This window comes from Acartia tonsa, chromosome 2, assembly GCF_053477335.1.
Source record: "Acartia tonsa isolate MP-2025a chromosome 2, ASM5347733v1, whole genome shotgun sequence".
NCBI classification, from domain to species: domain Eukaryota; kingdom Metazoa; phylum Arthropoda; class Copepoda; order Calanoida; family Acartiidae; genus Acartia; species Acartia tonsa.
The window spans coordinates 24,236,845-24,381,023 of NC_137261.1; the positions used below are offsets into that span (position 1 = coordinate 24,236,845).

The 144,179-nt window shown below is 33.1% G+C and overlaps 2 protein-coding genes across 3 annotated transcripts; both read right to left on the reverse strand.

The window, feature by feature from the left end:
- Positions 1 to 9,257: 9,257 nt before the first annotated feature.
- On the reverse strand, positions 9,258 to 11,262 carry LOC145307232 (uncharacterized). 2 transcript variants are annotated; one of them, XM_080149614.1, is made up of 3 exons: positions 11,082 to 11,262; positions 10,739 to 10,791; positions 9,258 to 10,572 (listed from the first exon to the last, which is right to left on the reverse strand). In XM_080149614.1, the coding sequence occupies exon 3, from the start codon at positions 9,884 to 9,886 to the stop codon at positions 9,401 to 9,403; it is 486 nt and encodes a 161-aa protein (XP_080005740.1). In that variant the 5' UTR covers positions 9,887 to 10,572; positions 10,739 to 10,791; positions 11,082 to 11,262; the 3' UTR covers positions 9,258 to 9,400. The 2 variants fall into 2 exon arrangements, with proteins under 2 accessions (XP_080005740.1, XP_080005736.1); XM_080149610.1 differs by having other exon boundaries at positions 10,976 to 11,135.
- A 9,262-nt stretch (positions 11,263 to 20,524) lies between these two features.
- On the reverse strand, positions 20,525 to 67,856 carry LOC145312479 (guanine nucleotide-binding protein G(i) subunit alpha-3-like). Its single transcript, XM_080151737.1, has 12 exons — positions 67,792 to 67,856; positions 63,459 to 63,502; positions 51,491 to 51,570; positions 50,140 to 50,245; positions 30,758 to 30,876; positions 30,308 to 30,390; positions 29,020 to 29,137; positions 28,560 to 28,643; positions 26,728 to 26,808; positions 23,513 to 23,607; positions 22,623 to 22,728; positions 20,525 to 21,224 (listed from the first exon to the last, which is right to left on the reverse strand). The coding sequence occupies exons 1-12, from the start codon at positions 67,854 to 67,856 to the stop codon at positions 21,111 to 21,113; spliced, it is 1,095 nt and encodes a 364-aa protein (XP_080007863.1). The 3' UTR covers positions 20,525 to 21,110.
- Between the last annotated feature and the right edge of the window lie 76,323 nt (positions 67,857 to 144,179).

Sequence of the window (144,179 nt, forward strand, 5' to 3'; positions counted from 1 at the left end):
AATTCCAAACAAAGCTAGAAAAAGTAAAAGGGTGCGTAGAAAATTCTAGGACAAAACCCATGCAAGAATTTATGACATGAATATTTTCTCATTTAAAATGTTTTTAAGAGTATATCAAGATTTTGATTTGTTAAAGGTTTATTTAAATTCCGTTAGAAAAAATTTCAAATCAATGTTATTATAGTTTCAAAAATACATATATCGAAGAAAAAAATGAAAGAAATAAAAAAGTTATTACCGGGGTAATTACCTATAACCTACGTGGGGGAAAAGATAGATTATGTCATATTACATTGGTTAAACTAAATGACTTAGTTCTACTTGAATCATTTATCTTTATCGCGGTCCATTTCAAACATACTGCCTGCTATATGGCCTATTGTACTTTTATGTTGTTATTATATCAACAAGGGATTTGGGTCATACTATTATTAAAAGAAAAGAATTACATGTGTTTTATTAAGTAAGGGAGGAGACACTTGACTGTTAATTGAAAAGTTCCCCAACTTTTGTTTATTTGATCTCTCAGTCATTTGTTTAGTAACTTTGATGACTTTATTTAAATTTTGTGTTCAAACTTTTCCACCTATAAATTTAATCTTCAATTGAGTTAATTTTGTTTATCATAATGGGAATGTACATTAGTCTATTGTTCTCACTTTTAATAATTATTTGGCTAAATTTTTATTTATGTCGAAAAAATTATAAAACTTTCAATCTTCTATAATAGCATGTTCATTATTATTAAATTATGGCTGTTTCTATTAAATCCCACAACCGACATAAAAATTATAATTGTATGTCAACCCAATGTTTCCAAGCTTAACAGGGATGCTAGCCTGCATGTCTGTTTTTGCACTCTTTCGATATTCGGGGTATAGAATTAGAGATTAGATTAGTAGGAAGCGAATCTTTTTTACAACACATAGCCAGCACTTCAGTACAGTAGTAAGGATTTTTGTCTTAAGCTTTTAGGAAAGCTTCACATAGGCACAGGGATGGTTTTAGGCTATTATTCTACTCCTTACTTCTTTAAATATTGAGAACTCCTGCAGTTATGGAGGCAGCTGCTAGTTGAATTTAATTAAAATAATAATTTTCATGTATTAATATCTTAAATAATTAAATTATTTGGCTAATTTATAACGCAAAAATACTCTTTATAATTTTTTGGTTTTTACTTTTTTTGGATTTTTTCATTCTTTTCAATACACACAATGTAAATGTATTATATTAGACATATATTTACTATTTTGAATGTGTCAAATTTTTGAAATCATAATTAATCAATAGATCAAAATCATTAGTAAAACACTGCTAGTTTTAACCCACCAATCAACATTCAAGAAGAAGCCCAAGTTTTGAAGTCAACAAATAAGATGAATTTTTGTTAACAGTATAATTTACATTCTAATGTATAATATTATTTAAAATAGAAAGATTATTATAAAATTACTCGTAGAGTGCCTCGCATCTAAAAACAATACTTCGTTGCAAGCCTAATTGTTATATCTCCTTTCTAATATCTGTTCAATAATCCTTGACATTTCTTACAAGTATATTCAACATTCATTTATAATGCAAAGATTCAACACACAAAAGTTGATTTGTTTTCCTATCAGGGCTCGGCAATCGTGCCTACGCCGCTAATTTAAAACTGTTAGGTTCCTTAATAATTTTACTGATCCGATGGTTAGGCTTATTAGGAACAGAGGATATAAAACTTTGATTTCCCTGATGCGTGGATGCCGAGCCCTGGTTTTCTTATTGTGCATTTTTAGGAGCGAATCAACAAAGTTCTTTGGTTATGTCCATATTTACATTACAGATACGGTTTTTCTTTCTATGATACTACTTCGACCTTAATTTGGATGATTAAGAAAAATAACCTAACATTAACTGGAGAACTCAATCGGTTCTGTACTTATCGAAATCTTGAGCATCAGGCAAAACAACCTATTTACTTCATATAATAGGATATGAAAATATAAGTATCTAAATACGTCATAATATTAAAATCTCTTCAAAATTTCATTTTTCTTTTTTTGGATATCCATATCTTTGTTTCTTTACTCAGGCCATTGATTGTGATTTTGCATTTTCTTATTTTGAAAATGCAGCTACTCTATCCTTTATTTAGTCCTTAATAATAGTCAACTAATAGGCTAAAGCTAGGACGTCCAAGGGGGGGAGGGGGTAAAGTGGTGATTACCCCCAAACGAATTTGGGAGTGCCGTAGACAAATAACCCCCCCCCCTTAAAAAAAATCTCCCCCCCCAAAAAAAAAATAAAAAAAAAGCTTAGACGCCCCTGGACTAAAGTACAAGATCTATGTTAAAAAGATAGATGGAAACAACATTTTAACCAGAATGAAAGATGTTATGGTCAAGATCAAAAAAGAGGGAAGAGAAAAGATTTTTTTGTTAAATTTATCTTTCCTTAAAGTTAAAAATGTTTTATCAATAAAGTTTTTGCGTCACTTGCTTTAAAGAAAAAAATTATGTTTATTTTTTGTATCAATAAGCACAACTTTTTTATGTAGCAAAAACTTATTTATTATGAATAGCAGTTTTTTAAAGCACAGATTTAAACATTGTTTTAACCCTCTTTTTATAAATAATCCATATCCATATATCTACAAAAAGGAGACTCTTACAACATCTAGAGTAGTTTCGCAACCATAAATAGCCAAAAATATTTTATGATTGTTAATTTATCAGCAATCTTATATGTTTGTTTGTTAGAATTAAAGTTGAATGCATTTAAATAATCTTAAACTAATGCATTATCTTACAAACAGTCTAAACACACACATATTCAAACAAGAATAAGAATATTCTTACTAAGCACAGCAAAGATATATTAAACATATTCTTAATTTGTTGCATGTTTCAAAATTGTTATTTTACCCTAATTGAATAGGTTAATGTTGTGAATTTAATTTTCATGTACATTTTTCCTTTCCCATAAAGTAAATATCAAGCATTGAAACCCCCTTCCACATACTTTATTCTGTAAATTAGTTCAAAATAAGGCGGAGGAATTTTTTAAATACACCTAACCCTGCAGGGCCTTAATACCTAATGTATCCTAACCAAACCTGACCTAAAGTAATAAACACATAGAAAAAACTTCTATTTTCAAGACATTCAGCAAAATAAATCTTTTAAGAATCACATCACAAGAATAGATTTGTTGGATGAACGAACAATTTGCATAAAAGCTTCACTCCTAAAAATTACAGCCATGATGGGTGAAGGTAAAAAGTGATTTCCAAAGTTTTAAAAAAGGCTAGATTAAACTATAGTAGTGTAGCTTTTATTATCTTGATATTGTAGTGTGATATTATTGAATTATAACATTTGTAGAACTCACTCAAAGCCTAAATGCATCTATATTTAATGCACATACAAATGCCATTTTATCTATTTTCAATCTTATCTCAATACATCTTGATTCATTGCAATATACTTCAAGGAGAGAGAGGGAAAGGGAGAGTAAAGAGAAGAGAGAGGTAGAGAAAAGAAGAGGTACAATGCCAATATTTTGCAATTGCAAATCGTTCAAATTCGACCGAAATTTCATGATAGAACAGTGCAAACTTTTTTATTTTAAATTCTGTAACATATTTAAAGCAAATAATAAAACATTTCAAAACCGTTTTAAGACATGGATGGCAAAATGCATTATCTTATTTTATAAAATATAAACCATTGTATTAAAAACTTACAGACTAGATCTTAGTTATATCAAAATGGTATCCGCCAGTAACGGACGAGATGACACACATACAGCCACAAACTATAGAAAGATTCGATTTAAAAGTTCTAAAATTTGTATTGTGAGAATAAGATATTTTTAGAATATGAGTGCTGAATTTGATAAACTTCTATTTTTATATAATTAATAATCATACAAAAGAGAGAGAGAGAAGGGAAAAAGAAAAGGATAAGAAAATCACTAAACCGTTCGTATCAAAAAAGTCTTTGGTAGTATGACAGACCAAATAGGTTATATTGGATGCGCTTTAATGAGGGATATATTCACAAAACAAATCAGCAGCCAAGAAAATCATTATTTTCCACACAGAGTCACTTACGAACAGACAAACAGATTTGCTCTTAAAAATTATTACCCACACAAGTAAACTAAAGTTATTCTAACTCTCCCACTGTAGATATTATAGCTTGGTATATCGTGCTACCTTGTAATAATCTAGAATTATTTCCAATTACACCTAGAAATAATTGAAATAATGACAGTTATATTTCAAACATTACAAAATACAATTATTTCTTATGGGTTAACCTTTCCTTCTTCTAATAATAAGAAGAGGCAGGGCCGTGTGTTCTTTGAAAATGAAAAATCTTAAGAATAAAGACATAAATGATTATCATTACAGCTAGTATTTTGTTATTTGCATTGTAACTAAATCCTAATATATAAAGCAGTAAGCTTTCTTTTGTCTGTAGCGAGGGATCTAGCTCGCTATCCGCTAAACTGGTATGGTTCTCCATTGAAGTTTCTTACAGGTCCAGGAAAGTTTTAAAACTATTTTGGGTGAAATATTTCCACCCTAACAAGAGAAATCGCCCCTAGAAAAAAGTTACCAACCCACCCCTAAAAAAATCTTTAAAACTTTAAAAATGGGGAGTGTGGTTGACTACTCTACCTCCCCATCTTTGTGCCCCTAGAGGCTCCTAAAGGAGTAGGTTCTAGTAATTTCAATACTTTTAAAAAAAAATATACAATATTGGTAGAGAGAGTGGAATGGGTAGATATTATCTTTGAAATAAAGTCCTAGGATATTTTTGAATACACTTATCTGTCCTTGAAAATGGGTCTTTCAGTCATTATTATGGTGTCTGATATTTTCTAAAAAGTTCTTCAATTTTAAATTATTATAATATCGTGGTTGTAATTGTAATATTATATAATTATTTGTATTTTGATTATTGTATTCATGCTATTTTAATTTAGAACAAGATGAATAACTTTTGCTTGAATTATTTCTTTAATCTATAATTCCTTACCAATTATTTTATGGGCTTTTATGGCTTGTATATTAGTGTTATTTATGTAAGAAATATCCAAAACCCTAACATTGAAAATTAATTAATCAGACAAAATTAAACCCTATGCTTTGATGTTACAAAAGAACGTATTTTTATATCTTGTTAGGGTAAACTTAGTTTTGAGATGTAATCAAAGGAAAGTGGGTTAAGAAAATCCTCCAAAAATAAACGTTTGCCAGAATCCTACTCCCTTATCCAAGGGTAAATCTGAATAAGAATGTAAATCAGAACCTAACCACCCAAAACTTAAAAAAATATCCAGCTTTTAATTTTCTTATATACACAAAAAAATCTTAAATATGTCCATGCCCATTGCCCTACCCATATTGATAAACATATTGCATAAAGGATTTCCTATAATTATTGAATCAATATTATAATGGGGATCTTGTTATAACTTTACCCAAATTTTTCAACAGTTTGTCTGTTGTAGATCTAGGATTTTTTGTCAAATTAATTTTTGTCTTTATTTAGTGCTTGATAAATTTTATGATACACTAAATTGATATAAACAAAATTACCCCCTTCTGTCCATTTATTGGTGGAAATGTTTGAAAACTGAAGGTTTGTATACCCAAATAAAATTTAAAAGAGTACCCAAAGTTTCAAAGCTAACGCATAAATATCTGGTTTATAAAACTTTGAGGATATTTCAGTCCAATATCCACTCCCTCTCTACTTAAGGCTATCTAATGTTACATTATCTCCCTCCCCCCCCCCCCACCTCAAGAAAAGTTATAACATTATATAAAATGACATAAGACTATTATGATAACATTTTGCCTTTAGTTGTAATACAAAAATCTTTATAAAAGATTTATGAGAATATTCATTTTTTGCAAAGCATATAATATATGCTTTGCAAAAAATATAATTATATAATATATATTATACTATTCTGCTAAATCTAGTATTATATTTTAAAATCCACCATTTAAAACAAAAATTTTCTTTTTGGATAAGATATAGTGGATAGCGGAAGCACTTCAGATAAACATTTGGCGCTTTCTATAGTTATTATTTTCTGTTGTCAAACATCAGAATATCAGGTCAACATTGATTTTAATTGTACTGTAATGTTATCATAATTATTAACTATAGAAATATGCTATTATCTATCATGTTTGAGCATTAAGGGAACAGAGAAAATTAGAGTCATAGTGCAAAGGTTTTTAATTTCGCAAAACAGAAGACTTAAAATTGTTCATAGGACGATTGTTAGTTAACCACCTTACCAAGATGATTGCCGCCACTCTCAAAGAACAGATTTACTTGAGGCTGGAAGTGAAGCCCCTAATAAAAAAAAAAAAAAAAAAAAATGTTCTTTATAGTAGAACAGTCTATACTCTGTTATCAAGTTTTATCAGTCTATTATGCCTATTTTTTAAAAACTAATAATTAAAATTTATAATATAATAAATTCTATTCATTCTAAAAGAATATCCTACTATATATAAAGTTTTATTTTGTCTGAAGCCTAAGATTTTAATAAGAACTGAACTCATTGAGTTCTTGTATATTAGAACGCTCTATAAAATACATTGTTTCTAGGATGGTTTTAGGCTGCTTCCTTATTGAATACAATGTTCTTAGATGCTGAGGGCTCAGCTGCTAGTGTACATTATTGCATTCACGTGATTTAAATTATTTCTAAATCTTGTCTTTTGATTTTTAATCTCAATTTTAGAATACCTTTTTCAACAAGTATTTAACCAGTACTTTATCTCTATTATATAGAGAAGTTTTGCTACTCAAATTCAGGGCATAATATTTATTGTACAATACTATACAATACAGTATATCTGAATGTGTTATTGCCTGAGGCCTTGCTATATTTCTATAATAAGATAAGATCTTTCTAATTTAGATTTTGTAGAAATCAATTCTTATGTATCGTACAATATACAATACATGTTCGTTGTTAATTTACACAAGAAATATATCTAGTTTATACAGGGATCTTAAGAGATAAGACCCCAAGACCATCAAAATGTAGTTTTAAATTAATGGTGGTAAAGTTAAGACACTGACGTGTAGTAATAGCAAGAACAAACAGCTAAATATTCTAATAAAGTGTATTAATTCAAGACAAGTTAAACATACAATAATAATATTAATTATAATAGCAAGTATTCACTTTTATGATCGTGCCGAGTTGCAGAGCAATGACTTGCTCCGAAACGGTTGACACAAGAACTAAAAGCTAATATACAAAATACATACATTGCTCTCAAGTCAGGAAGAAAGGGACTATACATCACATTTCTCCCTGGCTTTAACATGAACATGGATTTCAAAACTGTAATATTTCAGATTGAATATAACAATATGTTTATTACATGTTAATTGACATATATATATTATAAGTAGCATTGAATGCTTATTAAATAGATAATAATTGATCTGGTATGACACCTGCCATATTTTTTATTTTATTTTTTTTTATTTTATTTCCAGATCTTTAAACACTTCATATACATTTTTTTTTATTATTTTGGTTCCTTAGAACTCTTTTGTGTTTTTTTTTTTTTTTTTTATATATTCCTTTTTTCTTTATGTGTTTTTTTTTTTTTGTTTCTTTTTAATATTTTTTTAAAAAAAAAACATTGATTAATATATAATCACTGAAAATGCATTGATTAACATATAATGCATTGATTAACATACAAAACATTGATTAACATAGTTATTATAAATGCATGATATAAAAAAAAAACACTGATTAACATATAACCATCAGATTTAAAACATGGCATTATAGAGCATTAATATAAAACATTAATTTTGAACCTTTTCGAGACTACTACTGCCTCAACAAATATTTAATACATACAATAAAATAAAATATGAATTAACACACATAAAACTATAATTATTCATAATCATTGATCATAATATTCATTTTCTTTTGCCAAATTTTTCTTGATAATAGTAGTATCATTCATATCCATCAATCCATCATTATCCATCAATCCATCAATCATCTCACAAATGACATAACCATACCAATGCTACAACACCACAAACGATATAACCATACCAGTTGACCTTAGCTTAGTTATAAACTTAGTTATAAACTGGTTTCCACTTAGCAACTGTGATTTTCTCAAACAACACAACAGCCATTCACCTCCACCACAAGAAGCCTCCAATCTCTTCAAAAAATTGGAATCGAATCCTTTCTAGCATCGACTCTAGCTACTTCCCAAAATTCACCCTTTCCTGATTCAAAATACGTTGCTGATCCTGCAGGTTAGCCAACCGAGCATCTAACTCAACCATTCTAGTAGCCAAACCTGCCAAATGTTTGAGGTCTCAGGTCAAAAATCAGAACTGCTGTTCACATTTATCATCCAGGAGATTATATCTATTGCATAGTCAGGCATGACTTAAGCCTAATAATGACAACCACAATAACTGCTATTAACATCTCTGTTAGAATCCAAAAATCAACATGTCATTCAAAATACAGAAACTGCCAATGATTTTCGTTATAACAATGATGCTACTGTCGACACTCCAACCAATGATAACGTTGAAAACAATGAACAGAAACAAAAAACACAGAGAAAACTGCAGCCGAACAAAAGCAACCAAAACCTTCGCCATAGATTGATTCGAAATCTGATCCATTTTGTTTTTCAATACTAACTATCGACAAAAACACCAGCTATTGACAAGTAAGATATCCAACCTGGCAGTCAAATCTACAACAGCCACATCATCTTTAAGCCCCGCCTTCTTTAGAACAGCTAAAATTTCACTAACCAGCATTATACTTTGACTGCCCACTGTATTAACAACTTACAAATATCCGTTTTATCAGTCATAAATATATTTAAGATACAATGCATGCTATTTTAAAATTCTGCACAACTTCACAATAGCTTCTAGCCCATGGTGTATATCTCTGTATATCATTATCTATCAACTAAATACTTCTCATTTTGACAACTGTAAATACATCTCTTTGTAGCTACCTGACTCACTGTGCATTTATTTGCATCATCCTGACACACTGTGCACATCTGTTCAAAATAAATATCAACATAATTCGTTTAGCTCTTTGTATCTACCTGACTCACTGTGCATTTATTTACGTTATTCTGGCACACTGTGCACATCTGTTCAAAATGTTACAATATCAACATATTTCATTTAACTCAATGTTATTTCATTATCCTTGACATACGAATCCTCAATTTTCAAATTAAGCTTCAAAACTACTCTCCGACGTCTTATTATCCACAACTGTTGCTTAAATGCTTAAATTTAACACCTCCAAGTCTTCAAAACTTTTCAACAGTTATTATAAATCTAGCAATCTATAAATCTAAATTACTTTTCTTCTCCTTGGCAGCAGTTGGACTGTTGATTGGAGTACTTATAACAGGTTGAGAAAGGGTTGCAACAACAGTATCAACAGATTGACTTGCTTCAGTAGTATTATGATTATCACTATCACCAGTACCAACAGATTGACTTGCTTCAGTAGGATTATGATCATCACTATCACCAGTACTATCATTAGTTGCATATGATTTGCCACTACTGGTTGATTTAAGACTCTTCTTGCCAAGATCAGTAATAGTCTTCCCATATATAGAGATATCATATTCAAGCTCAAAGATAGCTTCATCAATCATTGTTTGCAAGATATCATATTCAAGCTCAAAGATAGCTTCATCAATCATTGTTTGCAAGTATTTAATCTGTAACATCATCAGCTCTAGTACATCATGAGGAAACATATTCTGTTGCACAATAGACAGAATATTAGTAAATCCATAAACTCCAGCAGCTCCATACATTCCAAATATGTTGTCAATCCAGCACAGGCTTCCTTTGGAGTTTTGTGCAAGCACTCAGTTGTTAGCTTCAGGTACTTTTCATGATCACTAAATCTCCTTATAGTTGCCAGAGAATACAGGAACCTTGAACTTGATATCTACCTTCCTGGTGATACTCCAAGCTTCTTGACCGCATTATTGAGAGCAGTTTTAGCATCCTGTTTAGCTTCCTGTTTAGCTTCCTGTTTAGCATTCTGAACTTCAACAGACTTCACATCTAACCTATAAACAGATTCTCCAGCAGCAATAGCATGTTTCACAATATTACTGACCCAATCACTAAACAATCCTGTTTAGCTTCCTGTTTAGCTTCCTGTTTAGCATTCTGAACTTCAACAGACTTCACATCTAATCTATAAACAGATTCTCCAGCAGCAATAGCATGTTTCACAATATTACTGACCCAATCACTAAACAATCATAAATAACGCTCCTTTAATAAAATTCAACATATAATCGGTCAGAGCAAAGTGTATCATGTGCCTCCACTCTCTCTCCACCAACATTTAATTCAACATATAATCGGTCAGATCAAAGTGTATCATGTACCAGCCTCCACTCTCAAATAATATCAATGTCAACACAAAACAATGGCCAAATTCAAAACTAAATTTCAGTCACCACCAACTACTTCTCTTGCGGCCGATCTAAAACAAAATACAATCATTTTAGATGCCAAAACTTATTTAATACATATTTTATTTTCACTCAATAAAATAAAATAATTTCTTTAACATGTATTAGTATATATAACATTAATCAAATGTATATCAATATTGAACATCATTAAAATCTTAACAAACTAAAACTCACCAACAGGTAATACTGTATCTCAACCACCACAACTACTCCTCTTTTCGACCAATCTAAAACATAATACAATTATTTTAGATGCCATACTTAAATGTTATCACTAACAAATAAAATTTCAACATGTCTTCTTAAAAATGTATTAAGAAATATAATATTAATCAAATGTTTGTCAATAATCGAGCAACATGAAAATAATTCTTAATACAATATATTAGTCTAATACAGTAAAAAATTTACCTAATTATTCAATGAAATATCTGAATAATAACTTATATCATCCACAACTATTTTTATGTATTAGAATCTTGAAAGTTGAAGCACAACTAACTATTTTTCTCTATACCTGAGAGCACTTTCTTGCGCAGCTCAACTTTTGCGCATACAACGCCCAACTCCTGCTCATCATTGCTGCTACCTCTCTGCACCACCCCATCTTGCGCATACCAACTCCGAGAGACAGTGCAAACTTTCCTTGCCAAATTATTGCCCACCCCCCTTCTCCATGAAGAGAGACAGCTCCACTCAAATATCTAATGCATTATAACAATTTTGCTTCATGAAATTCTAAGCTTCATAAATAATTTTGCTGAATCAACATCACTAAATCGCAATATATACTATTCTATATCGAGTGTCCTTAATAAAATTTAAGCTTAAACAAAAACTTAACACATCCATTATAATTCCAAGTTTTAGTAGATTTCAATCCGCCCCTCAATATTCTTCCATTTTATTCTGATCCACCAAAACTTTCGCAATACGTTCATTATATTCCAAGTTTTTAAATAGATTGAAATCCGCCCACATCTATTCACTTTAATTTGATTCATCCAAAATTGAGCAACACATAATGTTTCAATTTCAAGTTTGAGTGCAATTTGATTCACCACCCTGTGTTATTTGTATAATTGCTTCTCCTATAATTAGGTTTGGTCCGCCCATCCATACGACCATTTTGATTCACCACCCTGTGTTATTGATATATTTGTTTTTTTCTATAATTAGATTCGGTCCGCCCATCCATACTTTACATCTATCTACTTTTTGTATTTCGAACTTTACATGGTGATTTCTGCAGCAGATAGGTACAATTTAGAAAACGTAGCAACACTATAATCATTTCTATGACGTCCGTACTTCCATTTGTAAACATGTTGATTTGACCACAAATTTCTATATGATCTAATTATCCGATTGTATACTAATTCCGAGAACAACAAAATTCAACATTATAATCGAAACAGTTAAAATATCTAATTATCCAATAATTTTATATGATCTAATTATCCGATTGATTCGGTGTATTGATTCCTGGGACAACAAAGCACAATACTTTATGATTGCGGTGTCAATAATTTCATATGATCTATTTATCTGATTGTTTTGATGTATATTGATTTCTGGGACAACAAAGTACAATATTTTATGATTACAGTGTCAAGCATCCAATCACCCTTCAGACAACCAACACTCTGAGATGCACAACCTTTTTCGAGAAATTTTAACTGTGCATGGTATTGAATTGCGCCTGTTTTAGCCCAAGGCATTCCCTCACTCTAACTATTTACTTCTAACTATTTACTTCATTTACTTCAAGTATCTGATATAGTAGCAGTGAGAACCATTTTTAACTTTGTTAGTTATGACTCAGTGTCAGACCGAGATTTAAACCTATCACCTACCCAACGACAAGTAGATGTGCTACGTGTTAAGCGGTTTACAAGCGAAGCCACTCTATAAGCAAGTTCATAAAATGTAAGTAAAACATCAATCTGTATCAATCAGTTCTTTTTTAACAAATTTACTTACAATTTTACATCGACTCTTATACACTTATTTTCTCAGTTTTGACACTATACAAGTGTTGATGTTCGTTTGTCCTACCATTCAATGCTTCGCTTTTGTTAATGTTGTCTTCCTTGTTTTTTACAAAAATTATTCAGTTCTGACACTATGCAAGTGTTGATGTTCGTTTGTCCTACCATTCAATACTTCGCTTTTATTAATGTTGTCTTCCTTGTTTATTACAAACAAATTTGCTTACAATTTTGCATTGAATCTTATACGCGTATATTCTGATTATTTAATTTTGACACTACACAAGTGTTGATGTCCATTTGTCCTGCCATTCCATTGCTTCGTTTTTACGGATGCTGTCATCTTTGTTTTTATACATCATATCCGAAAACGTTTCAATTACAATAGAAGTCATATATAAGTCAAACTAAACTTGCACATTTAACCACCAAGTCTAAACAACACATTTAGTATTAATCTATATTGCATCACCCATCATTGGATATAGATATACACAATAGACATCTCTTCCCTACACAATCCTATATATAATAGATCTATTGTCAAAACTTGCACAAAGTTTTATTTTCAACAAACATCCATAAATAATATATCCATTGTACACACATCAACAAGTTTTCTCTAAATCCATAAATAATATATCCATTGTACACACATCAACAAGTTTTCTCTTCTCTCCATACAAATATTTCCAATAACATTCATTTCCTACTATACAAATATTTCCGATAATTTATTCATATATATATAATATGTCCATTTCAATTCTGCACACATATCATATTTAATCCACATATAATATGTCCATTGTACAATCCAATTCTACACACATATCTCTCACTCACTCTCTCTCTCTCTCTCTTTCTCACATCATAATCAAATACTGAATAACAATTTTTGCTTCATTAAAAATTTTTGCTGAGTTATGCATTCCAATCTTAAATCGCCATTTAATTGTTTAAAATAAATCTAGTTAAATCCACAAAAATTCCGCCCACCAATCAAATATCACATTCTACTGATCATGATGACAAGTATGTATCAATCCAAATCAACGTAAATTCAAAAACAAAACAAACAAAATTTCTGTTCTATCTATAATAGAAATTTCGTACTATGAATAATATATCACAGATCAAAGATCACATATCTATCTTCACGCAAGTACAATCGTTATTATTCATAGCACATTTTAACCATATTCAAAATATTTTGTTTCCATACATATAAACTTAAGAGTAGCTTTACTCTTATTTATACATAAACCGCAATATAATTGTTTTAAAATTAAATACTTAGAACCATAATAACTGACTCAACTTTTAAAACAATTTACAGCCTTTCATCAAAATTCTAATACCTTTTAAAGTATCTAATTTCAAATTTTTATCCAATTTTCATAAAATCACGATTTTAACATTTAATAAAATCAATTTTCTTCCATTAACAATTTTACAAAATTGTATTCCTATTTTCGTTGAAATTAATCCATCTTCAATTTTTTTTATTATTCTTATCTCTGTTAGACACCACAATAGTCTGAAACAAAAATAAATATATCCAAATATCCAATTCCAGTGTAACAAAACAAAAAAAAATAAATGCATATATTTTGATTTTCATAATAACATAATCTCATAAACTCGTATTCAATAGTTAACAAAATGTTATATTTCCAGAATTCAAATAATTACCATAAATCAAATTATTTTCCATCACAAACTTTATAGAGTTGCTTCGTTTCTCTCCTTATTATTTAAACAATGTCAGCGCTTTCCAAATTATATGTTATAAATTCTAACCTTGTGCATGGACACCACAATGGCAGATAAATTAACATTTATCCCACTAATTCGAATAATATCAGAGATCTACATTGATTAGCAATGGATACAACAATGGAAAATAAATTGACGTTCATTCCCAAAAAATCGAGTAAGATCAGTAATATACAGGGATATAACAATAGCAGATAAATTTTCGTTCATTCTAGAAAAAGTTGTTCCACAAATAATCTATATGATTTGTAACATAACATCTCCAAGTTAGATCAGTAATATACATGGATATAACAATAGCAGATAAATTTTCGTTCATTATAGAAAAAGTTGCTCCACAAATAATGAGTTTTATTTCCTCAATAAAAATACTTCCAGAAGCACAACTTCTATACATTTTTATAAGCCGTCAAATCTATCAGATACAAAACTTATTCAATTATAGATATCTTAATTGCAAAACTACAAAAATCGATCGCCGCCACACCGCCGTCAAATCGCCGTAGTACATGTATATCCTGCTGATACAATCCAAAACTGTAGAGAAAATCCTTCTTCCCTGCAAATTGTAGAAAGAAATACTCGTTTAATCAATACACGTCTGTCCTGAATGAAGAAATACATGTCTAACAATATACGTCTGTCCTTGTTTACAATACATGTAATCCTTGCTTCCCTGCAAATTGTAGAAAGGAATAAACTGTAGAGAGACATTTTTAACAATTTTTAACAATACTCAACTGTCCTCGTCTCCCTGTAAAAACAAACTATAAAAGGATGTATTTTTTAACAACACATGTCTATCCTTCTCTCCCTGCTGATACATGTCCAGGGCGGCACCTTTTCCCCTTTCATGGTGTCCTCCACCAACATAGTACATGTCCAGGGCGGCACATATCTTTCCCTGGACATTATGTTGGTGTCCTCCACCCACATGTTGTCCTGCAATGTCCAGGGCGGCACCTTTTCCCCTTTCATGGTGTCCTCCACCAACATAGTACATGTCCAGGGCGGCACATATCTTTCCCTGGACATTATGTTGGTGTCCTCCACCCACATGTTGTCCTTCACTAGACAGGATGGTGTCGTGGTGTCCTTCAATGGACAGAATGGTGACATGGTGTTCTTAACCATCACATATCTCTCCTTCACCAGGGGTTCGACCTGGTTCACCATCTCTCCATTCTTCAAGCATAACTGGTCCAGGAATTCGACCTGGTCCAGCATCACATGTCTCTCCTCCTCCAGAGGTTCGACCTGGTTCACCATCTCCTTGACTGTTACCTGGTCCTCTCCACCTATACACTCTCCCCCCCCTAACCTGTTTGGCAACACCACCAAACTTTCTTGTTCAAGGAAACAAAATTTTTCATTAGCAATTGGAGCTTTGAAATCGTCCATAGAAAGTGATGGCAACACCACCAAACTTTCTTGTTCAAGGAAACAAAATTTTTCATTAGCAGTTCGAGCTTCAAAATCGTCCATACTGTTAGCTAATCCTGTAACCGCAGCACTGTTAGTATCAACATTATCCTTAATTTCCTGAACCTTCGCCTCCAGCGGCGCCATACGCCCACCCAGCTCCGCCGCCACATTATCAATTATGTTATTTTCTATAACTTAATCAAGAATTAAATAAGTTTAAAGCGACGAAATAATCCATACTGTCAGCAAAGTAATTTGCTAAGTCACCCAGAAAGCCTCTGCCTCAGTCACTTCATGTCAGACAAAAATGACGTAGCTGTCGTAACTGCTCGAGACAGCTGAGCAGCTCAGAGTTAATATCAGCTACTCTTAACTACAGCTACACTATGCGTAAGCCATCCTTAGCCACTCTCGGCCGAAGCTACCATAAGCCACAACCTTTTATTCAGCCACCAACCGCGCAGCTACAGGCGTGGCTGGTGATCACGGCTTATTTGACAACCATCAATAATTCAAGAAAATCTTTGCTTTGAATATCAAAAGCCTGAAATTAAATAAAACCTCAAATTGAATATAAGAATTAAAATATTTGAAATGTTTATGTGCAATGATGGTTGTATTTGTGTGGGAATAGTGTTGTGTCCGTGCTATATGCTATTATGGACATAATTATTTTCTCAAAAACCCGCAATTTAGCCACATAACGAAACATAAGCTGTTTCTAAAGTCCATAGTTTAGAAGCTACACTGCCCAAAAGCTTTTTATATTAGACTTAAATCGTACTGTGACATGCTGTTAATCAAACAACTCTTGAAAAAATGTAGCTAAATTTTTGCCTGGCCCTGGGCCATTTATACGCAAGCAAAATATGAACAATTATTATAAAAAAAATAAGTTTTAATCTTAATAAAATTTGTTAATTTGCTGGGGTAGAATATAGGAGAGGTATGTAGACATACAATTGTACAATTTTGCCGCGAGTTATAAGTTATTTCATCTTATAATGATAAGTTTTTTGGTTTAAGAGTTTAAAATGACAAGGATTATTATTTTCATGGGTATTCAAGAAATAAAATAAGAAAATAGTATTAAATAAACAGTATCTTAAAAAGTCTAGTTTCTTCACCCCAAACCTCTTGGGACTTCATTCAAATAAATGACGCAGGGTTCCCTCCCATATTTATTTTTGTTTTTTAAAAATTCTGTGGTTTTTTTTCTATGGAAAGGGGATCACAACACCCGCCCCACAGCTTAAGAACTTATAAATTTCCCTGAAAACTATTGAGTAGTCCAACTGTTTTGGAGATTTTACAAGCAAATACAACTTAATGATTTATTAGGCATATCTCATAAATAAGCCAATGGCGTCAAGTACTTATTGGGCATGTTAGACTTTCACGATCCTTTGATTCTTTGAATATTTTTACAGTTTGACAGACAACAAGAATTATCATGCCTATAGAGTGGCTGCGCTCTTAAAGTAAATATATAGTTGTATGTAACAAAGGACCACCTTGGACATAATTAATTTTTGTAGCTAAGTTTCAAATTAAGATATTAAAATAGTTTTAAACATTCGTAAGGTAACACAAAAATGGTTGTATTTTATGAGATCTTTAAAAGAAGGAACCAAAAAATTCATTTCAATTAAAGCTACGAAAAAAAAAATAATATTTTATTTGAATATGAAAAATTCAATGTCGTTTTAGTACAGTCGGACAGGCCCTTGTTTTAAAGTAAAATTTTAAAAGACTTTATTTTGATATAAAGATACGAAAAATGCTATCTATCTTTTTAACAATTTATTATCATTATCTTTTAGCTAGAAATTAAATATCTCTCAGAGATAATGAGTATAAGTAAATATAGGAAAATACGAGAATTTCCATATATTTTGAAAATAAAGTGTGAGTAAAGTTAAATTTGCATGGATTTTAACTGTACAATAAATATTACAAATTTGTTTAATATGCCAGTACCTCTAACTCGTAAAATTTCTTTTCATTTAAATCCAATCGTCTAGAATCTCTCTCTTCATGGGAAGGGAAGAGTATACTAAAAACAAAAGAGCTGAGTTGATAAAAAGTAAAGATTCCAGAAAAAGATGAATTATTTTTAAAAAGGAAAACTGTCAAGATATTTTAACTTTACTTTTGATGCAATTTTCTAAGTGCCCTTCAAGCACTGAAATCACCCACTTACTTTATGATAATAAATTAATAATACGGGGGGGGGGGGGGTATTTTTTCCTGAGATGAACTTTAAGAAGTGCCAATACATACAGTGCCCTGACCCTGTGGTGCTACTAAATAACCAATGTAGCCTCGCCTAGCTTGTCCTAAAGTAAAGTTCTTTCCTTAACTATAGTCTTACCATGCCAGAACCAGAAATCAAATTATAGTCATACTTTCATCCTATTAAAATCCATGGTAAATGGTGATTTTTATTCAATTTTAAAAGGAAAACCAATCAAAAGGAACCTTTACGGAGTTAACAAAGATAGAGTTCTTGAAAAAATATAACCTTTCAAACAAACTCAAGTCTCTTAATTTGTAGCCTCCTCAGCTAGCATTTTTTTCTGATTATACTTATCCATATCCTTGGTTTTAACAAGAAACTGGCTGCAGATAATTGAGGCAATAATGTTTTGTACCCACCGATTATCCAAATCTATTTTTTACACAACCCTTTCAATCATACCAAGTGTCAGCAAAGAAGTTTTATCCATCGGCGAGCAGTGTTTTCTACAACCAATCACAAGCCGCCGAAAATCGGGGTCAACCAATGAGATCTTAGGGCAATCTCCTGCCATAAATGGATGTTAATCATACAATTTTTACAGGGTTTATAAGATATTAATTTAAACAATATCAAAAAATCCACAAAATTAAAGATCTAGCTTGCACAAATGTAATCAAAATAAAAAATAGTATTTTGTTAATATATAGCCCTGAAATAAGATAATGATGGTAAATAATGTAGCCAGGAATATCAATGCACAAATCTCTGTTGCTTAAGAGGTTTAGTGATTTTTTGTTAAATAAATTTTTTACATAAAAGTGATAAATCTATATCATAGAATAATATGCTTTATCTATCTTTTCGGAGGCACATTTACTCCATAATTGACACGGAAGCTTTGTATTTAACTCTTCATGTTTTAGGCTATTAACATGACACACAGCACATTGATTCATGATTAATTAACCCTCTGACGGTAATCTTTATTTTTGAAAAGAATATGTAGAAAGAAAGTGTATCAACTTTTTTTTATAGCTAGCCGGTTCTTTTAGTAGTGTTGCCTGAACAAAAAATACAATTGGCCATTTGTTTAATTTTTAATTTTTTTACTTTTTTTCAATTTTGCTTACAATGGATTCGTAATATCTTTCTGATTCTAAAGGTATATATAAACCCATGTTTTTTATGTCTGTTTGAGAAAATATTTAGGTCTAAAGTTTTTATTAAACCGAGGTTAAAAAAATAGATTTTTTTCAATAATTACTCAACAGAATTTTAAAAGTAAGGTGTCAAATTAAAGATCTTACTATTTTTGTTCTTACTGGCCATTTTCTTCTTTTATTTTGTTGCGTTTTAGTACCTTAAAACCGACTTAATTATTTTTTTTTAAAATTTAAATTACTTTAAAAATAAGAGGTCTACAAAAAAAACCGATTGCATATCTGAATTCTATGAAAAATTTTACATTTACTACTTACTAAAAGAACCGGCTAGCTATAAAAAAAAGTTGATACACCTTCTTTAGAAAACATTAATAAGCTTCGGCTGAATGCAAATTTCAGGCTGCGCGGCTGGTGGTGACTGCAGCTGAATTAAACTTCGGGTGTTTACTAACCTTGAAATTTGGGGACTGATGCTTTCAAATACTGTTTTTTTTTGTGGGACCCTTTACTACGGACGAATTTTCTTAGGGGGTTGGGGGTTGCTGTTAATCTCACTCAAAATAGTCAAAAACCTAACCTGGAAAGAATCTTCAATGTAAATGAACCAAAAATGTATATCGGTTAGAGAGATTTTTAGCAACAAACAGACAAAAAGACATACTGTTACTTTTATCCGTCTATAAAAGTAACAGGAAGACCGTCTCTCTTTTTATGTGTCTGTCTGTGTATCGAAGGATCATGCAAATCACTGATTCCATATGGTTCTTTTTTACAATTTTAGCCAGTCAAAGGTCATTGGATGGTTTATTTTTAGGGGGGGTTCCACCACCCTCTCAAGAGAAATCACTCCTAACCAAAACTGACCCCGCCATTTTTTTTACTTTTTCTCTTTACAACTTAAATTTGAAATAGGGGTAACTTTCAATTCCCATCTCTCTCCCTCAAGTAACCGCTAGTATATGACCAAAACCAAAAATTCAAAAGACCTTGCTGTAAATGTCGTCGTCATTAGTATAGAAATAAAAATAAACAATAATATATATTTATTAAAATTGATAAATGATTTATTTACAAGACAAAATTGGCAAACTATGAATAAGTCTTATGTGGCTGAAATCCCTGATGAAACAGAATATTGTAATATAAAATTACAATTAATTATGAGGAAATGGGGTTATAGAAGAAGTTGGTAATGAAGTTGAACATCTTACAGAGAAGGGTGTATGTAATACATCTCATCTAGCATTCTGTAAGGTTTTAGTTTAAATAAAAAGTTTGATTCTATACAGCATCATTTTATGTATATCATAAATTTTGCTAGATCTAAACTTGATTTGTTTTTTTCACTTTTGATTTTTTTTCTCTCAAATAGTTATGACTAAAAGTTTTTTGGGGATTAAGTCTGAAATCTGTAGCCCCCATTGTAATGTTAGATGTATAAAGAATGGTATCGGCCAAACGGCTAGCTGCACAGTCACACGTCACAAATTTAATTTTGTGATTATCTTGTTCAGTTAGTTCAAATGTTGTACATTTATGGACCTTGAGTCAGGTCGTTTAAACAATAGAGGTCTTGTAATTTCTCAATTCCATTCCTATTTTTAGTTTGCCTTTTTACAAGAAAATAAATTTCTTATTGTATATTGTTTTATATTTGAAATATCTACTTGGCTTAGCTTAGGACAAATAATTAAGGAAGCAAGCCGTTTTGTTAAGCTTCATCCCATGGTTTCATGAAGCCATTCCCTAGAAGGGTGTGAAAAACATACCTTGCCCTTTCCACTTCCCCATCGTGATACGCCAATGGTTTCAGGTAACATTTTAAAAACTACATTTATATTTGTTAACAACATCGTTTTTTTTAACTTATCAAATTTGGTGCAGTATTTGTATTCTATGACGTCATTTTTCATTGGGCACTATAAGCTGCTTCCACAAATAAAATTTCAATAAATTCCACAATCTTTAAGAAAGTTTTTGATGAGCATGTCAGTGACACTGTTACACACAAATTGAACTGTTGTTATATCTGTAGCACACAAGGTGTGAATATGCATCTCCTGAAATATGAAAAGTAAGATTAATTTCTATTAATGCAGTTTAACCCTAAACAGTCGGGGGCTTGGGGGCGTTCGCCCTTCCTACGTTTTTTTATTCTCATTTTCTGTGTGTGAAAGAACTCAGTGGCTTTTTAAATATGAGTATAAAACGTAACAGAGTGTTGGAATTTTGGAATATCTCAACCCTGGCTGTCACAGGATACCAACAAACCTGACAGGATCATCCTTGTTAAGGCATTTTTGTTTTTTTTCCAATAAAGTAAATATTTCTTTTTAAACTATTAAAACTAAACAAAATATTATAGAACACAGTAATAGTGTCTGACTGATTATGACGTAACAAAAAAAATTAGCCAATGAAAGGCCGCTATTGACCAATAGTAAAATTTATAGTGTCCTCTCATTGGCTAATTTTTTTTGTTACGTCATAATCAGTCAGACACTATTACCGTGTTCAATATTATACATATTGTTTCATTAATGTTATATATTTCCTGTATTTATTTTATAAAAAAAATCCAAAAAATATTATAGTTTATTTCATGTTATTTGTAATTTTACTGAAATAAATTAAGCAAATATATATATACTAGCGGCGTCGCCCCTAGCCTCTAGGGGCTTTGCCCCAAGAGGTAATAAAAAAAATTAAGGCAAAAATCGTAAAGGATCATGGAAATCTCCTTCAAAAAAAAAGGACCAAGGAAATCTTCTACAAAAAAAGAATAACGGACAAAGGAAATCTTCAGCAAAAAAAAAAAAAAAAAAATGGGGGGAGGATTTTTTGGTTTTTGGGGGGATTGGGGGTGTCCCACCCCCCAAGAAAATAGCTTAAAACCACCACAGGACCAATAGGTAGATACCCTGAAGAGTAGAATCCGATCGGTTCAGTGGTTACCGAGATCTTAAGGGACAGACAGACAGACGGACAGACAGACATCGTTCTACTTTGTATTATAGATATATATATATTCCCGCCGACCGCTGATTCCGGCAGCTGGCAACAAAGTATATCTGTCGCCGCCGAAATTTATATTTTGAGGCTTCTAATATAAAATTTACATAAAGATATACATTTTATTTGAAAAAGTTCTTATAGCTTCAAAATAAGAAAATTTTTCAGTTTGAAAGTTTTAAGTAAAAAAGAACATAAAAAAGTTTTTTAAATAAAAGGTCGAAGGAAGCGAAATATGACATAAGAGAAGCTACACTTTAAAGGAAAACCATATCGGTTCAGCCTTCGTGACAGACAGACAACCACAGATCCTGTTAATTTTTAATATAATTAAAGAAATGAACGTGGTTAAGTTATTCAAATCATACCAAAAGAATTACAAACTGACAAACCATATAACCTAAGGATTTGCACTTGTAGAGTAGCCTTGCTAACAAGAATATTACCGGTCCATGTTTTCGTTGTTCCTTGAATTTATTCTTCAGATATTGTATAGATTCATCAAAGTTCCTTTTACCATTGTAGTGGGGGAAAGCTGTTCGTAGAGGTATTCTAAATATTTAGATAATCAAATTATTTAACTTAAAATTGACAACTTTAAAACACTTAAGCATGAGATAGACATGATTTCTGTTATTATGCAATTTTTTTTGTTATTTTATTGTTAGGACCAAATCAAAGCTTCTCTAAAAGCAGAGAATCAAAAGTAAACTATGATACAATTACAGGGCAATACCAACTTTTTAAAAAATTAGAGTATGTTATTATATTATTTTTGTTTAATAACTATAAAAATTAAGATTTATATAAAAGTCGTCTTCGAGGCAAAATATTTAAAAACGAAAAATTTAACTATTCAGAGATTAACTAATGTATAACTACCAATAATAATTACCAATAGATAAACTTATTAAACACTTCTTTTTTGTACACCACGAGCAAAATTGTATTTAAGTGTTTTAGTAACGATTATAATGTTACAACTTTTGTGGAGCAGAGCTGGATCTTTAAATCAGTTATTGGTGCGTCAAATCGGGCCGATCCAGATCGGCGCACCTTGATATTATTAGATATCAATCTTTAAATCAAAATGGCATGGGCGAACCAAATCGGGATGATCTGGATCACCCCGATCTTGCGCACTACTAAAACGATTTAAAGATCCAGCTCAGTATTATTTACAGTCAAATATCCATTCCTACCTGGCACCAGAAAGTCAGAAATCTGAGCGTAATGTTCAATTAGCATCAGAGTAAATCTCAACTTTAAACTGGACAGACGGACAGACAGACTCTAGGAATCGAATAGCAGCTATTCTACTACAATAACTTCCTACCTTTTGCACATTTCAGCAAAAAGATCAGTTTTGTTGAGAAAAAGTATTATGCTGGCGTCAAAAAATACTCTACTGTTTGCTATCATGTGGAATAACTAAAACAAATTAGTACTATTAAATTCAATTCTTTAAAACAATAAGGGGATGGTTTTCGGTGCTTAAAAGGTACTGTGAGGAAAAAGGTAAAAATCAAAGCGGTCAAAGGAGGTAGATAGGTAAAGGGGTAATATTTTCATATATTTGTCCAAAAAAGAAGTGTGTCATAATCAAAGGTACACAGCTCTAAACCATCATAGAACTATAGAAACTGAAAACACACTTTAATTGGTTCAGTTCAGTAGCTAGATAGATTTTAATTTTAAGGAACAGACCAACAGACAGACACACAAAAAAAAAATTATTAAGAAAAATTAAATCCTATTTTCTTCGTTTTATTTTTTTTTAGATTAATATTATACGGATGAGATTGAATATTAAAGGATTATCTCAAAGGTATTTGATGTTATATTATCATCAAATCTATATAGGATTGTCTATAAGCCTAACTACTAACATTACAATTAAAGAGCCAACCATGAACAAGAGACTTAATTCTTTTTCAAAATGCAAGTCTATTTCACTGTGTAAATAAAACATTGCGTAATTTTAGTGGTATTATTAAACAGGGGCGTTCACTGACATTTTATGATAGGAAGCACAGTAAAATTTGTATTCTCTTGATTTTTTTCACCTTCTTAAAAACTTTCATTCAAGGTACTTATTCGAGAATACAAAGACCTACCCTCCTTATTTTGAAATGAATTGAAAATAAGAGGTGGGAAGAACATCGGTGTGTTTTTCGTGTGTTTCAGTTTTCTTTGGGCCAGGCTAGGTCAGATTAAACTTGTTTATAAAAATAAGGGGGAGGTCTTGAGGATTTTAGCAACCTAAATTCTTTGATGGGATAAAATCAAATTGCTTAATTAGATGGAGATTGAATACACACGCCTTATTTCTTCTGGTCTTTACATACAACCCAGTTGTAATCCTTATATCCCTTTGTGCACGCCTCTGTTTATTAAACCTTGTAAAGCCAGGCCTTGACAACATGCAATACTAAAACTAGGCTACTCACAAATATTTTTACAAAAAATTTAAACTCTTTTACTATATAATAATCTTATATACTTTAAGTCAAGTACTTTTTACCCATCAGTAACGATATACCAAGTATAAAAGGTTAATTAACATATAACAGACAACAAATTCTTCGATTGCACGACCTTAGTCTAAAAGTCTTAACTATGGACGGAAATGCGCCTGTTTAATGTTGAACTTTTTTTCCATTTCTTGTGTTAGCCAAACATAGCCAAACCCGACACCTCCCAGAGACGAAAGGAAGGTTTGTTTCTATCAACGCTAAAGCTATCGTTTAAATAGTCAATAATTGAAAGGTTACTTTGTAGCTGTTTTCATATTAACGTAATGACCTATTGTCTATAATTCTTATTTGAATAACTGCATAAACTCGACAATAACTATTGCAATTGTAAGTCAGCATAATGACTACAGGTTCAACAAAAGTTTTTCCCCAAAGCTTGAAAATATAAATTGAACCAAGCCTAATGTCAACACAACTAAAAATGAAAAGCTAATCAAAAAAGAGGGAGAACAAGAAAAATATAAAAAAGAAAGAGAGAGTGAGAGAGAAAAATAAAAAGATATTATGGTAAATTTTGTTAAAGCCAGACAATTGACAAATAATATTTCTTAATCCAATTTCAGGCTAAACTTTTATTGTCTCTCCCAATTAGGAAAAGAACAAATATTCTAAAAAAGTGTTAAAATTCTTTTTAAAATTATTGGTTTCTCACTAGCATCTAAGGGCTTAATTGGAAGAAGAGTTGGGGGTTGCCACCGTTGTAATTTAATATCTGATATTAAATAAGAAATATTATTTGGCAGGAGTTTGGACTATCTATCACCTTTATAAAAAAAATTACAATATATTTTCCCTTTTTGCTGAATGTTTGTATTAAATATACAATTTCATCGTACTTTATAAAAAAGATGGTTTCAATAATATGAGTGAAATGAACATATTTGATCAAATTTAATATTTTTATGAGTGTGGAAATATGTTTGGTGTAGAATAATTGTTTTGGCATTCATTTAATTCTCATTATGCATAAAAGTATTGCTTAATTTAACCCACATAACATTATCAGAAATAAATAATGAATATCTTAGTTTCTTCATTGGCTTAGGGAGTTCTGTATAAAAAAAATATTTAAAAGTTTTCAGCCAGTTATGCAATTTTGTGTTGATATTTAAAACATCGGTTTCTGAGGTATAATTTGTTGAAAAGTGCGAAATATTTTGTCTGATGTAAAACTCACCAAACCTATGAAGAAAATAAAATATTAATGGAAAATTCTGTCAATGGTAAGTGGGTTAGATTAAGCATTACTATTTTCCATAAAAAAACCACATATTATTCATAAATCTAAAAAAAGTTGTCTAAATTTCCTATTTTGTATACTAGAAACTAAAAACTTTTGTGAGAAATATGCATTTATATGAAAAATGGAAATTGCAAAAAAGTGTATGTATTGTTCCATATAAATATCCTGCTCAAGAAAAATTGATGCTTTTTAATGATTTACAATAGCATAGCTTTTCTATAATTTAATACATGATTTATCTTGTCTTTTAAATATACTAAGATTATTTTATGATAATTTTGTATTTGAACAACTAATCAATATATAAATTTGGAAAAGTGAATTCCTTTTTGATATCAATACAAATTAAATCCTTAACTTGTAAACATTGCTCCATTTCTAGCCCTGCGAAGCTCTAACCATGCAAAGTAAGACTTATTCAAGCATTTATACTACTTTCCTAACCAGAAGTTTAGGGTTTTGTTTTGGTGTTCTGTACTGAAGTGAATTTTGTCATTCTTGTTCAAAATAAAATAATTCACATTATGTAACATGTGCAAAGAAAAAAAAATGTATCTACAAAATAAAATTATGTTTGTCGTCTATCTGTTTATCTTGCTAACCACTGGACCTTTTCAGGTATTTTACTACTGTTTCTACCATAGTGGAGGGGGTACTTGCCACTATATTTATAGATAAGCTGCTAGTAAAAATACACATCATATAATTTTCTCCTAATGATCTAAAGCATCTTCAGGCATAGCTTGCCAATAAATCTCGTATTTTATTTACCTTGATAGCTTCGTGCATTTTGTTAACTTCAGCTGGGGCTGCTTTTTGTGCATACTCTGTCAAGCTCACACAGAATATGACCTAAAATACACGGAATACTTAAAGCAGTAGCTGCAGCCGTTTAAGCCACCTATTTTACCAACCAGCCGGATTTTAAAACTTTAAGTTTAGAGCAACAATCTAGCTGCAAGCTGTAAATTCGGCTGGTGATAAAGGCTGGGTGTTTCGAATTCTTTAGCAAACTTTAGAATTTTAGGCAACCGTTCATTCGTCCCTTTTTCTAATCTAACTTTTTAAGTCAACAATTTCCAGAATATTAAAGATTATTTTATTTTATAAATCCTGTAAAAATAGAAGTATGATACAAATAATTGTATTGAAAATAGACCCACTTAAAGTCCTTTATTACGCCTTTTATCTTTACAACGTGATGTAAAAGCTAAATCTTATGAGAAAATACTTATGATAAAATTGTAAAGTAAAGATATTGTGACATTTTTAGAAGAATATCAGAGAACAAATACAGGGTGTCAGTCGGAAACTGTTTTTTTTGAAACGCTTATTTCTCCCTTAATATCTTAGTAAGTATTTGGCAGCCTACTACTGACCATTTTATGGGATAATAATGAAAAATCCACAAAATAAACAGGAAAAAATCTACGAGGTATTACATAAGAGGTTTGTTTTATTAAATTTAGACTAACCGTATTTGCTTTGTGAACTTTAGGATTAGTTAGGGTCCAAACGGCTGGTCGCTCAGACTTTCTAAGCACATCAATAGGACTGGCTTGACATGGCAAAACAGAAATTACCATTATTCAAGAATCTGAAGTGTAATAAAAGGGAACAATATGTAAAAATAGGCATAATATTGATCTTTTTAAATTTTTCACGTGAGCTCGCTTCAAATGCAAACAAGAACCTGAAATATACCAGATTTTTTATTAGACTACAATGCCAGTTCTTTTAATGTCTGGAGTAAGTCTTTGTAATCCACCATTTGACCACCAGCTGCTTTAAAAGTTAACTAAGGCATATTTTTCTTGTGGATTATTCTTTTATCACCATATTATTAATTGGTCAGTAGTAGGCTGCCAAATACTTTTTATTTTACTAAGTAGCTCAAATGTTAGGGGAGTGATAAGCGTTTTAAAAAACAGTTTCCGAGGGACACCCTGTATATTCTTTTATCAAATACTAGCAACTGCGCCTCTAGCACCTAGGGGTTATAGTTATACTTCTTTTAGCGTTCAGAAGGGATATAAATTGCTTAAATCCAACCAAATGGCTAAAAACAGTATACTATATACCCTAAAAATCTCAACTTGGTATAAAATCACCTTATTTTTATTGCTAAGTGTCATTATTAGAATATCCTTAAACAGTGTAATATTCACTTTTAATAGTTTATGTCGGCTAAATGTCGTAAGCTATTAAAACACATGTTTAATAACATGGTCACTTTCACAAGAATTAACTTATTGAACTCTCTCATTGCCCCGCAGTTTTTAGTCTCTGATGGTTACGCCACAACAACCTTGCTTGGGTTTGGCATAATAAACCTCTTTATTTCATTTGTTTAAATAACTAGCGGCTGTGCCCCTATCATCTTTGTGCTTTGCATTCCAAAGGGGTAAAAATAGCCTGAAGCCAATAGCCTAACACCTTCCTGGGACCTTTATGGGGCTTTTTATAATAGCATTAGAAAAGGGGTAGGATGTCAGTGCCCAAAAGGTATTTTAAAAGAAATCATGTTAGACTGTATGTGAATCTATTGCCAGATCTAAAACCTTAAGCATTTTAGAACTTCTTCATATTTGAAATATACTTACTGCATGTACACAATCAAAGAGATACAGCCACTTCCTTCTATCTGATCGTTGCCCCCCGACATCATGAATCCGGAACACCATGTCCTAAAAATTGATGTAGAATATACGAGAATATTATGAAATGGATATTGTCTCCAATTTAGGTTTCTGCTGTCGTTTACTGGTCAGTTTGTTCATACATTAGAAGGTGAGTGCCATAGTAATAATAAATCCATTGTCCTAAACAATTATTTTTCTGAAAGTGATGTTTTTCAGATTTACTTAATTTGGTCACAATTGTATTACACACACTTGATATAATTTAGACCTCACTTTTAGTTGCATAATAAAACTAAATATTTTCCCATACAAATAAGTAACTTGAATCCAACCCAGGCATCAAATTTGTCGCTGCATTGAACTTACTTGAATGATATACCCTATTGTTTCTTTACCTTTCAAACAAGGAATATTTCTTTACCTTGATATTGAACCTGACTTCTACAATGCCAGAAGTTCTGACCCTACTGTGCAGAATGTCGTCTGTGCTAGGGATGTAAGAACTTTGGCCCAGCCGGAATACGTTGTCCAAGAAATACCTGAAAATATTAATTGTTATAATTCTAAAAATATAGAAAATTAAAGAGCTGCTTTGTTCTCATTTTGTATTCCACATACACTCTTCCCTATTTTGTGTGCACTTTTATATAATACTATAGAGTAGCTTTGTTCTTATTTTTGTATTCCACACACACCCTTCCCTGTTTTGTGTGCCCTTTTATAGAAAACTGCACTGCAATGCATATTTTACAATTATGTATGTACATTCATCACAGTGAAAAAGGAATGAAGGCAAAAATTAAAAATTTTAAAAGCACCCACAATCACCATTTTAACCACTAAGTTTTTACTTTGTGTTGTTTTAGGTTAGTTTAGGTAAGTTCTTAACAGCCCAGCAAAGGTAGTGTAGATATTTTTTTTTAGGATTGTAACATATCTCTGAGGCTGTGAGGATTTATTTGAGGAGCAGAATACAATTTAATTTCTCTCTAGAAACAACTTTTGTAAATGTTAAAAGTCACAAAACTTCAATAAACAGACTACATGTTTTAACATCCACATATATTTAACTGTGGCATTCATGCATGTAGTCTTCCAAAGAACAAGTTTAAGAAGTAATATTTCATTTATTATTATATGTACATTTCATTCTTAACTTCTACATACCATCCGTTGACTTAACATGCTCGTTCAAATTTATGAAAGATGGAGGGGGAGGGAGATTTTTCAATTCACAATTACAGGAAATTTCTTTAATTTGTTGTTGCTGAAGCAAGAAAGAATTGGGAGGGAATGGTAGGTAATTGAAACTTTGTACAGATAGATGGATACAACAAAAAGAAAATGAAAGTTAAAGAAACAAAAATTAGTGGGATACTTCAGAAAAAAGAAGACAATGAAATAGAAAGGAATAGAAAAACAGAAAGGAAAATTTAAAACAAACATAGAAACATCATCTCTGGTTAATAGGTGTCAAACAAAAAAGAAAATCATAACTTGGAAAATTTTTAGAGGATCGAATACACCAGGAGGTCTTTTTTTATGTATCTTCAGAAACCAACACTTTGATTGCAATACATTTGTCTGGTAGTCCTAATTTTGAATGATATTAGTTTATTCTGTTTTTGGACAAGGCACATTCCCTTTTTTGCTATATATGTTGCGCATCTGTCATAACATTACATTTTTTAAAACAATTATAAACTTACTTTGCACAATCTGAAAGATTATATTCGTTGGCTCTGAGAAAGGCTGCTTGGATTCCACTGTCCTTCCACAGTCGGGTTATCACCTAGAATACATTCTTATATAAGAGTACCAGTATGTTTGTCTGTCTGTGTGTATCTTAAGATCTCGTTTACTGCTGAACCAACATAGTGCTCCTTTACATTGAAGCTTCTTATAGGCCCAGGGAAGGTTTACATCTTCACCCTACCAAGAAAAATCTCCCCTGGAAAAAATTATTTCTTATTGAAAAAGTAAATTTTTCCTTTCTAAACTAAAATTGAAAGTGAACCTCTCATCAAAATATTAGGGTTAACCTAGAAACCCTTAACCATTGTATGATATCTTAACCTTGGTATCATCTTCAAGGTTATGAGCAGGAGTAGTTTGTCTCCCAATTAGTCAAATTATACCAATAAATGATGATGACCCACCTTTGCAATATCAGGAGTAACCTTGATATCCTCGACCAGAGTATGAGCAGGAGTTGTTTGTTCCTCAAGTAGTTGATAAAATACATATGCATCATATTCATTCTCCTCATTGTCCAAATCTTAATAACACAGATTTATAAGTATTTTATCTTAAAAAGGGCTCTTAATAGGATTATGTATTGAAAAAAATATGACATCACTCTAAAAAAAGGATTTTTTTGGGCCCTGATTCTTTAAAAAAGATTATTTTAATGTTATTTTCCAACCCCCCATTAAGTGAAACCCTGGATGCTAACCCACAAACAATATTGTTACAAAGAGGGATAGATAAAACACAATTGAAATATCGAATCTATGAGATATATAATTCACATTAGTTTAGCTTTTAATAAAATAAGTTTGACCTAAAGTTTGAGTAAAATGTCTAAATAAATCAATCAATCACATACCTAGCTTTTCCAGTATGGCTTTAAAACCGATTAATATTTGCTGGATTAGAACGGGTTTTCAGTCATATGGAAAAATAATGTACAGCATCATATTACAGCCAATTTCCTTCGAATATTAATATAAAACTCATAAGATTAACAACTTTTAACTTTTCATTTTAATATCCGCGGAAAGTTGCCTGTAATACGATGCGATAAATAACTGCTAAAACATTTATTTATTTGAACATCCATCCTGATATTATATAATATATTTGTGTATTCAGAATAATTTTCCCGCTCCAATAAAAGAGGTTAAATTCTACAATGAAATAGTTCTATATCTACTGTAGACCAAATATTTAGAGTTGCTTATGTAATGCAAGTAAACAATAACATTTAAGGTTATATAATATATCATGTATAAATTTAGTTGTCTTATCATATCAGATCATTTTGTCATTTTGTAGTACTGTTTTTTTTGGGTCATTATGTTAATGCATACAAGAAGGCAGGTACTATAGACTTTAGATTATTCTGGTCCCTATTGTTTTATGATATTTAGAGATATATACAACATATGATTCGGACGAGGTATCAGATACCCCGGGCCTGAGTTACCCAGCAATAGGGGATTTTAAATTTCACACCTCATTTTGAAGGTCTCAAGGCTAATTATTGGGGTTGAACACCCGGAATAGCGCTCATAAGCATTATAGATAGAATTTGTACAAAATGTGTTATGTTGTTTTGTGCCAAAAAAATACAAATATTTTATAAAAAATATGTTGAGTGTTAAAAAAATAAATTAAAGTAATTAAAAATGTTAATAAAAAAAATACTAAAATAGTCAATTTATTATAAAACTAAAGCATAAGGGATATTTACCCCACCCTCCTTATGAGAATTTATCCATTCCTTATAATCCTGGTTGTTAACAAAATAATGCCAAGCTAAACCACGCGGTGGGGGCGTGATTTAAATGTGTAGTATACTCCTTTTGTTAAACTCAATTTATGGTTTTGTATATAATTGCAACGTAGTTATAAGACTTTGGGCAGCAATAAAATGAGACATTGGGTATCCCTCTAACTGAACCGATTTTTGATTAGTCAACGGATCTAAATTTGTCTCGGCCAGGATATAATTAAAAGCCTAAATTGGCCAAGGAATAGCCGAAAACGATATTTTTAAACTTAAAAATTAAAAATAAAGAGCTAAATGAGCGATTGCGTCTTTCTCTTTTTATCGACAGACGCACTTGGATATATTATTTTCATAATGAATGATACGTATTTCCCATTTTAACGTCAGCTTATGTATAAATTTGGTGAGCTATATTATTGAGTAGCGTTGTTAAGTTTGGATGGAAGAATTTTGTAATGAAAGCGAAAGTGGGGTAGAGGATAAGGGATGGGGTAGAACGGGTTATCAAAAAACCAAAAACTCTTGCCAGTGGAACAAATTCAACCATAATCCTTTCCTAATGTCTCCCCCCCCCCCTCATTCCCTCATTCCCGTTCATCACACAATCTTCAAAGAAATAGGAAGTATCACATTTCTAAATTTGTCCCCCCCCCCCCCCACCAGTATATGTTTTTTAGATAGTGGAAGATGGCGATCATAACTATTCTCAGATATCTTCAAACTAGTTTACCCCCTCTCTTCCCCCTCTCTTTTTTTCCTTCCCCTTTCAAACCTATAATTCTGGTGTTCATACAAATGCGCCAATTTTTGTTTTATAAAATTTTTTTGAAAATAACATCTGTTTGGTTTTCCTTTGCAATTAAGCTTTTTTTTAGGTACAGGGAAGGTTTTTAACTATTTTGGGAGAGCGTATCTCCACCCTCCCAATTTAAAATCCCCCACAAAATTTTTTTTCTGAATATTTCTTATTAAAACTCAAATTAAAAAGTAGAAGGGCGGTTGACTTATCCCCCTCCCACCTTAAGAACACTTAGAGGCTTCTTGGGGGCGTTCGTTGCCCCTAGTCTTTCTTAAAATAAGAGCTATGTCTTGCATTTTTTTTCAATTAGGTGTTTGATCACGAATTTCATATGGTAAAAATATTTTTCTTATTTAATTGTTATCCTAAAAAGATAAAAGTTATGCTTGAAAATTGTTTTAATAGCTATTATTATATGTTGCATTTTTATATAAACGTGAGAGTTGTGATCACAATTGGCGTAACATTTGTACTCTTTGGCGTCAATGCGTATTTTCAGATATCCATTACTCGCTATCGTTTTTTAGATATGTAGTATCTCTATAAGTCCCTTCTTCCCTCATACACTTTGTCTTTCTTTCTTGCTGTAGTTTATTACTTAAGATCAATCAAAATTCATAATTTGTAAATTGCATATCAAAAACTATAAATCAAACAAAAGTGCACATATACAACTTGTTTAACATAAAAAATTAACATATTTCATGAGTAGCATCCCTCATAATGACCTCATTCCTTTCTTTTCTCCTTTCTACCTCTTAAATGGATTCTTTAGTTCTACTTGATGCCATTGGTGAAAATGTCTTCTTTCTCCGTCTCTAATTCTACATCTAATTCTTATTTTATTTATAGTACATTTTGGACTATTTTGACCTTGTTTAATAAACCCCCCCTCCTCTCGAACTCTTTCCTTTTATTAAGTGGAAAGTACTACTAATTAGTGACACTTGGCTTCCATAAATCCTTTTCACACCTTTAACTTACAGATTAAACAAGGATGACAACATCCATAAAAGTAATTTTCTAAAATCAGAAGGAAGGACAAACGAACAATAACTCCTGTAGAGTGTCAGCACTTATTAAGCAACGCAATAATTCATAAGCCCCAAAAAATTGTACAGAAAATTGTTGCAAAATGGTGTAAATACAGGGTACAGTAAAATCACTTTCTTTCATTATTAGAATTTGATTATAGAGACGCATTGCTCATAATATTGTACTAGGATTCATTATTCAAAATATTAAATGTATATAAATAAGATGTTTTTGTCAAAAAATCAGCATATTTTATAGACATGCGGACTTTCTGGTAATAATTATAGATTTGCTACCAGATCATACCTAACAGTTATAGGAATCATCATATAAAGTTTAATATGAAGACAATTCTAATATGTCTAATTTAACGAAAAGAGGTAAACGTAACGGATGGACGGACCGACGCTTATTATAGAAAAGCTTCGTTTTTAAAATCATAGAATAAATACAAGTTTTGTTAGCCGAGACCTTTGGCCCCTCGGGAATAACAAATTTGGTTTTAATCTTATGATATTTCTCTTTAATATCAGCGGAAAGCTGTCTATAATATGATGCGCTAACTAACTTTTCTCGTATTTTGGGGATTCCTTCAATTTATTGACCATTATATTATCCCTTAAGATCCTTGTGTCCACTATTTTAATTTTGATTAATTTGAATGCATTACATAAAAAGGGAAGGCTTTAATGATAAAGTAAATTAAATGTTGGATGCCAATTGGTATAGAAAATCTCTACAAAAAAAAAATTCCATTCGTAGCTCTTGCATAGCAGCCAAGAAAATCAAAGAATAAAAATTTTTAATTAATGAGTGGCTTTGCATGGTGTGTGAAGTGAAGGATCTCGCTAACTATGGTTCTCTTTTATAGTGAAGCTTCTCATAGGTTTATTACAATTTAAGGGGAGGGTACCACCCTCTCTAAAGAATCCGCCCGTTAAAAAACCCTACTCCATAATGCAAGTGCTCCTAGAGGCCTCAAGGGTATCAGCAAGCTAGCAATATTGTATCCATTTTCTCCACTACATAAAACTAGCATTTTAGGAAGAGAAAAATATTTCCAACTTCTAAGCTAGTATCTGAAATGTTTTAATACATCTATAAATAAAACAAGAATGACAACATCCATAAAAGCGAAACTCTGAAACGGTAGGAATCAGTATTCTAATAATCATATAAATAATGTTATTTTATCACTTAAAAACTGTTGCTATAAATGTAACGATCATAGAGTAAATTTGCTTATTATTAAAGACTTATTACAGAGTGGCTTCGCTAATAAATCAGTTGTTGTAGAAACTGCAATATTAATGCAGCTCATACCAATAACGAAATTAATTCGGAAAAAAATCACGAAACTTATACGTGTTTTTCAGCTGTCGTTGGGGGGCAACACATCGTAAAATTGACGACCTCTCCATTTGCCCCCCAAATATTATTTTAGATTTAATTACCTTGTTGGTTATACCTTATTCCTGTATTAAAGGGACTGTGAACGTAAATTTTTCTCATCTTAATATCAAATCTTAACATTATCTCATTCATAATATCTCACAGATAGAGCAAAACGCGCTTTTGTTTGCTTAAAAAACGGCTTTTTCCGACGATTTTTATAAGGTACGGGGAAAGGAAGAAATTTTCCGTATTATATAAAATGTGCATTAAATTGCTTTTTTCTCCCATTATAGCTAAAATTAAACTTTTTCACATAGTTCTAGATTTTTCTTAACAGTTAAGCTGACTTATAACATAATCCTTGCTTTAATCCAATGTATAGTTACTTAGAAATTGATAAAATAAGCAATATTTTTTTATTGAAAACGAAATACAATAACAAAGCCAGAAACAGGTTTTTATTAGTATCCAATTAACTTTAAATGGCCCATCTCTCGCCCACCTTTAATTACAAATTTGTAAATAATAAAGACGCAATATTTCTTTATAAACAGTCTGATAAAAGTGTAAACTAATTCTCCAAAGTGGGTTATTTATTGTTCAACACAATTAAAAAGGATATTATTATTTTATATAACCTATGAGATTCAACCCTTTGTTGACAGTGAGGTATTTTTTTGTCAATAATACGAATTTAAAATATGTCTAATTACTACGTTATAAAAAAACGAATTGGCAATTTTATAGCATAAAATAAATCCTTAACAGTAAATAAATTGTTTCAACTATATATGACAAGTTAGATATCCCTACAAACATTATAAGAAACAAAAACGTTCAGATTTTCCCTGTTTTTTCCTTTTTCCCTCTCAAAATACCATAAAATCAAGGCATTATTTCTGGATATTTTTGTGAATAGGACATTTTTGGTTGATCAGTGTAGTGAAATGTGCTTAGTAAATGTTAAGATTTGATAATCAGATGAGAAATTTTTACATTCACACTCCCTTTAATGTTATGCATGGTTTAAAGATTATAAAATATGAAATAAAGGCATTGATTTAATAGGAAAGCTGCTCTATGTTACAGAAGTTACTAATTGATAAATAACGTTGTAAAAGCTGTAATATTAATATTATGCATGGTTAAAAGATAATAATAGATGAAATGAAGGCTTTGTTTTAATAGCGAAGCTGCTTTCTGTTACAGAATCTCCTTCCATCTTTCCATTCGTCTGTCTGTCTTTTTGTCCATTGAAACAGTATGGGGAAATTTCTTTACTGCTATTCATGATAGACGGCTAATTTTTGACTGAATATTATCTTTACCGAGATGAGCATCCATTGCAAATCTACTCCAAAAAAGTTTTCAATTTGTCGGTCAGTTTGTATTGCTCTGAAATAAACCAAATTTTCACAGGAAATGAACAAAGAAAAATTTTCACCGCTCATAATATTACAGAGCTTCGTTTCAACTCACTATATCCGTCAGTCTATATGTTATGCTGTGTTTCGTATTTTTAAAAGCGAAGCCTTTCTATAATTAGGGTCGGTCCGTCCGTACATCCGTCCGTAACGGATAGCTTTTTTTTGTTAATTTAGGAATGTTGGAATTGTCCTATCGATTTCAAATTTTGCATGGTGATTCCTTTAGTAGTTAGGTACGATTTAGAAAGCGTAGCAACTCTATAATCATTACCAAAATGTCCGTAAGTCCATTTTAAACATGTTGATTTTTTTACTTTTTAACAACAAAGTTTTATGTGATCTAATCATCGGATTGATCTGATTTTTGATATATTGATTCCTGGGACAAAAAAGTATAATGTAATAAGCGATGCAACTCTATAATCAAGTCCTAAAAATGTAAGTATGTCCATTATCCTGTATTAAGTTTTTTTTTGTATCTGTTTTTCAACAAGTTTATTTACAGATTTGCTGACTCTTATACATTTATATAGTGATTATTCAGTTCTGACACTATACAAGTGTTCATGTTTGTTTGTCCTACTGTTTCAGTGCTTTGCTTTTATGGATGTTGTCATCCTTGTTTTATTCTGCTGACTTTTCCTTCACTCTTTCTTCTATCTTTTGGGCTATGTTTCTGCCTTTTTATGGATATTATTGCTACTTATAGATATTGTCCTCCTTGTTGTTTATTTCTTAAATTGGGAATTATAAAACGGGAGGGATTATTCTATGTATTACAAATGTAATACTTAATCATATGTTCGCCATTATAAAAATAGCTTGCTAACGCAATTTTTTTTCCAAATTCTATATAAATTTTCAAAGAACCACTTTGTCTTATTTCACTTGTAATTGCAATATTTTACCATTCCTATTTATATAGTAGTGGCACTGGAGAAACAATATAATCTTCAGTTAGAATTTCCCTCCTTTTTGTGAGTTTGTTATGAATTATAATACAACTCCTCCCCATCTTAAACAGTTTATCAGGGAGAGAGGGGACATTGGGCTGTTTATTATGCTGGTACCTAAAGTTTTGTAATAATGTTTTCTTATTCGTTAGCTCAACAACTTTGAGGGACAAAGTGAATTTTTAATGGTTATATCAGTAAGTTGAGTGTTAAAACGGTTAAAGCACTAATTGTAATCTACAGGAGGGGTAATTATATGTATCATCATTGTGAATGTATATTAATTTATAGGCCATTGTCTTATCCCCTTAAATCCCTGCAGTTTATTTATCATATAGCCCGGTGACCTTAGTTGGGTTTATGACACATTTATTACCTCTTTCCTCCCCCCCCCCCCCCCCATCTTCCTCGATATAGTAATGCCACGTCTCGCGGTCGTTGCGGTCATGCGTCATATTGGAAGGGTGACGCAAATTTCAGATCTCAGTTTTTGCTATTTGATTTACTATTTTTCTCTGTAAGATAACAACGATGCTTGCAAGATTATTTAATTTGCTATAATATAAAGATATTTTTTTCAAATCGCGAAATCTGGGATCTGAAATTTGCGTCACCCTTCCAACCTGACGCATGACGGCGTATGTCCGGGAGATATGGCATTATTTAGTACACTATCTTTATCAATTCTAAATCAATTTCCTTTACCTCATATACCCCCTCCCCAACCCTTAAAATCCTTTTTAAAGTGTAAATTTCAACCTCAATAATTTGCCTTGAGATTTATGGGATTTCTGAAATTTGAAACAAAAAGTTTATTACTGGCTTTCTGAGTCGGGCTTTCTGTATCCTAACCCATATGATTCGAATCTGCAGAATGGGTAATTTTGTGAATTATTTATTATTAATTGTATGCCTTGAGAAATTCAAACGACAATAATTTGAATTGTATGTTAACAAAAGCCTTTCAGAACAACAGGGACATAAACCAGTTGAATAGAATCTAGCTGCTTTAGATGAATTATCATCAATTCACCACTATATCTCAATTCTAGTTTTAAATAACTTTTGTCAATGGAGGCAAAATTGTCAAAGCCATTTTCTAATTTCTGCAAGGACAGTCACAAGGATTATATAAAGACACGCGGCATTTGTGCAATTAGTAGCTTTTATTATGTAGATCTTAGGTTTGAGTTTAAACCTTACTGTGGCATACTAAAGATAGTAAAATTGGAACATTTGACAAGTGTATGATATCAAAAGTAGGAGTTGTAGGAATGCCTTTTTCAATAAACAAGTGTATCTCCTTTAAATGTCAATTAATACTTCCAAAGATATGTCTGTTGGATGTTACATTAATCCGTACTTAAGGCGCTTGTCAAGAAATGTTAAAACATATTGGATTCGATAATTAAAATTTAAAAATTTTCACGTAAAAAATGGTATCACAAGACGAAATAACTCCAATTTTTCTAATAACTACCCCTGTTTCTTAGTTTTTGAAACCCAATGTGCAAAATCCATTTGACTTATACGTCCTTGATGTATGAGCTTCAAGGGTAGTTAGGCTTCTGCCAAATTTAATCTCCACAATTCTGTGAACATCTTTTGAAGACAATTTTATATGTTTTATTCTTATTAACTGTAGCAGCCAATCATCCTTCAAATTGTGAAATTGTGCCTTTAAAAGCTATATGTATGTACATAACACAATGAATGTGCCATTTTTAAGAATAAATATATCAAATAATATGACCATTATTGAGATAATGGGATTACTTGGAGGAGCTAATAATCTATTATGGCATTATATAAAACTAGCGGCTACGCCCCTAGAGGCCTGTAGGGGCACTTGCGGAGGAGAAAGTCGAATATAATAATTCAATTTCTTATTTTAGATTTTAAAAGAAAAAGTAAAAAAAAAATTTTTTTTTTGGGGGGGGGGTGTCCCCCCCACATTTTCATTTTTGTTAAAAATTTTTTTTTTGGGGGGGGGATTTTTCATTTTTTGGGGGGGTTGGGGGTGTCCCACCCCCCAAGAAAATAGTTATAAACCTTCCCGGGACCTATGAGAAGCTACCCTGTTAAGGAGAACCCGATCGGTTCAGCGGTTAGCGAGATCCTTTGGTACAGACAAACACACAAACACACAAACACGCAAACACACAAACACACAAACATCCTGTTACTTTATTATAAGGATGTCAAGACTAAAAAAGCTTAAAACCTTCCAAAACTAAACAAAAAGCTCACTTGAAAAACTTAAGATTCCCGAACCAGCAATAGGGATAATGAACTTTTCAGAGAAGCTCTACATTTGTTTATGTGTGCTTCATGTTTACTATATAATGCAAATATCTTGTGAAAATATTTAAAATTTTGGTCCAACAACAGTTAGAAACATTGGTATACTGAAAGCTTATTGAAAACTGAAACTGTTAGAGAGGTGACCTCTGTTAAATAAGGAAACATTTTGGTGACATTCCTTTGTATTAGTTAGTCGAAACTACATAAATAGTTTTAGCTGACTTTATATCGATACGCCGTCATAAATGCATAAAATATTGACATTAAATTACTCTTAGAAACATTTCAATTACACTTTGACTCATGTTATGTCGATATAATATCAACACTAAAGTTTAACATAAATTATGGGAGAGTGAACAAAATTTTAGAACTGCAAAACCATAATGTTGTATGTTGGCAATTTTATTTTCTAAACTTGCACAAAAATATGATATTTTTTAAACAGTATGTTCACCAAAAAAAAGTTTATTTTTAAGCGAAGTGTTTAATACTTTTATTAGATTGAAAACGTTTTTTATTTTGGTATTCCTATATATCGTCACTAGCGGCTTCGCCCCTAGTCTCTAGGGGCTTTGCCAAAAGAGATAATTAAAAAAATTCAATATTTCTGGTGCTGCCATTTATTTTCAAATAACTGTCTAAAAAATGGTGGGGGAACCACCAGAGGACCAGTAGATATATTCCCTGAAGAGTAGAGCCCAATCGGTTCAGCGGTTACTGAGATTTTAGAAAAAATGTAAATGATTTGTTTTGGGGGGTAAGTTTTTTATTTTTTTTTATTTTTTGGGGGGTTGGGGGTGTCCCACCCCCAAAGAAAATAGCTTAAAACCATCACAGGACCAGTAGGTATATTTCCTGAAGAGTAGAGCTCAATCGGATTAGCGGTTACTGAGATCTTAAGCTTCAGACGGACTGACGGACAGACAGACGGACAGACGGACAGACAGACAGACGGACAGACATCAAGCTACTTTGTATTATAGATTAAACTTTTGTTTATTTTAATTTTGATCACAAAACCTTTTACATTTAAATCAAAATATAAAATCACGAAACCTGTCTAATTTATAATCATTATTAATTGTTTAAACTATATTTTTTTTACTTTTAACCTTACTAGTGACAGACAGACTGACAGATAGACATAAAAACTTAATTAACTAAGGAAATTAAACAAAACAGAGGAGTTACTTTTAGTAAGTTATTTTGTTTAAATTTATTTTCTTACAAATGGTTACAATTTGTTCTTGTTACAAGGTATTTATGTGAATGTGTGTGTGTGTGTGTGTGTATTGCGTGTATGTGGTTTGTATGAGGTATTTACATGTAATATAAACTTTCTAAAGGATATTATAAAATACTAGGCTTGTCATTGAAACAGAGCTTATTTTGTACGTTTAAATCGTCAGCTGTTTGATCCAAAATCAATATAATCTATCGAAAGACAAACAATATTATAGAGTAGCTTCGCTACCAAAAAGATAAACACGTTAACTATATTTGTAGGCATATTGTTCTCATATCGTGCAAGGTTTTGAAAGTTTAACATGAAGGTACATTTTTTTTTATAAAACGTGTTGGTAAAATTTGACTAAACCCAAGATTTAAAAGGTTATAAAATTAAAAAGTAGGAGTCTAAGATTTATAAAACAAAAAATGCGTCTTAAAAAAATAAATGAATATGATTAGGTGAAAATCCGGCAGTGGCCTATAGTATTTATGTCCTTTAATTCCAACCTCAATCTTTTCAAGTTTAATCCGCAGCCTAGTGTCGAGACAGAATATAATCAAAGTTTACAGGTGTCGACAAGGAATACAAAACATGAAAATATTTTATGAAGAATCTTTTTTTTTAGCATGCTATTGTGTTCTACAGAGCTTTGATCCTTATCCCTTACAGATCGGGCCCCAATTACCACCTTAATAGATCGGCTTCTGTTTACAGATAGACGTAAATTTTTTTTCTGGTGGTTCATGTGTATTTTTAGAGAAAATTACTTATTCTAGTCATAGCGGCCAGACCGCTCCTTAGCCGCTTTTTAGCCGCCAGCCGCTAAATATTAAAACAGCTGATGAGCGGCCAATTTTAAAGCTAGGAAAACCAGATTTTAGAACGAACTTTTATTTTTCATAAAAAAAAATTCCTTTTTTCTGACCATCGCCGAAAAACGGAAAATAACGGAAACCGCTATTTTCGGCGGTTACGGCGGTAAAACGGCGGTTGGCGGCGCCAATTAATATTTTTATCTGTTTATGATAACAATAAAAGACTACTTAAAGCTTAAGTGGAACAGGTAGTAAATAGAAAATCGGTCAAGGAATGGTCGAACGGTCACGACCTTTCCATTCACGGAAGTTCATTATTGCTCAAGGATTTACCAAAAAATTATAGGTCTCTAGCTGTAATAGAAGCCGGACAAAAAAATCAGTCATAAAAGCAGTTAGGGAGCGGTCAAACGTTCATAACACCACTTTTCTCAGATGTTCGTTGATATCTAAGCCTTCACCAAAAAAAATTTAGGTCTTAACCTTATACACAAAAGTCATGATGTAGAAATTAAGATTTATTTAGATTTTTTCTAATTTTGGTGCTACCTAACCAACTTTGACCGGATACCACGGCCGACACAGACCAGTTATCCTTATAAAATCAACTCTTGCCGACGTATAATTACTAAACTTAAAAAGTCATGAAGTTACAGCTCTTTATCTTGCCTACAAAAAAAATGTCATTGAAAAAACTAATTTAGCCCCCCCCCCCCCCTCTTCCGATCTGTAAGGGTTTTAGAAGTGAAACTTTTCTACAGTTAGGGTCTAATGTCTTTTCTTACTTCCTCCGTAACGGATAACTCGAATGATTAATTTAGCCACGTTAGAATTGCCATAACAATTCCTAATTTGGAATAGTGATTCTGTAACCGTTAGATACAATTTACAAAGCGCAGCGTATCAATCTTATATTCATTACCAGAAAGAATATTTATATTTTAGTTTTAAAATGTAACTTCTTTTATATTAGGCTCTCTGTAAGTTTTGTTCACAATGTTCAGGCCTATAAATAATTTTGAATATCTAAAGCGTTGGTTAATTTTTTTGGAAGTCTGGCTTTTTACGCATCGCTTTTGTGTATGTAGTCATTCTTGTTCCTAATTAGTATAATTTGTAAATTACATCATGTAAAACGCTGCCATGGCCCTATAGCTTAGCGAAAGAGAAGCAAAGTGTCCAAGAGTATTTGGTATAGTAATACACAACAGACAACATTGACTTTTAGTAAACGCTCTTTTTCTGTAAGTCCTAACTGTATGTATTATTGTGTTGTGCTTGCTAGGTTAATGTGCCAACTAATTCAATGCCTCTAAAATGTCACAGTTTGATTTAGGTTATAGATAAAATGGAGTAGAATAAGTACAAATGTACTTTAATATCTTTGGATGTTTGTGTCCTTGCATTTGTTATGTGCTACGACAAAAAGTTTTAAACACTGCACTAAAAAAATATTTCTATTCTTTAAATGTTTTTACCAATCAAGTTGCTTATTTTTTTACAGTGCAGGAATATAATACATACAAAAATTATTTATAGAAAAAAATCTTGACAATACAAAAAAAACATGAAAGAAAAATTTCTTTCAAATTTTATAGTTTGTCATATGTAATTACATCTAAGAAATTTTCTATAGAAATAATGTGTTTGGAATAATGGAAGAAAAAAGAAAAGATCTATTACAACAAATCTTTTTGAAGAATATAAAATCTTTTGTCCAACCACTTTTATTGTTTCTTCGCCCTAATTCAAATTTTAAGATTAAGTAGATAAAGTAAGTGTAATTAGAACCTTTAAAGATTTTTGGGGTTACATTTATTCAAATATACTAACAAAAAATTTGTGTCTCTTTTTCGAAAGCTGAAATTATAACGTAAAATGAATGTACCAAAGTATTTACAAGGATGTGTTTTAGTTTACAAATTCTTCTTAAAACTTTATGTCTATCGAGTAGTGGGACAAAGTGACCCAAAAATCAGTCATGTGACGTCATCCAAATGAGGGATTATCCAACATCCATCTCCTTTTAGGGATTTTCTTCTCCACTTCTCCTCTTATGTCCCTCATTGCACATTACAAACTTGTATAGTAGCTTCGCTTATGTAAATGTTATTTATATTTTACTAGTTAAGGTTGACATAGAAAAAAATAACTAATGAAAGCCACAATGAGGTTAAAGAGTGTATAATAATAATAAACTTTAGAATAGAAATCACACAAGAATAGCAAACTCTTTTACGAATAACCTGTGTTAGGACCTGAGTCCCTGTGTTAGGGACATTTTTCGTCTAGCAAATTTCTTTCTGCTCTTTTGTAGCGACTTGACTGTCTTAATATTCCCTACGCTATTGGATGACATTCTAAGACCCAATTAAAAGTCGGCTGGCTCAGGGTCCTTAGAATGTCGACATACAGTTACGGTTTTGTTCACTTTAGTAGTGAAGCGCTGGAAAGTGTCATGTGTGACGTCATAAAAATAAGTCTAAAAAGGAGGGATGAGAGAAGAAGTGGAAAAGGAAACACCTAAAAAAGAGATGGATTTAGATGTATTTTTATGACGTCACACATGACACTTTCCAGCTTTGTAGGTAGAAAATTTCATAAAATGAGCTGTACATTACAGGACTTGCATCTTTTGACCATATCTATTAATTATCAATCTGTATTACTTCCAATTATCAATAAAAATCAATGAAACAAGAACTAGAATGGTTTTATGCTATGGTATAAAAACCTAAAGCTAGAATAGTTTTTATCAGAATGTATTTAGGTGTATTATCTGCTTCATTAGTTTGCTAATGACTGTAAATAACAATTCTCAAATATGTGTTTCCACAATCCCACTGATTAGATGAATGTATACTTCGCAAAATTTGTGGACTACATATAAAGTAGTAAGGTTTTTATGTTTGTAGCTTAAGATTTAAATAACTACTGAACTGATTGAGTTCTACATTTTGAAAAAGCTTCTCAAAAGTCCCTGAGTGGTTTTAGGCTTATTTAATTAATATATCTAGGTTTGGTTTTAAACTATTTTCCAATATTCCTTACTCCTTTGAATAAAAAACTCCTAGATCATAGGAACGCAGCCACTAGTCATTTATATAAAATTATCAATGTTTCATTAATTGGAAATAAAATCAATTTCTCGGTTGCTAATAAAGTTATAAAGGTTCATTTTTCTAAAGACAATTATTTCAAAATGACCATAATGATAAAATTTATAATTCATATGTCCGTCAGTCAAGGGGATGTAGGGTACATTGTTAACAAATTTCAATCAAAACTTGCCGTGTTCAAACTTTACAACCAATAATATCAATCTACTAAAGTGGTAGTTTTGCATCTCATTATAGGGGATGTACAATGTACATTAATTTGTTTCCTACTGCCTCATCTCTTAAGATTCATGGCAAAAATAGTTTTTTTATTTGAAAATTATAAGCACCTTCTTCATGACTCTATTTTCGCCTACATTTAATTTCTGTCCGACCATCTAACTAAAACAAAAGAGTTGTTTCGCTACAAATTATTGTTCTAGAAGAATGCTAAAACACCCAGAAAACAAGCCTAAAATAAACATACACAAACATTTATGTGTGTGAGTGTGTGTGTTTGTGTTTGGATGTGCAAGTGTGTGTGTGTGAATGTGTATATGTACTGAAAACAAAGTTTTCCACAACACACACATTTAAATTAGATTTTAATAGGAAAAAGATTTTTGGCTTTGCTAAAAACTTTCCTTTCAATTCTATTTGAACAAAACAGGAAATGCATTATTAAATATTTTTTATAAAAAATAACATTCATAATGGAGATTAAAAGATAAAAACAAAATTGAACAAGACAGACAACGATTTGCAATTCAACAAGGATGACAACATCCATTAAAGCGAAGCACTGAAACGGTAGGACAAACGGACATTAACACTTGTATAGTGTTAGAACTTAATTATCATAATATAAATTTATAAGAGTCAAAGCAAAACTGCAAGTAAATTTGTTAAAAAACTGCTTGATACAGGATAATTTTTATGGACATACTTACATGTTTAGGACTTGATTATAGAGTTGCTTCGCTTATTACATTATACTTTGTTGTCCTAGGAATCAATATACCAAAAAATCAGATCAATACGATGATTAGATCACATAAAAATTTGTTGTTAAAAAAGTAAAAAAATCAACATGTTTAAAATGAACGTACGGACATTTTGGTAATAATTATAGAGTTGCTACGCTTTCTAAATCATACCTAACTACTACAGGAATCACCATGCAAAGTTTGAAATCGATTGGACAATTCTAATATGCCTAAATTAACGAAAAAAGCTATCTGTCTCAGACGTACGGACGGACAGACGGACCGACCCTAATTATAGAAAAGCTTCGCTTTTAAAAATGTATTTAAGATCCCTATATAATCGCCTTACAGCATTTTACAAAAACAGAAATTAGAGTTGAAGGGTTAGATAGATTTTATATTGCTTTAGTATAGCTTTAAAATTTTTGTAGAATGGTAAATAGGTGAAAAAAAGGAGTACAAACTTTTAGCTCAAAGATTGTTAGTTAGGTAAAGTGGTTCATAGTTTTGAACAATAATATTAAAATTGTCTCGATTCGCCAATTTTCTTGACTCTCTTTAATAGATCGATGCACTGAAGATCTTATTACAGATTGAGCACTATAGTTGGATTATTACAATTTTCAATGTTGTATGAAAATGTAAATAAACAAATGTTTTGTGTTTAAATGTTATGTTTAAGTCTAACATACATTAAGTTAGCCCTTAATAATTTCCGACTAAAAGTAAGTCAAAGTCAAATTTTTTACTTTAAAATAAAAAAAAACGACCATAAAATTAATAAAAAAATACCTAAATCACAGTATAATTGACGCAATATTCTAATATTTGTCAATAATAGTTTTCAAATAACTTGCTTCTCTGTCTATTATCAAAAATGTATCTTGGCCAAAAATGTTTAAAGTTTATATCTAAAACTAAATTCTCGACAAACTCCAAAGTTGTATTTGATATGAAAATGTTTAAAAAACTGACTTTTAAATTTTCTGGCAGAATTTGTTGACAAAAAGTGAAACTTTGAAATGAGACATCATATAGTTTTGTATTTTACCAGGGAAAGTTTATAAATTTCCAAGAAAACAAAAAAATTAAAACTTATTAAGGTTACAGATAAAATCTATTGAGAAGATTTTTTATTTATTTGCTTTAGTTTTTCGGATATGACTTTTTAAAGTAAAGCTAATTTGACTATAATTTTATGATTTAAGAAAAAAAAGTAAAGGACCTCAATTGCTATCAAGAAAGAAAATAACAGCATATCTAAATTTAAATGTTTTTCTTCTTGAATTGCTTATCCCATCCCATATTCAACTAAAAACAAAGACAAAGGTTGAAGTTGAAATATCAAAATGTTGTACTTTTACAATTTTTAAGGAATTTTAGAGTATAAGTCACATATGAAAAAAAGAAGTACTACTTTACCCATTCGTCGATTATTGAATAAAAGTTCTTTATAGTGCCTTCAATAATATAATTTATCCCTTTTTTATAGGAACTGTAAGAGCATCTATGGAATATATATTAAAATTTTAAAATAATCTTTATTTTGTCTTAGAACACGTCAAAGTATAATTTTTTACCACGTACTCCAAGGTCTATAGGACCAACTGACGTACATTTATTAGGTACATACAGCTTCGCTTTCTAAAAGAACAGATATGCGAGTTAAGTACATGAACATTTCTATACATCATACAAACCTCATAGAACCCATAGAAAGAACAAAATTTTATTATACCATGAATTAAATTTATTTGCTGGCCCCCTGTAAAACAAGAGTCATTGTGATAACATATGCTGACAATACTTTATGCTTAGGTAACAGGACAGATATTATGACACTTACATTCAAACGTTACAACCATTTAAGATATAGCCATTATTATGGTTTAGGTTGGGTTAGGATGGGTAAAGGTTTATTATAGAAAGTTTAGGGCTACTGCAAGGTATAGGTTCCCAACAGGGGTCTGGGACTTGGATGCAGTAAGTCGGTGAAATCCTGTGTCAACTAATTTGCAATAGAATCGTCCTAAATACATGAAACATACCATTCTATCTAAATAACTCTATATTTATCATGTCATAAGTGAAAGCCCAAAAAATTAGATTTATAACTTCTTTTTTATAATATCTATGTTGATAAACTTAAAATAATACCAGAACCAAAGTTAAGCAGGAGAAGACCTAATACGATTAGGATGTGAATACTGTAGGAGGGAAATACATAAAGATTGAATAAAATAAGATTTGAATATTTTATTTTATGTAAGGGATAGGGATCTTTGTTCTGAAAAAAATCTTATATTTAAAATAATGTTAGACCCAGTTCAAGAAAAATTTAATAATATGATTAGTTAGTATTTTGCAAATTTCTTTCAATTTAATTAGATTATGTTATATTTGTTTTAAATAAGGACTTGTTTTGTATACAAAATTATTCTAAGAAGACAATATTATCACTGAAAAATTAGCAGACAAATCACAAAATAATTTTTTTTTCTTGGTAATCAAAACTTTAAGTCTTGTGTAAAAATTATTTGCATCTATGTTAATGTTCTTGATATGAACAATCCCACCAGTTAGGTCAACGAACACGTTTTCGTATTTCGAATGATTTCAATATTTTAAATTATTATAAATTTGACTTTTTGGTCATACATAAAAGGGCTTATTATATATAGTTGATAATTTTTTTGAAAAGTGTTCACCAAATTTATGGAATTATTTATGGTTAGTATTAAGGAGGTAAAAAGTCATAGATAAAATCAGCAAAACTAAATAGTGTATATACGATACATTTTCCCATGGTATAATATCTATAAACTAGAGGCATCTATTTTTTTGTGTGGGATGGAAGCAACTCACTTTTTTGTGGTTTTTTTTGGGAGGGGGATAATTTTTTCTTGGGGTGATTTTCTTGTGAGGGTTGTGGTACCCTCCCTCAAAATATTTACAAATAGCGGTTACAAGGTTCTTCGGGACAGACAGACAAACAATCTTGTAATCAGTATCAAGTTCGTGTATAAACTACACATTTATCCATGGTATTATATGCATAAATTTCACATCTCAAATGAAAACATTTGTATGTGGTGTATGTAATATTCAGGGATGAGGAGACCTCAGTAGATAAATCTATATTTAATATATTACCAAAGGCATATTTTCACACTTGAATTGAGGGGAAGAATTTCTTTTCTTTCATTGTCCTATCTTGCATTCCTGGTGATTCTAGACCCATTTTTACCACTAGATATATGTGCAATTTGACCTCAAAATTAAAGATTTGCAGCCGATGTTTTCTAGCTTGTAGTTTTTTTAAAAACTGTTCAAGAAAATATTTTTTTATCCCATTACTAGTTTTACCCTTGCTTGGTTAGCCTGGGAATCAATGATTCTTCTATACAGTGAAGCTTCTTATAAGTCTACGGAAGGTTTTTTACAATTTTGGGGAAGTGTATCTTCACCCCTTCTAGGGGCGTAGCCGCTAGTTTTCAATAAACCATACAACTAAAACACAAGGTATGTCTCAACAATATTTTTTGTCAGACGCCATTCCACAAGTTTTTGAAAGATTAATTTTCCTTTTATAATATTTAGATTATCATTATGCATTTCAGAATTATTCTGTAACAAATTTATTCTTGTCTTTGAGTACGTTTTTGCATAATCTTATTATTTAATGCAGAAAAGGGGTAAAGAATTTTTAATTTTATATCAAATTTGAGAACTTTCAGATATACAAAGTAACAAGAATTTTTTCTGTACAAAACTGTCTTTCTGTCAATCAATCCGAGATGGAGTGTTGACTTCATCCCTCCCCCAAAACTTTCAAATTTTGCCTAAGAGGCCTCCAGAGGCGGGCCACCAGTAAAATACTAAAGAAACAAACTATTTTAAAAGTCAGGGTTATTTGTTACGGGCGGGCAGTCAGACAAAATTAATTTTTAAGTAGCTTCGTTACTAAGAAGAAAATATTACCAATTCCCAATCTTTCAACGGCATGTAGAATCATTGACATGGAATGGATGGTGTTGGCGTAGATTATTGGCTTGAACATCAACCTCTCTTCTAGGGTGTAGTCACTCTAAAATATTAAAATAAATATTAATGTTTTCAGATAGACGTTAATAAATAATGATGTTCACTTCCAATTGTGATGAATAAAATTACTCATTTCCTTTTCTTTTTGTTGATTTAAAATGTATTTGGAAATTTTTGAAACAACCAATAAAGATTAAACAATTATTTTGATTGTTTAAAACAGCTTAATTTTATAAACAACTTTTATAAACATACATATATGTATGCACGTTGAAGAAACAGATGAGATGAGATGAAACTTGAAATCCCCCAAATCATGTAACCACTAATTCACAAACTAATAAAGCTAATCATCAGTTGGGGGAACTTTAATCCATACTAGCGGCTTCAGCCCTAGCCTCTAAGAAAGGAAGGATTTCGACCACCCACCTTTCAAATTTTAATTTGAAAAAGAAAATTTCAGGGAGGTATTTTTTTTTGAGTGGGGGAGTTGGGGTGTCCCACCCTCAAAAAAAATAGCTAAAAACCATCACAGGACCGCTAGGTATATTCACTGAAGAGTAGAGCCTTATCGGTTCAGTGGTTACTGAAATCTTAAGCTTCAGACAGACAGATTGATACTTTTTAAAAGCAGATCAGCTGCTCTCTTAGATTATTAGATTTTTTTCATAATTTTCTCTTTTTTAAAATGATACTCTAAGTAAATCAACAGTTAGGTTTTTAGTAATTAAAACAGTATTATGGATTCCTTACTGTTAAATGATCTTGAAAGTTGAATTAATTCAAGAATAAACATATATAGTTTAGATTGGTTTTTAAAGTTTTTAAAAATGATTTCTATGAATCTAGACTAAAAAAATGATTTTTAGAATACTTCCAAAAATATTTTTGAATTGTTTAGCATTTTAGTTCCATTTATTTCTGATTCAATCACAACTTGTGATATTCATATGTTGCTTAATCTAACTTTTAAATCAGAACATCAAAGGATAAATACAAATTATACTAAAGAAGGTAAAAAATATATAAATCTACCTGTTCATTTAATACAAAAAATAATTTTTAAAGCTGTTCCATGCAGATTTTTCATAATCAATTATATTTTTAATTATTTATCAACAAATGACAAATGTATTACAGACCATAGAAAATATTGTCATATAATTCCAGCTCAGCTAACCTTATAGGTTTTAAAGATCATTCAGACAGAATTTATGAACTCCTCTATCCTCTACATTTTTTCAAAACTAATTAAAATGGATTATCAAGAATGAAAAAAAATAGTTACCTTATGTAGAATTCTCATTTGTTTGAGAAATGTAGATTTTCCTGATTCAGGAGCACCCAACAATAGTATGTCGATTTCATCTAAAACAATATTATGAATTTTAATAGATCATTAAAAATATGAAATTGAATCCAAAACTATTTGAATTTTAGTTTTGTACATTTGGACATTTGTGTCTATAAGTAGAACAGATAACAATATTGTCAATTAATCACATTATTTAACCATTTTAAATACAGCTTTTCAAATTATAGGTAACTTATGTTGAAATTTGTAAAATCTGATAACAAAAAAATAAAGTTTGGCATTAGATTAGCTGCCCTACTAAAATGAAATTATTACAGTATCATATTATTTTGTACCCATTCCTTTTCACGAAACCTGATTAACATAAAAATAAAATAATTATATTAGGGTTTATCTAATTATATTTTGTTTCATTGAATTTTAAATGTTATTTAATTTGGCAAATTAAATTTTAAGTTTAACATTTATATTGTAATTTTGGATTACATCTACTATTTAAAAAGAGAACCAACCATTTTATCTAAGAATGGAGGGTTGGAACATTGGATAATGAAATACACTGGTACTCAAAGTTTAACAACCAATTTTATTCGTTTGCTCAAAAACTTTGAGTAGTCTAGTAAAAACTGGTAGTGTCAAACTTTTCAACCAATAATTCAAACATTAATTTAGAAGTGTTAATTTTGTTATCAATATCAGGAATGTATTTATATCAATGTGTATAACAGTAATATTGCCAAAAAAAGTCAAAACTTGCAATTAAGGTTATAAAATCCAAAATTCATTTACTAATTCCCCATGACATTGACAAAATCTGATATTTCATTTTCTAAAAATCTACTATTCAATGAAGGGACACTATCAAAATAATTTAATTTTGTTTAGCTTTTCCAGTTATGAAAATGAAGTTGTGTGTTGGCGTGCTTTTGTTTAGTAAAAGTTTTGATAAATGATGAAAAGCGAGGCAAGCAAGGTTTACTCGGATTAAGTTTACACAATTTTTCTTTGATAATATTTTAAACTAATTTTTGTGTCTGAATATGAAATCTGTTGCATAATGAATTAGAAAGTTTAAAGATACACTGCTGCAATAAAATTGTGTTGGTTAGTTAGACAACAGAAAGGTTTGGCATAAAGACTATATTTCTGAAAGGTCTACAATTCTTAGAGATAGAATGCATGATGATGTGTAAGTTACGGAGGATATCAGACAAGGGGACGTACAGCTATATCTTTGATCCTGGAAATTGCTTTGCTCCGTTACTAAAAAGTGATCAAATGTAAATGTTATATTTGTTATTAGATTTCCCCTTTAATTTCTTAACTATTGAAAGTATAGGTATGTCATAGAAATCTTTACTAAAAATTTCAGCTATCAACAGCAGCCTCGAAAAATCACGTTCTCGCATAGCATTACTGTTTGACGGACAGACAGACAAAGTTAATTATAGAGAAGCTTCACAACTAAAAAGTAGAGTTACAGTAGGTCATGGCAGAGCTTTAAAATTAGTATTATCTATAATACAAAGTAGTAGTAGTCCTGTGATGGTTTTAAGCTATTTTCTTGGGAGTTGACACCCCCAATCCCCCCAAAAATGAAATATACCCCCCCCAAAAAAAATAAAAATTCTCTCCCCATAAAAATTTTTTTTTTACTTTTTCTTTTTAAATCTAAATAACTCAAAAATAGGTTGATCACACCTCTTGAGGGGAAGCCCCTAGATGCTATGGGCGATGTCGCTAGTTATTTAAATTTGAATAAGAAAAACATTGTGTTAATTATTATTTGTGTCTATTTACACAGCAATTTATAAAAGGTATGTATCCAGCAGAAATGGCGCAGATTCTCAGGCCTGTAAGGAAGGCCCTCCATAGGGAAACAAATTTGATTTAATGATAAAATTATAATTACAACCCTCGTGATCAAGGCCATTGCGAACAAACCATAATTTAGCAAATACCCATTTTTTTAGTGGACCACCACCTCTCCCCCAAATTGGAGTTGTTTTGGCTTTTTTTATGCTTGTTTCACAATACGTGGGATATTATGGTAAGCCAAGCGTTCTCGGCCCACAGGGTAACGAGTTCGAGTTCAACGAGCCCTAGCCTTGAATTATTCTACCAAAACAAACTAGCAGGATTTAGTCATACAGAAATTATATATTTAACTGAATAATATTTACAAGCAATGTTTACTATATATATACAACAGATTATAACAATGGTTAGGTTTGAAGGGGGTGTGGGACGCTAGGGCTTAGCTCCCGGCGGTAGACAGGCTGTGGGGGCAGCGGTGGTAAAAGGGGAGGCAGCGCCTCCCGGTTGTATAATCGCGTGAGGGGCGCGTGATAGCTGCATGTTTGAGTCCCTCCCCACATTTAGGCAGGCCAGTTTGACCGCTAGATAGCGGGGTCAACATCGGTCATGAGATAGATGGTGATATAATAAGATTAGTGCAGTGGGTTTGTTATGATAAGTCACAGCGTAGCAACTCTGTAAACTGCCTGTCCGTCTGGTTGTCGTATTACCACAACCTCCCCTTCAAGGGTTGCGTGGCTCTCGAGCCACCAGGCCTTGAACCTGGGGATACGACAACCTATGTCTGCGCAGGACAGGCTCTTCCTGGGGCACAGCTCGATGGAGGACAGCTCGGGCTACACAGGCTCCACGGGACACTCGTTGCTCGGTCTGGCTGTGGTTGGATATCAGCATTGTCAGCTCCTGGTTGGCTTCTAGACGGGGGTTGGCGACGGCTAAGCCCCGGCGCTGGAAATTTTGCCTCGTCTGCAGGACTAGCTCTGCCTCAGCGGGTAGCTGGACACGGAGGCCTAGGCTAACTCTGGTGGTTCCCAAGGGGGGGATGACGATGGATGAGGGCGCATAAAATTCCATGGGGGCGCCTGCTTGATTCAGGTTGCTTGGCCTCCTAGCTCCTACCCGGATAGGGATGGCTGTCATCAACAGGGGGCACATGGCTTCAGCTTCGTCCTCTGGGGCGGCCTCTTCCATTGCAGTAGCTGCTTCTCCTCCTACAGGCTCGCTGCTGGCTGGCAGGTGCTCCATGTCTGTATCAGGATTCCAGATGGCATCTCTGGGTGGCTCTGGAGCTGGCGGCGGCGGCAGTGGTTCGTTGGGTTGCTCCTGCAGGTCCTCTTCTACTGGGTCACGATCCTGGCCGCTGGGCTGTGGGGCGGCTGCGGCCGGCTGGTGCACTGGGAACTGTCCTGGGTCGCTAGCTGCGGGCGCCGCCGCTCCAACCGGCAGCTCGGTGGCATCCTCGTCGCCGTCCACATCGACTTGAATGTCTGCTGGAATCTGGTGGGCAGTCACATCTCCAGTGTATTTGCGCAGTCGGCCTACATGCGCGGTAACTTCCGAGATCCTGGCTATTGGAGAGGCAGGTTTGATGACATAATGGACTTCTGTAGCTTTCCTCACTACCTTCCAGGGGCCAGTCCATCTCTTGGTGATCTTGGCCGCCTTCCCTGGCACCAGGCGGGGGGCCAGGTACCAGACCAAGTCTCCAACCTCATACTTGGCCGTGCCTTCGTAGGCTGCCGCGCTCCTCCGGATGGCTCCCTCCTCCTTCTGCTGGATGGCATCATACACTGCATGGTAACGTTGCAGGAGAGCTTGGACGTTGGCTGGAACCGAGGCATATTCTGTTTCTGGCAGCTGGAGCACCATGTCCACCGGAAGCTTGGCCTCTCTCCCAAAGAAGGCCAGGAACGGGGTCACGCCGGTAGATCTGCAGGCCTTGGTGTTGTAGGCGAAGGCAATGGCAGGCAAGTGGGGCTCCCAGTTGTTGTCGTCTCTGTCTAAGAACAGACGCATGCCTGTATTGAGCGTCCGGTGAAACCTTTCCACTCGGTTGGACTGCGGGTTGTAGGGTGGTGGATGTGTCAGGCCAATCTCAAGCCTGGAGGCCAGTTCCTGGAATACCTGGCCGGTGAACTCCATTCCATTGTCGGAGTGGATCTTCAGGGGGCATCCGAACGTGGCCAGGTGGCGGTGCAGCAGGGCTTCAGCCACTGTGAGGGTGCGCTTGTTGGGGATGGCGTAGAGGCTGACAAACCGGCTGAAACCGTCTTGACAGGTGAGGATATAGCGGTTCCCGGCTGGAGTCTCTGGTAGTGGCCCCACCAGGTCGATGAACAGGACTTGCTGTGGATACCCCTGGCGGGAGGGCACATGTATCCCTTGCTTCAACCTTTCCTTGGTAACCTTCTGGACACATTCAGGACAAGTCTGAACCATCAGGCGGACGTCACGGGCCAGGTTGGGCCACCAGAAGTGCATGGCAACGCGGGCGATAGTCGCATCCATCCCAAAGTGCCCGGCCATGGGGGTCCCATGGGCTAGAAAAAACGCGTCCTGCTGGAGGGCCGAAGGCAGCAGGTATCTTGTCCGTTCCCCTGTCAGGGTCTGGTCAGTGGTGGTGAGGCAGCCATGCTCGTCAAGTCCCAGGGCTGGGAAGCGGCTGGCGTACTGCTGCTCGTCTCGTTCCTTGCCGCGCAGCTCAGCCTTGGTTGGGGCTCTGCCATCAGCCACCCACTGGCGGACACGGAGCAGGAGAGGGTCTTGTGTCTGGGCTTCTAGTACTCTAGTTGGGTCCAGTCGGGCGGCAGGGGGCCGGCTGGCTGCGGGCTCCCCTAGCTGGCAAAGGTTATGGATATACTCAGCCTGCTCTGCTAATTCTTCGGCGCTGGCCGTTGGCATGTTGGCATGTTGGCGTCTTCTCGGCGGCTGAGGGCGTCAGCGTTGGTGTTCTGGGTGCCAGGACGGTGGCAGACAGTAAAATCTAGGGCCGCTAGCTCCTCTTGCCAGCGGGCCACCATCCCTGTGGATGTGTTCAGCGACTTCATCTGCAGCAAGGCTGAGGAATCAGTGTTGATCTGGAAGCTGCGGTAGGACAAGATGCCGTGGAATTTCCGGATTCCATACATAATGGCGGCCATCTCTCCCTTCCAGGACGGGTAGCGAGTCTCGGGGTCGGTTGTCTTGCGCCCCACGGCGGCAATCAGCCTCTCCTTGCCGTCCTGGCATTGACTCAAAATGGCAGAGATGGCGCAGCTGCTGAAATCTGTGGTGAGCTGGAATACCGCTGGCAAGTCAAACCTGGACGGCGCTCGGATGGGGGCTTGACGGAACTTGTCCTTGAGCTGCAGCAGCTGGGCTTCCATCTCAGGTGTCCAGGCTAGGGTCTTGGCCGTCTTCTGCCGATTCATCTCGTAGGTGAGGTCGGCATACTCTGGGATGAACAGGCGGTAGTATCCAAAGAAACCCAGAAGCGCCAGCAAATCTTTGGGGGTGCTGGGGGCTGGCCAGTCCAGGATACGGTCAATATAATCCTCCTGCATGGCTATCCCCTCACGGCTGAGGGTGTGGCCCAGATAATCCACCTTGGCTCGGAACAGCTTGGTCTTGGCTGGCTTGAGGCGGATTCCTCCCCGGCGGTGGGCTTCCAAGACCTCCCGGAGCCTAGCCAGGTGGGCCCAGGTATCCTGGTGGAAGGTCAGGACGTCGTCAAGGTATGACTGGAGGTTGGCTGTGCCTAATGGGTTTAGGACCCCTGCAATAAATCTGGAATAGACAGATGGCGCCGTAGCTAGGCCAAAGGGCATCCTTTTCCATTGGTACAAGCCCCTGGGGGTGGTGAAGGCGGTGCAGGGCCGGCTGTCCTCAGACACACGGATGGTGTAGTATGCGGCCACCGCGTCTAGGGCACTGTAGACGCGGTGCCCTCCAGCTCGTTCTACCAACTGCTGGATCCTGGGCAGAGGGTAGCTATCCAGCTCCAGGCACTTGTTGAGGGCTCTGTAGTCGACGGCCCAGCGGGTGCTCCCGTCCTTCTTCTTGATGGGCACTAGGGGGCTGCTCCAGGCGGAGTCTGACGGCTCTATGACTCCCTCCTGTAGCCAGGTGTCCAATTGTTTCTCCAGCTCAGCCTCCTGCCGCGGGTTCAGATCCCTAAATCTCTGGCGGATCGGCTGGGTCCCTGGCTTGAGGCGCAGCTGCAGCTCAACTACATCTGTGCAGCCGGGGGTAGAGTTGGAGAAGACGTCCCTGTATTCTGATAGCATGGTCCAGACCTCCTTTTTGAGCAAGGGGTCCTTGCGCAGGAACTCGTTGTCTTCCATCTCAAGGGCCTCCCACAACTCTTGCATGTCTGGGGGCTCAGCAGGCTCTTGGAACGAGTGGAGACTCGGGGGAGGCTTATCAGAAACCTCTAAAATGTCAGGCTTGACCAGCTCCCCTGCCACTGGGAGGCCAGCGTCCAGCAGGAGGGGCGTCTCCCCTTCATTCACCACCAGCACTCGAAACACAGTGGCGGATCCAGGCCTGTGGGCATACAGGCCTTCTGGGATGACAAGATCCTCCCCAAACCTCTGTTCTGGGGCAGCTAGTTGGATGGCATCCTTGGTGCGGTGGCCTACTAGCTCAACAGGGACCGCCATGACACCGCGGCCAGGCAAGACCACCCGCTTGGCCGTGCGCAGTTGGGGTGGCTGGCCGTCAGTTGGAGTGACAGCGCTTAACCTATACGTGGCTGGTGCGGGGTCAGCTTCGGCTCCGGGACCCACCGGCCGCGACTTGACGGGCTCGGCCTCGGGAGGGGCTGACGTGTCGGAGCCAGGTGTGGCTCCGAGGGCGTCCGGCCACGATTTGACGGGCTCGGCGCTGGGAGAGGCCGAGGTGCTGAGTCCAGCCTGGGCTCCGTGGGCGTCCGGCCGCAACTTGACGGGCTCGGCGCTAGGAGAGGCTGAGGCAGCGGAGCCATGCATGGCTCCGGGGGCAGCTGGCCACGACTTGACGGGCACGGCGCCGGGAGAGGCTGATTCCTGGGAGTTGAGTGTGGCTCCGGGTGCATCAGACCGCGACTTGACGGGTCTGGACTCGGGCTTGGCTGGTTGACTGGCTGGGGGTCCCAGGTAGAGGGGGCCAGGTGGACACGGCTGGCCGTTGATAAAGGTGTCGGCGGAGAAGATTGGTTCTGGAGGGCTGGCAATCTCAGGGAACGTTGTTGGCAGGTTCTCCCGCGGCACCTTGGGCACTGGGGGCAACCCCATGGCTAGCAGGTTGGCCCCCCCTATGGGCGTTGAGCGCAGCATCCACCCAGTGCGTGCCTTTCTCGACCACACGCGGCTGCTCTGGCAGTGGGCCTGGCAGAGGCCCCTCATAACTCAACTCTCTCTCGGCTGTCTCCCGGTCAATGGGGACGCCACGGAGTGGGATAAACTCCCCACGCACCCACAAGCAAGGTGGTTGCATGTCGAAACAGAGCCTAGTTCCGAACTCCTTGAGAAAATACCCTCCTAGGTTCAGAGGGTGTGAGAGGTTCCGGACCACAGTCACGTGGTAAAGATGGAGTATAAGGGTGTGTGAGACTGCCATATATAATTCTTTCAATTTTCCTATTACCTGGAGGGGCTGGCCTTCCTCGTTAGCAGTCAGGATTTGGGTGTTGTCCGGAATCAACATGCGTTGCACGCCCATTGCGTGCATGAGGTGTTCAGAAATTACAGCAGACCCTGGTACACGGTTGCCAGAATCGATCATGGCATCAACCTGTACATGCTGGGCAGGGTCAGGAGTAGGAAACCTCACCCTGATATGGCAGGGGAAGTGGAGGTCCTGCCCTTGAGATAAGGGGGCCTCCCGTTCGGCTGGGGTTGGCAGAAACTTCGGTGGTGGCCGAACCGCAGCTATGGTGGTATCGCTTACCATGGTGGCTTAGACTGTAGCTTCGAATCACTAGAGCTTATTAATTATCACTGGGTCAACAATTTTATATTTATTTTTATCACTTGGTTGACATTTATACACACTTATGTGTTGTTATCACTAGGAGCTCTAGGTGTGATTCTGGAAGCACTGGCAGCAGGGAATGTCCGTCCTGCAAGGTTCAGAGGGGTGACGGCAGTAGGGAATGACCCGTCCTACAGCGCCGCTGGTTCGAATCCCGAAAATGGCGGCAGGGAATGGCCCGTCCTACAGCGCCTCGGGTTCGAATCCTGGAAGGCAGCGGCAGGGAATGTCCCGTCCTGCCGTGCCTGTGGCTCAAAATCTGCTATCCGTCGCAGTGGTAGGGCTTACTTGTGTGCTGAAGCTTCGCAGCCACACATTGCCTTCTCAAGGAGACCAGCACCCAGCTGTCTGTCTCGTAGGTTTGGCCTGGGTGTCCTGGGGCTTGTCCCAGCTACACTTGCCAATTTAGACTCAGTTCTGTAGCCGTCTGAGCTAAATTATCCGATTACCGTGGCTGCGCACCTAGCGCTACTCCTACACGGTACGGAAAAAGCGTCTTAACTGGCGCTTTTAGCAGGCTAAATCTGCTTGCCGTAGGCCAGAGGCCCACATATTGCGTTCAAAATGATGGAAATTCGACCTAAATAGGCCGTCTCACGGGTCAGTTGGCTTCTCAGTTGGCGGCTGATTGTCCCCTTACTTGCCAAAGGGTCCAATCAGAGGTAGAAAAGGCTAGTTTCTGTAAGGCTCGATTGAAACACGCTGACACCAAGTTATGGTAAGCCGAGCGTTCTCGGCCCACAGGGTAACGAGTTCGAGTTCAACGAGCCCTAGCCTTGAATTATTCTACCAAAACAAACTAGCAGGATTTAGTCATACAGAAATTATATATTTAACTGAATAATATTTACAAGCAATGTTTACTATATATATACAACAGATTATAACAATGGTTAGGTTTGAAGGGGGTGTGGGACGCTAGGGCTTAGCTCCCGGCGGTAGACAGGCTGTGGGGGCAGCGGTGGTAAAAGGGGAGGCAGCGCCTCCCGGTTGTATAATCGCGTGAGGGGCGCGTGATAGCTGCATGTTTGAGTCCCTCCCCACATTTAGGCAGGCCAGTTTGACCGCTAGATAGCGGGGTCAACATCGGTCATGAGATAGATGGTGATATAATAAGATTAGTGCAGTGGGTTTGTTATGATAAGTCACAGCGTAGCAACTCTGTAAACTGCCTGTCCGTCTGGTTGTCGTATTACCACAATATCACTGAAAAAGCTTTAAAGGGCTGGGTAGTATATTTTAAATTAAGCTGTTGGGGATTTTCCATAGTCCAAAGGCGAAATAGTACTTTCTACCAAAATCTGCTAAAATCATTAAAGTATTAATTTTGTTTCTAAGTGTGTTGTTTGTGTGTGTTAATATTTGCTTGAAGTGGATCTGTTCTGCTTCTGTAAATATTCCAACCCTTGTAACTAAAGTAGCTGGATGTGTATGTATGATTTTGGTAATATTCATTTCGGACTCCTGTTCTATTTTGCTCGACTCGAAAAACAGTAATTATTATAAGCTCTAAAAAGAAAAGTAATTCCATAAAAATGGTTTACTAATCACAAAATATTTTTCTTTGTTAATTTACTAGTAACTACGCCCCTAGAGGCCTATGAAGGTCTTTTGGGGGAGTCATATTTGACCCTCTCGTAAGACAGTTATAAACCTTCCAAGGACCTGTAAGAAGCTAGTCTGTAAAGAAGATCCATATCGGTTGAGTGGTTAGCGAGATCCTTCGGTACACACATGCTTTTATTAATCATTCCTTAGATTTAACTTGGGTTATTTTAATAACGGATCCGCAGCTCCAACTAGTGAAGGTTAGGCCTGCCTGCTGGCTTCCTACACCCCTGGCTGCTGCCTTCCTGCCATCTTTCCTCCCAGGGATTAAATTTGAATTTATTACATGTTTGATTAATCTTGATGGATGTGGTTTCATCTCATCAAAACATATTTTCCTGGGTTTGTATGTTTGTGTGTCTGTTTAGGATTGTTTGTATGTGTTTATTTGTTTGGTTGTGTACATTAAAGTTAAAGATATGAACATACAATGGTATGCTATGTGTTGAATTTTAGATTTTTAGAATTTTAGAACAAAATGTAATACTGACATAATAGTTTAATTTAACTTGCAAAGTCCAAAACAAATTAAAACCAGCTTCGTCGCCTCAGGGCGCGAAGGACCGGGCTAACAAAAATGGTTTTAATTTAATGATTTTTCCTTTTAATTTATGTAGACAATTGTCTGTAATACGATGCTATACATGATCATATCGTAAGGCTAATAACTGGTTTTAATCTAGCGGATATTAATCGGTTTCCATACAGGAATTTTTTTTTTTAAATCAATGTTTCAAACAACCTGTAAAGTTGTAGGTTTTTATAACACCCACACTTTAACCCTTAACGGTCGGGGGGGGGGGCGTTAAACGCCCCCCCATCCGGTTTTTTCTATCTCATTTTCTGTGTGTGAAAGATAAAGAGCCCAAACTGCTTGACTTTTTAAGTGTGGGTATGAGACATAACTGAGAGTTGAAATTTTTTGAATATCCCCATCCTGGCGGGCACAGGATCCCAGCAAACCTGGCAGGGTCATCCAGGTAAAGAGCAAAAATATTTTTTTTGACTTAAACAAAATACTAAAATATCCTCTAGTAGCACATCCTCATATTAAATACAGGTGTTTAAGTCAATTTTAGGTTCCAGGTATGATCCTGCAGGTCCTGATCCTCCAGGTCTCCAGAAATCTTTAAAAGGCTTCTGTGGCCGCAATTTTTTACTTCAAATTTCAAACTTAAGCTTATCTTACATGTCTACATAATGTATTAAAATTTCATAAAGATCCGCCGCCGTTTTCCTGCCGACCGCCGACAGCTGTAAAAAAGGACCTAAAAACAAAGGTTGTTAAATAAAAGGAAGAAGGAAGCGAAAATTGACCTTAACTTACTAAAGGTCGGAAATTCATCTTAACACAGGGGATTTGCACAATTTTTTTTAGCCCTCTAGCTCTAATAGGAACTGAGATAATAGGGGGGGAGGGGGCGTTGAACGCCCCCCCACCCCTCGACTGATTAAGGTGCGGCAAGGGGCCCGACTGTAAGGGGTTAATATTCATTCAACTTCCCAACTTTAAAAGGCAGCGAAAGGAAGAAAAGGAATAAAGGCATGGTGGGGGTAAAGCCATTAATTTATTTTCAACCCTGGATAATTAATCATTTTTATCCTTCCTAATGCAACCAACCTCCCCCCCCCCCTCCGTAACTCTTTGTATCTTCATTTTCATGATTTTGAATTTATTTTGGAATTGTTTGTATGTCTAATAAAACAGGGTTACTTTAGGTAAAGAAATCATGAAGTTAAACACAATAGAATTTTATATTGAATTTGAAAAAAAAATCGTTTTGAAATACAAATGCATAGGTAATAGGAATTGATATATTACTACTTGATTACTTGGATTTTGCACCAGATTTTCATGTACTCTGATAAAATAATATGTGCAGCGGGCTAAAATAACGATACCTTCCATCCACCCTCTTTAATCCTTCCCCTCCCCTTCATCTGGGTGATAGACCTGACCAATAACTGAGGTAAATATTAGCAAGCTAAAGAACGACAAATTTTATGCTTTTAATATATCCAAGTTTATATCCTACATCCATTATAGCAGGTTAATTAAATTTAACACATTTAAAAGATTGTGCAAAAAAAAGGAAAAAAAGCAATCAAATTAAGGTACAAACAGTCTGTAACTACAGGACAGACACACAATTAAATAAAAGCTGCGCAACAAAATTGTGCCATTTCTGAAATTAGTATGTGACCCATTTATTTGAAACCATAAGCTAATTATAGCAATGTTAATGTATATTATACATTAACAACAATATCTAATTAATATCTCAATTTTTCGGAAGCTATATATTAACTTTAAACACAAGAACACTATATAGAATCTAAATATACTATGAAAAGTAGTACTTTTTAAACCCCTGTATTCAATTACAGTTTTTGTGCAGGTATCATCATTATTTTAATTCATTTTATCTGGAGATGTAAGGAAAATAGTATCAGAAGAAAAGACGACTTTTCCACGTATTATAAAATTACTTAAATTGTTTGAATTAAACTGAGTGTTTTATACCTGCTTCCTCTTTCAACTCTTGCAGTATCTCCTTATCAATTCTCCTGAACAAAAAATATATCTTGAATTAATTATGTTCAAAGCAGGGAGAAAACGTTGTTCTAAAGAACATTTATTATAAAACTTCAGAATATTGTGCTTATCAAATTCTAAAAGAACAAAACATTTTTAAATAAACAAAACAAACTATTTTGTTAATTTAAACTGTTTATATAGACTATTACATTTAATACATTTTAAATTTGCTGGTATGAGGTATATTCTACTTGATATTTTTGCTTATATTATGACAAATTTTAAGTGTAACGATATTTCTATGATCTATAATCTGTTGTTGATATAACAACAATTTTTGTCTTACACAATTGTATAATCTTAAGCACCATTGGAAAGTGTCATGTGTAACGTCATAAAAATACGTCTAAATCCATCTCTTTTTTAAGGGGTTTCCTTTCCCACTTCTCCTCTAATCCCTCCTTTTTAGACGTATTTTTATGCCGTCACACATGACCTTTTCTAGCGCTTCGTATAATCTACATATAAGGAAAATAATATGAAGTAATTGGTTTAATGTGTGTCTATGTATGACCATTCCATCATTATAGGAACGATTTGCATAGGTTTAGGGCAGGTTTTAGCTATTTGGTGAAGTGGTACTTTATTCACATATTAAGACCCCAAGAAAAAAATTTAGATATACATACTCTACAAAAAAAAATTCATTTTCTTCTAACAAAATCTAAGTAAATATTTGTTAAATTGTTGCTATGTATATGAGTATAATTGTTCCTATTCATGCATCCAACTTTTTATAATGTTGCAAAGAATTGAGAGCAGTGCTTTAATTTCCTTAATTGTTTTATCAAGAGAGGCTCACTAGTTAATTATATTGCACATTAGAAAAATAATATATATGTATATCTCATAGGTATAAGAATATGATTATGCACAAAAAGAAAGAATATGGTGAATATATTTTGTAGTTATAGTCTGATTTTAACCTTTAGTCTACATTTCATCTCTTATCTAAAGTATTTGCTTACCTAGCCAAAATTTCCAGTAAAATTTTTAGTTTTGACCTGTTCCAATTCAGCAAGAAAAGTGAAAATTAATCAAATTTGCAAACATTTCTACTATATAAACTAATTTAGTGCCTCTGTGAATGTGGAATGCAAGAATAGGCAACTTGGGTTGTTATTAAATCTTTCGTATATCTTACCTTTTGGATAACAAACATAACTGTTGCCAATTTTTTTTTTTAATTTTAAAGATTTTAGGAGGGGGGGGAATATAAATTTGCAAACATGACATTGTTTTATATATTGCTAGCTGCTGCGCACCTACCATCTAAGGGCTCTTTATTCGAAAGAATGTAGAGAACAGCAAAAATAGCCTAAAGCTATACCCAGATTTATTTATAGAAGTTAAATAGGCTAAAACCATTTCAGGATCTTCACTATTAAGGCGAATATTATCGGTTCAGCGGTTAGTGAGATCCTTCACTACATACAAAAAAAGCATCCTTCTTTATATAATACTAGCGGCTTCGCCCCTAGCCTATAAGGGATTTGTACCAAGAGGTAATTAAAAAAAATCGATTTCGAAATTGGTTACCGAGATCTTAAGGGACAGACGGACGGACGGACAGACAGACAGACATAATTCTACTTTGTATTATAGATGATTATCAATGTAACGATTTAAAAAACATAAATATCTTGTTTTTTTTATTTTATGAATGATGTCCTGTTCCATATATCCGTGGTGTGAAAGTAAATATTGCAAAAAATGTTTAGTAATTAAAGATGCAACACTAGTACAGTACTTTCTTCTGTATACTGCCCCTCACATGTACAATGTATACAGGGTGTCATTGAATATTTTGTTAAGTATTTTTCATTTAACATAATTCAACTGACCCTTTTTTAATTTAAAAATGGATATATCATTACTAGGATATTGCACCAGATTTTCACTTACTAAATAACATAATTGTTCCAGCTGGCTAATATAACATTAAAGTAAAAGAATAGAGGGGGCATGAGCTACATGTAATTCTCTCCTCAAGGCAGGGAAGCTGTCCCAAATACACAGTTGGGTCCCCATAAAAGAACAAAAATCTACTTTTTGGCTTTTAAACATGAAACCTCTCTTGGCTGTTTTTGGGACGAAGTTTAGGAGGATAAAGACAATTGTCGAATGGATTATAGAAAGATTGACACACCTTAATATAGCCACTACCAGTGGACTTAAGTATGAGAGCTTTCTTTTTGATGGTACTAAATATTTAAAAAATCCAAAACTCATGATACACCCTATATTGTATATTAGGTATTGTTTAAGATAAAAAAGAATCATATATGCAATTTCGGTTGTACACACTGTAAATAAATGTTTATAGCTATATTTTGTAAAAAATGCCAAAATATTAGCTGAGCACCCTGTATATGTATGTATATTGTTTAAGTTAGAATAGAATTAGGCAAGAAATTGGCCTTCTCTGCTTGGTCCAGGCATTGGCGGCTGATAAAATTGCCAAAAAGTTTCTTAGAATAAAAGAATTTTTTTATTTCAATTTCGTTTTGAAACTCAATAAAGTGATAACATCTTTAGTACAAATTAGGTTATTTTCTTTGATTTGCATTTTAAAAGCGGCTAATATGGCAGCTGGAGTAAGCGGTTAACTATCCCTGGATAATGTAGAGTGAAGAATGCAATACATTGTACTACATAGAGATGTACAAAATTTATCCTTTAAAAATGTTTCTCCAACTTTTTAACATTAGCAGCCTATTGTCTAGTTATTGAGCCTCCTCAAAATTATTTACAGGGAAAAATATTAAGAAAAAATTATTGGTTAGGTCAAACATTAATTAGATTTAATTGAAAGTAACTTCAATTACAAGAAAATTTATCTTTTCATAACAAAGTGTTTATTTCTGTCCTAAAAAAAAATTAAAATAAATTAAGGATATTTATAACTTGGAAATAGTTTTAGGCATTTGAATATGTTTCTTCTTTTGTCCTAATTTTCAGGGTTTTTTTCAGAACTATAGTCCAATGTCCTTAAAACTTTTTTTTACTAGCTTTATAATTGTTAATTTCTCTTTTGTTTCATTTTATCATTAAGTTTGAAAAGAAAGAAATAATACATATTCTTTCTCGAATATGTTTTAGAACGTGTAAAAGCATGAATGAATCAGCCAGTTCATCAAGCATAAAAAAAAATTTAGGCTTATTCTATAATTCGATACGTTGCACCAGATTTTATGTATTTTTACAAACTAATACTCGCAACTGGCTAAATAACGATACCCACCATCCACCCTCTGTACCCCGTCGCTTCCCCTACTAATAAATGAACGAACTGATTAATTAATAAGATCAATGTTAGCAACCTCAATTGACGATAGATTTTCCCCTGTCAATATATACACGTCTATTCTATATCCATTATTAAGTTTCTGCAAAACATTTTGTTTAAAGATTAGTGGTTATGGTTGGTCCACTTTCTATATAAGTATCTTTACTATTAATTTATTTTCGAGCATCTATTAAAGTGATGTATAGGCAAAGCAGGCTCTTTTTCTTTCTCATACAGTTTTAACTTGGGTTCTATTGTCGTTTAAAATATACTAACACAATAGAATGAACGAAGAATCTAATAAGATTGGTATTATGTGATTTTATAGATTTATTGAACCATCTTAAATCTTAAGATAAATGCAATCCTTATCTTATTGTATCGACCTACATTCAAACAAAAAAAAAACAAGCACACATAAATCCATAACATTCATACCCCCCAAAATTATTATTTTGAGTAAAACATCCCCCAACCAGATCCTATAGCATATTTTTTCAAATAAAGAGGAAATATAAATAGGTGTTTTAAATAAAGAAAAAGTTTAAGGTTTATAAAAATAAAATTTTAGTAAATGAAAAAAAATAAAAGACTACCAGATGAAAAACCTTAGTTATAGAATAGTTAGGTTCTCATGAAAAACTATGTAAAGTGGGAAAATCTAAGCTTTGCAAAACACAAATGAAATGTTAAAAAAGATTTTAAAAGTTTTGCACAAATTGTTTTAAAGTGTAGAGAAAGTTTTCTTTAAATCAGGATCAGCAATAAGAGTTCTGAAAAATTTTATCAGTAGAACATGTTATATAGGGGATTAATTCACTGTAAAAGGAAAATTCCTTTTTATTACATTATTAATATAAGCAATTTATGAAAAATGTTAATAAACAATCTTGTCTTAAAATTATTATCTTCATGGTTTACTGTTTATTCTTCAGAAAACTTGGTGCCATTCCTGGGATTTAAAATGACCTGGAAATTTTCTTGTCCTCATCAGGCGTTGGATTCCAGGGTCCTGAGTTGTTGGTAGTGTGCATTCAGATGTATATTTATGTTTTAGAGGGTACTTAGTACCCTTTAACTACGAAAAAATAACTTCTTTGGTGCTTTAAATCAAACTTAGTTTTTTTTTAAAAAAGCGAAATCCCAACTCTCAATAATGTTAATTTTCGAATTTGCAAAAAAAATCTTGTTGTACAAAAATACGTTTTATTTATCAAATGGCACAATTCTATTCAATTTTTAATAAACGAGTATTTGCATTGACTGTCAACTTGAATAGAATTATTTTTCTTTTATAGATAATTTGAAAAGCTATGTTATTGCACTATTGATATAAATCAATATTATTTCTTATTCATCCTTTAGTTATTTTTAAAATTAAATCTGCTATGACGTAAATGACATGTACGTGAAAAATCCAAGGCAATTGGATATAGATTTTATAATAACAGCTTTGCATGTTACATTTTTACAATAATGATGACCTATTTTTATTGTATTATTATAAATTGACTTATTTATCTGGAATATTTCATGATATAATTTGGATATAAATATTCTTAGAATTATTCTATTTTGAATGAATAATTTTGAATATGTTTATTTATGAATTGTCTATTAAAGTTATACATATTTGTTTGAGCCAAAAATTTTAGTCAACTTTTTTCCAATCTCGCTTAAACTTTCTGTCCCCAGCCAACTTTCAATCAATTAAAAAAGTGATATTGTTTCTGTAGTAGCGAAGCTACTCTAAAAGATCTAAAGATTAAAAGTTACATTTCTATTTAGTTTGTTAAAAGAAAGAGATTTCTGATTGTTTATTTCGTAGAAACAGCGTAAAGTACCATCAAAAATGGCGTCATACTATACACGTGACCAATGAGAGGCCAGTATAAATTTTACAATCGGTCAATTACAATTTACACTGGCCTATCATTGGTTCTTTGTATTGTATGACACTTTTGTTGGAGGCACTTTACGCCGTTTCGTTTTCTTAACTTAAACTATGTCCTACAACTTGCAATGACCGTCAGTCTTTATAATTTACAATCTTAATTAGGAAGTTTGAAGCAGAATTATAATATTTTTTCTATATTTTACAAGTTGAGTTTAGTTATAGAGTTGCTAAGCTCCTACAGAGGGGTTGAATTTGGGTTAAATAGGGTAAAAGTTGAAATAAAAATATCAGGGCTAAAGGGCTTTAAAAATGCAATTTCGTATAGGATATGTCATGGCCCAGTTACAGATGCTTCTCATTAAGTGCAAAATAAAAAGGTTGACAATATCCTAAATTTAAATTAATTATAAAATGCTGGCTAGAAAAAAATTTATGTTTGAGTCAAAGACTCATTCTATTTCCCCACGAAATATATAGAGATTGTAAATTGAATTTGTTTCAAAACATGATAAAAGCACCCTCTCTTTCATTCTGCAACTAATTTTATGATTTAATTAGTTGACATACCAGAAAATATTATTTAGTTGGGGTTAAAATAAAATTATTATAAAATACATTCTGTTCTTAAACACGCAAATGAAACAATTTAATTGTAGAAGTAGAAAAAAGGTTTAATGCATGTAGCAAGTTCTTGAGTTTGAGTTAAAACAATTTTAAATGTAAAAATACTTGTCTCTATTTTCTTCTAAGTGCCTAACGAGCATAGTCTATGCCCTACGGGGCAATTATAACCATGCAGGGCTATCATGTACCCAATATAATATTCCTAAAGTAATAAACAAACACACAACAATTATGACAATGTCCATATTACGAACATTAACACTTGTAGAGTGACAGAAATAAATGATTAGAACATAAATGTATAAAAGTATAAAAAATATTGTAAGTAAATTTGTTGAACTACTACAGGAATCATCATGCAAAGTTTGAAATCGATAGGACAATTCTTACATGCCTAAATTAACGAAAAAATCTATCCTTTCCGGACGGACGTATGGACGAACGCAACAACCCTAATTATAGAAAAGCTTCGCTTTTAAAAAGCATCCCACTTATTTCCAATTAATTTTAAAATAAAGGAGTGTAGGGTCCAAGAAGGCACTTTGATAAAAATAGGTGGACATTACCTAGATAATTTACGTTTTACAGACGGACGGACATATACTATTGCTGTAGAAGTTAGGATACTAAACGATGATCTGAAAACATGCCTGCAGAAAACCAGGACCAAAGGATACCCATTATATTCTTTGCAATTATCTAGCTGATTTAAACCACCTATATGTATCTAGAGTGATTATCTGAATCCTATTATATAAAGTAGTGATGACTTTTTTCTTTTTAGCGAAAGATATCGCTTACCGTTGAACTTATATGATTCTCCTTTACAGTCTAGGTTAGGTTTATAACTTTTTTTGCAAAGGGTAACACAACACTACAAAGAGAAATCGCCCCCCAAAATTAGGTTCATTTAAAGCTACAATTTTAGACTAAAAAACCATGCAACAATTTCTAAATGGCTGATATTGTATCTAACCACAAGCGGCTTTGCTTCTAGCCTTTTTAGGGGGGGGGGGGTGAGGGATTTTCTGTCTTTGAGAGTTGAAAATAGCCTAAAACAACCACAGGAACAGTAGGTATACAGAGATCTTCAGCTTCAGAAGGACGGACAGACATCATTCTACTTTGCATCATAGATAATCACTAGAGATATTCCTTTTCACAAATTAATCACACTCTTATACTCGTACATTTTCATTCTCTATAATTCCTGTAATGCTAAAAATCTGGAAAAAAAATAATATGCTTTTATTATAATTAAGAAATTTTAATTTGGTAAAATATAAAAAAAGTTATTAATATAATACCATTTATCACCAGAAGAATATAGAATTAAATCCCACACAAATCCTACAAAATACTAAAAAGTGTATTATGACAATTATACACAATAATTCAATAAGGAGTAGATACATATTGAACAATCCTTATTCCTTAATAAAGAGTACAAGATAGTAAAAAGTATATTATGAGAAATATACACAATAATGCATATATAAGGAGTAGTTATATACTGAAAAAATCTTTATTCCTTATTATGTAAAGATTACAAGAAAGTAAAAAGTATATTATAACAGCTATACACAATAATGCATATGTAAAGAATAATTACATATACATCAATCCTTATTCCTTATTAAAAAAAGAGTACAAGATAGTAAAATGTATATTATGACAATTTTACACAATAATGCATATGTAAAGGAGTAGTTACATATTGAACAATCTTTATTCCTTAAAGGACGCCTGCAAGAAATATCGCGCGTTAACTGCTGAAAGACTGCCACAAGAAGACCCAATACCCCAAATTTAAAGCCTTTAGCTTCAATAACAAAAAAGTTCTAGGCATTTCAAAATAGCATTTTATGTACAATGGAATTTTTGAAAGATTTCTAATGCTCATAAAAGAAAAAACAATATTAAATTACGTCGCCTAGACACAAAATTATAACCTTATCTTTGTCAGAAACTTAGATTGCCTGTAACTGATTACATTTTTACAATAAAAACACCACATTTCATAGTTAAAATCTATTAAAAAAATTCGATTTAAATTGCATTTTTAAACAAAAATCATAGCGGAAACAAAGGGGTAAACTAATACAAGCTTAGCTGTGATTGGTTGTTAAGCTGATTCAGCCTTCTGATTGGCTATAGTACATTCGATACAACGCAAGTAAAACTTAATTTTTTTTAATGAATTTGACTATAAAAATGGGTATTTTTATTGTAAAAATATAATTAGTTACTGGAAACCTAAATTTATGACAAAAATAAGCTTATAATTTTGTTTCTAGGCCACGTAGTTTAATTTCAAAGTTTTCAACATGAGCATTGCAATTCTTTCAAAATTTTCATGGTACACAAAATGTCATTTTAAAATGCACAGAACTTTTTTGTTATAGAAGCTGAAGGCTTCAAATTTGGGGTATTTGGTCTACTTATGGCAGTCTTTCAGCAGTTAAAGCGTGGTATTTCTTGCAGGCTTCCTTTAATAAAGAGTACACGATAGTAAAAAGTATATTATAACAACTATCAGGGAGTAAGGGAGGGGACAATGGGCAATTAATTCAATGTAAGAGGGTTCGCTGAAAAGCAATAAAACCGATTTATCAAAAAATTTTACCAAAATTGTAAAGGGATCATGGTAACCTAATTTAGAACAAAATTAGTTCTAAAAAAAAAAAATCATTTACTTGAAAATTAAATTATCAACACATCACAATGTAGTAAACATTCTGTAATTAATCACTAGAAAAATCTTGTTTAGAACTTCCTCAACCCTTCTGATATATTTATAATTGACCCCTAATTCAAGCGGTTCTTAGATTATTTAATACTTAAATATCACAGTAGAGTTTCTATACATGAAAAGACATTTTCTTGGGAAAAAATATTTGTTAAAACCAGCGATAAATAACAAACTTTTCTGTTTGCATATTCAAAACTAGCTCAGCTAGTTAGCGGGGCATTGATGCGCAAGTCCCTAAAATCAGTAAGAATCTGCTGTATTCGTGCACATTCCCTTTAAAAGTCTCCAAAGTCTGAGACTCCTTAAAAATTGAATATTCGATCCATTGTCCCCTCCCTTACTCCCTGAACAACTATACACAATAATTCATATGTAAAGAAGTAAATAGTAACATATCAATCTTTAAGAACAAGTGTATTCTGCCAGTTACAGCTTTCTAGGGAATATGTAGAGTCATGATATGTAAATAAAGTAAAACAAGTTAGTAATTTTAATTCATTTATTCTAGAAGTTATCTCAGGTATTTTATGGGATCTTTTATTCGGAATAAAACACTTCACTGCTATTCTGTACCATCCAATTAAGAATTCCTAAAAGTTTTCATGCCATCGAATGAGAGAATAGTGTTCATAAAACTAAGTTTAACAGCCTTTTTTATATTCCAATGGCTCCTCCCTTCCTGGGTTCATTTAATGTTTTTCAAATCATGTTTTAATCACACTTTCTTAGATGTTTGATATTATAAAATATGATAATATGAAATAGGGTTATGGAAAACATATTGTAAAATTATGTTTCTGCACGATCCATCATGAATAATGTGACATAATAGGTGTTTAATCACTGAAGCTAAAATATTAGTAATGACATCTGCACCCTTTTTTTCTACGTAAATCATTTACTAAGTATATTTGCAATAACTTTTATTTAATGAAATCTTCCAATTTTTAACATGTACAAAACGGCCTGCTTAATTGCTTCAAGATCCATGTCAGATCTATATAGGAAATAAATGTCTATAAACGAGCTCAAGTTTTCCAAGGAATATATGTATATAACTCATAGTGCTCCAATAATCCATAATAAACTCTCATTGGCTAGAACGATAAGACCCATTATTTTACTTTATTAAAAATAAATTCATTATTTTCATTTCATGTTGCTATTTACCTTATATTGATGTATTTAATTTCTAATCATAAAAAAGAAAACTTCAATTTATAATATAATAAATTTAAGAAAACTCTGTTTTAAAAGAATTCGATTGTGGCGACACTTTGTGTGTTCAAATATTAAACTAAAATTGTAATCATCATCATTAACCCTTTGGTGATGGTAATGTAAAGAAAAAAATATAATTTTAAAAATCTTTTTAAAATCATTTAAATTATTAAATATTTACTTTCTTTTAGATAGTAATGCCGGGTGAGGAAAATAGATTTATTGAGAAATAGATATGCATATAGAAAACTAGCCAATAGGGAGATAATTATATCGAGCCAACTCTAGTGAATACATATCAGTGGTGTGCGCCAAAGGGGGATATAGATGGTTTTCAACATCCACCTAAAAAAATAACTGCGTTTCCCTTTTCACATTCTCAAGGTTTCAACCCCCTTTTTGAGAAATGCTGTACATGCCATTGGTACAAGCAATATCATAACCGCAAATTTGTTATTGCTATTATACATTTATAGTATAGATGTATAACCTTCCCCCTACAAAAATCCTTTTGTCTGCTAGTAAATTGCTTTCTGCTGAGACTTGGCTGTGTTAATTTTTCCGACGCTATTCATTGATTTTCAAAGACCCAATTGAAAGTCTTCACAGGGTTCTTGGAAAGGGGGCATACAGTTATTAACCCCATTCCCCTTTATTGTGTAACTCTAATACTGCTAAATAAGCAAACCTTTTTTTAACTCAATATTTGCATCCCTAATTTCATTAGTTATGGTGCTTTTAGCGTACTTGATTAAACACTACAACAGGCTCCTTGATCATATTGGAATGATTGAGATGAAGAGTTCAGGAATAAAAGTATATTGAAAATATTTATTTTTGATATAACACAAATATATAACCTAAACTGCAAACCAAAAAAAATAGGCAAATCTGAATTTGTAGAATAGCAGCTTTAATATTCATTTAGGATGATTTTACTGTAAATATAAAATGTAGATGCATCTTTTGGTTACAAGTTTCCACCGTTAATTTTTCATTTAGCTGCTGACCTCCAGTCTTATGGATGAAGCTAAATACATGTTAAAGATGATGGCCTTTAAGATGCTCCAACGGGTAGTGATGGTGAGCCAAATGTTATCAAAGTGCATGACCATGATGACAACTCATATATTAAACTATGGTCCAATTTTTGTATTCATAGCAGCCTCCAGCCAAGCAGTATTAAAAAAGAAAAAAAATGCAATTTTAATTACTCCAATTCATAAGGTAAATACTGTCATTTTTAGAATATTTTTATTTCTTGTCGGTAGGCTCCATTGGAGATTGCTATGACTACAAAAAATGGTACATAGGTTGATAGACAAGTTGTTGTATGGGCATGTACTTAGATAACATTTGGCTCACCATCATCACCAATAGGAGCATCTGAAAGGTCATCATCCTCAAAATCAAGATTTTAAAATGTTTTTTTTTAACACATTAAAAAGCATTTTTGTATACTTTTCAGGTGTATTTTTATCTTTAACATGTATTAGGCTACATCCATTAAACTGGAGGCCAGCAGCTGACCTCTAAAGTGATAGGGGTCAAATATCTTTTCTTCTAATATTTCTTATTTAAAAAATCATTAATTTCTACCTTATACTATATTTCATAATAATTAATGGATAAATCCCTTTAAAAAATTGTTAATTTATCAGAATCAATCTTTAAAACAGGAGAAAAGTGCAAAAAATAGTTTTTCCATTAATTTGTTTTGGATTTGCATATCTTTTTGGTTCACCAGTTTTTAACCATAATGCTGTTTTTGAAATCTTGTGCTTCATTGGTGCTGATTAAAAAAAATTAACGGTGGAAACTTGTAACCAAAAGCTGCATCTACATTTTATATTTACAGTAAAAGCATCCTAAATGCAAATATTCTGCAAATTCAGATTTGCCTATTTTTTTTTGGTTCGCAGTTTATTATGTAAAGTAGTAATCTTAAGTCAATGCAATGGTACATATTTTTTGTAGCTCTTACACCCCACTTGAACAAAATGCTAAAATAAAATAACTGATATACATTTGTTTTGAATGATAGTTTCCCTTCTTCAGGATATATTTCAGGATAATTCAGGTCCCATAGTCCCTTGAGAGGTATACCACTTAAACATACAAGATATTTTACTTGCGCACTTTACTTTTACTCACCCCTACACAATAAACACATGATTTCTACATTGCATTTACTTTAAAAGGACACTCTTTACATCTTTTTTTGAATATTTGAATAAAAGGTTGTTTATGAAATCTAAAATTCAAGAAACAATGTTTTTTTAATGATAAAAAAAGCTGGAATCATTTAAAATCTAAATGCTATTTAACGAAACATATAAAATCCTATCAATTCTTTGTACTCCTCTGCCAAACAACTGGACCTATAGGGCTCTCATTTACAGTAAGACTGTTTAAGTATTGAGGAAGGTTTTCATCTTAATTCAAGATGGCAAATTGACGTTCAACTGCCTTCCCCTTCTAGAAGTTACTTTTAAGGCCTCTAGGGGCGTAGCCACTAAATTTTAAAAAGCTATTATCTTCTTTTTATTATTATATTGATAACGACACCATTACAATATTTTTTTCTTTAAAAAGAGAGATTCCTTTGTAGCATATGTTATGATTATTATTGGCAAAAGAGAGTTTCTGTCACAAATAAAATGGATAGCATAATTATTTGCACTGTTACAGGAAAATGGAACTATATTCTAAACGAAAAATCATAAAGATAGAAAATAATCATATACTCCTGTGCATGCATCGAAAATCAACAAAAACATATTTATAATGAAAACAAAAACATACGGTAACGGTTTTTGGTTCGTCTAATCCCGTTTGATAATCATTCGATCACTACGTCGATAGGGTATTTCTTTTCTACATAGAGAAAGTTATTCAAGAAATGGAAGTCAGTTTGTACTTTTCAAATGTTATATGTGATCATTTTTAAATTGATAGCTGAAATCCATAACAAACTATATTTACTGATTGCTTTACAGAATACTACTCCTTACTCTGCACTTTGCATGGAATTATTCAAACAGGATAAATAAGGGATTATTATTGAATGGTTGGATTCAGGGAGCTTTCCATTTTAAAAAATCTTCCAAAAAAAATTTCAAATATGGGGTATAGTCCCTTTCGTGGCAACGCTTCTTAAGGGGCGATTCTTCGTTTTTTTTTCTCAGTAGCTTTTCTCCTATTTGTAGCCTCTGCGGGGGGCTCTAACCCTGCGAGGCCAATTGCCTAACCAGGTTGGGCAATCACATAACCCAATATTATCTAACCTACCCTAATATAACCTTTAAAAAGCCATTTTAAAAATACGACGAATCGCCCCTTTAGGGGCGTTGCCACAAAAGGAACTATTCCCGAAATATAATATTAAGCATTTAACATTTATTAAGAAGATTATTTCTCCTAGAAATAACTTGAAACTTACCCTGATATTAAAAAAGGAAAATAATAATACAATTTTACATTTATTAAAAGCGAAGCTTTTCTATAATTAGGGTCGGTCCGTCCGTCCGTCCGTCCGAGATAGATGGCTTTTATTCGTTAATTTAGGCATGTTATAATTGTCCTATCGATTTCAAACTTTGCATGATGATTCCTGTAGTAGTTGGGCACGATTTAGAAAGCGTAGCAACTCTATAATCATTACCAGAATGTCCGTACGTCCATTTTAAAAATGTTGATTTTTCTACTTTTTTAACAACAAATTTTCAAGTGTTCTAATTATCCGTTTGATCTGATTTTTGGTATATTGATTCCTGGGACAACAACGAACAATATTATAAGCGAAGCAACTCTACAATCAAGTCCAAAAATGTAAGTATGTCCATAAACATTATCCTGCTTTAAGCAGTTTTTTTCAACAAATTTACTTACAATTTTGCTTCGACTATAATACTTTTAAATTCTGATTATTCAGTTCAGATACCATACAAGTGTTAATGTCCGTTTGTCCTACCGTTTCAGTGCTTCGCTTTTATGGATGTTGTCTTCCTTGTTTATATGAAACTTTTAATAAAAACTTATTTATTTGTCTTTAACCCTTGACTTTTAATAAAACACTTATAAACCTTTCAAAAAGGTTGTTTTGTATTTGTTAGATTTATACTTTTCTCCAAATGTTAATTTAATAAAGCTAATAAGTTTATCAATCTTTAGGAGTTGCGTATTAAACAAGGATGACAACATCCATAAAAGCGAAGCTCTGAAACGATATGTCAGAGGAACATTAACTTTTGTTGAGTGTCAGAACTAAATATACAAAATATGAAAATATAAGGTTTGTCAAAATTATACGTAAATTTGTTGCAAAACTTCTTAAATACAGAATTCTGTTTAAGGACATACTGACATTTTTAATACTTGATTATAGAGATGCTTCGCTCATAATATTGTACCTTGTTGTAATAGGAATCAGTAATCAAAAATGAGATCAATCGGATGATTTTATCACATAAAAAATTGTTATTAAAAAAAGTAAAAAAAAACAACATGTTTAAAATGGACGTACGGACATTCTGGTAACGATTATAGAGTTGCTACGCTTTTTTAAATCGTACCTAACTACTACAGGAATCACCATACAAAGTTTGAAATCGATAGGACAATTCTAACATGCCTAAATTAACGAATAAAAGCTAACTATCTCGGACGGACGTACGGACGGACGGACCGAGTCCCGACCCTAATTATAGAAAAGCTTCGCTTTTAAAAATAAGATCTATGTTAACCTTATTTCTCGCCCTAGGAAAAACATCAACCCTCCCCTCCCTCAAGTGCCCCCAGAGATCTCTAAGGGCGAAAATGCTTTTCTCGTATTCATTCGAATCCGGTGGATAGAAACCGGTTCTCATCAATACGAAAAAACTATGTCTAGCATCGTATTATATCCAGTTTTCTACGAATATAGAAAAGTACTTACAATCATAAGATTAAAACCAGTTTTTTTAGCCGTTGCCTTCGGCACCTCGGGCTAAAAAAATTAGTTTTAATCTTATAATTGTACATTCTATATCCGCGGAAAGCCGTTTATAATACGATACGAGAAATAACTATTATAATACTCAAGTAGCAACTATGTAAATAGTACTATCAAAGATAATAACTAAAGTCACCTTTTTTAAAATAAAAGAAATAACAAAAATACATCCAAATTAGTTGATATATTATAGTCAGGTTTATTGTATACTGTACGAAAATTAAAACTATTAAATATACTAGAGAGAGCCACATGATGTGAAATTATTGTTTACAGAGCAAATGTTTTTCCATAGTTATTGGTTACCATGTTATACTAGTGACAGAGGTAGGCAGATTATAGATAGATAGAGATAAAAAAGAGAAATCAGAGATAAAAGAATTGATATAAAATCTTAAGTTATACTTGCTACTTTCTGCAAAGACTATCTGTCTGCCAGTCTGTCATTGTTTCAACTTTTGTTGTGAGGATGCCCTCATTTATCAATTATACTATTTATCTTCGTCTGTTGGTCCGGAATCAACACTTGCATTTTGGAAATTGAAACGTCGTTTGAATCTTAAACTTATTTATATAGGCTTCTGAAAACAAATTTGAAGATTCACCAGACCGATGTGAACTTAAACTTTTACTTTATTACCCAGATCTTTTTAAATCTTTAAGATAGATCATAATATGTAATTTCTAGGGATTAAATTTTATTTATAAGGCTATATAAGACAGCCTTTGAAATTACTTGACCAATAAGCAAACCATTTTATTTATAATTCTTTATAGCTTTTGCTGTTTTCTTTTCTGTAGCTTAGTGTAGTAGATTAAAAATAATACAGAGATTACCAAAATTCTTATTTTTAAACCTTTTTAATTATTCCTTATTTATATGCATGGTTATTTTATTTTAAAAATATTAAATATTCTAAAAATAATTCAAACGTAAAAGAAAGATACAGGATTATCTTTCTCTTCTGTATATTTTTTCGACCTCTTTTTTCCCTTTCTTTTATCTTCCTTCTCTCTCTCTCTCTCATTCTCTCTCCATCTCCCTCTCATCTCTCTCTCCTTCTCTCTCTCTCTCTCCTTCTCTCTCTCTCTCTCTCTCTCTCTCTCTCTCTCTCTCTCTCTCTCTCTCTCTCTCTCTCTCTCTCTCTCTCTCTCTCTCTCTCTCTCCCTCTCTCTTTCTCTCTCTCTCTCTCTCTCTCTCTCTTAGCAGGAAACTGTATTCATAAAATCAAACGATAAAACTTATTAGACTTGGATTAGAGGATATTAAAATATATATTATGATCTATTTACACCAAATAATAAACCTATAATCTAAAACCTTCAACTGACGAATTCCCTTTAACATTTGTTAACTAAGCAGACAAGATATCTTTTACTAAACAGTTTAGTTTAGTTTAGTTTAGTTTAGTTTAGTTTAGTTTAGTTTAGTTTAGTTTAGTTCAGAGCGTGGAGCGAACAACATCTCTCTCTCTCTAGCCCATGTGTATGTACTAGTCTGTACAGCACACCCCCCGCTCTTTACTAATTCCCCTTTACCCCACGCCCGTGGTCCCTCCGCGTGTTGGTACTGGGAAGATATGGTAGCCATGGGCAAACTCGTATATAGTTTTGGCACCATATTTTACACCGCCGTCTAGGCAAAATCGCCGGTGTAAAACCGTTAATACTATCCTTGTGAATAATCGACAAATTAAGTGAAATAATAATCCGCAAAACTTTTATCTATTTCTTTTTTAAAACTTGGCCACACCACACGAGGGCCAAACCAGTGTCGCTCTCTCATTGGCTAGTAAGCAAATAGCGTCCACAACAAACCACGCTATTGGCAGTCACTAATTTTTCCTCGCTTCCTATTGGCTAATCGAACTCAAAATCACCGCCATCTTAGCCACACGGCTTCACTCGTTAGAAAATGTTGCCGGAACAATCATCTCCCGCATTTTGGGAAAGAATGGAAGTGATTTTCGACAAAAAGTTTGAGGAATACGATAAAAATAAAGCCAAGGTAAGACATGAAGAAGTTTTTAACACAATCTCTAGCCATAAAAAAGAAATAGATGCGGTAAAAAAACAATTCTCCGAACTTAGTGATAAAATCTCTGTTCTCGAGCAAATTGACAATTTTAAGGATGCCCAATTATCGGCAGAAACGTTAAAAGCGATTAAGGATAGTATTGCGGTCCTCCAGAGTAAGTTCGAATGTCAAGCAAAAAACGATGACAATTTTAAACGCTATTCGTTTTTTCAGAACTCCTGCAGGGAGCAGCGTAGTAGGGCTTGGTCCCTGAGGGTGACGAATTTCCAGTCGCCCCACAGCCGAGAGAAGATCACCATGCTGTCTATATACAACGAACTCATTCTGCCCTCGCTGAAAATAGCCCACAGAAACGGCCTACTCGATTTCGTCCCCCAGTACTGGGGGGACGTCATCGAGTACGCCCATCATTTGCCGTTTAACCCCAAGAGGAAGGAAGTCCCGCAGGCCATCTTCAGGTTTCATTCCCGTGTCCACCTCCAAGCGGTAATGATATCCAAGCGCCCTGTCCTCGAGGAATACACAGCTAAGTTAAACCAGTACAAGACTGCCAGCCAGAGTGTGTCCCCTGCACCCTATTTTCCAGGTAGAATGGTAAAAATGCAATATGACACAACACGTTTGAATAAAAACGTCCAAACATTTTTGCATTCAACAAAGCTGATCTCCCGTACCAAAATAATGGGAGAAACTGTGGGATTTCAAATCAAGACAGGAACCAGATGGCAAAAAGTTCTGAACCCATTTGCCGACACTTTAATCGGCATGACAAAACCAATACCTGGCACTGAGAACCTGTTCAGCACATCAATGGAGCCCCCCCTGATCAAATACAACAGCGTGCCCTATGCAGACAGAGGATCATTCTTCCCTAACTCCAAGTTCTGCAATCCCCTCATCACAGAGGACGATTTCGAGGATAACTATGAACCTCCTCCCAACGCTGCCAACACGGATGAGTTCCCTCCCTTGGAGTCCGCAACCACCTCTGACACGGCAGCCGCCGATGTCCCTGAGGCCGAGGATGAGAACGCAGCCGAGCAGATGCCAGCTCCAACAACTGCACCCAGCGTAGCAGCAGCAGCTCCTGCCACATCAGCAGCCCGCCCAGCAGCCAGAGAGCCAGATACGGATCCACCTAAACAGCAGCCGCCGCCGCCGCTGAAATCTATGCCTGCAAGAACTGCAAAGAAAACCAACGACAGTAAGATAAAATGATTAGATAGTACTTTCTAGCAGCTAACAAATACTTACTGTCCTCATTATAAATGATTATTGATTAATTACTAAAATTAATCCGTTTATTTTCTTGTCATAAAATGTCAATGTTAATGTCATGTCATCGTCTGTCAAAGATTAAAAAACGAAGACTAAAAATATAAAGAATTTAACTCTATTTTACCTTATGCCAACTTTTAGATAAAAATGTTGATTTTAAGATTTTTTGTATCTAACTAATACCACGGGGGGGGGGGGGAAAGAGTAAAGAGCGGAGGCACATCACCTCCTAACTAAATGTTTTATCTATCTCACTATTATTACTATTGTAAATATATTCATGTTTTATGTATGCTGATATATATTGTTTTTCAGTCGTTCCCACTGGTTGATATACGTGCTAATCCTCCTGCGATAAACTTAGACTCCACACCAGTACCCTACAAGCCTCCCTAATGGATTAAATGAACAGGTACCTGCTAATTTAAATCTTAACCCTACACTAGACCTCCTAAACCCCATATATGGCCAACATTTTGATGGACTTAATGAAGAATTTGGTATTAATTGTCAATACATGTCGGAAAATGAAGCAATAACAAAATTGAAATCTTTTAGAGAACAACTGATAATTTTATTTTCCTTAAACTGTCAATCGATAAACTCTAAATTTGATGAATTGGTGGCGTGTATAGATAATTTTAATTGCAAAGGAATACGGCCCAGCGTTCTTGCGTGTCAAGAACTCTGGGCAAATTCCAATGCAAATTTTGACGTGTATAATATTGAAGGCTACAACTGGCATGTCAACCTTAGGAAAACTCAAAGGGGGGGAGGGGTGGGATTACTAGTGCAAAAACATTATAAAGTAGTAAGAATGTTTGACAATATCTCTTTCAAAGAACGTATATGTGAATCTATCTGTCTCAAATGTTCGTTTAATGGATTTAAATTCTTAGTGTTGAACACCTATAGACCCCCTAATCAAAGTAGTGCTGAACTTGATGAATTTTTTGAAATGTACCTTGAATTATTGGATAGGATTATGTCACTCAACCTACCGTTCTTTATTGTTGGAGACATTAATCTTGACTTGTTCAGGATTAATGAAAACAACAGCCCTAGTATGCGTCTGCTAGAGTCGCTAAATTTCAACGGCATTTTGAATACAATTACCAAGGCCACCAGGATCACAAAAAACACCTCAACATTGATTGACATTTTCGGCGTTGGTAATTTTATTCCAAATCTTATGTTGTCTTGTGTCTTAACATCGCAAATAAGTGATCACTTGTTACTGATAAATGCGTACAGAATTAATGCTAACAAAAAACCAAAAAAACCTGATACCTATGAAAAAAGATTGCTAGGCGATGATAACATTAATTCACTAAATGACGCACTTTTCAGTACCGATTGGTCAAATGTACTTAACCAAAATGACGTCAACATTGCCTATAGTAATTTCATAGCTAAGTTTCTCGAGTTATATAACATCTCATGCCCCATTGTAAAAGTCAAAAAAAATTCCAGGGTCCAGCCCCAGCAGCCCTTCATGAACGAGTACCTCTTGAGAATGAGGGAACATAAACATACCCTCCACGACAATTTTCTTAGGGAAAGAACAAGGGAAAGTGAGCTGTTGTATAACTCTTATAGAAACTCTTATAATAGGAATGTACGCCGTGCAAAACTAGAATACTATAGGTCAAGTATAAGAAATTGCGGCAAAGATAGTAAAAAGTTATGGCGTTGTTTAAAAGATATGCTAGGATTTGATCAAAAGAGTGCTGAGTGTTCATATTTAGAGGTCGGGGATAGGAAAGTTGAGGGTGACCAAGCTATCGCTAACGAATTCAATTCCTATTTTAGCCAGATTGGAACCTCCCTTAAACCTGAGATCCCAACAACAGAAAAAAACTTTGCAGAATTTTTACCCCCTCCTATTCAAGACTCAATCTTTTTTGAACCCCTTTACCCTTTTAAAGTAATAAATTTGATTAGGAACATCAGGCCCAAAAGGTCCACAGACATCAATGATGTCAGCATGTTTTTAATTTCTCGCTGTGCGGATGTTATCGCACACCCCCTTTGCCATGTCTATAACCTTTCCCTCCAATCTGGCGTCTTTCCTGACGGTATGAAAGTAAGCAAAATTCTTGTCCTTCACAAATCAGGTTCACTCAATCAAATGGATAACCACCGTGGTATTTCATTGATTGATAACCTAAGCAAGCCCCTCGAAAAATACGTATGCGATAGCTTGGTAAACTTTTTGGATGAAAAAAACTTTTTCAACTGCAGACAGTTTGGATTTAGGAAAAACATCTCAACTTACCATAATGTCCTTGATCTCTCAAATATGATCACTCAGTGTCTAGGTCGAAACAATTCCTGTATGTCCATATTTTTGGACATACGGAAGTGTTTCGACATGATCCCTAGGAACTTGTTGTTTGAAAAGTTAAAGAATGCAGGGATAAGGGGATTACCATTACAATGGTTCCGTTCTTATTATAGCAATAGACGTCAAAAGGTGTTTTTTAAGGGGTTATTTTCATCTACGTTGGAAGAGATTATCATAGGCGTATTACAGGGGTCAGTCCTTGGCCCAATATTGTTTTTGATTTTTATAAATGACCTTGCAAATTGCAGCCCAGAAGTTTTTATTAATCTTTTTGCTGATGATGCCCTAACCTTCATGGAAAGGAACTCATTAGCAGAATTGATTGAACTCGCAAAAGTAACCATCCCCAAACTGACCGCCTGGTATAACGCAAATGAACTCTTAATCCATCCCCTCAAGACCAAAGTTATGGTCTTTACTTCCCCCAGAGAAAACCTTACCCCTGAAGAAATTCAATTAAAAACTGAATTTAATGTCTTCATAGACATGAACAACGTAGGTGAAAGCATCCCTGAAAAGATCACAAAGTTAAACCTTGTAGATGATAATAATGAGGGTTTTGTAAAGCACTTAGGAATTAGCTTGGATACAAAATTAAAGTTTTCTTATCACCTTAAAAAAGTACATGCCAAAATTTCAAAGATTATTTACTCTATGCGTGTCATGCGCCATTTGCTTGATAAGAAACACTTAAAGATTTTATATACAAGCTATATTAAATCTAGTGTTGAATACTGCTGCCTTCTGTTCACAGCCTGTCCAGCCTATCTCTTAGATCCCATTTTGAAGATACAGAAGGCGGCAGTAAGAATAATAGAAAACTTACCTAGCAGAGCACACACAGCAGAATATTTTAAAAGTAATGGGATATTGCCCATTAATCTATTAATAAAATTTAACGTCTGTAAATTTATGTATAGGTACCTACATGGCTTACAGCCAGAAATTTTTAATAATACCTGGGAAATCTCCCGTGATCGCCACAGGTACAATACAAGAAATGTAAACAACTTTGCATATGCAAATGGAGTAAATAGAACTTTTTTACTAAATTCACCCCTTCATTCTTTTCCCACAATTTTTAACAGTCTCCCTAATAATATAAAGCAAATAGTAAATGAAAAAGAATTCAATAGAAAATGTTTTACTCACTTTCTTAACCAAATAGATTTTACATAGGTACCTATAACAAACTAACTTAAAAATGGTAAGTGTTCTATCAATATTTTTATTTATCCATGTCCTATACTCAAAAATCCAAAAATAGGATCTGTAAGATCCGAACTCTCACCCGGGTAGTTAAGGAGGGGGGGGAGGGGGGTATATAGTGCTTTCTACAAAAACTTCACCAAATTCTTGCATTCTAACATTCTAACTTCAAACTTAATTTAATTATGTTTTTAAATTATATTTTTCATACTCATTATTTTCATCATACATCATTAATTTTCACCAAATCTCTTTTTCCCATTATCCATCATCTCACCAACTTCATTGTCATCCATTTATAGTTTTTGTTGAGGCCGGATAGTCTTATATTTGAACGCACGGACACATCCTATTATAGAGCAGCGTTGACGTTATTGGGTTGTTAAGTCTCTGAGAATTAAGCTTAGGCGTGAGGTTGGGACACAGCGATACATGTACTTACAACTGCAACAACAGTAAGGTTGTTGACATAAAAATTAATCCATTAAATTGGAGAGAATATTTATTTCAACAATTATTACAAACAAAACTAACTCGATCACTTTTATTCATTACTTTATATGTTGCTGCAGTTACAGGTTAATAAGCGTCGGAGCTGGGTGGCTCTAGCAGACTCATCTAAATATAAGATTGGTTGATACATACTTTTTCACGTGTACATTCATTCACTACAAAATTAGGCATCAATATCATAGGGTTCAACCAAAATTAAATCCATCACTCAGTTTCATAGTCTTTAGTCTGTTGCCCACTCTCCTCTTCTTACACTCCTCTCTCTATTCACAATCAGCCATACCGTCGGTCAGTTCCTCCCCAAATCAGATCACTCAGTCATTCAGTCCTCATTAGCGTCAACAATCTCTGGCAGGTAAGGTGACCGACGCCGCCCACTAAGAGTCTGAGCACATCTTTCCGCACACGCCATGAGCCGTTCTTCGATGATAGGAACGGCGGCTTGCGTGCGCCGCAAAGAGAGCAACCCGGACAGGCAGCCTGTCAAGCTACGGGGTTGTCTGACAAAGATAAATGAGCGCAGCTCATTAATCTCGTCATAAATCCTAAGCATTTCGAGGTAAACAACATCCTCAATTGAAATCTCCCAGAGGTAGAACTCTGCCAACAAGGAAGCGTTTGTTAAACGCTCAGATAAGTTATTCCAGGGACCGACTGCCGCGGTCAGAACTCGGGTGCGCAGCCACTCGGACACCAAACCCGCCATCCCTCTCTTTCTCTAATTCTTTTTACCTCTCTCCTTGAATCTCAACGTCTTAACGTCTCAACGTCTTAGCGTCTTAACGTCTTATCGTCTTATCGTCTTAAAAAGAACCTTCACTTGAAGAACAATGCTAGTATACTGATGTGTTTCTAAGATGATTTTTAGCCTTTTTAAATTGAATCTAGCAAAAACAATTCCTTAATATCAAACTTAACAAGATTTTTTAACTTCAAAGTCGCGAAGCCACTCTACAACTAGCTTAGCCAATATTGAATACACGATCAACTTAGGTTACCTAAGTACATCGCCACCTGTAACGTCTGACAAAAACTCAAATGAAATCAGTTTTTCTCTAAAATCTTAATTTTTAAAAAAATATATGTCAGTTTTTTCTTATATTTTGTTTGGTTTTTGCTTGGCTTTATTTTTATTTTTAAGTTTTTACTTAACTTACTAGGTACATAGGTGCGCCTACCGCGCATATGTATTCCTTGTTATTGCAATGTTCAATGTTAAATGTTTAAATGTGGCTAAAATCCATCAAGCCCTCCAGTTTTTATCCAACAAAAACTCAAATATGTAAATTTATTCTTATTTAATAAACGCCATCAGGGATGTAGGAATATGGTGACGGGTTGGGAAATAAATTACAGGTATCAAAGAAGTGTGGGATTGGAATCCCGCAGGATTTTAAATTACTCAGTTCTTATAATCATTTAATCCGGGAACGTTAGGTCGGTGGGAGTCGCAGTCTATAACGGGAAAAAAAACATGGCCAACTTCCATGGCACCGGTAACATAATTGTACTGGTCTTATTTTTGGAAACCCCGTATGGATTCTAGTGGAATGATTGTTAGATGGTATATTCAGCATACCGTAGTATAGTAGTCTTATATATGTGTTTATATATGTCATTATGTAACTAAAATAATTTGTTACAACTATTTTCTAAAAGCTATGAAACGATTTGGTAAGCGCCGCGAAGAACTGCGGTTCAACAACCCCGGCCGGGGTTAAGCCATCCACTCGCTTCACAGCTTGCTCAGTGTTCAATTGAATAATAAAACTGTATTGTAAAAATGTAAAATGTAGGTGAACGGGGAAGGAGAAGTTCACTACAACCCTGAGCTAGGTACATAAATAGTAAATGTACTACAGGATTTTAAAATTGCTAATAAATTACAATTTAATGGATTATTTATCACTGTATAATATAATAATTTATTTATTATCTTGCCTGCAATCTCTTTCAGGAAAGAAATCTAGTATCTTAATTAACCCTTTACAGTCGGGCCCCTTGCCGCACCTTAATCAGTCGGGGGGGGGGCGTTCAACGCCCCCCCCTATTATCTCAGTTCCTATTAGAGCTAGAGGGCTAAAATTTTTTGTGCAAGTCCCCTGTGTTATGAAGAATTTTCGACCTTAAGTAAGTCAAGGTCAATTTTCGCTTCCTTCACCCTTTTATTTAACAACCTTTGTTTTTAGGTCCTTTTTTACTTAAAAATTTCAAACGGCTGTAATTTTTTTATTTTTGAAGCTAGAAAAATTTTTTTTTGCAGAAAATGTTTATCTTTATGTAAATTTTATGTTTGAAATATCAAAACATAAATTTCAGCGGCCGCAGCTGTACTTGGTAGCTGCCAGCCGCCGCAGTCGGCGGTCGGCGGGAAAACGGCGGCGGATCTTTATGAAATTTTAATACATTATGTAGACATGTAAGAAAAGCTTAAGTTTAAAATTTGAAGTCTCTAAGTCAAAAATTGCGGCCACAGGAGCCTTTTAAAGATTTCTGGAGACCTGGAGGATCAGGACCTGCAGGATCATACCTGGAACCTGAAATTGACTTGAACACCTGTATTTAATATGAGGATGTACTACTAGAGGATATTTTAGTATTTTGATAAGATAAAATGCTTTGTTTAAGTCAAAAAAATATTTTTGATCTTTACCTGGATGACCCTGCCAGGTTTGCTGGCATCCTGTGCCCGCCAGGATGGAGATATTCAAAAAATTCCAACTCTCAGTTATGTGTCATACCCAAACTTAAAAAGTCAAGCAGTTTGGGCTCTTTATCTTTCACACACAGAAAATGAGATAGAAAAAACCGGAGGGGGGGGCGTTCAACGCCCCCCCCCCGACCGTTAAGGGTTAACTTGCAATCTTTTTCAGGAAGAAACCTATAGTTAAAAATTGTAAACTTTATTAGTAACTCGCCCTAATTATATGCACCTTAGAGGAAATAAAAAATCTAATCTAATCATACTCCATCATTTGACCTAAATAAAGTTGCCCTAAAAAGAATAACTCTATCAATTTGTGGTTAACAAACAAACAAATAAACTTTACTACTTTAGTCAAATTATTATTTTTATTTCGCTTTCCTTTTTTGTGTTCTTTCGAATTCTTGTCTATGATTCCATTAAATTTATTAGATTTTATCATTACTATAGTAACGTATATAAAATAATATTTCATAGTTAAGAAACCTTTGATAATAATTTCATATTAAAATATTTAAAAAAACAAAATGATAATTTTCATAATTGGGGTATCAAAACCAGACTAATATTTTAAACAAACAAATAACGGTAACCCTATTATATAAAGTAACTCAAGATTTCGAAAACTTCTGACACGATTGAGTTCTACCCATTAGGGAAGCTTCACATAAGTTCCAGGATGGCTTTAGACTATTTAATTTTTAGCTCTGAGTCTTGGATTGGCTGTAGGCTTTTTTCGACCCTTTCCTACTCCTTCGAAATAGAGCCTCTAGATGCATCTACTTTTTCTTTAAAAAATTAGAAATGTTAAATCTGTTTGTTAGGTGAATGCACGAACATGCCCCAGATATAGAGCAGAGCAGCCAAGCAGTTAATATACAATATATGGTTTTGCACTCAGCATTTTAAAAAAAACGAATGATATCATCCCATACAGAATAGTACTATAACTATACAAAATCTGGACAGTAATATCCACAAGATCTAAAAACAGACAACCAACCCTTCTATTATATGATACTTTTTAAAAGCGAAGCTTTTCTATAATTAGGGTCAGTCCGTCCGTACGTCCGTCCGTCCGTACGCCCGTCCGTACGTCCGTCCGTCCGAGATAGATAGCTTTTATTCGTTAATTTAGGCATGTTAGAATTGTCCTATCGATTTCAAATTTTGCATGATGATTCCTGTAGTAGTTAGGTACGATTTAGAAAGCGTAGCAACTCTATAATCATTACCAGAATGTCCGTACGTCCATTTTAAACATGTTGATTTTTCTAATTTTTTAACAGCAAATTTTTATGTGATCTAATCATCCGATTGATCTGATTTTGGTATATTGATTCCTGGGACAACAAAGAACAATATTTTAAGCGAAGCAACTCTATAATCAAATCCTAAAAATGTAAGTATGTCCATAAACTCAATAAACATTATCCTGCATCAAGAAGTTTTTGAACAAATTTACTTACAATTTTGCTTCGACTCTTATACTTTTAGATTCTGATAATTCAGTTTAGACACTATACAAGTGTTAATGTCCGTTTGTCCTACCGTTTCAGTGCTTCGCTTTTATGGATGTTGTCATCCTTGTTTTCTTAAAGATTTAGCAGTGCATGCTAATTAATAAACCCGTTGAAAGGCCAAAGTAAAGGAATATATTACTTGGAAAAGTAAAAAAAGTAATACTTTATATGTCTGGTTTTTTTAAATTCATAGAAAAAAATATATAATACTACCTAGTGATTCGCCCCTAGCATATTGAGAGAGGGTAGTAAGAAATTATAAAGCTTATCTAAAAAATACAACCAATAAGTACCAGCATTTGTCGAGATCATTATTTTTAGACAAAAATAACTAACTAATTTATATTAGAGAATAATAGGGACAAAATAAAAATAGAAATTGTTCTTTATAAAAAGAAGGTAATATTATAATCTACTCTGAAATATTTCTTTTATGCTTTTAGTTTTTCAAGCACTCTAACAACGGTGGAGGGGAAAAAAGAAAGAGAGTTTCTCATTCTTTTACTAAAATATGATGTTTAATATGCACTTACTTTCGGATAATTTCATATCAAGGGGCAGTTTGTGCTGTGTTAATAGTTTTTATTTCTTATGCTTTAATATGCTTCAGAAAAGGACGAAAAAAGTTGATCAGTTTTTAAATTTACAAATTTAAAATAGCTACCTTATATCTGGCATATTTTTTTTAAAAATATGGTTGTACAAATGTAGAAAATTACTTTCAGCATGATAATTTTACTGTAAAGTTAAATATGGTTAATCCTAAAAATATTTAACCACAATCACGTACAAAGGATTCTACTTTTTAGATGGAACAAAATCTGTAGGATTTCAGATGAAACTTATAATCGTGTTCTAAGAATGTTATAATCTCTGCTTTCACATAAAGATTTCAGCTCTAGATACAAATGTTGGAATAGTTAAATGTATGTAACAGAAGGACCTTAGAAATTGCAGTGTATTTTGTATGTAGGTGACAGAAAGAGGAAGCTAGGTGTAGGTAAATGGAAAAAAAACACAATAATGTTGTGCCTTGATGAAAAGTAAATCATCTCCTAATCGTAATATTTAATATGAATTGAAAAATCAATATCTCCTTTGAATTTCTATGACAACACAAATAATGTAAATAATGTAATGCAAGTAATTTTTCTATGTTTTTGTAAGTTTGTTTAGATGTTTGTAAAGGTGTTTTTAAGAATTAAGGAAATCCTGATAGATAATTTAGTAATACTTGTTATAAAAAGTGAGACCTCTTTTAATTAAGATACAGATGTCAGATTATTCAATATATATCTTTATGTTTCATTTTAAGAATTAAAGTTCCATAAACAAAGCAAATTCAAAGAATTAAAAAAAAATAATTTATAAGTATTCCCCAAATAATGCTCAAATAACATATTATTTATTTGGAAAATAATCAGATCAGCCAAAAACTCTGCACTGCACATAGGTTTGTTTCTAAAAATCTCTAATAGCATCGAGGCAAATATTTTCACCAATGTACAAAGTTATTTTCTTAACATGAGGAAAGCCAATTTTCCTATGATATGCATAAATATTCTAAATAACAAATAGTAAATTAGGACAGCATTAAACTAATAGAAAAAATTATTAACATAAAGAAATCAAATATGCCAGTGAGAAATAAATATATTTGAAATTATAAATAGAAGAATATTTTCTAAAATTACCTGTGAATCTTAAATTACTACTATTACTAAATATATAATTATTAATTGATGAAATTTTATGTTGATACCATGGCTACCTTTAGGTACATCAAGCCAAATAATTAGATAATTATAAAATAAAACATTACTATTGTCTATACGTATACATGTTTTTTTTAATTATAAGAATACGTATCCCTATCCTGAATTTTAAGCCACCACCACAAGGAAACCAAGAATATTATCCTATAAAACTTTTAACTTTTTTCCCCAACAAACTTTCATATTTTGATCTGATAATGGCTAGGCAGGGGTAAGTTTCGGGAAGATAATAGCGCAATAGAGATTAATTAAAAAAAAAAATTCAACACTATATAAATAGATGCTAGGTATAATAACCTAACCACACTTACAAAATTTTTAGTGCGCTCTAATATCTCGAGAAAAAAATTTAAAAAATATGTATTTTTTATATGATAAAAACTTGTTGTTAGGCATTGTTAAAAACAATTAAGGCTAAATATCTTATTTTATACATTTTATTGATATTTTTGTCTTAGAATTACAAATTAGGGTACTTGCTTACATGTGAAGACCGGAGCTCCGGAACCCCCACCCCCCCTTAATTTTGAAAAAAAAATAAAAATAAGGGAAGGAGGGGTAGTTTTTTACCCCCCCCCATAATTTTGAAGAAAATCAAAAATAGGGGGGGGGGGGGTTAGTTTTTTCACTGTACAAAACGCCAGAAAGTTGAGTGGGGTAAATCCAGTATACCAGAGGGGAAAGGCATGAGAGAGAAAGATGTATCTCTGCACAGGTAATCTTAAGGGGAATACATCAGAAGTGTTTTCACGGGGAAGGGGGGTTTGAGAGTGGGGGAGAGAGGGGAAAAAAGAAGGGGAAGGAGACAATTTCTTTACTTTTTAAAATAGCCTTCTTAGTTAGGGTCCAAATTTATTGATTAATGTATCTATGGACACGTACAGGTAATCTTTAGGGAGATACATCAGAAATGATTACATGGGGAAAGGGGGTTAGAAAGTGGGGGGAAATGAAGGGAAAAGTGGGGGAAGGGGACACCTTCTTTAGTTTTCTTATTTATGGTCTGAATTTTGTGATTGATGTTTCTATGGACAGGTAATCTTTAGGGGGATACATCAGAAGTATGGTCAGTATGGAAAAAAGGAAAGGAAGGGGACAATTTCTTTACTTTTCACCATAGACTTCATATAGGGGAGAAGGGGATTTGGGAATTGGGAAAAGGGGTTGTTATTTAATCTTCAGGGGAAGACATCAAAAGTTTTTTTCATGGTGGAAAAATGTAAATAAAAGTTGTCAGGCTTCAGGTGAAAAAACGGTCCTAGGACAAACGCAGGAGTCCTAAACGTCGGAGTGGACAAACGCAGGAGTGGACATTCAACCTAAATCAACCTATTTTAAACCATATTATAGGTTTTTTAAATGCCAAACCCCTGCGGGGGGCTTATTTATGTATTTATATCTTAACTTAACCTAACCTGTATAGAAATACTTACTTAAATTAATATTTTGTCCACTCCGATGTTTGGGACTCCTGCGTTTGTCCTGGAACCAAAAAAACTACCCCTCCCCCCTTATTTTCGATTTTTTTAAAATTAAGAGGGGGGTTTTGATTTTTTTCAAAATTTAGTGGGGGAAACTAAATAAATTGTATTTTAAAGAAACAATTTGACACATAATAAATTAAAATTGACAATTTTTAGGTCATTATATAAAAAAGGTCTTCTTATGGAGGTTATATTTCTTGTTTGACAATACACAGTGCAAATGAAGGTGCTTTGACTTTTGTGTCAGAACCTAAATTGGGACATAGTGCATTTCATTACCCTAGGTTAGGTAACTTCATTTCACTTTTCAATAAAATCTAAAGTGCAGCGGTTTTTCAGAAAATTAAATTTAAAAATTTCATGTTCAATTTTCACCCACTAGGAGTTACCGCATAATCATGACAAGAAAAGCAAAGATTATTTATTTTAAATTTTGAACAACTTTGTTTTTATAAAGTTTTTCATAAAACCACTCCTGAAGTGAGTTAATTAATGGCCATTTTTATCAATTGCTTTGCTAAGGTCACGGAAATTCAGCCTTAAATAAATCATATATAGAGAGGTTTTATGACTGACTTTATAGAAGCAAAGTTGTTCAAAATTTAAAATAAATAATCTTTGCTTTTCTTGTCATGATGATGCGGTAACTCCTAGTGGGTGAAAATTGAACTTGAAATTTTTAAATCTAATTTTCTCAAAAACCGCTGCATTTTAGATTTTATTGAAAAGTGAAATGAAGTTACCTAACCTAGGGTAATGAAATACACTATGTCCCAATTTAGGTTCTGACACTTAAGTCAAAGCACCTTCGATGCACTGTGAATACTATTCTGTATTCTGTTCAGTTGACTGGTGTATATTCTTGTTGTGTGTTCTATTCCGGTATTTGCAGGGGGAAAAAGCAAAAAAACATGAAGTGTCCTTAACTTTTTAAAAAGAGACCACTTCATCTTAAAGGACTAACATATTTTTTTACATCTTTATTTGAATTTTTAATACATTTATTAAGATTCTGTTATTGTCTCAACCATGACACTTTGGTTGAGTGTGACTTCCGAATTAGCGGGAAGTTCTAGAGATCTTGTTTGACGTACACACAAACCCCCAATACCAGGAACCATCAAGTTTCAACAGCAGGTTTGATTATAGATTTATTGAGGCAAACTATTTCAAAGTCCTGAAATTACAAGATCAATTAATAAACAGAATAAAATATATTATACGTTAACTTAAAACTTTGAGCACTATAAAAAATCTTTTTTTCTTTTGGTTAAAGAATCTTTGGGTACTTTGGCTTCAAAGGAAAATTTTGGTTTAATAAATCATTGTTAAATGCAAAAATAAAGGCACATAAAATATTACTAAAACATTATAATTGAATCATAATAAAGTTTCATGTTTAGCTGGCTAAAGCCTTTTAAACTAAATAAAATCGTCCTATACGCCATTCTATTTAAATAAAATTAACAAATTCTACCTGAAGTTCTTATGGTTTAAAGCCCCTGGTATACTAGGGTCGTTCAAATACTAGGGTCACATCCCAAAAAACATGACAATTTTTGCTCCTAACTAAATGAAACCCCGTGAAATGCATACACAATATTATATTCCTCACTAGGACTCATAATACCTCACATTTTAGGATAGAAGGATGGGGATTGGTTTGTACCATACAATATTCCAGGCACATGACACTCACAAGATCACATAAACAAATCCTAAAATGGATAATCCTATTAATCATGATGTTATAATATAACAACTTATACTGGTTAATAATCATTTCATAATCAATAGGTAATAATCATTTAATAAATCAATAAGTACCTACAAAATCTGGTTGAAATGTAAATAAATAATGGTAAAATATAAAATGAAATAAATCTTAGACAAGAAAATTAAGATTTATAGGTACTTAAAACTAAATTTGTTAAGCATCAAAAAGAGTAGTAAGAAAAAATATTTCAAAATCCTTGGGCAGAAAGTTTTTCAAACTTAATGAATAAGATCTGTAACTATCTTAATCAACAATAAAACTTTTCAATACTTAGATAATAGCAAAATAATAATAATATCTTTGTTAGAATTTTCATTGAAATTATGAAAAAAAATACCAATTTTTTCTTTGTAAAAAAATAAGAATTTAAATATGAATTTTCAATCATTCCTTGATCTGAATAAAAAATGTTTTACTTGATTGAAATTCATATGTAATTTTTTTTTAAAAATCTGCTAAAAAAATACTTGATTTTTTTCTTAGAATAAATATCGAATCACGCAACCTCGACACATTTATTCTTTTTTTGGTAAACTTTTTAGTTAAGTTTTATAATGATTTGTACTTTTAAAAGGAAATTAAACTCAATAAAATTAAACTTGAGCATATGAAATAGAATAAAAATTAATCGCATTTCGCTTGATTCTTATTTTAGGCATAAAAATAGGCATATGAAAATGTGGCTTTTTTTTCTACTAAAAAAATCTCAATTTCCATAAAATAAGAATCAATTATTAATCATAATTTTTAATAACTGCCTGACTGATACAGCATGTTCTTCCAGGGGAGATTTATCTGTCAGCCTGAACAAGACTCTTGCAGTCTTTCTTCCATCCTCAATCCTCGTCACACGGCCCATCCGCAGACATCTCATCAGCGGATTTGTACTCGTAACCAGCACTATATCTCCGTCAGCTAGCGGCTCCGCCATTTCATCTTTCCACTTGGACATCCTTAATATCTTCGGCAAAATTTCCTGGCGGTAGGAAGTCCAAAACTGGGCAGACAAATCTTCTAACAACTTCAACCTGGAGGAAATTTGGTCCTCTGGTTTCATCGCCACATTGCACAACGGCTGGCGGTCTACATTTCCCAGCAGCTGGCCAGGAGTAATCAGCCGCCAATTCTCCACTTCATTCGCAGCTTCTATCGTCAATGGTCTGCTATTCATTAACTTGCTAACCTCTGCCAACAGCACCAGGAGCTCATTAAAATTAACAGATCTATTCACCAACTTCTTGGACAGCAATCTCTTGGTTAATCCCACCATTTTCTCAGCTTGCCCAATAAAATGGTGGGCTCGGGCCGGAATCTGGGACCAAGAGAACTCTACCTGGCTGCCCAACTTCTGCTCTAAAACCTTGCGAGCAGCGGATAATTGTGTGCCCATGTTGCTTACTATAACCTTCGGCAGATAATGAACAGCCTCCAACTTGCGCAGGGACAACAGGATACTGCTGGTATCATACTTCTCCAAGGCATCCAGCCACAGCGCCCCGGAGAACCTGCAGACTACCACGAACATCCACACCTTCTTCGTTGCTGTCTGACTCCTCGTTTTGGCGGTAGCTCTCCTCGTAACCAGCGGACCCATAAGGTCAACTTGCACAGCTTCAAAAGGCCTGCTCGGAACCAACTTATCAGGTAAAACATCCTTCATGGTTGTACGACATTCCTTGGCCCTCTCAACACTGCAGGGCCAACACTTCTTAACCTCCATGATGGACAACCTTCTTGCCTTCACAATCCAGCACCAACGGCGGCTCTCAGCTAAAGTTCCACGGACACCAGAATGAAGCTCAACATGCGCTTCTTTCATAATGACAGAAGCTAACCAATTACCAGGCTCCAAAATTACTAAACCTGGCATGTCTTCAAATAGCATTTTACGGCCACCAGTAATGGCATCAATGACGGGCTCGCCACGACCAACCATTTTAAGAATACGCATCTCCCTGGTCACATATTTACCTCCGGGACCAACGACAGGCCAGGTCAAGGATACCTCATGCACCAATGGATTCAATGACGAATAATTGCCTTTAGCGTCATTTATCCACTCATTCTGTTGGCTACATGACACAATGAAAAGTTCCGCCGCCGCCATAAAATTGTACAAAGACGGCTTCTACACAGAATCTGCGGCTGCTACATGACTACCAGCGGCTGTAGTCGTGCCTTCTTGTCTGCTCTTTAGCTTCTTCAACCAGGTGTTCGACACTTGCAGGACAGCTGCCATAATACGTTTGGCCTGTCCGAATGATCTCCTGTGCTTAAACCTAAAGACATCTTCAGCGGCTTCTCCGGTAACTTTCATTGAACATAACTTAACCATTTTGGTATTCAACTCCTCCGGTGGTAAATCCTGCTTGACTTGCTCGGCAGTTTTCACCGGCCACGCACTCTCGTCCTGGCGCAACCATTCTGGGCCCAATCTGTACCTGGAACCTGGACCCAAATCTGATACCTTGCAGGTGCTTCTGGTGCCCAAATCTGCAACATTGTGTGTCCCAGGAACCCACCTCCAGTCATTCTTGTTGGTTGCAGATTGGATTTCTCCAATGCGATGAGAATTAAATGTGTTCAACATGGCACTGTTGGAAACAATTTGCGATAGAACGCACGATGAATCTGTAAAGTACATCACTCTGATAACATCAAAGGACAGGGCATCTCTGATGGACTTTGACAACCTGGTGGACATCTGGCAACCCATCAACTCAAGGCGTGGAATTGATTCAGTCTTGACCGGCGCAACTCTTGACTTTGTGGCTAGCAGGAACGTTTCATACCCTTGCCTAGTAGGCCACCTCAAATATGCCATACATGCATAGGCCTCTGATGACCCATCCGAAAACATCATCAAGGATGGAAGGCCAGTTGGTTCCTCCGGGACCACACAACGGTCAAACTCCAATTTAGCGACCTCAGCTCTGTCCCGTAGACTTTTTGGAATGAAATTTTGCCAGCCCATATTCAGCAAACATGTTTTCCGCAGGACAAGTTTAATTCTCAACAGGATAGGGCTGCAAAGCCCGAGCGGGTCGAAGGTCTGGGCGGCGAACCTGTGGACCATCTTCTTTGTCAGATTCTCGTCCAAGGCGTCCTGGAGGTTGTACAAATCAGCATCCTCTTTCACCTTCTTTCCCTTGACTTTACCATCTTGGTTGACTCTCGTGGCGATGGATAACACATCAGTGGCTGGCTTCCATATCAGCCCAAGAACCTTGGTTGGCTGGCAATCATCACCAGAATAAATGACTTGTTTGAAGGAAAAACTACCTTTGCTGATAATTCTGTCGGCTTCTTTCATCATCTCCTTGGCTTCTGACACAGATCCTGCCCCCGAAATAACATCATCTATGAAGCTGTGCTTCTCAAGCTTGACTGCAACTGGAATCTGAGGTAACTTGAAATTTTCCTCGGGGTAGGTAGTTATTTCTGGCTCCTTCCATAATTCAGGTTTTGCAACAATATCACTACCTTTAATCTGTCCCTCTCCATACATCTCCTTGACCTCTGCTTCACTCTTTCCGCCAAACAGGCGGGACGTCAACTTCAGGGCTGTAACTGCCAGATTCCTGGCGGCCAGCTCGCCAAAATTCACCACTTTAGTCAGGTAAATTTCAAGTGGACCGTCTGGCGTCGGGGAAAATAAGACTCTCTTCATCTGGCTGTCGAACTCTGTGGCCAGGATGGAGTTATAAAACTTGGAAATGTCCGCAGTTAAACCAACCTTATAAAAGCGGAAAAGCAACAAATGATAAAAAATCTTCTGCATTGGCGGCGGACCTCCCAGCATTATGTGATTAAAACTGGTACCCTTGAACGTCAGAGAACTATTTGCACACAATCTCATGGGTGTTGAGCTTGAATCCTCCTTGAAAGCAACTACTATTGATGAACAAGACTTGGGCCCTTCATACTTTAATTCTTCAGGCGTTGCTTTTTGAAAAACGCCTCTGGCGATGGCGTCATTGAATACCTGCACATACATATCATAGGTACCTTCCTTGACCATCCTGGCACAATCCTTTTCAGCAATTTTGCGGGCTAAACTCTCATTGTAGGGCAAAGTGTGAGGATCTTCAATGTAAGCATATTGACCTGTCCACTTGTTGGATTGCAAGTCTAGTGTTAAACCTGCCTCAATTATTCTCTGCCTCTCACGCTGGTCCCAGGTAGTGCCGTCGGCCATAGCCTTGCACTCTTGACAGGCAGTACATCCTGGACAAAGTGCTTGCGGCTGTACGCCAAACGATTCAGACGTCAAAAAGTCTGGCAAGGTGCCTCCACTAACACTGACAGCTTTATATGCCGATTTTTGGTCACCAGCTCCACCGTCAGCACTTGTACAGATAAAACCACTACCAAAAATGGTTTGCCACAACATAGACTGGCCCACTTTCTGGTAGGTTGACGGAAATACGTCAGGATGTGTATTTCCAATGATGATATCCAAGCCTCCACTAATATATGTAAATCTTTCTGGCGGCATTTTAAATATTTCGGTGGCGGTTTCGGGGTGGACCGAGCGCATCTCATTGGCCCCGCCGAGGGTAGGCATGACAGCTGCCTCAAACTCCCTCAAATTACCGTCCCTATCCTTCAGATAAAACACAACATTGCGGCAGGAAGTCTCACTGCCGTCAGCCACAGAAATAGTTGTATATCTGCCGGTAGATTTCAGCTTCAACTTGTTGGATAACTTCTCAGACACAAGTGGCAAATTTGCACCGGAGTCAAACATGACGGTGGCGTGGCAGGCGCCGCCGAAAGGTGCTACAACAGGAACTAACTGAAGTAAGAAGGTACAGGGGCTGGGTGCAGAACTTGACTTGTAGACTGTATTCACACCAGCACTAGCCTCATGTATCAACCGGCTATGATATCTGTCGCAATTATTGGTGCCACATACACCAAGCTTATCCGATTTATTACACTTGTCAGCAGCATGGCCATCACACAGGCAGAGTTCACACAACTTCTTCTGCTGGACAACTTTTTTTCGGTCAACCACATCCATCTTCTTAAACGTGAGGCAACGGAAAATCGGATGTTTCTCCTTGCAGCTTTCAACAGGACATGTACTGTTCCACTTGGAAGTCTTGTCCTTTCCAGCCTTTCCATTTTTATTGTCGCTGCGGCCAGATACTTGCGCAGTGGCAGCTCTATCACGATTTCTCTTGCCGGCGCTAGTGTCATAGGACATATCACCAGCCAACATTGCTCCCCTTGTCCTCTCCAGCAGTTCTACAATCTTCTTGATGTCTGGTTGGTTCATGCTACCTAGCTCCATCATAATTTTCTCTCTCAGGGCATCTGGACATTTGTCTTTGAAAATATGAATAAGAGTTAGGTGGTGGTAGTCCTTAGCTTCAGAACCAACGATGGCTTCTACTTCCTGCATGGTGCTTTTGAAGGTAGCAATTTCACTAACCACGTCCACAGGTTTATCCACAGGTTTCATCTTGTTCAGCTTAGTTAAAATCTTCATGAACCGGCGGGTGTTTGATAAAAACATCTGATCCAAAAACAACCATTGTTCATTATGATCTCTAATCGCTGACACTTGCTTGCGTAGCTGCGGGTTGGTTATCACCTTTTCCATACACAACATCAGACTTAACCTCTGGTCAGAAAATCCGTAACCAGCGCACAGATCTTTAAAGACCTGTTTAAAGTTGGAGTAATCCGTGTCAGTACCGTGAAAGGATGGCAACAAACTGTTGTCCCAGCGCCCATACTGCGGGTTGGAACTCCGAATATCCACGGCAGACATACTTCTGGAGAGTATGGCAGGTGTCCCACTCTCATCCAGGTTAGATGAACGACGTTCCATCTCTCTAAGCCTTCGGTACATATCACGTACTTCTTGGCGCAACTCCATGGAAATTTTGAGCACTCCCATATACATCCTCACCTTCTCAATGACGTCGAGGTTCCTGGCGACAGTGCTCGACCTCGCGTCGTCTGAATCATTGTCAAGCCAGTGCAGAATTTTTGTACACTGCTCCAACGACGCATAAACTTTATCTGCAACAGTTTTCTGTTCACTAGCTTCATCCAAATCAAGCTTGAACTCGCGCAACTCACTAGTCTCCACGGCAGGTTTTAGACTTTTTATTAGGTCAGATTGGTCCTTGACCTCACTAAAAATGTCACGAATTGATTTTAAATTCACATTTTCACATGAACTAAAACTTTGGCAGGCTTTTAGATTGTCATAAAACACTTTTAACTGTTCATCAAACACTTCTAGCCTTTCACTGCCAATAGCGATAGCTCGCTCAATTTTCTGCTTTTTGGTTAGTGGCATATTGATTCACTAGGTACTTATTTCACAGAAAAAAATTGTCACAGTTTTTTGCATCAATAATCACTGGATGCTATTGATCTCTTGAAGAATGCTAACGCCTATTCTTCAGATACTTTGAAATTGTCTCAACCATGACACTTTGGTTGATTGTGACTTCCGAATTAGCGGGAAGTTCTAGAGATCTTGTTTGACGTACACACAAACCCCCAATACCAGGAACCATCAAGTTTCAACAGCAGGTTTGATTATAGATTTATTGAGGCAAACTATTTCAAAGTCCTGAAATTACAAGATCAATTAATAATCAGAATAAAATATATTATACGTTAACTTAAAACTTTGAGCACTAAAAAAAATCTTTTTTTCTTTTGGTTAAAGAATCTTTGGGTACTTTGGCTTCAAAGGAAAATTTTTGGTTTAATAAATCATTGTTAAATGCAAAAATAAAGGCACATAAAATATTACTAAAACATTATAATTGAATCATAATAAAGTTTCATGTTTAGCTGGCTAAAGCCTTTTAAACTAAATAAAATTGTCCTATACGCCATTCTATTTAAATAAAATTAACAAATTCTACCTGAAGTTCTTATGGTTTAAAGCCCCTGGTATACTAGGGTCGTTCACGCACTATGAGACCAATGATAGGCCCAACTTTGTTCTCCGAAATCTTCACACACTCACATATCATTCAAAAGTAAAGAACGTGGACGCATCAAAACATAAACAATCCATGCCGCGTCTCTTTAGAAAAGGAAAGTCAAACAAAGACGACATTTGCACCTAATTTGAAATTTGAATAAGGAATTAATTTTGATCTTGATAAACACAAAGCTTCCTCGAAAAGAGGTTAAGACAGTTATTTTATTATGTTAAATTTTATGACAAATATAGCCAGATTTGTACATCAAGACCTTTAAGAAATATGATTCACATATTATCAAATGACTAGTGGAAAAGGTGGTAAAAATGTGGTAGGAAATGCAAGGAGCTTCAACTGCAATGTAGAATATAGGTTGTGGGTTTTATTTTTCTTCTAGTTTAAAGTACAGTAAGAACAGAGATAAAAAGAAAGGCATGAGTAACAAATAATATTTCACATCTAGCCCAGAAGGTTCTATGCCAGGTTCAATTTACGAGGATTTTAATAGTGATAACATTTATGTCTCTATATGATATGTAAATTTGATCAAATTTTAATCAATAATCAAATTTTTTGTCTGAAGCTTAAGATATTAATAACTACTGAACCGATTGGGTTCTCTGTTTGAGGCAAGCTTCACAAGGCACTCTAGTGGTCTTTGGAATTATATTTTCAGATTTAAATCTTGATATGGTTTTAAGCTATTTTCTAGCCCCTCTCTGTCCCTACGAATAAAGAGTCCCTAAATGCTAGGGGCATGGCCGCTAGTATAAGAAATATTTTTTACAAAAACTTTTACTGGTGTGACTGTATTTGAGTTGTACCTGATTGGAAAAGTAATAACCAGTGCCGGGTAAATATTTTGCCCTTGCTGATAACCCCAGTCTAGAATTTACTAGATGCACTGCACATTGCACAAATACTTTTAGAGAGAAAGTAAAAATATTTTTTCTTTTTGATTCTGGAATAGACAAAAAATGTGTCACGTATCGTTTCCTTTCAAGACATAGACAATTGATGTAAAAACCATACAAGTGGTTGTGTTATATTAAATAAAGTTTAGGAAGAGATAAACAATTCTATTATATAAAGTTATATTCATAAACACAGGTTATTTCTTTAACTTTTTATTGATGGAATACAATTGTTTCACTATTAAAATAGATCATCAGTTCCAATTAAGATGTATAAAATAAGAGTTAAATAAACATCTGTCCTTGCATTTTGAATCCTTTTAATAGACTAAATAATAAGAAAGAAGTGTTAGAAAATTGTACCCTCGGCAGGGTTTTTTACAACTTACATCCCACATGGGCTTGGGGGGATTAGCAACTTTATATAAAAAGGGGGAGGTGTTTAAAGGGAATCTTTAGAGAGAAAAAATAGGTAATATTTCATTATTTGCAGTTTCAAATTAATACATATTATATAAAAAATACTGCTTTGAATATAGTTCATGTCTTGCACTTTGAAAGAAGGAACTTGTCTCTATGTGGACACTTGCTGAAGATTTCATTTCTGGTGTTTAAAGTTTGCATGTTAGAGTTGAAAGCTTTCATTATGCTTTTTTGTCTGTGTCGAAGGATCTCGACAGCCACTGAACTGATATGGTTTTCTTTTACCGTAAAGCTGCTTATAGGTCCAGGGAAGGTATCTCCAACCTCACTTAGGTCCAAGTTAGGTGGCTCCTAGAAATCAGATATAAATCAGATATGAGTAAAAATGTTTTTTTTTTTAACATTGTTCTCTCCTTCCTGTTCTAATTTCGTATTCTCCACTGTTATGGTGAGCCTTGATTTTATAGTATTCAACAATAATAAACATAACAAACACCCTAAATAACATTTCTTTTATAATATACAAGACATGTTCCATAAATCTTAGACTTAACAATAAAATTAATTTATGAAGGTGATTATGAAAAGAATTACATTTAAATTTAAGTTACTTTGACTTAAACAAAGCTTTCAATGTTGGAACAAAAAAATCTTTGATTCTACAGGATAAACTTTTCTTTAATATACTTCTTCTGAATTGTTGTTACCCTACTGGTGAGTGGACTGCTTGTGGACACAGTATTCCTTTTATCTACATTCTCCCCTCACTGTGAACACATGAATTCTTGTTCTTCTTATGTAATGTATACAGACTTTTTTGTAATAATAAGATATTTTTTTTATTTTTATTGGAACTTGTCAATAGATCACGTTTCTATATTTCTTACTAAAACAAATAGAATTAGATTATATAGGAATACACAAAAATTGTAAAATCATAGTATTTACTTCAACTTAGGATAAAGAAACATTCCATATTCATTATTCAACAAGTTTTACAAATTACTAGTTTTTTATTCCAATATGCTTTATCTTACTATCATTTTCATATTGTAAATCTGACAAATTCTTGGTTTAGTTTAAAAATATATTAATTATTTTGTAATGTACCTGAAAGAATAAATAATATGAGGCTATGCTTTTAAGAGAAGTTTTACTTTTTTCAGAGCATAACTACAACATATCTTGGTCTTATCCTGCAAATATCTTTAAGGGACATTGATTATAGTATTAATATTTGATGTTTTATGTAGAATACCTCCTAGCCCTAGAGTTTATTTGTATGTATCTTATTAATGCAGTGTCTCAGAACCCAGAGATCTAAAAGGATAAGACAATAGCTGATAAATTGATTAACATCCTCAATTACCCTTCTGTAGATTATAATTAGTGGTTGAAACGTTTGGACACTCAACTTACAGAACCAACCAATTAAAAGTCCCAAAAGTTGTAAGGCTAAAGAATAAGAACTTGTGTAATAAATAGCGCAATGTCTCCTTCATCCCTGCTCAGAACCACTTCAAAGATAATAATTCTGGCCAGGTTACAGGTTATAGGTCTACCAACAGGCAAAGACTTGCATTCTGAAGAAAGAAATACAAAAAAGTATATAATATTAAAAACCTTTTGATGTGTGTTTGTATTGATTTTCATATTAAATATTGGTGATTGAATATACAAAGTACTTCTCACCTTTGATTATTTCAATGAATTAAGTGAAAACACCAAAATGGAATAAAAATCTATTATTCTGAATTAAGAATTAATTGACAGCAAAGACTTCTTTAGCTTATTTTTTTTACATTCACTAATTATTTACAAAGGTTTGTCCTGATAGGTGTGTCATTGAGTATGTGTATGTGTGTATATGAGTGGAAGAGTGCATTAGCATTTGCATTACAGAAGGAGGCATAATGTATTACCTAATATAACAGGGTAAGTTAGGGTAATTTTATATCAAAATTACTTCATGTAATGGAAATACAAGAGGGGGTTTAATGTAAATATATTACAGAAGGGGGGGGGGGGGATGTTCCACTGTATTGCCTAATACATCAGGGTAATATGAAATAATTTTTGTTTGTTTTGTTTTTGTAAAAGTGTTTTGGAAGAGGATATATTGAATTGAACAAAAGGGTGTTTTGGGGTAATTTGTTTACAGACAACTTCGAAACATATTTAAAGAAAGTGGATAAATTGTGTTACCTTTTTGTTAATAGGAGTATTTCTGTCTCTTGATTTAATTGTTTAATATTATACATATAAAAAATTACACTGTCAAAACTGATAATTGGATATTATATGTCCTATTGTCAACAAAATAGGACATATCATATTTGATACACTGGTAATTAAGACTCCACAATTTTATTATAGTTTTAAATAGCCCCAATCTAACATTATTCATATTTACATAAAGATGCATATATGAACAATGTAAGACATACAAGTAAAGTGAAATATAATACCCTTTCCCTTTTTATTCAAAACGAAAGAAGGAAGATTAGCTTATATTAATGTTTGTTAGACTTTTCAAGATTTACAAAAAAAAGTTCATAACATATTTTAAAGTTTATTTAATTAATAAATATAAAGTCAGGTTTTATTTATTCATAGCTATATAGTTAACATATGTTAATAAACAAAATTACCCCTTTTGTACATTACAATTAGTGGTTGGAATGTTTGGACACTCAACTTAATAAACCAACAAATAAAAATTAATTAAAAAAAAAAAAAGTTGTTAAGCCAACGAATTATTAGATTATTATAAAACTTTTGAGACTAGTGTAATTCTTTCTAATAAACAGACCATTGTCTCTCTTTGCATAACAATGCAATGCTATAATGCAAGTTTTATTTTTCTACCTGTATGTATTCATTGCATAAATATTAAATATGTGAGATACGTGTCTGACACAGTGTCTATACCAATACAAATTGTTTGCATAACATTATTGACAGAGTTATGTCGATACAACATACATCGAAGGTTAAGGAAAAAAGCATATAAAATCTATCAATATTCTATACATTTGATTTTTAATGCCATTTTTGCAAGATAAAGATATGTAATCATATATTTGGAATTTAATAACTATATGGTATAGCTGTTTTGTTTAAATTTGTAATATAGTCATTAAAACAATACTAATAGTAACGCTTCTGAATGCCATTCTAAATTAATGTTGATCATAATGTCCTTTAATTTTTCTGATAGCCCCCTCTTCCTTAGAAAACAGTACTCTTTAAAAAAGTCTATTGCTAATTTTAAAAAAAGTTTTGTAGAAAATCAGTAATATTTCTAATAAAGCAGCCTATAGTGCCTTTAAAAAAATGGCGTCATAATTTAATTGACCAATGATAAAATGTACACTGGCCTATCATAAGTCATTTGAATTGAATAACGTCCTTTTTAAAGGCACTATAAGCTTCTTCTTTGTAATAGGTCTATTGTTGAAATCAAAGAAAAAATGGGAAGGAAAGGTTAGGGACCTTATGTAGAACTTTGATTAGTTTACAAAGTAAAGAAGTGGTGCACTTTAAACTATACACTGTAAAAAAATTTACCATATTAAAACTTGATTTTTCTTGATTTCTTGAAAGGTTAAGTTTAGTGAACAACTTTTCAGTATTTAAATCGTTTTAAATTAATCATAATACAATTTGTTTTTCGTTAAAAACAGCACCTACTATCCTTATACAAAAGTAACAGGATGTCTATCGGTCTCTGATTGTGTAGTGAAGGAAATCGCTATCCGTCTAACCGATATGGTTTCTTATAGGTCCAGGTAATGTTTAGAACTGTTTTGGGTACTATGGGGATCATCCTAAGAAAGATCGCCACTAGAAAAAAAATACCACTTCCTCCAAAAAAGGATTTTACACCTTGCTGCTGTAAATGCAGGAAACAAACAAGCTTAACAAAACTGTAGAAGAGGCAGTAGAGGTTTGTGGGGAAGGTACATTGGAATGTTAATCATACTTACCCCCAAACTATGATAAAGACATTTATTCATTGGTCGATGGCATAAAAGCGTTAAGGAGTACTTTTATTAAATCTTGATTGGGCTGTACAAATTAGCAGTTTTCTACTTTTTTCATTAATTATGTAATCTACAGAAGAAAGAATGTATATTCCAATCTCCTGTGTAGACCAATTTACCATCCATTGTCCAATCCTTTCAAATCTGTGAAAGAAGTAGACTTCCTTGTGAAGGTTTTGTGCCAAAGTTTTTGTTGATTTATTTGTGAACCTACAATTGAATAAGGCTGTTAACAAAATCTTTCAAATAAACAAAGAGAAAGTTAAGTCAGATAATCTGTAAACTTTTAGACATTTTGTTTTTAGTCAGGGAAGAGAAAGAATAAGGCAATGGGAGATTAATTTATGCAAATCCAAATAACGACTAAATATGATTAAATATTAAAGAAGTCCTAAACGTTTTTAGGCCAACGATTGAGATATTTTGTTTATAAAACTTAGAGGCTGTTCTAATTTACATTCTATTAGCTTCTAATAGGTATAGTGAAGGATAATAAATGTTTTGGAGGAGGGTACCACCATCCTCCCAAGATAAATCGCCCCTATAAAAAAAAGCCTCCTTTAAAAAAAAAAAATTAGCCCAGAAGGGTCGCAGGCCCGGTCTAACAAAACTGGTTTTAATTTTAAGATTTTTTAATTTTCGTTGGAAATTTTCTGAAATACATGATTTTTAAGCATGGTTGAGAACCGGATCTAATCCAGCGATATTAATCGGTTTAGAAGCCAAACTGAAAACAATAATATATGACGACAAAATGACTCCAGTTTTGAAAGTACAGTTAATTACAGCCAATAGACTATCACAATTCAATAAACTTGTAGATCAGCTTTGCTCCTGATAACTCTAGAAAATTATATCATAAAAATATAATATTTTATCGGATTATAAAAGTTAAAATATATTTTGTTTATAAAATATGAAATATTTGTATTATTAGTAAATTGATAATATTTAGACAAAATATTTGTCAATTTTGTATGATCAGGAAACAATGTAATATATCAAAAGCGAAGCTTTTCTATAATTAGGGTCGGTCCGTCCGTGAGTCCGGCCATCTGGAACGGATAGCTTTTTTCGTTAATTTGGGCATGTTAGAATTGTCCTATCGATTTCAAACTTTGCAGGATGATTCTTTTGTAGGTACGATTTAGAAAGCGTAGAGGTTTTTAACTTTTTATCAACAATTTTTATTATGTGGTATAATCATCTTTTTTCGTCTTTTATACATTTACATTCTGATTATTAATTTCTGAACTATACATTAAGTGTTAATGTTCGTTTGTCCTAACGTTTTATAGCTTCGCTTTTATGGATTTTGTTATCATTGTTCAAACAAAAAAAAAGTGAAAATACTTGTGAATTAAATAGAATTAAAAAAATTACATTTCTTATAGTTTTGAATCTTAAATCTATTTAGAAATGTACAAATTCTTAAGACGTTAATATAATACTCTCTTCTAAAGTACTGTAGTATAGGGTTTTTGTAGGAAGAGTAGGATTTTGTAAACGGCTAGATTGATCGATTTATTATTTTAAGGGAAGCTAATTATTGGTTTTTGTTGGGTTGTTGACCATAATAGTTATTAATATTCTAATCAACTCTCTAAATTGACATAAACAATAATCTGACTCCATGTTGGACGTACATACTAGCTGACACTGTAGAGAAGCTGCTCTACTGTATTTAACTATTTTATCTAAACATTTATCTTCACTTCGCACACAAAAGAAAAATTCTCAAACAAGTTTTTCTCATTTCAAACTCCAGTTATGTACTTAGGAATAGGAATAGGTATTTTTTAAAATCATTCTGAGGAATAATCAATATCAAATTAGACAAAATGGAACGCTTTAAAAATTAAGACATCCTTTAAATTTTAAACTTATTAAGATTTTATATTTATATTTTTGTTTCTTCATTTTTTTCGTTCAAAGGATTGGGTAAAAAGCTACAAAAACAAGGATATTTATCGGTATTGATATTTTTTCAAGGGTACTTCTTCATAGTATGTATAATGTTTATATCTTTGTTTTAAATAGATTTTATCTGGCTTTCTGTATAATAAGATACTTTCCATGATTTTATTTTCACTTTATGGATATTTGGTTTGTAACTCTATTTTTTCTGAAGAGTAACAGTCTTTAATACAGGAAGAGGGGAATCTAAAACCTTGCGGCAAAATTTGCTTTCGCAGCAAATATTATCTATTTCATACTGTATAAAATCTCACTATCTACTGTGGGAATAATATTAGATCAAAGCTACTCTTTAACATAATTAAACAAGGATGACAACATCTATAAAAGCGAAGCTCGGAAACGGTAGGACAAATGAACATTAACACTTATAGAGTGTCAAAACTGAATAATCAGAATATAAATGTTAAATTATAAACAAAATTGTGAGTAAATTTGCTGCATAACTACTTAAATAAAGGATAATATTTAAAGACATACTTACATTCTTAGGACTTGATTTTAAAGATGCTTCGCTTATATTATTGTACTTTGTTGTCATAGAAATCAGTATTCCGAAAAATCAGATAAATATGATAATTGTAGCACATTAAAATTTGTTGTTGAAAAAGTAAAAAATTAACATTTTTAAATGGACGTACGGACTTTCTGGTAACGTAAAGTTGCTGCGCGTTCTAAATCATACCTAACTACTACAGGAATCACCATGCAAAGATTGAAATCGATAGGAAAATTCTAACATGCTTAAATTTACGGAAAAAAGCTATCCATTCCAGACATACTCTACTTATATAAAAGCTTCGCTTTTAAAAAGACCATAATAGATAAATATGTTTTATTATTAACTGAGATGAACATTGATAACATAACACATTGGCCATTTTTGTAGAAACTTTATCAATTTTTATATTTCAGTTTTTAGGAGAAAAAAGAAAGATTAAAGTGTGATTTCTATTAGGGACATAAAGATATTGGACTGTATATACTCTCAAAGTTTTTAAAACGATTTTTTCAATTGTTATCCTATTATATAAAGTAGTAAGCTTTTTTATTGTCTGTAGCGAAGGATCTCACCAACCGCTGAACCAATTTGATTCTCCTGTAAAGTGAAGCTTGTATATTATAATATACCAAATAGGACTTATTATCTTTTTCAAACATCATTATAATGTAATTGTTTAATAATCTACTTTGTACTAAAAAAATTGCAGATTGTGGTTTACGTTAGATCAGGGCTCTGGGTAACATATAAAAATTTCTTTTGTATCAAAATATATTGTAAACAAAAAAATATAAACAATATATCTAAGTGTAAATATTCTGATCCTATAATTATATTTTAATATGTTGACTGAAATAAAAATTTTGATTTGATTGACCTTCAAAGTCTAGGTTTATTAATCATTCGATCATACAAATTAAAGTGTCTTCTAACTTATCAACATCTACTTAAATATGGGCTACTTTATATATTGTCCATACTTCTATCCCTGATAACTCCTGGTCTCTATCAATCGTCCACCTTCCTCATTTCCCCTGGGTCACATTATCCCTGCTTTTTTATTTTCTAACAAAGGTTTTAGTCATTTTGAACATGTTTCTTTACATACTCTCAAGTTTATATGGTAATATGTGTATTTGTTTTATTGCATGTTTTTTTTACAATAGGAAAGCTTCTAGGGACACTTTAGTGTGGTAGTGGTGGGGGGTAGGGAGGTCGACCCCGCCCCAAAAATCAATTTTAGTTATAAAAGAAAAGGTAAAAATAATATTATACAGGGGTGATTTCTCTTGGGAGGGTGGACCTAGAGGAAACAACCCAATCTTTCCAAATTTTGTATAATTTTTTGAGGAACACGACTCCAGTGACGTCATATTTTTCTTTCCCGAAAAAGGGAAGGGGGTAAGAAAATCTCTTCAAAAGAGATGGGGAAAACCCCCTTTTCTCCCATCTCTTTTTTTCTTCCCCCCTTCTCTTTTTCGGGAAAGAAAAATATGACGTCACTGGAGTCGTGTTCCTCAAAAAATATACAAAATCTGGAAAGATTGGGTTGTGTCACCTAGAGAAGTAACATAGTAAAGGAAAACCATAAAGGTTTAGCGGTTAGCGAGATATTTTGGTACACACACAAAGACATATACAATTCCGATTCCTTTATTATAAAGATAGATTAAAAATATGCTAAAAAAAAGTATATCGATTTATCAATCGGTTAATACGTTTCGTAGTATTTTACCTTTTATGTACTATTGATAGCTTAAATAGAATTTCGTAATACGCATGTCTACCACGTAGAAGATAGTCATACCTAAGACTTTACAGAAAAAATTCAGTGTAATGAGTAGAATTCCTCTATAAAGGCTATCTATGAACCTAAAACTCAACTATTTTCACATAAATTTCATAATTTGATAACGAATATCAAACACTTTGCTAATTTCAAAGTGTATTTAATCATTGTATAACACCATCGTCAATCTATATTTAAAAATTTAAAATTAGGGGACAATGGGCTGTTTATTCACTGGTCCCCAAAGTTTTAAAATAACGTTTTCTTATTCGTTGGCTTAATAACTTTGGGGACTTTAGTGTATTTGATAGGTCCATTTATTAAGTTAAGAGTCCAAACGTTTCAACTATTAATTTTCATCCACAGAACGGGTAATTTTATGTATCATTATTTGGACGTACATCAATTTATCAGCCATTGTCTTATCCTTTTAGATCCCTTTTAAATACCCCTCTATAAATAACCTATAACAATAACAAATCCAAAACTACCATGATAACCAAAGATGATTCATAAGCTGTTTCATAAATCTTAACCCTTACAGATCGGGGCCCTATTCCCACCTTAATAGATCGGGGGGGGGGGGGCCCGGGGGGGGGGGGGTCATATTGAACCCCCCTCTATCTCGGCTTCTGATACAGATAAAGACGTAAATTTTTTTTCTGGTGGTTCATGTGTAGTTTTAGAGAAAATTACTTTTTCTAGTCATAGCAATCAGGCCGCTCCTTAGCCGCTTTTAGCGGCCAGCCGCTAAATTTTAAAACAGCTGTAGAGCGGCCAATTTTGCAGCTAGGATGACCAAATTTTAGGACGAACTTTTATTTTTCATAACAAAAAAATTACTTTTTCTGATCATCGCCAAAAAACGGCAAATAACGGAAACCGCCATTTTCGGCGGTTACGGCGGTAAAACGGCGGTTGGCGGCGCCAATTAATATTTTTATCTGTTAACTATTGCTCAAGGATTTACCAAAAAAATTATAGGTCTCTAGCTGTAATAGAAGCCACGATATTCATGATATATGTCTGTAGTAAAAGCCGGACAAAAATCGGTCACAAAGTCGGTCAGGGTGCGGTCAAACGGTCATAACACCACTTTTCTCATTCACCAAACAAATTTAAGGTTTCTACCTTATATACAAAGTCATAATGTAGAAATTAAGATTTATTTAGATTTTTTTTAAATTTTGGTGCTACCCAACCGACTTTGACCGGACACCACGACCGACACAGTCCAGATATCCTAATAAACTCAACTCTTGCCGACGTATAATTACTAAACTTATAAAGTCATGAAGTCACAACTCTCTATCTTACCTACAAAAAAATGACATTGAAAAAATAGAGGGGGGGGGGTCAATATGACCCCCCCCCCCCCCCCCCCGATCTGTAAGGGTTAAGAAATAGACAATAACAGTATTTTTATCATTATCTAATCAAATAAAAGATCACCAAACCTTTGTTTTAAAAAGAAAATCTTTAAATGTATTGGATTATTTGCTAACTATAGAAGAGCTTTGCTGGTAAAAGAAATACAATACACGCTTTGTGTAACTGTATTGAAAACTCGTAAAACTCAGACTCAATGTGATATGTAAGTAAAGTAATTGACAAAATAATGCAAAATGATTTTGAAGCCATGTTTTACTTTAATCTATATTTTTTGTGTGCTTGCCTGTTAGTGTGAGTGTGAGAGATCGAGCTAATTTCTGGACCAAAAAGGTTCTTTTCCCCGAAATCATAATATAGGTCTCAGGGTAAGTCAAAGAAAAACATTAATCCCTCATCTAAATTATTTAAATTTTTGACAAATCCCCGAATCTGAATTACCCATCCTTACTTGACTGACAAAACACAATAATGGTATAAATAGTGAAATATATGAAAGAATTGAACATGTATTATGTATGTATGTATTGCAAATAAGTTTTCTTCTTTATAAATAGTTTATGTCTGTATATACCACAAACTATTTCATATAAAATCAAGGGCGTGCTAATCATATCAATAAAGGTGGGCAAATTTGAGTAATATTCATTGAGAGGGGTGCATTCAGCTCGTATATAAAGTTTTAGTATTTATACATTTTAAAACATAAATTTGAATTTAGAAAATAATATCATAATCACAACAAACTAAGTAAAGTATCCAGTATATAATTTATGAACATAAATGGGTCATCTCAAAAAACGCCTATCTCAGAAAACGCCTATCCCAAAAAACGCCCATTTCAGAAAACGCCTATCTCAAAAAACGCCTTTTTCATAAAATGCCCACTGCATTTTTAAAAATAAAGCCTAATTTATAAATAGTATTCAATAGAATAATACAATACTTGTCATTCATGATCTCTTACTTAAAACACAGATAAACAAGTACCAAATCAACCAGTTAATAAATTATGTACAAATATGGATTAAATGGTAAACTAAAGAGTAGCTGCTATATTAAGAAGATAGGAATAGTTTAAATAAATGGGAGAAAATTATTAGAGGGAGAACTCATTGGAGGAAAGGGTTTAATTATTGAAGCTCATTCATTCATTTTTAAATCTGGTAAAAAAAAGAAGGAATATAGGGATAAGACATTAAAATAACCTCACCCTATTTTTCCCCCAAAATTCATCAAATATGTTAGGTTGTTAAATTGTTAAATAGAAAATGTTAAATTGCTTTATGATTTATTATAATTATTATAAACTATTTTTTTATTTTGAGGAACAGCTATATAATTCAGATAATTTTAAAGCATATCATACTCAATAAATATTTTGTATATTATTTGTGTATGTTAATAATTATATAACATGAATCTAAAATTTCTTTTAAGCATAATAAAAACTAGAACAAAATTCCTTACACCCTGGTCCCAAATTTCACGCCCCTATTTTGAAATTCACCCATCCAAAATTACACTACATCTCTATGAATATCTCTTTAACAAATTTAATAGGTTTAGTCATACTTTTACAACATTTCAACCTGATATTCTGTTAATTCAAGATATTAGATGAAATAATAAAGAAAATAGATAAGAAGTATGTTTTAATAGAGCTCATAGTTGTTCATCTTATTGTAATAACTGAAAAGTAAAATGGGTTGCTTGCAGTAGATATATGAAATAAAGAAACTTAAAACATGAATTTAATAGGTAAAAGTTTTTGTTATTTAGTTGTGATCAAGTGCCTTAGGAATGTAAAAGAGTGACATTATACTTCAGGAATAGATATTTCAATAAAAAGATTTATAATGTACATATTGTACAATATTCACAATACCTTCTTAGACTGAGATGTTTCACTGCAAGATACTTTTTAAAAATGTAGTAGGCATTTTATGAAAAAGGCGTTTTCTGAGATGGTTTTTTTTGAGATAGGCGTTTTCTGAGGTGGGCGTTTTTTGAGATAGGCGTTTTCTGAGATAGGCGTTTTTTGAGTATAGCCACATAAATAACTAAATAGTATTTTATATAAAATATTTTCATATTAGTTATTGTTGGTTTTGAGTTTAGCTTACTTCAAATTTCGTTAAAAGTATAGTTTTTATTCTTTATTTTCATCGAAGAAGAAAACACGATAAAGAGCCCATTTAAAATTCCAATACTCACATATAAAGGTGAATGAAGAGAAGCAGTGTACCTTCAATAAGATACTAGATCCTTGACAATCAAACAGACAACAAACTGAATCAGAGAACAAACTGTAAGATTTTAAGAACTGTAAAACACACTTTGCAAACTAAAACATTTTGAGAACAATGACTGTGGCTTGATGGACAGGTGGTGGGTTCAAATCTCAACCCACGCCTAGTCATATCTAAAAACGTAAAAAATTGCTACTGATACTTTGTTAGAAGCATTGGATGTCTTTAGGTTGTTTTGCCTCAAAGCTTTCTGCCATGGTTTTGGGATGAGGAATACCGAAATATGATCTAATAATGTATCCCTCGGCATCCTCTAGAAGTTTTCCAGATTTCATTAAAAATAGCAAGAAAACATACATAAACATGAAACACAAAAAAATACCAATATAAAAGTAGAAAGGGTAATTTATACATAAACTTATATAATTGCTTTGAATAGTAATAATGTAGAAATTAAAATTTTTCTTCCAGATGTATGATTTGTATTTCAATATTTAGGTTTTGAAAACTACTCTTCCTTGAAATAGTTGAAGCTGAAAATTGTATTCACATTTCTCTGGTTTATACTTTTTTCAATGTCTGCATATAACAGTAACAAGCCTTTTTAACTCCACAGGGGGAGTATAGGCCGCTGACAATTTGTCAGTGTTTCTGTAACAATGTGGCTTTTTTTTATGGACATGGGATAGGGTTGTCAGCTCTAAGCCCTATGATTGCGGTGTAAAGCGTCCATTTGCTCATCAGACAACCAACCCTTTGATTGCACGACCTTTGTCTGAGAAGTCCTAACTGAGCATGGTAGTGAGTTGCGCCTGTTTTGGTCCAAGGCATTCCCCCCTACTCTAACTATTTATGTCGCGCACCTGACTTAGCAGCAGTAGGAACAATTTTTAACGTCTTTAGTTATGACGCGGTGTCGGACCGAGATTCGAACCTATCACCTTCCCATCGAAGAGCGGATGCACTACATGTTGAGCCACGGTCCCAAATGAGAGTAGAAAATGTACAGTTTTGTAATATAACAAAAGATGTAAGATTCTTTCTGTATGTATCATCCTTAAGACCCTAATAACGGCTAAAATAGTGTGCTACTTAAAATTTGAACTTTTGTTTTTTGACAAAAAGTAAACTGATGCCTAATGGAAATAAAGTATAATTTGCTATTTGACACAATGCAATGGCTATTTTTATTTTAAACACTTTGATCTTCTTTTTGAACATTACCACTAAAGCATCTTCCCCAAACCTTTTTCAAGCCGATTTCATCTCCAACTTTTCTTTCTCAAATATATTTATTTATTATTACTATTGACTCAGGGAGGAATGGAATATTGGACTGTGAATTTTACTGATTTCAAAATTTCTATAATTTCTTTTATATATCCTTATTTTTGGACTTTTCTGAAATCTTTATTGTGTTGTACAAAACTTTAGTGTTTAACCAATAACTTGAATCTAAGATGGAAATAAATGTATTCATCGTAATTTCTCTTATCTCTTTTGCTTTCTGATTGTTACTCTTTATTATAGCAAGTACAGGATCTAGTACATGTGCTCAAACATAGCCGTTGTTATAGCCCAAAGAAACGTCTGAGAATATTGTTAGTAAACTGTTCGAGTCTTGCCCACATAAAAATAAAGTAATCGAGATGATATTACTCTGTAGAAAGGAAGCTTTCCCTGTAAAGAAATTAAGTTTTAAATGACAAAATAATCTAATGTTAGAATATGTAAGGTAATGTAGAGGGAGTCACTCAAAAATCATCCATGTGACGTCATAAAAATGAGAGATTATCCATTTCTTTTTTGGGGTTTTCTTTCCCACTTCTCCTTTCATCTCCCTCATTTTTATGACGACACGTGGATGATTTTTGAGGGACTTTTCCCTCTACATTGTAATGATTCTATTCCAAGTTGTATTTAATCTAAAACAACCTCGTTAACCAGTTCTATCAATATTTTTATGATAACATTCGTCTAGCTCCCTGGCTGTAAACCTTGCTCTAAATTCACGGTTAAAACCTAAAATTGTTTTCCGATATGAGAACACCAGGGATAAGGGATTGACAATAGAGAAACATTTTTTTACACCATATGTAACTTTTGGATAAAGCAGAAATTTTTTTCAATGTTTTTCTAAAAAAAATACAAACCCTGAAACGATTATTGCCACATATGGAAAAATAGGTGCCTTCCCTCACATAGCAAATAAAATCAAAATAATACTTTTGAAGAAATAATGTAGTTTTAAATAGTTAAGGTTAAAAAAAAACCTGCGGGAATTGTACCATGTCCCAAATGGTTATAGCAAACCCCGAGAGCTAGAGACAAGTTATCTTTTTCTTCCAAAATTTAAAATATTAAGAGGGGGGGGGGAGGTTGGAGGTCAGTGTTTCAATCATTTAGGTATGAGTGAAAGTACCATGAATAATCTATTTTGGTTTGGTGTTATTCATGTATTCTCAATTCACCTTACATTTACCTATCCCTATGTATATGGCAGTACACACACACTCACACACTTTTGGTTTGAATTTAATGGGTTTGTTTTCAACACATAATTTATAATAATAAAAAAACAAGTTTCAGGGAGGGAATGTTGAGAGCAGGGATAAGACAAAGACTGATAAATTTATGTACACACCCAATAATAATACGCTAAATTACCCCTTCTATAAATTAAAATTAGTGGTTAAAACGTATGAATACTTATTTTAATTAGCCAACCAATCAAAATTCACTAAAGTCCCAAAAGTTGTCATACCAATGGACAAGAAAATGCCATTATATATTTTTTGGGACTAGTGTACCAAACATCCCATGATCCCCTCTCTCATTCTGGTTTTGTTCTTTTAAGCGAAATTTGTAAATCATGTCCTTTTTCATAAAATATTCAAAGCTATTGTTTTTTCTTGTGTTTTTATGCTATAATGCAGATTTTATATGAGAATTTCAAATAATATGAATTTAAACAAGACTGCAGATTGTATGAGGATTAAAAAATGTTAATTGCATATTTTTTCATTGTTTATTTTGATATTCTAATTGTTTTAATATTATGCATTAGTTTTATATCTATAAAAAAAAAATTTATCAAAAAGCAGTAAGATAAGAAAGGGAAAGTAAGATATTCCAAGATAAAAAAACAAAATGTATAAAAATCTGAAACAAAATGAATTCTTAAAGAAAGATACTGTATGAAAAAACTGAAGTTAATTGAAAGCCATACACTTTCATTAGTTTGTATTAGGGAGGATGTCTTACCTCGAGTAACAGAATTGTATTCTTAAATCCAATTAATAAAACATTGCAAGTTGTAAAATATATGGTCATTAAAGCAAAGCAGTCAAAGCTTTTATTTTACAAAATTTATACCAAAGAGGTTAAAATATCACATAGATATAATTAATCATTTGATATGGTAAAGTTATAAGAATAAATAAGTAGTTACTCTATAAGAAACCAACTGCAAAAGTCTTGCAACCAAAAAATATTATTTGTATTGTTGTGACTGTTCATTTTTAGAATATTTGTTCATTTCCATTGGGACGTGAGCTAAGAAATTGTTTATACCTTTAAAATTTATATTAGGATAAGGGTAAAAGAAAAATTAAAAAGTATGGTATGAACATTTGCTGCATTTCTTAGGTTTTCAAATATTACTAATACTCATATTCCTTATCGATTGTGTCTTAATATATCAAAAATATAAATATTTCATCACAACGTTTTCATGATCTAAATTAAAGTTGTAAATTTACTTTCTTACTGATTCTTTTGTCCCTGTAAATATTTTGTAGACAGTCTATGGATTAAATTAAAAGTTTGTCTCTATAAAAGTGTGGTTTGTTGATCACATACACAGTATACACCTTACATTCATGTACATGTAATATACACACATCTGATTTGAGCAACCAACAGGTCTTTGGAAAATGCTAAAATTATGTTAGAAAGTTTTGGTTAATTCTTATTTGTACCCTTTGAGAAAAATCTTGAAAATGGTACTTATTGTGATTCTTAAAATGCATAATAATGATTTTAGGATTTTGCTATATGGCTGTGGAAATTAAATTATTCAAAATTTTTAAATATTTTTGTTTTGTTTTGCACCAGTATAAATATATAAACTGTTAGCATCACTATATTTTTTATGTCAAATTCAACCTAAATTTAGTTTAGTGCCAGGTGTACTTTTCCAGACTAGACTCTGTACAAGGTTTTTAAAATTGATAAAGTTTTCTTAAGATCTTGGATCTAAAATATTTTGAAAATTCTAAACACAAATTTTAAAAAAATTTGTATTTTTCTTAGCATCATTCAGAGGCAAAAGACAAAGCCCCCCTTTATCATACTTCTTCTTAAACAACTTTGATTATTTGCTGTGTTGATTTAGATGTCTGTTTGAGCAAATATACATCTATTATTTTTATATGAAAAACACACTAATGAACACAGCAAACAGAATGGATCATGATTAAAAACAAAACAAAAAGATTGATTCTAATTGAAATAAGACTGTACATAAATGAAAAAATATAATATAAATAAATATCTAATTCTCATTAAGAAATTATAATTGAAAGTATTTAATATTTAAAAAATATAAATTTTGACTAATAATATTTTATTGTACATGTATAGTTTTTCTTAAAGGCCATTTAATTTGCAGTGTTCCTTCCTATATTAAAATATTAATAATAAAATCCAGGTGTGAACATTTTGATAGCTATGTTGGAAGTCAATGTTTTGGAACTTTAAAGCATATTTTCGAAATAATATTTCCGTCCATTAAAATCCAATAATCCTTAAGCTACACTCTCTATTGCTCAGTATATGAATGAATTATATATCTGTTATAAAAATGTAATTTAGCTTGCAAAATCTATGTTACTTATGGATATAATTGTTATTTAAGACTTGAAAGTTGCAACAAATTGAAACTCATTTATTTATAATCTAACCATTTATTTAACCCTCCAAACTTTAATTGTTTTAAGTTTTATCCTACTCCAGAAAAAGAGTTAGGTTTTCTCTGAAAAAAAAAAAATTTAGATGTTAGAGTTGGGTAAATGGAAAGTATTTTGGAATTTACACTTTCTGCGTCTATTCATTCATGTGATCATATTACCTTCTAAAACAATATAATATCCTAATGCGATCGCATTGGCCTTCCAGCTAAATCTTAATCAACGTAGAAAATCTACCAAAAATATTAAACTTATTTTTTTATCCGTCCTGTAATATATTATTTTTGAAGAATACTTGTCTTTCTTGCGACTCTAAACAAAGTTTATATTTTTTACTAAATTGAAAAATTGTAAGAAACCAAATGAATAGATTGCATGATAGACAAATAGTTTGATACTTAAAATTTTTTCCTGTAAGCAACACATGATTGAGAAGTAAAAGAATAGAGGGGCACGAGCTATATGTAACACTTACCTACTAGGTGGGGACACTGTGCCGACTTTCAATTGGGTCTCTGAATAACTGCCAGCAGTGTCGGAAATATAAACACAGCCAAGTCGCTACAAAAGAGTAGAAAGCAATTTGATAACAGACGAAAAAGGTACCAACCGCTTGAGCCGGTTAGTTGTCTGAGTAATAATTTTATAATTATACATTTATTGTTGAGACCAATCTAAGTCATCAAGGACGTGCATAGTTCTCAAGAAAAACATTCTCTCACACCCCTATGTTTGGATCTCATCCCTATACGAGATTGAACACAAAGGTCAAAACAACGACTACAGTCACTATATAGAAAACTAGCGGATTCGCCCCTAGCCTCTAGGGGCTTTCCCCCAAGAGGTAATTGAAATTTTTTTTAAAAATTTAAGAATTAAGTACTACTGGTGCTGCCAGTAGTTTTATGTGAACTAACTTCCCCATAAACAAAAAAAAGATGGGGGGGTATTTTTTTGTTTTTTGGGAGGTCATGGGTGTCCCACCTTCCAAGAAAACAGCCTAAAACCACCACAGGACTAGTAGGTATGTTGCCTGAAGAGTAGAATTCAATCGGTTCAGTGGTTACCGAGATCTTAAGGGACGGACGGACAGACAGACAGACAGATATCAAGCTACTTTGTATTATAGCTATTTACAATATATGTACACTAGCGGCTTTGCCCCAAGATTTATGATCTATATAATTTTTCGTATTTTAGATTTAAAATAAAAAATAAAAAACTTTATTTTAGGGGGGGAGGGGGTTAGTTAACTTTACTATTTCAATTTTGGTTTGAAAAAGAATATTTTTTTTCTTGTGGGGGGTGGTTGGGGGTGTCCAATCCCTCAAGAAAATAGGCTAAAACCACCACAGGATCAGTAGGTATATTCCCTGAAGAGTAGAATCCAATCGGTTCAGTGGTTACCAAGATCTTAAGGGACGGACAGACATACACCATCCTACTTTGTATTATAGATAAAATGTTCTGGTTCAAATTTGAAGGTTTGAACTAAGACTTCTAATGTATATTCTAAAGAAAGATAGTAAAGCCTAGTCAGTCACAGATATTCTGAAAAAAAAATATTTATGTCTACATAATGACCAATATTACTACTAAAAATAAACATCTGAATTTGATATGGTAATACAGTTTTGTATTCTTTTACATAAATAATTTTCTGCCCTGGTTTAGTTTTCATTATTTATGTCCTAACTAGTGAAAAGAACAGTAGAGCCTCGAAAGTTTGATTTGCCAAACACTTTCATAAAAAAACTGTAGATTGTAATTACAAACAGTCATAGGGATATTCAGGAACAAGGGAAACTGTAGATTGTAATTACAAACAGTCATAGGGATATTCAGGAACAAGGAAAACTGTAGATTGTAATTACAAACAGTCATAGGGATATTCAGGAACAAGGGAAACTGTAGATTGTAATTACAAACAGCCATAGGGATATTCAGGAACAAGGAAAACTGTAGATTGTAATTACAAACAGTCATAGGGATATTCAGGAACAAGGGAAACTGTAGATTGTAATTACAAACAGCCATAGGGATATTCAGGAACAAGGAAAACTGTAGATTGTAATTACAAACAGTCATAGGGATATTCAGGAACAAGGGAAACTGTAGATTGTAATTACAAACAGCCATAGGGATATTCAGGAACAAGGAAAACTGTAGATTGTAATTACAAACAGTCATAGGGATATTCAGGAACAAGGGAAACTGTAGATTGTAATTACAAACAGCCATAGGGATATTCAGGAACAAGGGAAACTGTAGATTGTAATTACAAACAGCCATAGGGATATTCAGGAACAAGGGAAACTGTAGATTGTAATTACAAACAGCCATAGGGATATTCAGGAACAAGGGAAACTGTAGATTGTAATTACAAACAGCCATAGGGATATTCAGGAACAAGGGAAACTGTAGATTGTAATTACAAACAGCAATAGGGATATTCAGGAACAAGGGAAACTGTAGATTGTAATTACAAACAGCCATAGGGATATTCAGGAACAAGGAAAACTGTAGATTGTAATTACAAACAGTCATAGGGATATTCAGGAACAAGGGAAACTGTAGATTGTAATTACAAACAGCCATAGGGATATTCAGGAACAAGGAAAACTGTAGATTGTAATTACAAACAGTCATAGGGATATTCAGGAACAAGGGAAACTGTAGATTGTAATTACAAACAGCCATAGGGATATTCAGGAACAAGGGAAACTGTAGATTGTAATTACAAACAGCCATAGGGATATTCAGGAACAAGGGAAACTGTAGATTGTAATTACAAACAGTCATAGGGATATTCAGGAACAAGGGAAACTGTAGATTGTAATTACAAACAGCCATAGGGATATTCAGGAACAAGGGAAACTGTAGATTGTAATAACAAACAGCCATAGGGATATTCAGGAACAAGGGAAACCCATATATTGTATACAATTTTCCATGTACATTAAAATAAAATAAATTGATACCAGTTTTGTTAGCCCGGGCATTTGTCAAACAAATCTGGTTTTAATTTTATAATTTTACAACTAAATATCCGCGGTAAGCTGTCAATGCAACAATTAACTAATATTGTATCTAAAAACAGTCACATAGATAATCAGGGACAAGGGCAAACTATTAATTGTATTTACAAACAGCCATTAGGAAAACATCGAAAAGAGAAAACAAATTTTTTTTTTCTCAAAAAGGGGTATGGTTAAAATTTAAAATTATCTTGTTATCAAAACTAGTAATATTTTTTGTAAACTTTAGTGTTTATATTTATAGTTCTACCACAAATAAGTTAATGTGATTAAAAGTGTATTCTGTGTAGATTATCTACTAATCCTCTAATATGCATTATGAAAATTCCATCAATATTTTTAGTTACAACAATGTAAATATTATATTATATCATACAATTTACTTATCATTTTGTTCCCTGAGACAGGTTTATTGATGTCTACTTATTAAGTACTATGTAGTCTTGATAGTTTTATAGCATATAAATCAATCTAAATAGGCAATTTATATTATATTATTTGCGTATATTTTCTTCAATTAGGCCCATTTGGTGTAAAACCAAAAGATATTTTTTTTCAGCGTTTTTTAGTGCCTGTACAAATGACTTCATAATGCCTTACAATCAGTGGCGTGCGAACCGAAGGGGGCATTTGGGGCAATCGCCCCCCCCTAGCGACCAAAACGCCCCCCCCTGCCCCCCCCTAGCAACCGCCCCCCCTGCCCCCCCCTAAATGTTAAAAAATGCCCCATTTTGCCCCCCCCTGGTCAACAAAAATGCCCCTTTTTGCCCCCTACCCTACAAAAAGCAAAACTATCCCAGTTTCCAAAAAAAGATCAAGAAATACTCCAACAGACAGTTACTATTCATTTAACCTTACCAAATTTTTAAATTAGTGTAGAAATTAGGTTATAATCTTTTTTCACTGAACATAACAAACCAGGTTATAGGAAGTATTTTATTTTGTATAATTTAAACTTTTTACCAATGAAATTTTGTACATCCCCAATGATGATACACAAAATTACCCCTTATATAGATTACAATTAGTGGATGAAATGTATGGAAACTCGACTTAATTAACCAACCAATCAAAATTCCATTAAAGTCCCCAAAGTTGTTGAGCCAACCATAGACGTCCAAGGGGGGGGTAATGGGGCGATTACCCCCCCATTTAAAATTTACCCCTACCCTGGGGGTGCTGTAGGCACCCCCAACCATTTAGGAGGGGGTATTTACCCCCCCCCCCAAAAAAAAAAAAAATCTCTAATAAAAAATATTTTTGCGCGCTTCGCCCCAGGGTAAATTTTGGGGGGGGGGGTAAACTAAATTTACCCCTGCCAACAGATTTCAGGGGGGGTAATTACCCCCCCAAAGCAAATTTTACCCCCGGGGTAAAAATTTTGGGGGGGGTAAAAAAAATTTGCGGCGCGCTTCGCGCGCCATTTTACCACTCCCCAAAAACGAATTACCCCCCCTTACAAATTTTTTAGCCCCCCCCAAAAAAAAAGCTTGGACGCCCCTGGAGCCAACGAATAAGAAAATTTTATATGAAATATTGGGGACTAGTGTAATAAATAGGTTAATTTATCTTCTGTACTATTTTTTCGAAGATGCTTTCTAGCTCCCTTCCCTTCGGTCATTGCAGGGTGGGGAGAAGTGATGGGGGAGAAGAGGTGGGGGATATAAATGGTAAATAGGGATGGGGGAAGGGATGGGGAAGAAGGGAAAAGGACTAGGAGGCCCATAATCAAATAATCCCATCCCTTAAAACGCCCTTATTTAAAATTAGTATATATAATCAAAATGCCCCCCCCTAAAGCAAAGTGCCCCCCCGGGGCACTTTGATTTAGGGGGGGGCAAAATTTTACAAAATCTTCAAAATGCCCCCCCCTAGACAAAGTGCTTCGCACGCCACTGCTTACAATTTGTCAATTAAAAAGTATACTGGCTTGCCATTGGTAATTTAGTCTGTGTATTGGCCTATCATTGGTCATTTGTATTGTATGACGTTATTTTTTCATAGGCACTATAGATAGCTTCCTACTTCTTGCCCTTTTTTTAGATAAATCCCTATTCAAAATTTATTTCATAGAGACATACATTTCGGTAAAATATTTTATTTCTAAATTGATAAGAATTTTGAAATAGAAATATGGCAGAGCTAAAAAACATGAAACTTTAAATTCTGTTGAATAAGATGAAAGCAAAAGTTTATATTTCAGCTTGATGTAGATGCACTAGGTCTAGAGGTATAAATAGATATACAAATCAAGGATACGACATGTATTTGGGAGAACCTTTAAACAAAAAGTTATTCAGATAAATTAATGCCTGTTTGATACTTAATGATTATTCAATATTGTCCAATATTTTGTAATTAAAAAGTATGTACTTGAATCTTTATGAATTAGTTTCAATGGGTCCAATTTCTATAAAAAATTAAGTATTTGTGCATGTTATCTTTAATTTCTGTATGAAGAAATACTATGACAGTAAAATAAACTACCAAACATTGTTTTATATCTGGAATATAACAACAGATAAAATTAAAAATTGTATAAGAAAATTGTACAATTGTTGTACATCATTTATAATTGTCCCATAAGATATATATTTACACACTTTCAGGGTTTAAGGTGTAGGACAATGAGTGTATAATTCAATATTTCAGATATTCAAATGAAGTATAAAGTGATTATATTTTAAAATCTTGTATTATATTATAGGTAGAGATACCCTAATTGTATAAGTATGCTCACCTCTAAACATCGCAAAGGAAGGTGATTTCAAACACTGAAAATCGTAAGCTTTAATGGTTCTTCTTATATGGTTCATTTTATTTTTTTAAATTGAATTAATTGCCATTTGTGTTGCCACTATCTCCCTGCATAAGACAGATATTTAGAGAAATTGGAACATTTCTTTAAACTACATAGAACAGATAATAACAAGTATGACAACAATCAAAACATAGCAAACTTGGAAAAAAATATTAGATTTATGAATGTAATCTGTATAAAAATATGTTTGCATAATTTGCAAACTAATATTTGTTATTAAAATGGGAGGTATTAAATTAATTGGTCCTTTACTCAAGAACCAGCTTATCACTAAGATTCTAAATTTTATAGTAAATTTTAAGTAAGGGGAAATATTTTTTCTCTGTGTCAATCCTTTTTAGGGTGATCCTAACACTGTGGGGCAACCCAGAACCAACTTTATCCTAACCTAGCCTGACATATTGTAATAGACCAACAAACTAAGAATTAATCCCACCCATATTTTCCATTTCTTTAAAAAATAGGTAGGGGAGGGGGTTATCAAGGCTCACCAAAGTACTTTGTGTAAATTTGCCTAATATTCTACTTATTCGTTTCAAGTATTACTCTTTAGTTTTGCAAACACGATAGCCAAATTATAGAACAGTTTGACTACTAAACATTGGGGACATACATACAGGGTGTCCCACGTAAACAGTTTTTTTTTTAAAAAGCTTATTTCTCCCTTAATATTTGAGCTATCTTAGTAAAATGAAAAGTATTTGGCAGCCTACTACTGACCATTTTATAGGGTAATGATGAAAAATCCACAAAATAAACAAGAAAAAATCTACGAGGTATTACATAAGAGGTTCATTTTATTGAATTTAGACTAACCAACAAGAAAATATTTGCTTCGTGAACTTTAAGATTAGTTTGGGTCCAAACTGCTGGTCGCTCAGACTTTCTAAGCACAAAAATAGAACAATTTTGACATGGCATACTAGAAATTCTCAATATTCAAGAATCTGAAGTGTAATATAAGTAAACAATATGTAAAAATTGACATAATATTGATCTTCTTTGTTATTTTTTCATGTGAGCTCTCTTTAAATGTACAAAAAAAACCTGAAATGTACAAGATTTTTAAATTAGACTACAATTCCAGTTCTTATAATGTCTAGAGTAAGTCTTTGTGATCCACCGTTTGACCACAGGTTGCTTTAAAAGTTAACTAAGGCATATTTTTCTTGTGGATTAGTCTTATATTCACTAAAATCAGCCTGTTATGTATTACCTTGTAGATTTTTTTCTGTTAACTTTGCGGATTTTTTATCACTATATCATTAAATGGTCAGTAGTTTGATGCCAAATACTTTTTATTTTACGATGATAGCTCAAATATTAAGGGAGTAATAAGCGTTTAAAAAAAAAAACAGTTTACGTGGGACACCCTGTATATATATGTATGAAGAAATTGTTGTTTTGAATCCATTTTGTAATTACAAACAGAACAAAATTAATTTCTTGTGGTTCCAGACTTATAAGAATAAAAGAACAACTATTCTATTATATTCTATATTATATATTAAATTTAAGACTTTAAGTAGTTTTAAGCTATTTTTCTGCCCCCTTCAAATACAGAGCCCCTAGATGCTAGGGGCGCAGCCGTTAGTACATATTATGTAAAACTAAAATAGATATTGTAAACTACATATTGTACATATTAAATCAAATTACGTTGTGATAGCTCGCATATTATCAGAATTTCACAATAGAAGATAATTTGTCTGATATTTACCTCAACATTATATAGAACATTACTTCTTACTTTTATAGTGTATTATTCAATAAAACGCTTTTGTTAACTTATTTTCGGAGATATACATGATTTAAAATAAATAAACAAGTTAATATTGTAGTTTTGTATTCAAAAACATAACTTTTTTGAGTTTAGCTGAGCAATTTATTTATTTCAAGAACAAATTTATACCTCCTTAATGTTGGTATAAATTGTATTTATCTGGCTAAATGTTATTTAAAGTCTGCCACCACTAGTTTTCTGCTAGTTTTCTACTGATTTAGTGTCCAACAGTCAATTTACCGCATTTTATGTTCTCCTTACACAGTAGAGGCCTTGAGTTGAGAGTTATCTTCTTTAGCGGATATTTTGAAGTATAGTTTTTTACATTTCTTATATTTGTGAAAATACTGAAAATGTTTATGAATTAATTGATACAAACTCCTCTTTCATTAAAGGTCTTTGATATGATATGATTGCACTACGAGACCAAATTACAATTACTACAAAGTTTTACCATACGAACTCTTGATACCCCATTCCTCCTTCGTTCTAATCATAAAATACCCACATTTTAATTTATTTAAAGAATTTAAAATTGACCTCTCTAAGTTAACATCTCTTGATTCGTTTCCTTGATTCATAAATATTACTTTGTAAACGTACTTTTTCTTACATATAGAGATATATCAGAAGAACAAGGATGACAACATCCATAAGTAGCGAAGCTCAAAAATTATGAGTATATATCAGAAAAATTACTAAAAAGCAGTGTCATACAATAAACATTAATGTTGATAAAATAGATAAATCAGAAAATCTTTAAAATTACGCAACCTTAAAAATCTTGAAAATTTAAAATCTAGGAATCGATCTAGCACCACAATTTATAGACAAATCTTAATGAAACTTGATAAAAAATGTAGAATATGAGCATATTCAATCCCTAATAATTTCAGCCGCAAATCCTGAATAGGAATTGAGAAAACAATAAAAAAACCTAAAAATCTAGGAATCGATCTAGCACCCCTATTAATAAGAAAATCGTAATAAAACTTAAGGAAAATAGGTAGAATGTAAATTTATTCAATCCCTGAAAATTTCAGCTCATTATCTTAAAAAGGAGTTGAGAAAATCAAGAAAACATGAAAATGTAGGAATCGATCTAGCATCCCAAATTACAGACAGTCGGACAAAACAATGTATAGATTAGATGGGCATATGTTATAAGAATCTTCACTAAAAATTTCAGCTGTCTATCTTTTATAGGGGCCGAGAAAATCACGTTTCCCCCACTTTGTCTCAGACGGACAGACGGACAGACGGACGGACATTTCGAATTATAGAGTAGCTTCGCTACTAAAAACAGCGTAAGTTACCACTGTAACCCATGACACCTATTTATGTTTATATTCTGTAAAAATGTTCTTAACTCTCTTCACGCAATTTTGATATGTTCCGACAGAAATAACAAAACCCTATTTCTGTCTTGTCATTTATTGGTCGGTTATGCACTAATGAAAAACTACTTGCTCCGCACAAAAAAGATTACTTATATCACACTTTTCAATCACATTAATTTTTATCCATACAGTTATTTTGTTTGATACAAGGTTATAAAATATAAATAGTAGATAACCTAAATAAATAAAAATGTCTAAGATTATTCAAGGAGCAATAACCTATCACAAAGTAGAAAGTTTTTCTGTCTGTAGCTTAAAATTTCGATCACTACTGAACCGAATAAGTTCTCAATTTATGGAAGCGTTTAACTACGTCTATGAGGGGTTTTAGGCTATTTTATTTTTTAGATTTCAGTGTTTGGATGGGTTAAGGCTGTTTTTCTGCCCCCTACTTAACACTCTGAAGACAGGGTCCCTGGACGCAAGGGGCGCAGACCCTAGTAATATTTTTTTAAACAGCAAAGCTAATAAAAATTTTTTAGGTGCAAAGTAAAAAAAAATAATACAGAAATTCGTTTTTATATTTATAAGATGTGTAGTAGCACCACAATTTTTGCATTCCTCGGACAATAATTAAGATAGATATTTTCTTTCTAATCAAATTAATCTTGAAAATGTTCTAAGCCTTTTATTGTTTAATTACAAATACTTATATCCCAAGTGCATCATTGTGCACAAAAAAAAAGATAATTATATTATCATTGCAGCAAGTTTCCTAATCAATGCGCGATGGCCCCTTTTTCAAACCTACTTTCGCTCCATACAATTTTTGATAGCAAAGCTATTTATCCTAAATTTCAACCACTTCTAAAATTTTTCCATCAGTATAGTTTGTCTTTACAATACCTCTCCATTTTCCAAGGACCTTTTTTGTCTGCTAGCAAATTGTTTTCTGCTACTTGGCTTTGTTAATATTCCTGACACTATTGGTTGATTTTCAAAGACCCAATTGAGAGTCGGCACAAGGTCCTTGGGATGGGATCCTACAGTTATCTAACCAATTCCCCCTTAAGTGTTTTACTCTAATTTGTTGATACCTAAAAAGTTATGATTCTTCAATGTACATCAATTTATCGTCTATTGTATTATCCCTGAACAGTTAAGACTTGTTAGGGTACGAAATTAATGAATGCCAGGGCGGGAGGGTTCATTCTATCTTATTTGGTTTGATTTTCATCTCCAACTGGGGAGGTGCCATCATTGCATTCTTTGTACTACGTTTTAAAGCAAGGGCAAGAAATATTCTGAGAAATAAAATAAAAACAAAATTAAAGATTCAGGATGAATATGGAAAGGCTACCTAAACTTTAAAAGAGAACTAAGTTATGATGTCGTATTGTGCCAAATCTTAATCATTTAGTCGCTAAGCAAAGAATTTCCAGCTCTTAATTATATAATATTTCTAATTATTTACATAATAAGACCAATTTGTGCATAGTGATGGTAAAGACTATTTCGTTAGTATTAACGACAGAACTGCAGTTCCTTTCCGCAATATTTTGTATTTTATTTTATGATTTTAGATCCTAATAACAATAATTATTAATAACTTTTAAAATCTTAGGATAGCCTTAAAGCCCTTAAAAAAAAAGTTTATTGAAGATAAATATGTTTAAAATAAAATATATGATTAAATGCTTGTTCTCGTTAAATTTTCTATGTGTACATTAAAACCGCATGTATTTTATTGTCAATCTATGGCAACAATTAATTGTTTGGTAACTCTATCTTTGTCATAAATATACTTTGCTATTCTTTGACAAATAATTTTGTTTGTTTCTGTAGATTGTTTGAATATAATAGTGCTATACTGCACATCAATTTTTTCATGCGGCTACTAATCTTGAAATCTTTTAATGAAATTCTAAGAGAAATACTTATAGATAATACAAATGTAAAAAGCAGCATTGTGTATTATAAAGAAAGAGGCTGAGAAACTTGAAATAATACTTATCACAGTATTTATTACACATAAAGGAAAATGGAATCACATTTTATTGGAACATAATGTTGCCATATTTCCCTTCATGGTATTATTGCCAGCACACCCCTTCCGATTAAAAAAAAACTTATTAATTTGTTCCCAGATACATTGTTGTCACTTTCTAATAATTTTCTAGTGTTATGTTGCCAGCTGTACAAAAATTGCAAAACATCAGACCACTACAAGGAGTATTGTGGTAGGGTATGGAGCAATGTTATACAGGTTTATGTCCACCAAGAATGGGTGTAGGTAGGTTTACTTGTATTAAGGAGTAGTGTGTCAAGGTATGGAGCAATGTTATACAGGTTTATGTCCACCAAGAATGGGTGTAGGTAGGTATGCTTGTATTAAGGAGTAGTGTGTCAAGGTATGGAGCAATGTTATTCAGGTTTATGTCCACCAAGAATGGGTGTAGGTAGGTTTACTTGTATTAAGGAGTAGTGTGTCAAGGTATGGAGCAATGTTATACATGTTTATGTCCACCAAGAATGGGTGTAGGTAGGTATGCTTGTATTAAGGAGTAGTGTGTCAAGGTATGGAGCAATGTTATACAGGTTTATGTCCACCAAGAATGGGTGTAGGTAGGTATGCTTGTATTAAGGAGTAGTGTGTCAAGGTATGGAGCAATGTTATACATGTTTATGTCCACCAAGAATGGGTGTAGGTAGGTATGCTTGTATTCAGGGAATATGCATTCTTTTTACATCTTTGTCCTTCACCTTCTTTTCTAAATGAATGCTTTTATTTATTAGAATTTTTCCTTAAAATGTGAAAAGGTTTTAAGCTTAAAAAGCACTGTAGAGGAAAGAGCAATTAAAGATAAACTGTTGTGAATAAATATTATCTAGTACAAAATAAAGCTTTACTCACAAAAATTTAAAAAGATCTTCTTTAAAACCATTATTCTGTTCCGTATCCCAATAAAAAAAATATATATATATATTTATGACACATTATATCTTCGTTATTGTTACATTAATACAACAATAATAAAAACAAATTTTCTATCCTTTTTTATCTTTTTTTATTTATATTAAGTAAAATCTATCTTATATTGCTAAATATAAAATACAAATAAAGTTTTTATTAATCACTGATTTTTTTTCTATTTGTCTTATGTCAGAAAACTGCTTTCCTTATCTTTAACCTAGTGAAACTTTAGAGTTAATATCATTTTATAAATTTTCTGCCAACGTAAAAAATCTTTATATAAAATAAATTATATAAATCCGAGGCCATGCGTGATAAACATTAAATTTTGTTTAACCATGCATAAATTTTGACCTCACTGGTTATATGGTTGTAAATTAGCTACTTAAACCTTCATTTATATTCATATCTGATAATTGGGGATACCAAGATCAAGTAACATTGATTTTAAGTGTTAGGTGTTTTAAGTTCTTGAAAAAAAACTCCCATTTGAAGATTAATTTTATAAAGTTATGCTGAATGTTGGTCGTAATTTTGATGTAAATATCAGAAACAAAATACAATGTCAACGTTTTTGCCAATGACAGGACTATGAAAGACAATATAAATTAATTTCAACATTATGTATCCATGCCAAACAGAGTGTCATTGAAGACTAAGTCTATTTATTGCAAGATTGACTTTGATACTGATTGCGGAATTGCTCTGTAAACCCCTGTTAATGTCAGTGTGACTGTAGTAAAGCATTTGATAGAAGGATTTACTAAGAATAGCAATAAATATCAGCATAGATCGTTTTTTAAATGCACAATTGACGTTTAATGTCACAATGAAAAGGATTTCAAAGAATGAATGCTTTCCTGCTGTGCCATTACCTGCGCAGGGCTACCTAATGCAAATATAACCTAACCTAATAAAGAAACAAACGAAAAACTAGCCCTCCCCCCGCTAATTTTAAATCTATTGTAAAAAGGAGGCTTTCCATACTTTGATAGGCCTTTTTGGGGAAACTGCTGAATTAGTTGTAAACCTGGGCTGACCATGATTTGGATTTAGAGTTATGTTTCAATTAGATTTTATTGAGTTTTGTGTCTGTTTTTGTCCAATTAGATCTCTTAAACTGCTTGACTAGATCTCCTAGATCTCCTTGTAATAGAGAATGTTACTTCATCCAAAGTGCTTTTTTTGAAAATTAATAAGAAACGTTGATAAAAACAAAAAAATATGATAAAAAAACATTTTCAGTTTGTAAAGATAGAAAAAAAATCAAAAGCAAAAGCAATTACTTTCAATTATATTTCTATAAAATTAACATAAAAAATGTTACATAAAACTTTTTTCCAGTATTTTTGCATTTATCTGTCTGAATTTTCATGGAATAATTTAATTCTGAGTTTTTTCCCGAAGACTAACCAAGATTTTATTTCTCTTAATTTTTTTATATGAAAATATTTTCTCTTTCTCTATTAGATTTGAAATAAAATTCATAACCATTTTTGTACAACACTATGATGAAACAAAGTAACTCCCTGGAAATCCAGATGGCCAGTATTCTTACTACTTTAGTTTCAGGATTAGGATTTTGTTGAAAAGTCGAAGAAAACAATTTACGTATGCAGCTGAGTTTTTGAAATTACATTTACTAAAAGTTACTTTGCACCCTCTAATTATAACAAAATAGTTTTTAAAATTTTGTATAAATTATGATTTTATCAAAGCCAAGCCATTATCTGATGATAAAAAAAGAAATAAATTTGCAAATTTGAGAGTTGAATATTCAACAAATTGTTTTTGACCTCAAGATTTAAAAACCTTCGATTTTGCATTTTTATTTTTCATTTGTACATACACAATACATATATTCATTCCTTTGCATTATTTCTATTAAGAAGCAAGGATAAGGGTTCTAACAATCCTTATATAAAAGTAACATGATCTCTGTCTGTTTGTCTGTCTTTCTGTACCGAGGAGTAGGGAAACATCCTTCCAAGATAAATCGGAAAAAAATATAACTAACCCTTTCCGACGGTCAAAAAATAGATTTTGTTTTAGAGCTTATCTTGACATAGATTGAAAAATAAACATTATACGTAACCATAGAGGCATCTACGGGTGTAGCAGCTAGTTAAAATGTGAGCAAGACAGTCAAAGATCAAAGACAATATTTAAGAATAAGCTGCGAATATTTTCCTTAACAATGAGCATCTACATTTTTTAGCTACTATGGCGATTCTCATTTCTCAAAATCAAATAAAAATCAGTTGTATTTCAATGCTATGCTTTTTCTTGATACTAGCGTCTATGCTTCTAGGGGGAACTTTTAAGTGAAGGGGATGGGAGGGGGGGGGGGGGCAACCATCCACTTTCCGTTTTAATTATCATATTTGTCTTATTTTTTATGGGCATTTTCTCTCGGGAGGGTGAAGGAAGCCCCACACATCATAATAGCTACAACCCAAAATAATCATTTCTGTAAAGATGAACCATATAAATCCAGCGGTTAGCGAAAGGAACAGACAGACACACAGATAGCCAGCATGGTACTTTTATATAATTATTTTTCAGAATTCTTCAACCTTCTGTGCAAAATATGTAATGTCAAAATGTCATAAAATGTGTGTTTCAGCTTTGTACAACTACAGAGCAATTCTAGGGATATGTATTATATTAGTGTAACACCAGGGTGGGAGAAAAGTCTTGGTTTATATAATGCTGTGGTGCACAATATTTTCAAAATCTTAAAACTAGGTTTAGTATAGCACAGGATAAATGGATAGGTCTTGGCTCCATAAAACGTCTTAACCCTTACAGATCGGGGGGGGGGGGGGTCATATTGACCCCCCCCCCTCTAGTTTTTTCAATGTCATTTTTTTTGTATGTAGGATAGAGAGTTGTGACTTCATGACTTTTAAAGTTTAGTAATTATACGTCGGCAAGAGTTGATCTTATAAGGATATCTGGTCTGTGTCGGTCGTGGCGTCCGGTCAAAGTCGGTTAGGTGGCACCAAATTTAGAAAAAGTTTCTAAATAATTCTTAATTTCTACATTATGACTTTTGTGTATAAGTTAGAAACCTAAAATTTTTTTGGTGAATACTTAGATTTCAATGACCTTCTGAGAAAAGTGATGTTATGACCGCTCCCTGACCGACTTTATGACCGATTTTTGTCCGGCTTTTACTACAGACATATATCATGAATATCGTGGCTTCTATTACAGCTAGAGACCTATAAATTTTTTTGGTAAATTCTTGAGCAACAATAAACAGATTAAATATTAATTGGCGCCGCCAACCGCCGTTTTACCGCCGTTACCGCCCTAAATGGCGGTTTCCGTTATTTGCCGTTTTTCGGCGATGATCAGAAAAAGTAATTATTTTGTTATAAAAAATAAAAGTTCGTCCTAAAATTTGGTCATCATAGCTGCAAAATTGGCCGCTCTACAGCTGTTTTAATATTTAGCGGCTGGCCGCTAAAAAGCGGCTAAGAAGCGGTCTGGCCGCTATGACTAGAAAAAGTAATTTTTTCTAAAAATACACATGAACCACCAGAAAAAAATTTTACGTCTTTATCTGTAACAGGAACCGAGATAGAGGGGGGGTTCAATATGACCCCCCCCCCCAATCTATTAAAGGAAGCCTGCATGAAATACCACGCTTTAACTGCTGAAAGACTGCCACAAGTAGACCCAATACCCCAAATTTGAAGCCTTCAGCTTCTATAACAAAAAAGTTCTAGGCGTTTGAAATGACATTTTATGTACAATGAAAATTTTAAAAGATTCTGAATGCTAATGTTAGAAATTTTAAAATTAAACTACGTAGCCTGGAAACAAAATTATAAGCTTATTTTTGTCATAAATTTAGGTTGCCAGTAACTAATTATATATTTACAATAAAAATACCCATTTTATAGTCAAAATCATTAAAAAAAAATTAAGTTTTACTTGCATTGTACCAAGTTTACTGTAGCCAATCAGAAGGCTGAATCAGCTAAGCAACCAATCACAGCTGAGCTTATATTAGTTTTGCCCTTTGTTTCCGCTATGATTTTCGTTCACAAATGCAATTTAAATCGAATTTTTTTCATAGATTTTGACTATGAAATGTGGTGTTTTTATTGTAAAAATGTAATCAGTTACCGGCAATCTAAATTTCTGACAAAGATAAGGTTATAATTTTATGTCCATGTGACGTAATTTAATTTTGTTTTTTCTTTTATGAGCATTGTAAATCTTTCAAAATTTTCATTGTACATGAAATGCTATTTTGAAATGCCTAGAACTTTTTTGTTATTGAAGCTGAAGGCCTTAAATTTGGGGTATTGGGTCTACTTGTGGCAGTCTTTCAATAGTTAAAGCGTGGTATTTCTTGCAGGCGTTCTTTGAGGTGGGAATTAGGGCCCGATCTGTAAGGGTTAACATCATACATTTTCAGGTCCAAACAAGTTCCCTTGCTATCAGCATAATGAAATATAGAAAGGGCTTGAAAGTTTCATATGGGTCGTTGTAAAGGATGGATGAGAGAAGAAGTGGGAAAGGAAACCCCCTATAAAAGAGATATATAATACACGTATTTTTATGACGTCACATCCCTGTATCCATGGTATTACTAGAGTATGTAATATAAAATATAGTAAACTTTATAAACATCCCTATATTCCTGGTATTACTAGAGTATATAATATGAAATATAGTAACCTTGATAAACATCCCTGTATCCCTGATATTACTAGAGCCTGTAATATGAAATATGGTAACCTTGATAAACATCCCTGTATCCCTGGTATTACTAGAGTATGTAATCTGAAATATGGTAACCTTGATAAACATCCCTGTATCCCTGGTATTACTAGAGTATGTAATATGAAATATGGTAACCTTGATAAACATCCCTGTATCCCTGATATTACTAGAGCCTGTAATATGAAATATGGTAACCTTGATGCATTTAACTACCATACAAGAAATATTCAACTAGAAATCTGACAGCCAGGGATGGAAAGCCGCGGCTGCAGTTATTTATCTATTTGTAAAACTTTTACCTATGATTACCTGTAAATCTTAGTACTTTAATTTGTTTTTTATTCAATTAAATATTATTGTTTTTCTATGGGTTGAACTCTCTGATTAATGTTCTCTGAAAAGCAAAGATCAATCGGCCCAGTGCAATGGTTAGCGAGATTTTAATCTTTACATGAACGGACAAGATTGACAGACAGACAGCGTTATACTTTGCAGGTAGAAGTCCCTTTACACAATCTTCGTGATTTATAACAGAGAAATTTAAAACATACATTCACGTAGTGAAGCTACTGTAAGATATTTATTATCCGTCGGATAGACAATAAAAGAGAACAAAAATTCTTGGTGCGTTACCTCGAAGTGCCTATAGAGCACAAAATCCTCCCTACCTGACCATCCCCTTGCCTTTACCTGAGGTGTCTACTGTCTAACCATTCAGGGCACCCTTGTACCCAATATGACCTTACCTTACCTAAAGTTAAAACTTAAGAAGAAAAACAACTACTCCCTTTCCCTTTTAGACGTGTTTGACTACAAAATAACAGCTTTATCTTTAAATACTTTTATATTCAGATATACGTATGCTTTTTAGATATAGATTGAAAAAAGGGTGTTCATTTCAGAGTCACTTAATATTTCAGTTTTAAATATACAATTACAAATGATTTATTGCAGTTATTCCGCTTTGAAGTTGTCATCCTTGTTTTATGAAATGCAAGAATTGTAATCTTTTACTAAAATTTACATGAGAAACGTACAAAATTTTAGCCTTGCTTTAAAAATTAAAAGTAACTATCAAATTATCATACATTTTAATTTTGTATGTTCACAAGATAGTAGACATAAAGACAAAACGTCCTACATCCAACTGTTTGATTGCACTTTGTCTGGAAGTTTTAAATGTTAATGGAAAATGAGTTGCATCTGTTTTGGGCATAGCATTTCCGCAAATTTTTGTCGATACAATGACAGCATTTAAGTTTTATACAGGGCAATTCATTCATAAATGATACTATAATGACTGTACATATTATATTGAGGGTAGGTTAAAAGTATTGTTTACATAATTATAATAAAATGGTTTTAGGGAAATTGACACATATAATGCCAAAAAAAAGCTAGGGGAAAAAATCGGTAACACTTATCTTAGTTCTTTGATAAAATAACATGGGTTTAAAGGTGATAATCATTAGTCTAAAAAATAATCAAACACCATAAAATCACGAAACCTTTAGAAAAATAAACATTTATACCTTTTGTAGCATGACCGTGAGAACGACGGACCAAGTAAATTGCAAAACAGAATTCATGAAAGTGTTGAAAAGATCATTATACATGAGAGTATATGAAAAAAATGTCATTTTTTAAAAATAAAGTATTAAATTTTTTTTGGTAATAATTAACAACAAAGCAAAAAATGTAAATTTATATTTAGATAAAAACAAGTAAATTTACAAATTTTTATTTAATCCATTTCTTGTGTAAAATTTATTGATGTACTCAGCTTCCCGATTTTTTCTGTAGTTTTTTAGATTTAAGGCTTATTGGATGCTTGAGTTGATCAGTTTCTTGTCATAATTTCTCATCAGTATTTACTATTATTTACTATTCTTATCTCTATCCCGTGTTAAATGGTTTGACCTAATAACTATGTAGGTATGAATATGATATATAATGAATAAATCATTAATAATAAATGTAGTACATATAATATTTACCCTAATTATACATTATCACGTTATTGCATAAAATATATGTAATATATAATTTATTAATTATCATTAGGTAATGTGGGTCTAAGTCATTACATTAAAATAGCTATTTATTCTAAAGTTTCAATCTTTCAAGTTTCAAATCTTAACAATTATTTCTTTTATATCTAGAATTGTCATATAAAATAAGTTTCTATCGGTTTAGATATATATATTTTTCAAGAATCAAGCATGTTGTATGATTTTCACTAAAAGAAGGTTTTATTTGTGCTTTTAAATCGAATAAGAAGTGGCAATAAAACAAAATCTATTTAATCGCTACATTAGATTTATAGAATTTAGATTAAGAAAATCAAAGCATGAAAAAGTCCATGGATTTTAATTTTCTATGCGTTAATCTAATGTTATTCAATGATTCCCAATGAGTAAATCAAACTAATAAGAACACAGTGAATGAACAACCCAGTTATACTATTGGTTAGAACGTGTACAGATTTTGTTACAGTTGTTATTTTACTTCATCGATATATAATGGTTAAATTTCGTTGGTTAATTTAGTTGCAATTTTGAAAATCATCTAGTCCAAATATTTAGTCGTTTTTAACATTGGAATAGATTGTTGTATCTTGCAGTCCATTTAGACTTATCAATCTATTGAAAAGGCATTGTTAATTTGCTCAGCACTTGTGAAGGAAAATCCACCAAAATCAAATACTCTCCAAATAAAAGAATAATTATGTAAGTGTATAATTGAAGGACCAATTATATAATAATGCAATCATTTAAGGGGGTTTTTACAATCGGGCAAAATATTATCAAAGTCTAAACAAAAATTTTGTAAAAATTTGATAAAATGGTTGGTTTCATGCTAATTAAGGTTATGCTTACATGTAATTCCAAGACAATAAAGTACAATTTCGTATACAAAGCGTCACTTATGAAATTGTACCTTATTGTCCTAGTAATCATAGATCCAAATTTTAAGATACTTACATAACATAACAAATATATAAAATTGACGTACTGACTTTTTGATAATGATTATTGTTTCTACACTTTTTTAATTGCATCTTATTCTTATGATTCTAATAAGCCTATAAGTACAGGTAGGCTGAGCCTGAGCATGTAAAAACTTAGCTGATAAGTAAAAACATGTCTTATATTGGATATTAGGGGGAGGAGGTCTTGGGATAATATGCACATGCTTTATTGGAAAATTATCATCCAAAATACACTTTTATTATTAAATCAGTAAATAATTTATTGTAATGAATAAACATGCATATATCTTAAATTGAATTTCTCCATCTTTCAATTAACAAAAAAGTATTTTTTTTGGTTTTTGAATGCCGATTTTTGGATGATTAATCACTATATAGTCACTTTTCAAAATAGTATATCAAGTATGTATTTGTTATGCATCCTGCAGTCAAGCAATTTTGTGATTAATTTACAGAACTTTTTTTAGTATTCTATAGGAAATTTTTATTCTATAAGTGTTGTTATCCTTGTTTAAGATGGAATTACGTTAATAAAAGTTGTTAAACATATCCAATTATTCAAAGTTGTTGTTAGTTCTACATTTTAGGGAAGCTTCACATAGGTCCCGGGATGGTTTTATGCTATTTTACTTTTGGATTTAAGTCTTAGGATATTTAAGGCTATTTTTATGCACTTCCCTAACCAAACCGATACAAGGTTCCCCTATGCTAGGGGCTCAGATACTTATTTATAAATAATTGATATTTTACATAGTTTATTTACTTAAAATAATATGTATGTTTACTCTTAAATATTAACTAATTATTATTGAAATAAAGTTTATGTATGAATGAGGTCATTTCTATAAGCGAATTTGGCAAGATGATATGTAGTACAGCTTCATATATTATGGTATTTATATAATTTCAGGTGGAAGCACGGTCATATATTAACAAGAAAAAAATTTTACGGTTGTGAGAATTAGAGTCCCCAAAAAGAAGGGAGATTATTGAGTAGTTTCGATACTATGTAATCACGTACATAATACAAGTACAATCCTTACAAAAGCTAATCTACTAAGAGCGTCATTCATTACGGTGACTTAATTTGGGGCACAAACCATACTTGGCGAGGGTAAGGTAATAATGAGGAGCTCCCTTGAGATAGCGGGTCAAGTCAAAATGTACTTAAACGTGGAGCTTGTGCTGGCCCTGGTGGCTATAAAAGTGTCTCATTCTTCACCAGACTATTTTGGTCCAAACGCTAATAAACAATGGCTATATACACAAACAAAAAACAAATTTTAGAGCCAGTAATTTGGCAATAATTTAAGCTGAGAATAAAACTAATCTTCTTCCTAAAAGTTTGCAGATCTTGTTTCATTCATCAAATATAACAAATATAACAGTTTTGGGTTCATATTATGATTTCAAAACATTACATACATATATGGATGATTTTAAATTTAAAGAATGTTTGTCTTTGTTTGCTATTTTGGTAGGAATCCATTTATGTTTATGTTTGCAATATATACCAAGATGAGGAATATTCAATGTTATTTTATGTGGTTTTTATCCATTTTAGATAAATATTACATATTCTATACCTTGGATTTTAAAGGCTTCGTTTAGTTTCTTTTATTTCGAATAGTTCTTTTGGCCTTAAGGACTTAAAAGGTTATATAATTAAAAATTTTTATGCATTGCAGGGCTTGATCATTTGACTAGTCTTTGAAGATGAAGCTTGCTTGGTGGATTAAATTATATAATTATCATTACTGTTAGCCTTTTAAAAGCTTACAAATTTATCTAGAAATGCGTGCTTTATATTTTACTTTTTGAGATTTATCCTATTTAGAGGATAATGAATTGTCATGGACTTTTTTATTTTTGATTCTTCAATTTTTATGTTATTATGATAACTTGCACATTTTTGTAGTTTATTTGAATTGTCTTTTCCTAAGACTAGGAATATGGCATCTAGGAAAAGTTTACGGACAATAATTTCAAGTTTTTTGATTTCTTGGTTGATAATAATTACATCATGCTATAGTAAAAAATATTGTCTCAATATCAAAATATTTTTTCTTGTAAAAAGTTTGCATAAAATTGATTTTCGTTTTTTCTTCGGTTTTACTTCTTAGAGTTTTCATACAACAATCCCAAATCCAAATATCGACCCTAATTTCACGAAAAAGAAACCATCCAAAAATCTTTTAAAATTTCACTCTAAAATGTCAAAGATTCAAGGATGGTAAACGATTTAATAAAATATTTTACAAAAATCTGATAACCGTTCCTCCTAAATACACACCCACACCCCAGGGATCTAAAAGGAATGAGACAATGGCCGAAAAAATTATGTGCATCCCCAATGATGATACACGAAATTACCCCTTTTGTGGAATACATTGAGTGGACGTTTAATACACTCAATTTAATGTTCTAACCAATCAAAATTCAATTTAAGTTAACAACGAATAAGAAAACGTTATTAGAAAACTTTGGGGACTAGTGTAATAAACATCCCCATGTCCCCTCCCTCCCTGCACCCAGCCACACACAAACCACAGATATTCTTATTTCCCCTTCTTCTTTTTGTGTATATCAATACTTCTTTATGTGCTTTTTATGGAATACAATATTTTCAGTCTTTAAAAAAACTTTTCTTCATATATTTATATCCTAATTAACAAGGAAGACATAAATCTGGCATATTGAAATCAAATTAATAGGTTTTTTCTATGCATATTGTGTCTCTTTATTATCAAATTATGTAAAGCTTATGGACGTCAATAAGACACATTGAATTTATCTAAAATCAAAATAAGAAACCAGCCAATCACTAATTAGAGAGGGAAGATTATAATAATTTACAAAGAGAAAGACCAACCCTAAAGTCATTGAGTAGCTTTATGAAAACAGATTAAAACTTTTATTAAAAACTGAACTCGCCTAAGTATATTTTAAAATTTCTGTGAAAATATTTTCAACATAAAAATGGAAATGTAGAAATATACTTGGATTTATTTCCATTTCATACATAGTATGTCTTAGTCAAACACGAGATTATTATTCTTAAAACCAAAAGAAGAATAAAAGATTATGATAAAATAGAGATTAATCCTATGATCTTTATTTTCTTTTTCGTTGTCAATCATCTTTGATACTATATACATGACTATTTTTTTAGGTGGGAGGGGTATTTTTTATAATAGCGATTTCTCTTGGGAGGGTGGTGGTATCCTCCCCCAAAATAATTATAAACCTTCCCGGGACCTATGAGAAGCTACCCTGTCAAGGAGAACCTGATCGGTTCAGCAATTAGCGATATCCTTCGGTACAAACTGAAAAACAAACATCCTTTTACTTGATTAAACGGATACGAGTTTTATTCCATGGAAAAAAATAAGACTTTTTTTATTTTATTTATTCAGGATTGGCAGATACTGGGATAGACTTTTGTTAAATTGTTACCCATTGAAGAAAGCTATATCCCACAAGTAAGAATTTATCGGATTAGTTATAGGTCACAATTAAAACACAGTTCTACAAAGAAAGAGGGTAATTTTTTCGTGTATTTTCCGTAAAGTTGTGTCTAAGCGTTTAGTCAAATGTGCTTATTAAGTCAAACTGCTCTTAATAAGCACATTTTACTAGACTCTAACACACAACTTTACAGGAAATACACGAAATGACTTTCTTTGTTAAACCATAAAATAACTAGGTTCCTTTCTTAGAGAGTTTTACATATCAAATGATATAGCTTTTAAACTTAGCTTTGATGTCAATAATAACCAGAATATCAAATTTCTTTTATTAAGTCTTTCTTTAATGAGGCAGCTTATAGCCCCTAAAAACATTAAGCCATACGATACAAATAACCAATGATGGGCCAGTATACATTTATATTGAGCTATCGTTAAATGTATACTGGCCTATCATATTGGTCATTTGTATTGTATGACGTCATTTTTTATTACTCACTATAAGCTGATTCATAAAGTTTTTTTTATGTTAATACTCTCCTTCCTACGGAATAAATTTAAAATTTGAAATCTCATTTTGTTCTTATACAAATCAGAAATATTATTGAAAGGCCTTAATAGATTTTTAACCTAAGAAATAAATTTTTTATTTTATTTATTTAAATGTGATTATATCCTTTTTTACTTTTGGTAATACTGGTGTTTCATGGTAAAATAAAAAATAGTTTATAATACAAAACATGTTTTTTCGGTGTGGTATAGACAGAACCGGTTCTATTCCAGTAGATATTAATCTTTTTCGAATCCATAATGGAAATGAATTCATATTTCCGTGGTTAT

What these genes read in the sequence shown, in the direction of transcription:
- LOC145312479 (XM_080151737.1), bottom strand. Translation starts at nt 67,856, where the DNA reads ATGCACACTACCAACAACTCAGGACCCTGGAATCCAACGCCTGATGAG. An exon ending in AGAGTTGAAAGAGGAAGCAG is followed by an intron (nt 51,571 to 63,458) that starts GTATAAAACACT and finishes ATATTGTTTTAG; the next exon opens with ATGAAATCGACATACTATTG. An exon ending in TTACTCCTGATATTGCAAAG is followed by an intron (nt 30,391 to 30,757) that starts GTGGGTCATCAT and finishes AATGTATTCTAG; the next exon opens with GTGATAACCCGACTGTGGAA.
- LOC145307232 (XM_080149614.1), bottom strand. Translation starts at nt 9,886, where the DNA reads ATGTATGGAGCTGCTGGAGTTTATGGATTTACTAATATTCTGTCTATT.